We start from the raw sequence: 144,179 nt of genomic DNA on the forward strand, positions 1-144,179 counted from the left end.
GCTTGCCAGCAGCGTACTGGGCAACGCTGACTTAGAACAGTTTAGTAACACAGTCCAATTTCAGTAGTAATGGAGGAGGGTCGGATCTGAATTTCTGGAGGCCCTCTCTCAAGACACAACACCAAATCTTGGCTTTAGACAGGGATATTTGCCAGCAAATCCACACACAACTCTACCGCAAACACTACCTAAATAGCAATTTTGTGTCTCCTTTTAGAAAGGCAGTGGCCTAGATGGAGACATCCTGTGGACACATCTGACATTTTTGAGGCCTGCAGAGCCACACTCTAAGAGATGTCCACGCTGTTTCTCTGTGCCCTTCCAATATCCATTCAGGTATGGCATTTGATTCAGCTCCATGCAATAAGGGCTATCCTGTCAGAATTGTTTCTTTAGGAACCAGGCAACAATGATGTCTGCAGAAATGTTTCTCTAGGTGACAGACCATATTTCACCAGCCACTACAGTAAAGTTGTATGTTCCCAGATATCGGTCTATCCACCTCCCAGCTGTACACTGGGTAACTACTGCTAGGGCCCACCTCCACCTCCACCACTGGGACTTTTTTATAGTACCCCAAATGCTCCCTGTTGAAACCAGCTTCATGGTCATTATTGACCAAAAAATAAGTGAAAAAAATTACAATAAAACAGGAAAGAGTCATAAATGTAATTTAAAAAGCATGACAAACATCAGCGTATAAGATTTTGAATTCCTGTATGATTAGCTTATTTTTGCTTTATTTAACTATAAGGATAAAGAATGAATTACTAATATTCAGTAGTCATTAAAATAAGAGTTCTGCACTGTATACAATCCCCATCCATCAGTCAGCTGAGCTGGATGAAAGAAACTTTATTATTTTTTTTTTGTGAAATACAAAAAAGGTATTCATAAAAGTCATTGTGTTGACACTGGAATCACAAATGCACAGCCAAAGTCCTGATCCTCCCAACGGATTTGTACAGGTAGAACTTTGACTTCTCTTCTTTCCTATTAGCAAAAAGATCTTGCACAGTTATAGTTTAACTAAGTATTTGGAAAATAATGTAGGAAATACAGAGTTGTCCTCAAATCAGCAGCAAAATTCCCACCAGTATCCCTAAAGCCAGGCTTTAACCCAACATCTATAAGTATCTTTGAACACACTGAGGTAACGACTCCATAAATGTTGATTTGCTTATGAAGTGGTAAGAAAGAGTTTGAACTTTCTCCGCTAAGTTTGCCTGTGCACAGAGGTCTTTTATAATATAAATTTAAATACACAATCTGTTTTACAATGTTTTCCATCATCTCTTCTCTCCATATGTTCTCCCACTAGGAATCTAATGAGTTCTACATATGAGGGATGACAAGGGAATATGCCTGAGAAATAATTCCAGCAATTACGGCATATGGAGGCATTGTTTTTGAGTCGCTTTTGCCATGAACATTAGGCAGAGCATCTGGGACCAAATTCTGTCTACCTGCCCATGGACATTAGCAAAATCATCATCTTCCATTTGTAAATTCTGCTGAGGTAATCTGCCATACAGAGAGGACCATTTCATCAGCTTTATGATCAGAGAGCATATTGAAACACAGACCATTTATAGTCAGGAAAAAATGCCTCTATTCAGACAGAATAGTTTAAGCTGGAAACCATTTTAAGAGAAAATGATAGAGACACATCATCGCTTGCTTTCTCTTCTCTCCAAGAACTACAAAGAGCCTGTGTTCAGTTCCAGGCCGCTATTAAAAAACTTTTTTCATCACTACTGAAGTTTCGTAAGAACTGAGTAGATCCCAGGAAAAGAGAAAATAAAAAGAAAAAGAAAAGTAAAAAAAACAACAACAGCAGCAACAACAACTCTAAATCAGTAATAGGAGGGATTATATTCTCTACACCCAAATATTGGCAAGACATCCAGAATTAATCATAAAGACATAAACAGACTGAAAATCCTCCTTTATACAGAGACACAGTGACTAAAACAACTGGTGTACATTTTGTGAGTCCTGGATATCAGATCTAAATACTAAGACATAAGGCTGGAGAATTCAAGTTCTGTTTTTGTCATGTCTGTTATGACACTAAGGAGAAAAGACATCAAGAGATTCAACCAGTATGCTGATATGGGGTAAACTTGCAACTCCACCTGTTCACCATATTCAAGACAAATGTCTCAGCAGTGCGAGTAATATACGTATTTTTACATATTGTTTTCCCAGCTGTGCAGTTGAAGCAGTGAAAGCAAAGCCATAAATCCCAAACTGCAGGGTCTTTAGGTTACCTCACTGTTATAGGGAGAAAAAGAATGCCCTGCTGTTACAGAGGATCTAGCCAGAACCTTACAGTTATGAATAGAAACATATTTTAAAGAGCTAATATAGAGCTTTTACAGTTAGGGTTACATATGGGCAATAATATTTCTATTACACAAACTATTTCTTGAACTCAGTTAGGCAATAAACTGGTTTTCAGAACTGAAAACCATATATATTTCAAGTCTTTCAGTCATGGCTAATATTGATGTGATTAGTGATATTTAATCAAGAAAACCTATTATTAAGGAATAACTGCATTTCACTTCCCATTGCCACAGAATTACCTGTGTAGTAGCAAGGAGGGATTGAAAAATAGGAGGAAGGTTCCTTAACCATTAACCTGAATGGGGACAGGCATGTGAACTTCAATGACCTTGCTCATTCAGAATTTTCTGAGCAAAATGCTGGACAGTATCAACTGCAGCTGAAGGCCTTACCCAAGCCCCACTGAAATCGCTGAGGTACCTTGCCATTTCTGTGGTCTGGCTTTGGAGCAAATCCCAGAGACACATGAGACAGACCTTTCCACCACCCTAGAGAACAGGCCCGAGGACCTGCTGTCACCACCACAGCCCCAGCTTCGGGATGCTGACTGTGCCCCAGTGCTCCCAGGCAGGATCCACTTCCCCAGAACCTACACCTCTGCTGATGAAACCGTACTACAATGGTTTTGCCTGGTATCCCACTAACAGCAGTCTAAGAACCTTATTCATTCCTTTATACAATAGTTTCCAGCTGTCACCGCCAGTGGGCCTCCTGCCAGATGGTCTTAAATTAGTTTTGGATTAAGAGATGTTGGCAACACTTGTCATCACCTGTCAAAAGAAAGTTGTGGAAAATTCAGCCTTTTCATATACTACCTCTTATAATCACACAAGCAGTGCTGATGAATACAGTAGATGTAAAACAAGCAGCCATGGAAGACATTTTTGCTAAAATATTTGCAAGGACTGGCTGTAAAGTGGTACGAGAAAGGTACATAACCTCTTCCAGAAACAAGACCAAAGATGTAGTTTGGAAATGTTTTCTCATCCAGTAGAAGAATAAACAGAAAAGTTTCTCAGGATACAAACTGTATTATAAAGACTAATAAAGTGATTAGGTAATTCTCATTATTCAGTTTAATACCACTGAAACCATGAGAAATCATTTAATACCATCAGATTGTTCAGGTGCGGCATGTTTGATACAGAGCTATCTATCTAAGTGGCCAAAAAGAAACTAGAGATTAAGGCAACACTTCTATTACAAACCAAAACTGTGCTCTTTTTCCTTGCCAACATATTGGTTAACAACAAATGTGTAAAATTCAAGTCATGAAGGAGGAAGCAGTAAATCAACACAAAAGGATGCCAATCGCATCTTTTTTGTTCTTATAGACATCCATGCATTACCTGGAAACTATAAAAGCCAGCTGTACAATCATAATGAGCAAAAAAACCCAGCATATATTTTTATGAAAGCTAACGAAATAACATGCTTTATAGTAGACACTTAGTTTCAAAACAAATCTATCTATCTGATGCACTCTGCCTCCAGTTTTAAAACATATAGATTCTACACAAAGTAGACCTGCATTGGCTTGGTGAAATACTGAAACCCCACACCAGTAACGTTCTTGAGCAGAGCTGGAGGAGCCAAGATTTAAAAGATATGGGATAGGTTGAAAGACTTAAAGGATATAGGATAATAGGTGGATATAAAGGTAGTATCTGCAGCTGTGCTACTTCAAAGGTTAGCACTTACTTATGACCAATAAGCCAGACACGACTAAGATACGGTCTTGAATGCTTTTTTTAAGCTCTATTTTAGGTTTATTATATCTGATTTGGAATTCTTTTCCATTAAGACCAGAATTTCCTTTTTGCTTTGTTGAACTGATCCAGTGCATTTAATTTTGAAAGGTTTGAACAAAGCAGTGAATTTCCTTTCCCTGGCAATGCACTGCCACATGGAACTGCAGAATAGGAACCCATATCCTCCTGCAGTTCAGAGTTCTTGATGATTACTGAATTCAAAGGGTAACATGGAATTCCCTCTGACCATAATGCCTGATCATCTTTGTAATCAGATGAAGGTGGGTATATCAAATAATCTGGGAAGTAGTGTATAAGGAATAAAGGAGTAATTGAAGCAGGATTCATCTTCACATGCCTACAATGTGAAAGCCCATAGCTGATCTAGTCACCTGTACTCCATTTTCAAAGGCAGCACTAAAACAGGCACTACTGCTAACTGAACTATGGTTCCCAGCTTGCTTTGGCATGCACAAGCAGAGCCCACTGTTGAACTGGCTTTTTTGATTTTCTATTAAACAGCTCAACAAAATAACCTGAAACGTTACCTTTTCAGAAATGCCTACCATGTTCTGCTGCTACTGAAAAGGTCTAAATGAGAATTTTTCATGATTTCCATTTTGTGAAGAAAAAAAAAAATCATTCAGTCTGGCCTGAAAACAACAGTACGCTCACCAGAATTTCCCATAACAATGCTAGAACAGTTGTGCTGTTTCCTCTGGAAAAGGACCTTTCAAGTGGTAGGAGATATTCCCAGCACTACTGAAGAAATACAAAATTAATATAACCCTTGAGATTCTTATCCACTGAAAAAAAATTATTTTGTTCCATGGGTAAACAGAACAGATCTCCAAAGCGCACATCCATACAGGGAACTATATTTTATATTACAATTTTATTCACTTGTTATGAATATTCACAACATTAATCTACTGCAGATAATCTATTCAGTATATTTGAAAATCCATTTATTTTCACTTATTGATATGCATGTGTTACACTTGTATATAATACAGTATCTTTACTGTTGGTTTAAGAACAAAGAAACAAAGAAAAATATTGAGAAGCATGACGTAGATTTTTGACCAAAGACAGGCCAAATTCGGATTTTACAAAACAGCACATTCACACTTTGCACTGTCCCAGACATTCTCTTTAAGATGCTACCTTCTGTCCTGCACCGGTTAGTGCAATTCCATACAATATTAATCCATCCTAAAATACTGAGATACCTAGTGGCTGCTACAAACAGTTTATCCTAATTAAATTTTAATCAGAAAAGAATATCTTTCCCTGCCAACATTTTTTATTATTTCTCAGCAGAATGATAGAATATACTTCTCAATTTTATTCCCAACAGTCATTTATTTTATTTAAGCTCTCCTGTGCAATAATACAGCAGAGGTAATGAAATGGTTTTGGAACAGCAGGGGCTACGGTGACAGGCAGAGCACTCCAGGGTGTTCATCCATCATGGAATTTAATATATAACTACCTAGCCATGTCAATGGCTTGTAATGATAAAATCATTTCCCTCTTTTTCTGGGAGTCTGGTAACCACACAGGACTTGAGTTGAATAAGCTTGCCCCTATATATTTTTGACTACAATTAACTGTGCGTGGTCTTCATTTCAATGCACCAAAGCATACAGCCAGAACTCCCTCACCCTCTCCAGTCAGCACGCTTATGCAGTGTCACTAAAAGGAATTGCCAAATTTCTGTTGTATCAATATTACAGATGGTACAATATACATTAAATGGAGTATAAAATTATACATTCTGTAATAACTTAGAAAAAAGCTCAGAGATGCTTAAGGCCTTTAAATATTGAGGATTTTTTTTCATGTAACAGCACATCACAAAGTTCAAAAATTGCTACTGAAACAAAAAAAAAAGTATATGTGATTTTGGCGAGGATCAGATCTGAATTGGATGACTGTAAGCAAGCAAAATAGCCATGAACTGTGAATCTGGGCGGGCACTAGGACTTTTTTCTTTATAGTATACAGACTGGACAGACATCTACATAAGCATCCAACAGTACTTACGTCCAAGCAAGAAATTTTATTTTTTAATAAAAAGACAAAAATTCTGAATGATTACCATCCAATTTCATAATTGCAAAACTAATTTACATCCCTGCCTACCTTTATAAAAAGGGATGAAATACTGTCATTGACTGCTTACCGTGGATTTCAATCAATTAAAGGTTGGGAAACTAAAGTACATACCAGGAACACCCATCTCCTTCAAACTAAATGGAAATGTATATCTTAAAGGTATAAAATGCCTTTAATGGAAGTGGTAATTGAGTTTTGACCACTACTTTTTTAACTGCCAAAAAGCTGCAGTAGTTGGTTAGCCTTAGGGAAACATGTCAACCTGACTATACATTCTAATATGACTGATGTATTCAGATAACTATTACTTGTCAACAATAATTATTAACAATGGATATATATTTCCATTCCTATAACAAAAGCAACTTCAAGATGTTGAAATATGTACCTTTGAGAGCTCCAAGATTAGAATACAAATAAAAATGTCTAAAACCGCGCCATGCCAGAGGACAATTTCTGCAACAGAAATGTAATTAAAGCAGTGTGCAGTCCCACCAGCAATCTGAACAATGGACCAGGGATCATTTTAGAGAGAAGGAACAAATACATTTTGGAGGTTGACTTCATCAAGATGAAAAGCCATCAGTCTGGAATGGAGAATCCGAAAGATTGCTGCTTTTCTGCACCTTTTGAATATCAACTCTTGTGATTACAGCTGCAAATTCCTCAGCAAGTGCAATTTTACAAGTGTACACAGTTCAAACAGTTGAAATCTTTGTGACACAGAAGTTCAAAATAACTTTCCAGGAGTTTTGATATCAAGGCTGTTGCTGATTACAAGCCAGGTTCTCATTGAAACAATTGATTCTGAAGGATACACCCCAGCAGTATAAAATTTCACTTCAAGGATTGCCTGGAGGAATGAAATTCCTATGTGTTGTATTTAACGTTATCAGCCTTGAGACTGACTTGATTTGTCTTTAGCTATCGGGTTACCTGTAAAGAAAAAGAAAATCAGAAAATCAAAACTATACATAGAGAATCTACTTCTGAAGTACTGGAAACTGAGACTGAAATATAAGATCTCTGTCCAGCAAAGCTCTTTCAATTGTTTTTAAATAAGTGAATAATTCCCAATGGTATTGGATGGAATCGCTCCCCGACTTAAGTTGTGTGTTTAAGTGCTTTGTTGGAATTGGACCTGACAAGGAGAAATTGAAATGTGACCATGCTTAAAAACGTAATAAAAAAATGTGAAGGTCACAAATTACCAACCCACAAATGTCAAAAGCATTGGTTTCAAGGAAAATTTCTGTATTTTGTTGATGCCTTTCAATGTTAGAACTTCTGCATGGTAACAACTATGCTTTTAAAATGTTAACCATTGAGTATAACAGTGACTGATACTGGAGATTCTTCTGTTCTTTGCACGCTACTTTAAAATGCAATGTCCTGTTAAAGGCTAAATGCATTTTTGCAAGCAATAATCACTTCATGGAGAAACAGGACAAAAATCACGCATACGTAAACAAGAGATAGATATATCCTGTTATTCACAAGGTATAAAATAACTACCAAGGTGTTAACTTAGACTGGTTTCACCAAGCCTAACATGAAACAAGAGTGGAACAGAAGGACCACAGAGAAAAAGTGGGAGACAAAGCATTTCACAGCAATTGGACTTTTCCTGTGTCTGATTTGGATTTTAAACATTAAAAGAAAAAAATATCCGTCATATCAAAGAAACATAACTGAGGAATATTTCTGCTGTGTCAGTGGATACAATTAATGATCATGTAACATTTTAATATCAAATTGTGTCAGGGGACAACATCCCAACTCTTGAGGAACAACCCATTGGAAGGGACACAAAAACACTTTATGACATCAAGGGACATACGCTTTTCATTTTGATCACAGAGAGAAGGGTCATGCTCCTTAATGATGAAACATTCTTTTGCCCTCGGCAAAACTGTTTGCATACAGCTCTCGTCGGCTCTGCAGAGCACAAACATAGAGCAGAATATTAAAAGGACTGTTGAAGGACTTCATTACTTCAGTTTGCCTTCTTCACCAAGTTGTTTTTAGGAACTTCACTTAAGAAGGCAATAATAAAATTGTGCTTTGTGATTTTTATGACGCATGGGTTTATTTATTACACTGCTCTTGTTTTGTTTTGTTCTTGCTGTTGGAAACAGCCTCATGTGGCCCCTTCTATAGTGGAAGATTGCCTGAAAAAATAATGAAGAATTAATTTAAAAGTCAGGCAACATATTCCTATACTCTGCACCAAAGCTCAAAGGGCTGACACAGCATCTTATTGTTATTTATTTTTTGCTTTATTGCAACAAGCTGGAATTCTACTCATGGACCCAGGTGCCACTGAGCTACATAACGTAAAATACACATCTTCTGATCCTATCCACAGGTGGATTTCTATTAGCTTCACTTGATGTAGAGAGAGAGATATACACATACACAACTGAGGTAAATCAGCCGATGCAAGGCACACTGAAGACAGATCAAAGGATGTGAGACTCCCAAAGAGGCCATGTAGATGCAGGGTCAAACCTTCTTGCTTTTCCAAACAACAGAATAGACCAAAACCAAAGCAGAACCAGAGGACGGTTTCCTCAGGGGCACAACTGGACAGGCAGTCACTAGAACTCAGTTGAATTCTCTATTCTGCCTACATACCCACAGAGCAGACCTTTGCTATTACAAAGAGAGGGTACTAGCCGACTTTTGAGACACCAAGTTGACCACGACCTAGCAATGTGCCTTTGAAGCAAAGAAGGCTAATGGAATCCTGGGCTGCATTAGACAAAATATTGTAAGAAGGTCAAGGGAGGTGGTCCTTCACCTCTGCTCAGCACTGGTGAGGCCACACCTGCAGTAGCATGTCTAGTTTTGGGCTCCCCAGTACAAGACAGACATAGGGCTACTGGAGAAAGTCCAGCAAAGGGCCACTAAGCTGAATAAGGGACTGGAGCGTCTTCACATGAGGAAAGGCTGAGAGACCTGGAGCTGTTCAGCCTAGAGAAAAGACGGCTCAGGGAGGATCTCATCAATGTGTACAAATACCTGATGGGAGGGTGCAAAGAAGACGGGACCAGGCTCTTCTCAAGTGGTCCCCAGTGATAAGAGCTAATGGGCACAAACAGAAACACAGGAGGTTCCATCTCAGGAAACACTTTTTTACTGTGAGGGTGACCAAGCACTGGCATGGGTTGCCCAGGGAGGTTGTGGAGTCTCCATCCTTGAAGATATTCAACAGCAGTCTGGTCCTGGGCAGCCCCAGGGGTCCCTTCCAAAAACCTCTAGGGGTCCCTTCCAAACTCAACCATTCTTTGATTTATTATTTCTGTTATATCCAGCTCTGCCAATGCATGGGCTAAGGTAATAAACTGTAGCTAGCAAAATCGGTATTTTCACACATACATGACTACTCAGTTACATGGCTGCTTGCAAGTGCAAACATGTTTTCTTCAGTCACAAAGAAACTCAGTAAAATCATAATCTGCAGGCCTATCTGCTCCCCCCATCTAGCTCTACAATTGTGTGGTGGAAAAATCCCTATAAAAGCAACATGAGCAGCCCTGAGGAGAAGGACTTGAAGTGTTGGTAGATGAGAAGCTCAACATGACCCGGTAATGTGCGCTTACAACCCGGAAAGCCAACCACATCCTCCTGGTCTGCATCACAAGAAGCATGGCCAGCAGGTCAAGGGCGGTGATTCTACCCCTCTACTCCACTGTCATGAGACCCCACCTGGAGTATTGCGTCCAGCTCTGGGGTCCCCAACATGAGAAGGACATAGATCTGTTGGAGCATGTCCAGAGGAGGGCCACAAAGATGATCAGAGGGCTGGAACACCTCTGAGGATAGTCTGAGAGAGTTGGGGTTGTTCAGCCTGGAGAAGAGAAGGCTCCAGGGAGAACTTTAGCAGCCTTCCAGTACTGAAAGGGGGCCTCCAGGAAAGGTGGAGAGGGACTGTTTATCAGGCAGCGTAGGGGTAGGACGAGGGGTAACGGTTTAAAACTGAAAGAGGGTAGATTTAGATTAGCTATTAGGAAGAAATTCGTTACTCTGAAGGTGATGAGACACTGGAACAGGTTGCCCAGAGAAGTTGTGGAGGCCCCATGCCTGGAGGTGTTTAAAGCCACACTGGATGGGGCTTTGAGCAACCTGGTCTAGTGGAAGGTCTCCCTGCCCATGGCAGGGGGGTTGGAACTCGATGATCTTTAAGGACCCTTCCAACTCCAACCATTCTATGGTTCTATGAATCTATAATATATTGTTACATAGAATAAATAGGTGATATAAAGAAAAAAAGGTCAGGTAGCCATTCAAATCTCTGCTCTAAAACAGGTGTCTAATCATATACAAAGGTCATTTTGTTTATACAGCCTGCACAGGAAGTCAAGCTGCATATTCCTAGTTTTTACGATTACATGATTGGAGTTGTTAACTGCTTTCCCTTGCCAAAATTTTTATTATGCCACCTGCATTTTTTTTTTATTTTCTTTTCTTCTCTTAACTTCCAGGGCACACACTGCTAGTCTGAGTAGCACGCATAGTTGTCCACGTTTGTCTCTATGTAAGAAGGTAATACTTGTTATGTGCAAGCACACATCAGCCATTAACATTAATGGAAGTTACATATCCATACATATTAGGGAGAGAATAGACCTCTCAGATGCTAAAGGCAATTTCATAACGAAGCAGTGAAATTTTAGCTAATATCTGGTGATGGTATTTCCAGTAAAGCCTAATTTTGGATATAGTAAAAGCTATTTCATCTGAGTGGCTGGGAAACAAGGTATTACGCCAAAGGTCTTCATAGGAAAAGGGGGACTGATAGCACTATGTGTTAGATCTGTAAAATCCTAAGAGAACAGTAACAGACTGAATGGGTGCAAATCTAGGCTAATCAATTTTTCCGTTAATAATTAATATGTATGGAAAATTAACTTTGTGGCTGTTTAACAATACAAATTAAAAAAAAGGACATAAAACCTTTAGCATCCTAGGTGTTGATTTGAATTAATTTGTTCATTCTTGGAACATAATCACTCCCTTTATGCTAATATATTTTTTCACATGCTTGTTATATCATAAATACAATGCATTAGACTCTCTTCACTTTCTTGTATTAAATGTGCAATTAAAGTATAATTACTCTGCAGTTGCAGACTTTTTAATTTAAATCAGTGAGTGGCTGCTGTAAATTGGCTGTAATTGTACGAGAACTCGCTTTATTTTAAAACAACAATATATAATTAAATCCAACTGAAGTTTTCCACATTACTTCTGCTCACTAAATGTTCAAATCAGATTCAGTCTTTGGGTACAACATTTTTGACGGGGTAACCCAGAATGGACCAGAGATGAAAAGACCTCAAAGGCAGCGTATGAGAAAAGCTACCAGCTCAAGAGGTTTTCTGGACAGCCTCCATTCCAGTGCTGCTGACAATGGGTGAAAAATGTCCTCGCTTGCGAAATCCCCGCAGCTGATGAATATAGCAGATAATGCCCTCTGTTCCATAAGAATAGATTCCCAATAAAAACCCAGCCTGATAGTTTTACTCAAGACTTCCTTCTGCTTTAGAAGAGGAAGGGAGGAAAATCAAGACTATAGCATGTGAAGACTGGCTGAGTGAATATTCTCTGAACCGTAAAGCATTGTTCCTTACTTTCACTCACCTAAACATCAAAGTTACAGGATCACAATCAGGTATAGTACAAATCTTCTATTTCTTCAGTGAAACAAATGTATCACTAATTATTTGCTAACTACAAAATAGTTTATACATGCAAATTAGGCAAGTAATTAATTATTATTTAATAATGTTATAAGAAAATAGATAACAATATATCATATATTGAAATCAGTGTGTGCTGGAACATTTCATAACATAACTTTATACATTACTATTTTATTGACTGGCAACTTTTTCAATTTTTTTTCTATGTTTAACGCAAACCATACACAAAATCCGTATTAAAAACAGAGGTTGCAAAGTCAGCCACTTGAAAGTCAGCAACCTGCTTTTCTACAGGTGCCCTCACAACTCCAATTCTATCTCTTTTCCATCATGCACAGTAAACAACAGAGTTTAGTGGGGGAGGAGTGCCGGAGGGAAGCCTATTATAATGTCGTCAGGACTATGTATCAATGCAAATGCAGAAAGGGGCAAATTTTTAAGCCAGTTCTTCTTCCCTCCAACAGATAATTCAGCAGTATGATGGACCCTGTGTTCCAGGTTTTCACCAAAGAATATAAATAAAGATAAGAAACAGAAAGAACTTAGTACTGGGGTTCTTTTTAATTAGAACTGTTCCATCAACTGTACACGACTGTGTGTGTGGTCATAGCCTGAGTGTTGTCTGAGCATACTCAAGAATCACGAAGCCATCTTTTTTTTTTTTTTCTGAGATATGTAAGACAGAGAAAGGAATACTTTTTTTTTTAAGCACTTAATAGCTTACCCTGAGTTAAGTGGAATTTCATGAGACAAAGAAAAACCATCTTGGCGTCCCTAGTATTCTTCTGTAAAATATTAAAGGCCTTTGGGAAACAAAAATGGTGTGGGGATTTCTTTAAAAACTAAAAAGGGTCTCATAAATATATTTAATGAACAACATAAGATAAGCTAAATGCAGAGAATGCTAGAAGAATCCTTTAAATAAGTGCTTGAAGAAAGAGGCCTAAGAAATGGCTTTAAGAAATGTTTAGATATGGATTGTCCTCCAAGACATGGAGATAAAACAGTGATCTTGTACAAAGACAGCCCTTAATTGTATGCAGTACATTTCCATCCATTTTGTGTCTTTTTTTTAATACTCTTCTTATACTGTACATAAACAGGTCACAAAAAAAAATTAGTAAAACAGGGTCAACAAAGTGATTCTTTAGCAAACCATTCCTAATAAGGAATAGACTTGAAGAGGGCTATATCAGTCATATTTTTCCATGACCTCGATAACTTTGTTTTAGTAGTGAAAGCCTAATATGAATATTGCAGTGCAGAAACAGCAGGGCCCATACAACCAGAAACAAACATCTGCCAATGCAATTTTTCCACTTATGCCCTCTGCGAATGAGGTTGAGGTTGGAAATGAATCTTTTGAACAGATGGAAGCGCGCTATTTCCTGGAACTTCAAAATCCATAGAGTGTGTTTGCCATGCACTATCATTCGTACGTGGCTTATGAAAGCAAATGGCAGTTTGCATTGCCACCCGTGTGTGTTTATTCACTGAAACAGTTCAATTTGTAGGCTTGGAAGGTGCTTCTGATCTAATACTACTAACTTGTACCAGTGACACTCAAAAGTATGTTGCAAATGTTAACAAAGGACAGGCTCACAATTTCCTCACAGCTGGAGAATCCTGTAGTTTATTTTCTAAAGAAGTTGGGAAGCTGGACAAAAAGAGCTGTTAAAGACCTTTCTGCAAGGCACTAACAGTAGATAGGTGTGGATTTGGGTGTTTATGCTAGATAACTAAGTTTCTGTGGGCGCAAGAAGCATTTCAAAAGTCTGAGGAATGTCAAGGGATTCAACCGTATTTCAAGGGTATGCTTGATAAAGTAACTCCAGCAGAGAAGTGTGAGTTAGGAAACAGGCTCTTGTTTCAATATCACAGACCTCTATTTGATTTGGGCTAATGACAAATGGCAAAATTGGAGTGATTTGTGAGCAGCTTGGAAAGCAGATATCTAATGATAACTATATGGATTCATTTACCTTCAGATAAGGTGACATATTGATAGACATTTTCTCAAGTCTTCAAATGTTTCATTCCTGTTTATAAAACTTTGGCCCTACCTAACTTTTGATATCAAGATTCAAGAGCTTTAAATTTTTCCCTTAACTTTATTTTAGGCACTGCAGCATGAGAAGCATTAGTCTAAACATGTTCCTAAGCCTGTAATGGAGCAATCTAGAATTCTAGATCCTCAGGTCTGTTCTTCGGCAAACATCTCTAGCTCATTTTATTAATTACACAGAACATTTCCCAGTACACTTAAATGGCTCAGAAGTTTCCAATGTCTTTGATAACCACCAGACTCTAAAGCTTTTAATTCTTTCATACTTTTATCACACTGTGACTAATCAGAATTGCATTTGTGATAATTCTTGTGCTCAGGATCTTCCATTAGAAAGAAACAAACATGTTGAAAACTCATTTCACACAATGCCATTTGAAGTATAATTCTGTATTTCATGTTTTTCCACTGCTCTTAATGATTTCAGCAGGAGATTTTTGGTGTTGAAGTGAAGTCCTAGGAAACCAGGGTTAAAAATTGTAATTAAAACTAAAAGGTTTTGGAAACCTTTCACAAGTAAATTGAGCTGTCCACTTGCAGCAAATAATCTTAAAGTTATGACTAGAAAAATAGGTAAAGGAAAAATACTTTAGAGCATGGCATATGTTCCTGAAAATGACAGAGGAGTTCATCTTAAACATGGTTCTAAGGTTAAACAAACATCTAACATATTTTAGGAGTACAGGAAATTTTAGGAATTAGGAAATGACCAACATTTTCTAAATTTCACATAATCCAGTATGAGAGGTTGAGCTTTTGACTACAAAGCGACACGAAACTGAATGTACCAAGACATACTTCTTTTCTCAGTGCTGTTCTCTTCTCCAGAGCACCTGTTGCTTTCCCATGACAGTAACTTAAGTTCATCAACTGGGTCTACCTTTGAAAGGAAAGTGAGTGAAGAAAGACGTTTAAAGGCTCCCTGAAGCATCTGACTGACACACTGAGGCTGCTGAGGAGCGCAATGCTGAGTCTCTCCAACCACCCTCCTGAAGCTCTGCCCAAATAAGTCATGATTCCTGGGCATCTGCAGCAAACTAAGCAACTACAATGAGGAGTAAGGTACAACAATTCCTGTTAATACTGTGTAAACCTGTATTTGTACACACCTGCTGCTCTGTGAGTAATAAACCAGGTCTGGAACACATTTTCTGGAGTGGTTTGACTCTTTATTCCTCAACGAACGTTCTGGCCCTTCCTTAGAATCCGACCAAGACTAGGATTCATCACAACTAGTGCTCCAACGTGGAGCCAGAATATTTTGTGTGTGTGGAAAAATCAAAAATTGTCATCAGGCACAGCAGAAACCTCCTTTCTCTACTTCTCCATTCGGACTTGAGGAGTTTTACACGTTTGCCTAAGAAACAAACACATGTCAAGTACTACACTGTTATGGAATTAGTTACAGAAAACAAAACCGGGATAGATGGAATTGTCTTTAACTTACAAGGAAAAGTACAAAATGACAGGAAAAAACATATTTCAGAATCAAAGCAACTTCTCTTAGCAAAAGAGCATGGTGTCAAAACCACTCCCAAGATAAAACAGTAACCCCAAAGGAAAAGGTTTAAACATACTCAAATTCAAACTCATTGATTTGTCACCAAAAAGCAATAGAAATTGATAGATAACACTCATTTTTGCAATAATATCAGCAATCTTTAACTATGATAAAACAGTAATTGAAAAGTTATTTGAAAGTAAGTCCATGGATAGACCTGTGGTACAGAAAAGAACCATGAAGTCAGAATACGATTCCTTCCAGATGAAAGACTTGAGTGTTTTCTTCCCATATATTTTTAAAGTAAAAAAAAAAAAAAAGGAAAAACCAAAAAAAACAACAAAAAAGGCAAGTTTAAAGTTTGAAAAATGTGAGCATTCTGAGGAGAACTCCACTTACAGTCTTTTCTATGGTTAGCAGCTTACAAGAAACACGATAAAATAACAGATGACACATTTCAGACAACAATATTCATTTCAGACAGCTAGTTCCTTATCTAGATATTTGCGGTAGTTTTTGGACCTGCTGATAATGATTGCTTCCAAAAAGGGCTGCACAGCACCTCAAAAGATCACCTAAATTTCTTTAAATAATGCTTACAAAAATATTATTATTATTCTTTTTTTTTTCAAGCTTTTTAACTTAAATAGCATGCTGCAGATCATTAGAAACATACATTACAAGATTAAACTCATAACTTTGATAACTTGTTACTTTAATAAAATCTCTACACAGTTAAATACTATGAAACAAATTAATATGGCTCTGTATTCATATTTCCTTGAACTTGATAGTTTACAAAATAAACTTAATTGATACAACTCACTGGGATCTGATGAAGACATATGAGTTATGGCAAGGCTAAATCTAATTCACTAGTCTTTCAAATGTACTTCATTATTATTCTCTTCCAAAAGGTAATGCCACTGCAATGCACATACTTAAACTTTCTCTATGTTTCTGTAACTCAGCAGAGAAATTAAGTTTATCATAGAATTATTTTAAATTCACAAACTCTTTCAATTACAGACAACAGTTTTCTATTAAAAGAAGACTTAAACATAAACCTTATTTTACTTTCTGTAACAGATAATAACTGTAGCAATTCAGACAAGGATATATCCTCTTGTGGTTTTTGTGGTGATCACAACTCCATAGTGGGACTGCAGCATGGCGGCATGAAAGACTGCAAGACAATTAATTAAATAAATGTAATTTTCTTCTCTTTTACACCACTTATTCCATCTAATCATCTCAAGCGGGAGACAAAAACAACCTCCTTCCTTTTTACAGATGAGGAAACTGAAGCATAATGATGAATCATGCTACCCTTCCAACTGTGAGAACGTAAATGGAGAAGGACAGATGGGAACAGAGTCCTTCTGTCTTTGGCTTTATCTGACCTCACCTACCTAAAGAAAAGCCTACTGTTGTTCTTGACTGGAAAGGAAAACCTGTAACAAGCGGTTTCCTGTGTTTAATATTCTAAAAATGAAAAAACAAAACCAACAAAAAAACCAACCCAGCCTTGTTTTAAAACTAGGTTGAGCTTTTAAATTGCCTGATAGCTATCGTGGATTTTCATCTTTTAATATATTTTTCCAGAAATTGGGTAAGATTGAACTTCGAATTATCCCCACTGAAAAGTCAGGTAGTCTAAATTCATCGCATTTGATACCTTTTTCTTCTTCAGATGTTCAGGGTATGTTATTTTTTTCTGGGATTTTGAATGGAGAGTAACAAGCCATTTGGATGAGATCAAAATAGAAATGTAAATTATTGCCTTACCTGTAATTTTATCTTCTCTATGAGGGTACCTGCTGTTCTGTTAGTGCAGTACTGATGTGTTTTCTGCCTTTGTCCCATGCTTCAGAGATTCCTCTGGTGATTTTTCCCCACTTGCTTACCAGCTTCCACTGCTGGCATTTTGAGGTAGTGCACTCACATTTGGTTCCAGGAATACTGCCACAGCTGAGGGAATATAAGACAACTAAAAAACAAGTTAGAAAACAGCAGAGAAATATCCAGGCAGGAAAAAAAATGTTTAAAAGCAATGAATCAGTCATCAACTTGAAACCCTTCGATCATTTTCCTCTCTCTTTCCATCCATTTAGAATCTCCACATGAAGAAAAGACTTTCCCACGCTTGGATAAATTTTAGCCGAAGTAGTGGGTGCTGACAGAGTAGTGGGTACCCATTCAGAGAATCTAAAATTATTTCAGGGAATCTAATTTTAACTTTCTCCAGTATGAATACCCATCACACCATCACACTAATATGGATAAAAAAACAGAAGAAAGGTGGCTGATTTGGAGGGTTTCAGAAAAATCCTAATTGCGCTGTCTCGAGTTTTAATAGAACCAAGGAAAAGGAAGACTTAAGGTTTTTCACCAAAAAGCTGTCATAGATGAACAATTAGAAGGATTTCTCATTGCCCGGGGAAAAATACATAAAGTCTGGTTCACGAAGAAGTAGTCAAGATTACAGTTGCTGATTCCCAACTAATAGTTGTAGTCATCATGGTCATCAAAGAAGTGAAAAGAGCAACTAGTAGTGTGAGTTTAATAAGTAAATAAATTAAACACAAAACAGACAGCATATCCACTATCCATGCTTGAAGTTGCGTGAAGATGACAAAATTTCACTGTCATTCTCTTGTGCTTTTTACACGTAATTGGTCACAATTTCCTGTGGCATTCTTCAAAGAAGATAGCATAACACACTGGTATTAATTCCATAAAATGATGGCTTTGATGCCTTTTCTTGGCATTTGCCCTGAACTCATGATAAACTGATGCACGTTACTAGCATCATTCCCAAACTGATTAGAAATGTCTTCTAGCTTGAGCATTATGGAGCTTTCCAGGTGAAAGTCACAACTTCCTATAACTCCTCTGTACTGGGGATCATCTTGATACTGTTTGTGAACTTCACAGTACACAGAAAAGAGGTACCCTGAAGTAAAAAATGAATTCTAGAAATTTAGCTATGAACCTGCTTTGGTATTCAATTTAGCCTTTCTTAAAGAACATGGTCAGTCGTCTTCTATACCTGCATCTTCTCATTATCTTCTGACTAGTATGTGACCCAAGATAAGGTAAGTGATGAGTAGCTGATCACAGTTAGAGACTGGTATTCTAAAATCTCAAGTAACGAAGGAAAGATCAAAAGGCTCTGAAGAGGCTGCTGTCTTCAAATTTCAGCAATGTAAGTACCAATGATGTGCTTTAAGGTCATGAGAGAGAAAACGGACTCTGGTAATTTCTTGAATGACCCTCCAAAAAGAAATTGGTTTTGCAAGAAATCAGCTTCAAATTTGCCAAGTTGCACTCTACAAGGAAGTCTCCTGTTCCTTTTTTGTGCTTTGAAAATATTGAACAATAATTATTAATAGCTGGAATTAGAATGATGCCTTGAAGATGACAAATTTGCTCTGCTCTCATTTTCCAAGGTCACTCAGAAAAGATGACACGGAGGTAGGACAGAAGGATCACAGAATTCTAGAAGAACTACTCTGATTTTTCAGTCCATTTGTCTGAATTGGTAACAGCACAAGCAGAGGTAAAGTCCTTTGGTCTTCTTTTGGCAGGGACATGTTCCTGAGCCACAAAGCTTGAATTCAAGATGAAGGAACGAGCTGTCGTTCTTCTGGCTGGCATCAGTAAGATATCTTCTGGCATTCTTGAACCTGAAGAGGCAAAGCTGGTTTGGACCTCTTAAAATATGCTGCTCCATTAAAATTCTCAAATATTCTATAACTACTGAGTTTGTAGATACATGTTGGCTCGATGCAATCCATTGTTTCCTTGAAATCGTGTCCATTGTCATAAACTGGACACACTTGTGTTCACTTCTGGTTTTAGACATCTTGCCAATATAATTCTATGGGTTACATCATCCAAATAAGTCGCAGTGAACTGGATATTTTGTAGCTTCACCCAGTATCTCCAGTTCAGAGCTCTACGAAATTTCTCACTGCAGATGGGGAAGAGGAGGAATGTTAGCCACAACAGTAAGATCTGAGAAGGAATCATCTGTGTATGCTAATAATGCAGTAGAAGAAAGCTCAAAGTCCATTTTGTAGAACACATGAAATCCTTTGGAGTCTTTTCTCCACACGCAGCAGTAGTGTCTTTCCTAAGATGAACCTGGTGTTCACCAAGGTAGAAGGAGGAGTAAACTACAAGATATGAAAAAAATGAACAATTTTGAATTCTTCTGGAAATTCATCTTATGTTGGTCATCTTCTTTTTTTAATTTAGTCCTAGACATCAATCTTCTACTTATTCTTGCCTGAAATACATTTTTTCTTCCTTTTGAACAGTTCTTTGGCAGGACAGGACTCTCTTCATTATTCTCTCATGGAAATAAGTAAGATTTACAACCGTGTTCACTTTGGTCTGCAAGAGAATAATATCTGGATAATCTGATTTCAACTGGTTTGAGAGTTGTTCATTCCAACGGTGACTGTGCATAACATAACTCTCTGTACGACTGCCTTTCTCCACTTGATATTATTGTCCATTTCCTTGTCTATTAGAAGGCAGAAAAGCAGACCTGCAACAGGGCAGTACTTCTGGGGTTTTCTATAAACAGTCCAAATTAGTAAGGAAATACCTCAAGAAAACTATGGGATTTTGGAGAATTGAAAGTAATACCTTTTGGACAGTTGGGGGCCACTTTTCCCCTCTGTCATATCAGTTCTGCAACTAAGCAGTGCTGCACAATTTATGAAGCCTGTGCCAACTACCCACGGAAAGAGGCAAGATTTCTGCCTGCAGCTATTTCGGTAGTAGGTAATGTGAGGTTTCAGAACACTCCAGTCCCTCTGACCTGAAACGTATCATTTCTGACTTGCAGAAATGATCCAAAGAAGCCCTTACAGACTGCAAAGAAGAGTGAGACAAGGCAGAAGAACTGGTTTTAGAGCATGCCAGCACGACTCACACAATACTGGCATTTAAGTATCATCTTCCTATATGGTAACTTGTGAGGTGGTAGAAGCTGACAAGGATTTTGCAGGGACTCTAAAAAGGACTGCTAGATATTCAAAGAGCTCTTCTTGCACAGCTGTGAAAGGGCAAAGAGACTGGCAGAATGGAGCTGCAAATGAGAGTGGAAACATCTTTTATTTCAGTGTCAGGACTTTTCCACTTCATGGAGAAGAGGAGAAACCCAGTAATTTACATACAGCCATCAGAACTCATTCTTATTTTCCATCACAGAGGCAGAATATTATTCTTCAGACATGAGGTCAGTATCTCAAACATGCCAGCAAAGGACAAATTGGGGGAAAAAGGAAAAGAAAGAAAAATAAATCACAAGTTGAATCTTTTGGGACAAAGGCAGAAAACCTCTTGGCTGGACTGATGGAGTGGAGGATTCCCACGTGGAAGAAAGTAGTGCTTGCAAAAACCACTGATTAGTTAATTAATGACATACAATTGAAATCCATTTTTTTAAAAATTGCAGAAGTATTTTCCTTTGATTTCAGAGTAATTCTGCCGATTTTCAGGTTCTGCAGGAGTTAAAATGATGCTTTACAATGGATGCCAGCTGCAGTCTTACCTTAGGAAAAACTATTCCCTTATAAAAATGTATAAACCACAGCATATATTACTAACAATCTGCAAGTGTAATGAAGGGATTGCAAAAGATTTCATTTCTCATGATTTGTACTGTGTGTCTACTCACAAAAAAATTTGAGTAACCCTTCTGAATAGCTAGAGACAAGACTCAGTGTATTCACAAGGATATGTAGCAATGAATTGAAAAAAAATAAAGAAAAATTGCAATCCTTCTGTGCAAAAGCTGCTAATAAAAAATAAAAATATTATTCTGTTTTTAGAATTTTTTTTCTTTCAAATCATGCATTAACAGGCTCCCTCTTTCCAAAAGAGCCGTACCTATGAATATCGCCTTTCACCCATTCTCTCTTTCAATGTTCCTTTCAGTTCTTAATCCATAGGACTCAGAGTCAGAACAGAACTAAAGAAAATTTGAGACTGAAAATCTCTTGGGAGTTGAATGTTTGGATTATCTCCACTTGTCCAACAAGTTTTACTGACCTTTCAGTCCATGACTTTGCTTATAACATTTCACACCACAACACTTTTTCCTTTAATCCTTTTCACCATAACTTGTGTTTTATGGGTATTTTTAAGTACATTTGCCAGGAAAGGACTATGACTTGACTGGATTTCTGTGACCTACAAATGGAAATCATCATGCTGTAGGCCTCAACTCATGTCAAATGTAGACTTGCAACAGGAATCTTTTCATAGAGTAGAACTAGGGATGCCAACTTCACGTTAAAGAAGTAAATTTGGTATACAGAAGCTATTTTTAAGAAAATTAGTGAATTGCATAGCCCTGAATACTGATGATTCCTTGTAACGTGTTGGCTGGAACGTTAACTATTTTCATCAAAATGTCCAAGTGTCCCAAAAGATTAGTGTTTAGGTGTCCTACAAAAAATACAGAGCTTCAGTATAAAAGAACTGTGATACTAGATCAAAACAGTAATTACTGACTAATACAAAAAGCTAGCTTGACCCCAGAAAATATCACCCTATTTCCATTACCAGCTCATTTGCCCCCTGAAACTTGTATTTATTTTTAGGAAAATGTGTGCATACCGCTTATTGCTATTTTAATGACAGATTAGATACAGTGGGTCTCTGCGTTAGCAATGAGAAACATGCTGAGACAGCTGCAAATTCCTCCTAGTGACAGATTAGCCAAAGGCATGGAAAGAGATACCATAGCAACAAAGAGGCTGTCACAAGTGCAATCACTCTTTTCCATGGGTAATATTTTGCTACAGTCTGTGCACTTACTTATATTGTAATCGCAACCTTTTTATGAACCACAAGGTATTGCTAGTCAATGTATACATGTGTATTATTCCTGTAAATCATCATCTGAAATTAAGGTATAAGGTGAGGAGTCTATAGACAGAGGCTCTGAAGTAAGGCAGGGGGATAGAGCAGTCTTACATTGAGGTTTTTTCTTAATTTATTCATACAGCCCCTTAAATAAGACTACGAAGAGCACTTCCTGTCGTTATTTACTACTGAGATATGGCTGACCATTGATTTATCCCATAAGTATTTCTCATTTCACAGTGGTCAAAGCAAAAGGCAAATGGTACCAAGTGATGGAAGTCAGTAGCAGTTTTACACTAAAAAAAGGTCATGTGAGAAATACATTGCCTTATTAGCACTGACTAAGTACCCTATGTCTCGCCTATTGGAAACATCCCAGAATAACCTATACGCGATGTTTATATGGTGAATTTCTGCTTTTTCTAATTACATGTCATTACTACAGCTGTTTTTGAAAAGCCTGGAGGAGGAAGAGGAATAAAGGTGTAAGGGAAGAGGCTACCACAATGGCAATATTTCTTTTCAACATTGGCAGAAAAACCAGTAATACTTGTTCCATTTTTTTCCCCTCCGCTGCTGCTTAAACAGCCTATGCATCTGTTGCTCATGCGGAGAAGCACAGATCAACTACTAACATAGCTGCATTGCTAACGCTGATGTCAGGCTCAGTTACCAGAAAAATGCCATTTTCTTCTCATATTGAGGGACACGTTTTAGGTCTTTTGTATTACGTTGTCTTACTCGAGCAGTGGTTATGACAGCACTGGTAGTAGTTGAGTCGCCACTACTGCTGCCTCCCGATACTGGGAATCTCAGTAGCCCACTGCAAAGCATTACTATGTAAACATGCCTGACTGAGGTCCATTCCTTGTGCCGAAAGGGTTATGAACAGCAGATTTTATAAATTGAAACATAAATAAAATTACTGCCTCTGCTTTCAGTAGCTGTAATTAATTTAGAAACAATCCAGCATCTGCACGTGAGAAAGAGGTGATAGGGTAAAAATGTAAGCAGTATTTACAGATAACAACAGAACTACATTGATTCAGAGTATTGGAATGCACATATTGAACACCATTTGGCTTCATGTGCAGCCAGTTGGTGTGTTTGGATGGAACGCCGCCTCCTCTTCCAAGAATGTTATTCAGTTTTTAGTTTCTTTTAAACTCTGGATGCCATAATGTAAAATTAGATTAAATGGAATATTACAAATATCTGACTTCAGGCTCTCTCCAATATTGTTTTGGAATGTAGATAAACACTCTCGGTATGGATTTCTCTCCATGCTGGCAATATTTCTGTTCTTTTCACACTAGTCGTCTATCTCTGTTATTGATTTGGAAAGCAGACTTGGATTTGGAATGTAGATAAATATACTCAATATGGATTTATTTTTGGCCCTGTAATATTTCTCTTTTATTTCTCTCTGTCCTTGTAATTTTTATATTATTTTTTTACCGTACTCTATTTCTAATATTGGTTTGGCATATAGTTACATAGTAATATATTAGATATTGATTTCTTTCCATTCTGCAGTGTGCTTTTCCCCACATATTAAAAACAATAGCCAGTTTTCAGAATGACAATTGCAGTTCCTTCTGCTACTCATAAAAGCATGGGTGCTCAGCTACTCCAGAAGTTGGATGCTCGTTTCCAAAAGATGGCCCTTTATGACCTGTCTGAAAATACTACCTTCACTTGTTTATAGGAAAACATTGTTCACTTTCACCTTCTAGAGATTTTCAGAGGTTAATAATCAGTGCCTGCTATGCATTACATCTGATCTTTTTGGTTAATTTCTATTAGTAGTATTAGTATTATTAGTGGTATTACACCAACAAGTCAATTCTAGAAGCGCATGCACTGGTTGCCAACTTTTGCTGAGTAATAGGTACTGGACATGTTGCTCATCATCGTATGATTCACCGATTTAGTTCATAGCTGAGTATCTTCAGAACATAAACATCTTTGAAACTTCTTTTATATTATATTGTATTTGATAGTGGTCAAAGTCTAAAGCTTCCCAAACTGACAAAGAATGAAGGGGCTTTTTTTATCATCTTCCTACTGAAGACCACATCAAAGCGAGTAAAGTCTCAGCGCCGGCATCTTCCTATTCAACATTAAGTATCTAAATTTTAGACGCTAAGCTGGTCATCATAGCTTTACTTTACAGTTATTAGGGACACATAAGCACCTCCAGAAGATAATTCATCTGACCTATCTTTAGATAGAATGAATTGTCCTCTGGAATTGAACAATTGTCTCCAATACTAAAAAGACAGGCTAGAGCTTGGGCTAGTCATCTCACTCGAGACAGTCCCAACCAAGAAAAGTCCAGTAAATTCCACTCCACATATTTTAACCAGAACTCAGTGTTAAACTGTGCCTCATTCCACAAGCAGTTCTACCAAATCAAACTAAAAGCTTTAGGACAAGGTACTATTTCGTTAGTGCACAATGGTTCAAAGTTGTGGGAGGGGAGTTTTGACTGGACATTAGGAAGCATTTCTTTACTGAGAAGTTGGTCAAACACTGCAACAGGCTTCCTAGAGAGGTGGTCGATGCCCCAAGCCTATCAGTGTTTAAGAGGCATTTGGGCAATGCCCTCATTAAAATGCTTTAACTTGGTCAGCCCTGAATTGGTCAGGCAGTTGGACTAGACAATCATTGTAGGTCCCTTCCAACTGAAATAGTCTAGTTCTATTCTATTCTATTCTATTCTATTCTATTCTATTCTATTCTATTCTACTCTATGCTATGCTATGCTATGCTATGCCATGCTATGCCATGCTATGCTATGCTATTTCACATCAAAAATATCAATGCTTATTTCTCTATGTCTTCATGAAACACCAGCCAGGGGCATTTCCCCACTCCTGAGCGCAAGTGCACAGTTCTTCACTCATGTCGTAGCTCCAGGATCTCAAGATGGGACCCAGGATGCACCACTTTACCTGTGTTCCTGTGGTCTTGTTTCTGCAGGAGGGACATACATGGGTTTAAGAGCTGCCCAGGAGCCATGACATACTCCAAGCTAGTCCCAGGGTAGATGCCTGGGGAACCAGGATGCCAGTTTGCATTGCAGTATACACTTTCATACAGGTTACATGCAGCTTCCAGTGCTCTTACTTAAAGTCAGCCTCCGTTATAAAAATAATGGGCAATGTACTGTTCTTAAAGATAGAAATAAAGCCTGGCATCTGGATCTACCCTTGGAAAACCCCCATCCAGAGACCTCTGCTGTGGAATACACCCCATAACTGAGAGAAATGTGAAATTGTTTCTCCTCAGCTCTTGTTGTTTTCCAGTCTTTGTAAAGGGCGTCTTTGTTTAATACAAACTCATAGCATTTTTTTAATGTCATTGTCAATTTTGTACATAATACTGCTAAATTTTATAGTTTTCAACTGATGGGAAAATTCCTCTGTTTTAAAAAGACATTTTCCTCATTTTGCAAAGGAAAGGAAACAGAACCAAGAGAGCTTTTGAATGAAAAAAATTATTTTAGAAAAAGTCTGTAAGAAGAAAAAATATTTCAAAGGGTTGTGGGTTTTTTTCCTTTTTTAAATACTTTTGTCATCATCTGAGGAGGGCAACGTGACAAAATTTTTGTGTATATTTATCAAAACATTGAGGCTAGCCATATAGCAAAAAATTCAATTGCTTCCTCTCACAACAGTTTCTCGGTGTGGAGGGGAATGCCGCAATGTGCCTGGTAAATCTGTGCACATAAACATTTCATAATTCTCCTAATGTGTTCCTGAACATCCTCTTTTGTTGTGGTATAAAGCTTAGGAACACAAACATGCATTTCTTTATCTGAAGTAAAAAAAAATTGTTGGTTTAGCTAAAGCGTCATTGTTTTTCCTCCCCTTCCCCTCCTGCAGGCTATATAGACCCAAACTAGTCAATTCTAAACCAGCACAAATTAACTTATTATTCAGTCCTTTCATACACACTCCCCCACCCCGTATTCATTCCTTTTCCACAGTTAACTCCTAATGTCAGTCCTCTCCCACTAATATACAGACAAACTCAGAAAAAGTTTAAACTTTCCACAATACCTGTTTTTACATTCTGAAGATAAACAATTTCCACCTGACTTTTCTTAACATTTGAATTCTGAGTACCATCACATTCATGCAATTTCTAATTCATTATTCGTGTATTACCTTATTAGATCTCCATATCTGAACAAAATGCAAAATGTCAAGTAACCACATTTTTAAAAATCAGTTCGTTCTCTCCCACTGTTTACTTGGCCTTTTTGCTTAGTGACTGATACTATAAGTATTAAGAAGTTGGTATCATCATTTTTTACAACAGTGTGATTAAATATTCTAACAGTGGTGCACAAGCAAAGTACCTCCTTCCTCCACTGGTTTCATCACTAACATAGTGCTTAACTATTAACAGCTCGAGATGTGGAAAGGTAGGTGCTGCTTTTGAACTTGGTATCCCGTAGAAGCGAAGATAGTCCTGCACTGGTTAACTGGGTTACCTTCTCTGCGCATGAAGGAGGCAAACTAACAGAAAATGTTTGGAAGTGAATACAGACTTTCTTAGGCCTTTCGGGAAAGCCTTCACTAGGCTTTTCTGCAATACTCTTAAATCACCCAAGCTGTTCAGTTAGGGTTTGTTTCTTTATGCTTTTGCATTATACATGATAATCACATATGGGTTATTTCATTTGACAATCAGAAATTTATTATTCATGACTTAATACTGGCTCTGTGCAGTTCTTTTCATTTTTCTCAAAAAAGGGGGTTTTGAAACTACAGAGTACTTTAGAATTTTTCCTTTTTTTATATAGACTTTGAGGAGCAGAATGAGGAGCTACAAAAATATTGTAGTCACTACATATTAGGGAAAAATACTTGCTTTTTGATAATAAGCTACTCTCTTAACACAATGAATCACTCACATTTCCAATAGCAATGTATATTTTTCTGGGCATCAGAATGACGTCTGTTAAAATCTCAGCCTCCTGCATCTGGAAAGAGAGAGACCTTCATTCACCTGCCACCTGGTTTTACTAACTGAGACTGACTCTCTGTCAGAAATTCGAATTCAAGTTTGCTGTTATCTCAAAACAGTTTTGCAGCAGTGTGGGAAGTGAAGGAAGAAGGTGGCAAACATACAGTATCTGGACAAACTGGAAGGTAGAACAAAAAGTGGAGGATTTAAAGGGATTCATATTTTCCTTTTAGTGGTGGTAGGTCTGCAAGCGGGTTATGGCAGCCATCGTACTGAATCAGTGTGTATGATGGCAAATAGAGAACTGGACTGGCTTTTTCATAGCTTCCCTTCTGAAGAGATATAAAATGAGTCCTGATGATTGCCTCCACCCATGGGGGGCACAAAAAATCCAACTCCTGCAAAAAGCCAGACCCATGAGTCTGCAACAGAGTCATAAGCCCTTGAGGACAAGAGCCTTCAGCTTCTGTAGGCTCCTAACAGTGGACAGAACTTCATAACCTCGACCAATGTAGAAAAACCTATCTTCTGACAAAATGTTAAGCAATTCTAATTGGTATCTCCCTCTTTTGTGACCTCTTTTTTCCTATAGAAACGTAATCCTGAGCCACATTTTTACTTACTGTTTGTTAAACGCTCACATGAAATATAAAATGATGTGTTCTTTAACACTAATAGTGCCATGTAGTAGTAGCGAGAACAAATTTCAAAACACACACACAGTTTTTCTATTTCTGTTACTGTTATTAAATTCTATCCAGTTCCTTTTGGAACCAGGTACATGCAAACACATTTTACATGTGTATTAGCATGTACAAAGTTAAGTGTGGGCAGCATTCAAGCACGGTTAGCTTTAGAAGAAACAGGTTTGAAAGAGGACTCAGGAGTGGAATTGTATATGAAACATTTAGGAAGTAGCCTTCCTTCAAAAAATGTCCAAATGTTTTAAAGACTTATACATACAGAAACTGAGACATGCAGAGCTCTCTGTGGAACAGAAGGAATATGATGCACTTGATGCATAGTACCTTTCACTACCGCCAAGTTGTACCAGAAATTTAGTGCCTACGCAAGGAAGATTTCAATCAAATGACACAGACACTCAAACACCTGCATAGAGTAAACAGCACACTCCCAAATTATGGCCTGACATTGCAAACAATTACTAAATACCTACAAGCAAAACCAGTCATCACTATGTGTGGTGGGGCGTAGGGGTGAAGGCGTTTATGCTTACACACGTGCATGTGTGTCTTCAGAATGCATTTTGATCTGGTTTATGTTGATGAAGAACTGTGTTGACCTTATAGAGATACAACACTGTAGTTTTAGGAAGTTTGAGCGCTTAATGCTTATCTGAAGAATGTGTTAGTCTTCTGTTTCTGTTAGCCACTAAAAAGCTGAGATGACAGCAGATTTACTTTGTTTTCAGGCATTATATATGATGAATGTTAGATATATTTCTGTTAATATAATTTTGAACCAATAATATAAAACGTGTCAAATGGAGAAAAGGAAACTCACTGAAACTCTGTCAAAATTTTTTAGCAAATACCAGTCATACAAGACAGAAAGAACCAGAAGATCATATTGTCACGACACATCAAATGCTTACCATACTCAGCAGTTTCTATGTAGAAACATGGCAATTCCATGTTACTGATAAAAATGCACTTGTTTGCTATCCGGTGAATGAAGAGCTTAGCAGGGTGTATAGACTTTGTGCAACTGATTTCAAACAGAAATACAAATCAGATTATCGTACTTTGATCATTAATGGTAGCTGAAAAAGGGGTCAACTCTACTCTCTCCACTGCTTACCTGAGAAGATCTGCCACACTGCTTACCATGTTCAAGCAATTGTAAAATGTGCTGAAAAAAAGTGTGTGGGACCAGGAAGTCCAATTGCAGTATGACTCTCTTCCCACACTTCTGTAATCTTCTCAGCTGATGTCTTCTATGTGCACCCAATTTCCTGCGCACTTTTTTTTTTTACCTGTTGGTAACATGTAAGGTTGGTACTATACCTACCCTAGTTGTTTTTACTTTATTCCCAGAGGAACAGCTCCATCCCTTACGATCTGGAAGAACTTTACATTCCTCCCCTTCAAGACATGGATGCATGTGGCACCACCATTTCTGCTCCACTATTGAAGCTACAAGAGAGGAAGACAAACACATTGCATGTTGTTGAAATGGACACTTTAATGTCATTAAGTTGCAACATTTATTTTCTAGGAAAATCTTAGAAATCTATTGACAGACAGCTAGTCTGTGGTTTTCAGCCAGCTCAAAATCTTCACAAGAAATTAGAATCATAGAATCTTAGAACTGTTTAGGTTGGAAAAAACCTTTAAGATCATCAAGTCCAACGATTAACCTAACACTGCCAAGCCAAGTCCACCACTAAACCATGTCCCTAAGCACCACATCTACATGTCTTTTAAACACCTACAGGGATAGTGACTCAACCACTTCCCTGGGAAACCTGTTCCAATGCTTTTCAACCCTTTTGGCGACAAAATTTTTCCTAATATCCATCCTAAACCTCCCCTGGCGCAACCTGAGGCCATTTTCTCTCATCCTATCGCTTGTTACTTGGGAAAAGAGACTGACACCCACCTCACTACAACCTCCTTTCAGGTAGTTGTAAAGAGTGATTAGGTCTCCCCTCAGCCTCCCAGGTCCCTCAGCTGCTCCTCATAAGACTTGTGTTCTGGACACCTCACAAGCTTCATTGATCTTCTCTGGATGTGCTCCAGCACCTCAATGTCTTTCTCGTAGTGAGGAGCCCAAAACTGAACACAGTACCAAAGGTAGCCCCTTACCAGTGTCAAGTAGAGAGGGACAACCACTTTCCTAGTCCTGCTGGCCACGCTATTTGATACAAGCCAAGATGCTATTGGACTTGTTGGCCACCTGGGCACACTGATGGCTCATGTTCAGCCAGCTGTCAACCAACACCCCCAGGTCATTCTGCACCAGGCAGCTTTCCAGCTGTTCTTCCCCAAGCCTATAACATTACATGGGGTTGTTGTGACCCAAGTGCAGGACCTGGCCCTTGGCCTTGTTGAACCTCATGCCATTGGCCTCAGCCCATCGATCCAGCCTGTCCAGATCCCTCTGTAGAGCCTTCCTACCCTCAAGCAGGTCGACACTCCCACCCAACTTGGTGTCGTCTGCAAACTTACTGAGGGTGCTCTTGATCTCCTCGTCCAGACCACTGATAAAGATATTAAACAGAACTGGTCCCAATTCTGAGCCCTGGGGAATACCACATGTGACTGACCATCAACTGGATTTAACCCCATTCACCACAACTCTTTGGGCCTGGCCATCCAGCCAGTTTTTTACCCAGTGAAGAGTATGCCAGTCCAAGCCATGAGCAGACAGTTTCTCCAGGAGAATGCTGTGGGAAACAGTGTCAAAGGCTTTACTAAAGTCTAGGTAGACAACATCCACAGCGTTTCCCTCATGCACTAAGCAGGTCACCTCGTCATAAGAGGAGATCAGGTTAGTCAAGCAGGACCTGCCTTTCATAAACCCATGCTGACTGGGCCTGATCACCTGGTTGTCCTGTACGTGCTGCATAATGGCACTCAAGATGACCTGCTCTGTAACCTTCCCAGGCACCGAGGTTAGACTGACAGGCCTGTAGTTCCCCACGTTCTCTTTCCAGCCCTTCTTGTGGATGGGCACCATATGTGCTAACTTCCAGTCAACTGGTACCTCCCAGGTTAGCCAGTACTGTTGATAAATGATTGAAAGTGGCTTGTTGAGCACTTCCATCAGCTCCCTCAGTACCCTTGAGTAGATCCCATCTGGGCCCATAGACTTGTGTATGTCTAAGTGGTGTAGCAGGTGGCTAACCATTTCCCATTGGATTATGGGGGCTTCATTCCACTCCCCATTCCTGTCTTCCAGCTCAGGGGGGTAGGTACCTGGAGAACAACTGGTCTTATTATTAAAGACTGAGGCAAAGAAGGCATTAAGTACCTCAGCCTTTTCCTTATCCTTTGTAACTATGTTTCCCCCCCACATCCAATAAAGGATGGAGATTCTCCTTAGACCTCCCTTTGTTGTTAATGCATTTATAGAAATATTTTTTATTGTCTTTTACTTTTAATTTCTAGTTGGGCTTTGGCTCTTCTAATTTTCTCCCTCCCTAACCTCACAACCTCCTTGTAGTCCTGCTGAGCTGCCTGCCCCTTCTTTTACAGATCATAAACTTTCCTCTTTTTCCAGAGTTCCAGCCAAAGCTCTCTGTTCAGCCAGACTGGTCTTCTTCCCCATCTGCTTGTCCTTCGGCACATGGGGATGGCCTGCTCCTGTGCCTTCATGATTTCCTTCTTGAAGAATATCCAGCCTTCCTAGACTCCTTTGCCCTTCAGGACTGCCTCCCAAGAAACTCTGTCAGCCAGTCTCCTAAACAGGCCAAAGTCTGCCCTTCAGAACCCAAAGTAGCAGTTCTGCTGACCCCACTCCTTAATTCTCCAAGAATCGAAAAGTCTATTATTTCGTGATCGCTATGCCCAAGACAGCCTCCAACCATCACATCATCCACAAGTCTTTCTCTGCTCATGAACAACAGGCCTAGCAGGGCGCCTTCCCTAGCTGACTCACTCACCAGCTGTGTCAGGATGTTATCTTCTACACACTCCAGGAACCCCCTATACTGTTTCCTCTCTGCTGTATTGTATTAGGTCTCAATTTGCACAAGATGCTATGTGCTTCAAAGTCAATCTCTTTACTATGTTGTTTTGGGTTTTTTTATAGTTTACTGCAGTTCAGGAACTGATTTCACAGCATCTCTTTCCAACCTTTATTTTTTCTTGCTCAGCCAGATTTCAAAGTTTTAAGTAGAATATCTTCTTTTGAGATGATAGTGTATTTTGCCTGATCAACTATATAGTCTAGCATAGCCTGATTATATTTATTCCCCAATGATGACATATTTACAGCTTCTCTGACAGCCACCAACATATCAACAGTAAAGAGATCGTGTAATGGGTGAATCCATCCGCTCCTCTTCCAGAGAAAGAGATGTGAAAAATCAGCTAGCATTTTCCCAAATAAAACATATGAGCCTATGTCAGATTTGTTAAGTAAAACATTAATATTGCACTAGGAATAGGAAAAATAGTGTTGGTATAAAAAGACTAAAAACCGGCCAGAATTGCATTCTGTTCGTTTGTTTGTTCCTGTACAATAAAAATAAATATATAAACAAAATGTAAGACTGCAGCACATGAAAATGATATGCTCATGTAGATTTTGCATAATCACTTTTAATTAAGTGAATTTCATACAACTCTGAGGGCACTCTTTTAGTTAGATCAAATTAAGCTTCTCAAGAGGTCTCTTTCACTGGCATCCAATAATTTTGCTTAGCATTTCCACAGAGTAATAGCAAATAATTCATTTTTCCCATCTTCCTCCCCTTCACCTTGGGCATGCCATTCAAAGTGCAGAATCCTTCCCACTCTTATTTTAAATAGTTAACTGTAATGGAGTGGTTCTCACTGATGACATTAAGTCAGCAAAACCCCCCAGGAACACGCAACAAAAGGAAACAATAGAGTAGTCGCACCATCAACACAAGAAGGAGCTGCCCGGGTGGTACCTGCTACCTGCCCAGGGAAGCAGGAGCACTTCACCGTCTGTGATCTTTCTTCTATCTTGTTCTTATTGCAACATCTGTGGAGTGCCACCACTTCACAGGTCCCAGTTTTAACATGGTGAGCTGTGAAAATAAGAAGATGAGCAATTTGATAACACTGCGAGATAACATCATACTGTTTGGGGTTGTTTCTTTTAATTAGAAATACATAAAACCTGGCTCTGTAAGGCAATCCGTCATGCCTGAAACTAGAATTACAATGGTACTAACACTAGAATGTAAAGTTGAGTTCTTTCCCAAATGTAGTGTAACTATCTCAGGCAGAAAACACTGGCTGAAGAAGAACAATTGGAGAAGACTGCATATGGGAATGTTCCAGTGAAGTGAGACGCAAAAACATTATAAAACTAACCTAGAAACTATCTTAATTTCTGGGCTCCCATAAACAGCTGTGTATCTCTACTAAGATTTTATTTTTTTTTCCCTAAGGGAGAAACTTTGAAATGGAAGTTTATCAATATTAAAATGCATATGTTTTCAGAATCTATGTCTCCAGACTTTATGTCCAGGGCAGATGCAGTTTTTGATATGATATTCCAACACGTTCCTACAGATGGACAAAACCCAGAAATAACATCTATAAGGAATCACATTTTAAATCGTTCTGCTTGGCACTGCAAAGTAAGTCTAGGAACATGGGCAACCAAATTTTTCAAACACGGGAAGCAACAGGACAATCTTCATTATCCAGTACCCATCACCCACACCCATGCAGCTCTAACTGATCACCAGAATCATGCTACTGGAGTCCTATGAGAGGACCAGTTTGGTAAGAGGGGAGCTACCAAGCTAACCTTTCCGGTTCAGCAGCCAGTTACCAAAGAATCTGGCATTCAGAAAATGTCATTTTAACTGAAGTCATAAAAAGTCATTTTAGTGGTTACTAATCCAAGACCAGTTATTTCTGTGGGATAGTTCAACAGAAAGGAAGACAGAAAGAAATCTGAACTTTTAGCTGGTATGGACCTATAACCTTGTACAGGGAGGAATACTCATTATGCAAAGCAGTATGTGTTATAACAGTACCCCTAAGTCCTCTATTTTTGCTGCTGTTTAACTTTCTGTATGCTTTATGCAAAGCTTAGGCACCGAATGCTTCAGCTACTTTTTATATCCCTAATGGCAAACTATAAACGAGAGGTTCCACAAGGAGAAGGCCCTACTAAGAGGCTTTCAGGAGCCCAGCATTGATCTCTGGATTCACTCAGATGTTATTGCACAGTGTCAGCTCCCAAAAGGCCGGAGGAAGGAAAACAAGCTTGATGTGGGCTATGGACCCCAAGAATGTGCCTAGAGGCAAAAGCCACAGGCAGCAATTAGACTCTGGGTCTTCATCAACAAAACATAAAGTACTAAACATTTCATGCAGGCAATTATGCTTTTTTCAGCAGAACACAGTCCACTGAACAGTCTGTGATCTTTGTTGTCACTCACTGCATCGTACTATGTCAGGTTAGATTATACTCTATCACATCATGCTGTACTGCAGCTGAAATGATATAACACAATGTGAACAATTAACCCATGATCCATCATATTGTGATACAATAAAATGTCACATATAAATCAGAAAATTAAGAGAAAAAATCTTTTCTACATAAAAATTCTTTTTCTTTTAATATTTATGACTTTTAATTAAATAGAGGACTAGGAAAGCAATTTATGCTATCTGTGTGAACTTTGCAATCTCCAATATTGTGATACCTTTGATGATAAGCAAATATTTTTACAGCTACCAGCACACTCTGCCATAAAAATTACTTCTAATTATTTTCTAAACAAGTTCACTGGTATATATTTTATTTAAATAAATACATTCATTTTTCTCAATAAAATGGTTATAAGTATTTTTATTTGTGAATATGGTAAAAATAATTTCTAGGATATATTTTGAATGTATAACATATAGTAGAACAAACACATGCTGCTTTTGTTAAGTTCACATTAATTTTTGATAGGCAATTACACATCTTATACCCACACATGATAACACAAATTCACTTATTTGTATTTCATGAAAGGTACATAAAAAATCACTGAATCTACAAAAGAAAGTAAATTTAGTAAGATGTGAACTTCATCCCACTTAATAAAAGATGTGAACTTCATCCCACTTAATTTTTCACTATATTAGTTTTCAGTCCTTATTTGTATTCTGATGTGTATCACTGATCCTGAAATTTTGTTTTCTTGTTCTCTTACTAAATAACTTTACACAGCTCTACCAAGTTTACAGAAATGCCACAATATGCCTAAGAGATATAAAGTACAATGTGCACCAATAGCCATCTGAAATGGAAGCCAGTCAAAAGAGCTGTTGTAAAATTCTGTGAGGGAAATGTTCATACTGAAGCAAAACTTTTGAAAGACATGTTTTGCAGTAATTAGGGAGAGGAAATCAAGCCTATTAAGACTTTTATGGAAAAAGAGTGTAATTAAATGAAACGGTCACTTACATTCGTGTACAATACAGAACAGCATTTCAAATGGTGAAAATACATGTGAAAAATGGAAGAGAACAAAAAATAATCACATACTATTGTGAGTATTTGGGGAATCTTTAATAAAGCTGCCCTGAAATTTTCCAGGTATGAAACCAAAACAACCTAGAAAAGTATACAAAGATATTCAAACATTGAAAATCTAGGCCAACCGTCCTCTAGTTTCTATTTACCATCTGGAGTATGCAATGAATATTCCTTGAGAGGAAATGTAGGGATTTCAGCTCCTTATGCTATCAAATAATTAAGTTCCAGTGCAGTAAGTACAGTATCTGTCACATTCATGTGAAATGAAAGCCTCTATACAGTAGATAAAGGATTTTCCACAACCTAATACAAATTAACCTCATTAAGCCACTGAACCATTCCACGAAAGGAGGATAGTACTTTAGGAGATTCACATTTTGGTTTTGTTTCTTTTTCTCCTAGCGCAGACTTCAAAGTACGCTGCTTGCTTTGCAGAAAATGTTTGAGGAACTGAATGTCATTTCTGGAATCCTACAGAAATTCATTATTCAAAACCACTGCAAACACTCAGTCCTGCATCCTCTGCTAATGCAAGTAATCCTTCCTGAAATCAATGGGAAGAATGACTGAAGAAAGAGACTCGGAGATATCTATGTATACAGACTGTGAAGTTTTCCTGATGATTATGCATAACATAATATAAGTATATATTATGTTCCAGGAGGTGTAACACTGAGAGCATAACTTGGAAAGCAGACATAACCATATCTCACCCATTAACGGTATATCCTGTAACTAACCTGTCACTTTTACAGCATTTTTCATGTACGGAAATCATCAATAGCTATCTCATAAATCAGTATGATAATGGTACACCAAAAACTTAAGTGTTCATTTTCCTGGGGAAAAAGTAAAGCTAAGTAATTATTATTCCTCATTTTACGTAAAACTGAATGCACTTAAAGAGTATGTTCAAACATACACAGCAAAGACCTTTAAATATATATAAATTCTACTTTTTCTTGTTCCTTCGTGGCAACTTTAAATTTCTTTCCTTCAGGTGAATGAAATTTCAGTCATATTTGCAAAGTGCATCTGGTACTAAGCCATGGCCCTTACTCCCTACTTCTGTGGGAAGTTTGTTCCAGGCGAGAAGGCAAGTTACTGTTCAAGATTATTATTTTGCAACTCACAAATATGAATATATGATATTTAGCACAGACGCAGTGTTATACACAAACCCAGCGTTAAATCATGGAAAGTCTTCTGAATTCCATTGTTGGTTACGATCACCATTTCCTAGCCTCACCACTTAAACATTCATTTTCAAACCTGACACCTATCTGCTCGACCATTTGAACCTTTTCTTTCCTGAAAGTTGCACATTAAGACATAGACTGGCCATTAACAAAGAGGAAGAAATCATGTCACCATAGAGGAAATAGAGTCCCCAGCTGTTTCTATCCTCAGGTTCCCCATCATTGCAGTAGTCACATACAAAAAGTGGAAAAAAAAAAAAAAAAACATCAAAAAGACTCTGCTATATGTTCTCTGCAAAGATACTGGCACAACTGGGTGACACAGCTAAACCCATCTAATGACTCACGGCTACTGGAAGAAGAAGAAGATCCCTTGTCCCTTTTTTCGCACTCCTTCATCCCTCGCTTGCATGAACACTGTCATTTGATGGGGACAATCATAAGCCAGGGATTTAGACCGGCAGAAAAATTTCCCCTTTTTTTTGGTCAAGTTCTCTACCATTTTAGCTCCTACAACTGGGCGCAGAGACTAGTGAAAAGCAGTTTCAGCAGTAGAGAAGCAGCAGGAGCAGGCAGCCACGGATACGGGATCACCTCCTTCTATAGAAACCAGCTCCTATATTGGCTTACAAGCACTGCAGCTCTGCACTCTTATATGGAATAATGTATCTTATTTTATTCCATTCCAGGTAATTCCTCTGAGGTCGGAGAGACGACGCAAAGTGTGCAAAGCTTTGTTTGCCTGCGTCTGTGTGGTTTTTAAAGCTCTTCACACAAACAAAGCTTTAGTTGAAACAAGGAACAACAGATCAGCCATAAGCAGAGGAATGGAAATTGCTCTTAGCCATGAGTTTCAAGCCAAATCACATTGAATATTATACAAAATTTGGCCTTTTTGTCATCTTGGGTATAATCAGGAAGATGTCCTATATGAAATACTATGGTGACCTAGTCTTTCAAAGTAGGCACATAAGTAGTCTTTATTCATGTAAACAATATCCACATGAGTAATCGCATTAAGGACTATAATGGAACTACTTTTTTTAATAGCCATCTGTAAGGGAAAACAAACAATATTTCGGCAGATTATCAACTTGCTTCATCCATCTCCCTGAACCATCAGTCACTGTTCTACACCCCAATATATGGGGGTGGTGGGGTGGGATGGGTGTATTGATACCAGGAAAATAAATAAAATTGGTGGTTATACTGTACCATTTCCAGATTAGGCTCTAACTCACTGTCCCGCTCTTAAGTGACCAGGAAAAAAAGTGGGTTTTCTTGTTCATATAGTCTATTTGCTTTGTTCATACTGATTGACATGGAAAACAAATGTAGGTTATCTTTCTGCTACACTTCAGGAATTTCAATATGTCATATCAGTCTCAGTGTGTCACTGTAGGTAGGAAGGATACAAATAAACTTGCAAAATCTCTCACACACAAAACCCCATACTCACACACAATATTGCTGCATTTTTTCAATAGTTTAATAAGTGTTAGTAGCTACCACATCTAAGCAATCAAAACCTTATGCAATCACAGCTAAGCCAGGATTTCCAACTAAGCTTTCTCTGTTTAAACATCAGACTTATGAAAAGAAACACACTGTCCAGTTCCTTCATTCAATTAATTTCAATATTTTTCAATATTTTCTGTTATGTCCACCTAACATCTGATAAGGAAAAACCTGAATTTGGTTTATTCATACTCTGCCAACATTGGTGGTGATATCGCTGCAGTTCTGTGATTTAAAAACATGAGCAATGTGAAGCTTTTTGTTAGAGGTGAAATCTTTGATTTGACCAGTCATTAGCACAATGGGGGAAAAAAAGCAGACAAACTTTTGGGAACACAAGCTTCAGTTTCCTTGTGTGAACACAAGACACAGCACACCTTCCTTTCACCTCCATGGGTCAGGGAGACAATTGGCAGCACAGAAATCAAGCTAAGCAGAGGTGTTTCCCATACCAGTCTTAATTTTGTTACCTCCGGCATGCAGCAAACCACTGACTCCCAAAGAAGCACCGGTAGATACACGTTGACAGGAACCTTTACTGAATACAACCTTTAAAGATCAGATTAGAAACCTTTTGAAATCAGTGGGTTTGGTTTGATCAGTTGTTTTGGATCAGAATTTCAATCATAGAGTTAAAATGTTGTGTCGTCAATAAAAGTGACAGCTGGATTTGCAACTGAGATATTTATTCTGGGGGTTGCATATGTGGCACCTATTATAGTGATTTTGATGACAAGTAGTCTAGAAATGATGACATGTAGTCTAGATATGTGACTGAAAAGTATGATAAGTTAAGATTTTTAAATCATGTTTTAAACCGTCATTAGATTTGTCACGTGTTTTTTCATTGAACAGTTCTTTTACTGAAAGTACAGTATCCAAGCAGTTGTGACTATTTTTGAAATCTAGTCAAATTTGGTTACACATTGAACCTAAATGTAGGCATCCTTAGAGCAGGGAGAAAAAAAACTGTTTCCACACGTATTCCTAACTTCATTTTTTAACAATATTATTAATTGCTATGACAAAGTATTTTTAAAATTGTAAAAATTCTGAAAACAAAGCAAAATATTTTATTTTATTTGGAAAAAAACCCTATTTGACGTTTTTCTTTCCTTTGTTTTTTCTGTTTGGCCAGTGAACTGAAAAATCAATTACAGACACAGCAGTAATTCCTGTGTCCTCAGTGGTGACAATGAGGCGTGCCACAGTTGTGGTGCATCTCAGGAAAGGCACTCGTGCTGCTTTATTTCCAGATGACACATGGGGTTGTGCGATAGAATCAGCAGGAAAAAATGATAATTTTGTGCTGTCTTATTCTACACTATCATTACTTTTCACATGGCTACTTAAAAACTTATTTAGCTATCTATTCCACTGATGCCACGCGCATTTAAAATATTCACGTAGTTCAAAAGTAGTGTACTAGTGATAAAATATACCAAATTTTACTTTTAAAGTGAGAATTTTCTGTAGGGAGAAGCTGCTCTCTAAGTCTTAGATGATCCCTTTTCCAAACACCTAGAACTGAGGATATGTCAGATAACCCTCACCTTAGTGTGGCTAAACGTGAAGACCCTGGGGTCCAGAGGAGTCCCAGGGTGCTATGAGCACCAAGGGAGCACCAAGGGAGCATTTTGACCTGATGCTCCCAGTGCCATCCAAGGGGCACCATCAGCCCCTGGGCCTTGTAGGAAACCCACTGAGATAAGTCAATACAAGAAACTGCCTCCCCAGAAAGCCTTGCAGACTAAAGGGAGTTATTGCATGCAAAGGTCTAGGACCTGTTATCAGATGAACAGAATTTGTGTAAAATTTGCCATCAGACATTGTGTGGAAACGTGTATGACTTATCATGGGATGCTTAGTGGAAGGACCAGGGGCAGAAAATGGGAGGGGATCAGGGTGGACTGGGGAGGAACAAGCATGAGTCAATAAAGGGGACAGAATAAGAGGGACCAGTGAAGTATAAAGCGCAACAGATCAGTACACTTGCCTGGCTGAGCCTTGGGCTCAAACACTGCAAGCTACCTACATGCTCATTAAATCCTCTTTCTATCTTTCTTTGCGGGTGAACTCTCTTCTCTGAGTGGGTATGTGTGAATGCTAGGGAAATTTAGGATGGACTGTTTGGTGACAGATTAAGAGATCTGACTGCCTGCAGCTGGCATAGGACCACAAACCTCATGGGCTCATGAATCCAAGTGAAAGCAACTGGCCATATGGAGGCACCTCGGCCCAACGACCAGTCAGGCTGAATGTCTAAGACCAGCTACCGGAGTGACCTATTTTGTGTGTTTTTATATATATGTAACACCCTCCACTAGCAGACTTCAGCCCTGACCAGCCAGGGAACAGGAAGAAGATGGGGCCGTCCACTGTGTGATTGCCGTATGCATTAATTTGGGTACCAGGAGAAGCATTTTGTTCTGTCAGCATTGATCTGTATGGCTGGCTCTATGTGTACTGTGCACGTGTGAGTCTGTGTGTCTGTGTGTTCGTCTATATGTGCCTATAGAGCATCCACGCTCAGCCTTGCCATTGGCAGAACCTGTGGATAAGGAGCTGCAGCAGCCTCACATCTACTCAGCTACTGTATTCACCAGCCTCTAACAGATGCGAGTATTAGAAACCTTTTTGGAAAGAAAAAATAAGCAAGGAAGACAGAGGCAGCATTTGGCAAAATCACATTCAACCCTCAGCCTTTGCTCTAAGAAACGTACACAAACTGTCGAGATAATTCTCTCATATTAGGCTGGTTACCCGCAAGTTCAGCAGATCAATAGCTGTCGAGGGGCACATGCCAAAACACTGCAGGGAGTCAAGCAGACAAGTTGCCCTGTTCGATGAGAGCAGTCCATCCCACGCCAGAGGACATGCAGACTTCTTTGTTTGCTTAATTCGGGTAATGCTATGATGCGGACAACTGCTTCCCATGCAAAAATTTCCTAAATCCCTACAAACACACCTTATTGACAGGACTTTGAGGTCTTATTTACTGCATTCACATTTCCATGCCTGGCACCTCAGCTATAGCCATTAAAAGCCTCTTGGTCACCTTGGGCACCGAAAAAGTCCAGACAGACGGAGCACACGCTATGCTCTACTTACACCAGTGGAGAATCAGTTTAACTTAAAAGTACACTGTTGCTTTTCGTTTCTCTTTTACTCTGATGTCTCTTGCGTCCTGGGACACGTTCTCAGGTGAATCGTTAAAACCAGAGCTGGTTGCTTGGACAGATTATTTTTGCAGTGCCACCTGTAGGCAAAACGTCCACAAAAGATCCTGCTAACTGCAGCCCCTCCCAGGCTTCTTGGATTCAATGTTGTGTTTTCTCTCCTGAGAGGAGCATTTTAAAATAACAAGAGCAATTCTTGATAAGTGTTTATTCTGCCCAGCTCCTCTCATCAGGCTGCTTCTACCATGCAATTAACCCGGTTAGTCCACTTGGGTGAAGGATGGTAAGCAGAGTTCATACGACAACACTATGCAGACAGCATCTCTGGTAGCCTTTAAAAACCGAGCTACTGAATGGTTTGCCACAGTCACATTGCCAAGCATACTTTTCTGCACAGTGCCAAGGAAAAATCTCATCCATCAGCTTGTCTGCCAGCCACCAGTTATAGCCATCTGCGTGGGAAGACTTTTTCCCTTTTGGAAAAAAATCAAGGAAAACTACAATGTAAGCGTTCCCCCGAGAAGAGCTCACTAATGGCCCAGTGAGATCAACCCTCAGACATGTCCATGGCACTACCTATGCACTGAAATGGAATGCAGGATTGAGTTATCTCCACTAAGAGAGAAAAAGACTTACTGGAATAAGACAGCAAGCTGGCACAGTCCCAGCTGGTCACATAACCTTTACAAACATAAAACCGCAGATGGAGCACTTCATGTAGGATCTCTTGGACCTGGAGAGCTCGCAGCCATCTGACTTTATCCTCCTGGCCTTACTGAAGCTAATTTTATTCAATCAGTCCTTTGGCAGGATTGAGCCAGACTTACACAAATAAGCTTATCTCCCTCACAAAACACAGAGCCTTTATACGCCGATGGCTACAAATGATGCCTTCATGCCAAACTTTTAGCCAAAGACACAGGAACTCAAAACACAACTAATTTTCAGGTAGCCTGACTGATAATTTCCTCTTCTTCATGTAACCCCCTCTCAGCCTAGAGTGTTGCCCTCCCTTGGTCCCGCTTTCAATTTTGAAATCAGATGATTGCTAGGCTCAGGAAGCCACAGATGGTTCAGAAACAAGATCACAAGCAGTGATCATTCGGGACCTCGCAGCTCTTTAGATGTTCACCCGCTGGAAGAGGAGGAGAAGAGGAGGTTTCTGCACATTTGCCCAGTCCTCACGACAAGCTTGGCTCCCCAGCTGCAGCCAGCCCACCAGGTCTCCCACTGCCTACCACCGCAGGTGCCCAGGGTGGACCTGCTCCACGGTAGCCACCCCACTTGGTGAGTAGTGGAGCAGACAGGGGAGGAGGCTGATGGCAGCAAAGGCTGCGTGTTTCCCTGTGGGCCAGAAATGGAGCTGCTTTACTTTTTGCAGGCAAGATGCTTCCAGCGTTTCTTCTCTAGCATCCGCGGGCTGACGCCATCCACGAGACAAGCCTGTGTAGAGCTGGTAGAGAAACACCCAGGGCGAGACGCAGTTTGTAAATACTACAAGAAGTCAAAAGCCCCAGTATCTCTGAGGTTGTTATCAAACATGTTAAGCAAACGACATATTAAAGTGTGCAGACATTTTGTAAATTAACAGGCTGAGGTTTGAGATTACTAATTATATGATTTCACAGAGAAAAAAAGACCAATCCAGCTCTCAGGCACTCAAAAGAACATTTGGCACAAAGACTTTTTATTCTCTCCTACTCTCTCTGTGGGCCTTCTGCCAAATATCTCGACTCAGCAAGAAGCAGTAGCACATGTCTCAGAGCAGCCTTCAGCATCTGACAGAATACAAAAAAACCCACATTTTTTGCTCAGTCTCAGGGCTTCAGAAGCCTGTAGTTTACACAGTTTATGGGGAATACGTTTCCCAAGTTTCCTTAGATGACTCTCATTATTAATTTTCTTTTCTTTCCAGCCGACCCAAATGGTCTCAGGGCACATTGTACTAGGTGACAAATTAACATGTTCTCAGGGACACATCAGAAAAAAAGAAAAGATTATTTTTTTTTCTACCCCCACGTATTTGAATGACCCTCTGGCACACAACCCTCACCTGAAATAACATCTTAAGAGAAGTGCTGTGTATGGGAGTCTCTATGAAATAGGATTACTGTAACAAGGTGGAGAGGTAAATTCAATAGTCCTTTTGAACAGCTTGCTTTCAGGCTTCTCATGCTTATTAGAAAACAGCTCAAGCAACCGCAGCAGACTTTAGGTGCCTCTGTGGAGACAGCAGCTGAAGCCTAGGGAAGGACAACCATGGTTTCCCCAAAGAAGGATGCAGCTGGGTCCCTGCGCTCTATTTCCATCTCAACACATATCTAGCTTCTTATATGGGATCTTGCTTCCGCAATTAAGGTATTCATTTATTTATTAAGGAGCAGAAACTTATTTAGGTAATAGACCTCAGTAATAAGAAGGTCGATTCATATTTAAGCACCTGAATGTCACCATGAATTCCATAATCAAGGTATGTACGCTTTATTCATCTTTTCTTTTTGAAAAATTATGCTTAGCACCCCTTATTCATCCCATGCTAAGATTCTTCAAGGTTAGAAAAGCAACAGTCTCCCGTATTTATTTGGAAAGTCTTTGATAAATGCCATCAAAAAAAGAAGAGTAAACAGAAAGCAATGACTTTCAAGGTAAGCAGCACAAAGATTGCTTTCTAAGGATGAATATGAGCATTGCTTGTTTAATATCTGTACTGAAGACATATTTAGCTGATGAAATGTAGAATTCATGCTATAACAGAAGCACTCTGTGACTTTAGTAATGGCCTGATACAAACCACTCAGAGGTCAAGATAGACTTCTGAAAACTCTGCCAACTTCAAGAGTCCCATTGTGCAGAGTTTTTCCAAACATAATATTCAGAATACTGAGTCATTCTGTATCCCTCTCCTATACAGAAAGGCAGTTATGAAAACCTGTGCACCCGTTCACCTAGAAAGGATATTTAAATAAAAATATACCATAAGATTCTGAAAATACTTTTTCACATTCATATGTGTGTGTACTGTCATCACATATATACGTGATGAAATTTAACTTATCTATAAAAAGCATTTAAGTTTTTAAATTCCACATTTTAAAACTTCTCCAAGATATCTGCTTGCTTGCTTGCTTGGCTAGTTGTTTTTTACAGAGTTTTAGTTGGCGTGTTGATTTTTTTCTTTTGGGGATCGTTTTGGCTTTGTTTTGCTTTGCTTTATCTATTTTTGTGACTGGATAGAATGGTATCTCTGTGCTAATTTACAGTATCTTTGTGTAACATATTTTTACAATACATCACATTCCATTTTGCAGCTCTGTGATGCATTTTTATTTAATCTGTCAATTAAACCAAATCATCAAATATACATTGAAATATTCCTCCCACAAACTGCAGGCATATATATGCGCACTCGTCTTTCTGAAAACTACGCAACTGTTTTTTTCTTTTTCCTTTTCCACCCCTGCCTTCTAGGACTTCCCCACAGTGCTTCAGACTCCCCCACATGTGTTAAGAGAAACTCCGTAGGATGTCCCAGCACACAGTTCACCATCTGAAAGAAAGATCTTAATTTTAAGTTTCAGCTTGCTTCTGTAGAGCCCCAGGCAAGCTCTTTGAAGTGCAGAGTCAGGGGAGGAACGTAACTCAGGCCTTTAGAAAAAAAACTGCTAACAAGGCACATGTCTAGTCCTGTGAAATCCCCTCTTTTAGAGTGATCTCCCCTGCTACAACCTTCCCTCTACATTATTGATTCCATATAAATAGCAAGTCTCTAAGCCATGGGCATGATGAATCAATAAGTATCTAGACAGAGTCTATGAATTGAAACGGGATGGCCTGGGAAGAGGCTGGCTACTCTTCAAGAGAGAGGAAAAGAAAGCACATTTCAACAAGCAAAGTAAAAGAGGAGAAACTGCCAGGAGAGCCATTCAGAGCTGTGCAATCAAGAATATTTTTGCTCAAGGATTCCCAGTAGATAATACTTTCAGATATCTCTTCTTGCTGAAAAGGTATCTTTTAAGATGCTCCAAGCAGACTCCCTGGTACTTGTTTCTGAAGAAACTCTGGTTAATAGAAGCTGTTGATAGGAAACATACATATCACTCTCATTGCTATCCAAAGTCAGAAGCTGCAAAAATATCACAGTGTCCCAGAACCCCAGAAGCGTGCTTTGTAAAAACTGTCAGGTAATGAAAGCATCCGAAGTAATTCGCACCTTCAAGAGAAACCTATTAAAAACTAAGATATGGGGGGAAAAAAAACCATAATTATTCAGGGACTTTTTCAGAGAATGAGGACCTGGCTTCACGCTTGGCATTTTACCCTGTATCTCTACAGAAGCTCATACATTGCACCCAGGGGTGCAACAGGCCATGTCAGGCCAGCTCAGGATCCCTTTTCGTTACTGCCTATCCATGAAATAAGCCAGGCACCTTCTGCATTTAGACCACCGCTGAGACCCAAGTGCAGAGCGCAGCAGAGCTTGCTGGGCAGTGCTTGGGCATGAGCTTTCTGGGACCGTAAAAAGCACACCTGGGGCAGAATGCAAGTAAACTATTATCATAGAATCATAGATCATAGAATGGTTTAGGTTGGAAGGCACCATAAAGATCATCGAGTTCCAACCACTCTGCCATGGGTAGGGACACCTCCCACTAGACCTGGTTGCTCAGAGCCCCATGCAGCCTGGCCTTGAACACCTCCAGGGATGGGGCCTCCACAGCTTCTCTGGGCAACCTGTTCCAGTGTCTCACCACCCCAAGTGAAGAATTTCTTCCTAATATCCAATCTAAATCTCCCCTCTTCCAGCCTGAAGCCATTCCCCCTCGTCCTATTGCTACATGCCCTTGTAAAAAGTCTCTCTCCAGCTTTCTTGTAGGCCCCCTTCAGATACTGGAAGGCTGCTCTAAGGTCTCCCTGGAACCTTCTCTTCTCCAGGCTGAGGAGATTTTACATTACCCCAGAGAGGTCAAGCCTCCTGCATTGAACACAAGATTCACAGACCAGCCAAGAACCACGCCTCCTACCATGGAGCAAGAGGCTACAGTGCTGTGTTGCTGCTGCTGAAAGGGGTGGTGAAGGGGCTTGAACAAGACAAGCTTCCCACCCCTCACCAGGTTCAGCTCCCTCAGGTCCTCCTCTGCCATGTTACCCAACATCCAGTTCCATCCCTCCTCCACAAGAGCCAGAACAATGCTCCCTCAGCTGGTGGGAATGAGGCACCCTCCAATTGTCGTGTCAGTGCCAGAGACTGCTTGTGCCAAAGGGAGACTCTGAAGAGGTGTCCACAGTTCTCACATCTTTCTTACCACTGTGAAAGGGTGAGAGGGGAAAAGAAGAGGGGTAGGCCCTCAGGGAGCAATGAAAATTAAAACAAAAAAAAAAAAAAAAGGTCAAACTTTAATTCAAATGTTGTTAATAGGAACTTGTAAGAAAGGACTTACTTACTATATAGGCAAATGACCACCTGCACATGAAATTATAGCATCCATATACTGGCTGTATACATTTTTATGGTTGCGTATTCTTTGATCTTGCGGGATTCTCCTCACAGAGGTGAACATTAGAACCTCCAAACTTCAACCCTCAGATCACTCGTAAGAGTGCATCCTAGTTAAACAACTGAAAGATGAGTAGACTGAGAAGCAGTTGTTATCTGTGGGCTGGTTTGCATTTCTAAGTCCCAAGTGCGAAGCTGAATGTCATGTACAATACATAGCAGTGAGGTGTATTTGTCTTCCAGTGCCTAACAATGTGTCAAAAATGACAACAGATGAGTGGCCATTTATAAATATCCGTAGGGCTGTGCCTCGTTTCAAGGTTAGATGAAATTGTTATGGAGAAATAACCAACTACCCACAGTTCCTTAGGAGTATCTGCACTGACTCACAAGTATTTTTACTGGTTTGGTTCTCAAATGCACACCAGAAGAAATATATGAGCATTAAATAACTGCCCAGGTCCACGGCACTGATATTTTGTGAAGGGAGCCAAGCATAATCTTCTTTAGCGTGTGGAAGACTCTCACAGAACAAGAATTGCCTTCCCCTTCACTTCACCACCTTAAAAGCTGAACAGCAAGGGGATACACTGTAGGATTTGACAAAACGCCATTCATGAGATACCTTGTCTGATCGCATACACAAATCTAGGGGGAGTTTTACCGTCACAGGGCTCACAAGTCAGGGAAATCTTGAGACTAATCCTAGTGCGTATTCTCCAGGTGCAGCTGTAGTTAGCAGAGCATTGTAAAACAAACTAAAAAGATGGGGAAGTCAGAAACTGAAGATGCAGCAGAGCGAGCCAGCCGTTCCTGACTTCAGTGGTGCAGCCTTGCTTTAACACCTAATTCTTTACATGACAGCGCTGCATTGCCTAGCAGTTATATTATGACTGGGCACCTATAATTTCTAAGGACCGAGACACACAATAAAAAAGTCAACAAGGACACTGTGAATTTCCTTTTATTTCACACACAACTACTCTGGTATCTGTGGTTTGTGACTGCTCTTCGCCTGGATTTTTACTTTAGCGAATACGCTGCATAATGGGGATGCTATTTGGTTATTTCTGATTCTCTGTCTCACCTCTTCAAGGGAGTGGCATGTTCATCCACATTTCCTTTCCTGTACAGTCATTTCTAGAGTCTAGCAACACATGTATTGCATGAACACGCCATCAGCTGAATGAACAGAAACCAAATTTCAGCGGTGCATGCATGGTTCAGAGACCCAAAAGCAATAATCTACCACAATGTCTGAACCTGCAAACTGGACAGGCTTGCTGGATTTTTGTCTCTACGTATTTTTTTCAAGTATTATACCTGTGCATACGTACATACATATACAGCCAAGGACATATAAGAAAATGTCTCTAAGTAGAAGGCTCCAAAACTTTAACATAGCGATACATCTTGACATTTTTATTCACTTTCTGAATCTTTACACCATCATTTATTCTATTATTGTAACAATAAAGAAAGTGGGGTTTCCACTGTTCTCTACAAAAGCAAAGCCACATGTCACCACACATTGGATGTCTACAGCTTTGGCATCTAATCTAAGCTGGACATCCCTCTATAATCACTGCAGAACTAGTGAAAGAAACACTCCCAGGAGGTAACACCTCAATTTTAAGGGTGCAAGATTAGATCCCTCCCTAAGAGAAAGGGCTACATCAGCAGAGACATGACTTGGTCCCTGGTTAGTCATTTCTTTAGGGAGATTGCTCTCATGAGAATCTGACATTACCACAATACTGAAATATGCCTAAGAGAAGGGCAGTGCTCTACAACCATGTCTGCTCTGGGACTGATAATACATGTCTATAACTAAACCAAGCAAAAATATATCCACTGATTTATCCTCCACTGTGAAGTTGACTGCTAAGATCTCAGACTTTTGCCAGGACTCAGCAGAGGAGTGACTTTCAGGTCCAAATATAACACTAAAGTCAGAGGAAGAAGCAAAAGGACATTTGAGGAATATACTCCCCTAGCTATTTTTTCAGGAGCTTTTAAAACGTTACTAGTTTTGGTAGCAGCATATCTAGACCGATTTTCAAAGTTCTCTTTAAACAGTGAACTTTCTCCTTCAAACAAAAAACTTGAAACTTAGAGGACTCGGGCAGACCCCCCCGGATTTAAAATACATCACTGATTTATCTCCTTGTTGTAGACAATGCACTTTAATAAAGGGACACAGAAATCATCTGAAGCTTATAAATCCCACTCTATATCTGTAAAATAACATTTCCACATTTTTCTGCAGGTTGACTGTAAGAAAGAAATCTCATATGTCCCATCTATCTCCTCCTTAATTATTTATTTGCTACGCAGGAGATTTTTCCATAAAATAAGTAAGGTACAAAATAAATGCCAAACATAAAAACTTCACTAAAAACTATTGAAATTGTTATCCCCCAAGTCGTCACTGTTATGAAAAATTGAGTGATGTTTTATAGTTTAACACTCCTCTCCTACAATGACTCTATTAGGATAAGCCATAATCTGGCATTTTCTCATATTTTGTGTGTGGGTCATAATGTTGCTTAGGCGCAGACTGTTGTACTCCTAGCACCCAGCAGAAGAGCAAATTAGTATATAATCACTCCCACAGATCTCTTCGGACAATAGAACAGATTTTTAGGAGAGCTTTTCTGGCAGTCAAGATCAGTTTCGTAAGTTGGCTTTTTACATTATTTTTCTTACACCACTATTTGGTGTGATAGTTTTCAATGTGAGTTCTTCACAGGGTTTGTTGTATATACAGGTTTAAAAATGCTCATTAAACTAATTTATATTTGAAAATAGAAGCAAGAACGAGACTTGAGAAAGGTATTTGCTTCAACAAATTCATTATTTTTAGAAGTATTTTCAGTACTTACCGTCAATAGTACCCAACAGACTAGCAATGTTTATTTCAAAACAATGAAAAAAGAATGAGGGTAACATATCGCCCGTGATGAAATAAACTACCTGAACTGCAAAAAAAAAATATATTTCCAAAAATAGCTGATTGATTCTGAACATTTTTGGGATACTTCTATAATTAAAGAACAGCTGTTCTAGAATATGGCATTTTTACAGGCAATAATATGCAGTGGCCCTTCTGGTTTTGTTTTTTGTTTTTTTTTAAGAAAATTTAAAATGGCACCAGTTTAAAAATTGTTTCCTCTTCTCTAGCATTTAGGTTTTACTTCAGATCTGTGAAGTACAATTTACCTATCCCCTCTCTGGTAGGTAAGTTCTTTTCTTCTGTCATTTTCCTCTACATGAACTGTTTTTCAGAATAAACCCAGGAAAATGTAATGACTGTAATGGTGTGACAGAGGGAGGGTGGGAAATATGTACCGTCCTTAAATCGCTTAGCAGAAAGCACATCTAATGATGCAGGACAAAAACTGAAAAGTCAAGAAAGGCATGAGATAAGACTGGTGAGCACTGGTCCTTGCACTGGCGTAATGGGGATCCTCCTAATTCCCCGCTTTTTAGCTGTTTACATCCCATTGCATCTTTTTCTCTAACGTCAGGCAGGGGGCCTGACTCCGCTTCGTTCCTGCAGTCCCCAAAGAGCAGTTTCCAGAGCTGCTGTGACAGCAAAAAGTAAAGAGCCTTTGTGCTCATCTAAACTGTATTATGAACCGGAGTGGTGTAAGTAAGATGAAAGGTGAATTCTTTTCTCAGGCGTTTCCAGGACATAACCTCTGCAGGATGCCCTTTGTCTTCTGCAACCCAGCTTTCTAGTATACTATGTATTGTTACGATGAGGGACAAAATATGCAAAATATGGATTATTTACTTGTCATAAATGAGATTTTCTGTGTTTTCCCGTGTTCTGAAAAAGTAAACATAGGCATGGAAACGGTATTTTTATTTTGCTAAGGTGCTCTTGAACCAAAACAAGGAGAAGAGAGATTTACACAGCCTTCCCATGCACAGCATGCAGCAGTGTAACAAGATGGCACAATATTACTCTTGCTCCTTCCTTATTTAAACTTATAACTTCTCTCAGACACAGTTATATTTGCTCTTAATATCTCTGGCAGATGTTCTGGGGTGAATGATGCAATTAAGAATCCAAAATTCCCATTTCTTCCAGATGCTTATTTTCTCAATATTCACTCACTGGAAATATATTTACTTTCCACTCTGCGGTGTCTAGCAGTTAGCACACCTTCTGGGTTCCATTTCACAAAATTTCCACAGTTAATCTGACACATGCCAATGCATCTTAGATGAAAGTTTAGCCCCGGTAATCTTTTTTTTTTTCTATCGGTAGTAAATTTGCATAACATAACAAAACTGAGCAAAGTTTTAAGTAAGAATTTTAATTAAAAAAACTTTTCATTGTGGTTCATAGGTACAATAATTTCTGCTATCTGTCATCTTTTTAAAACTTATCTTTGGTTTTCCCTAGTCTTCCAGCTGACTGAAGGAATTAATGATGATTTCAGTCTTTTCTATGATTCATTCTTTCTACTGAGACTGAATTACAAGCGTAACTGCTTCATCCTTGCTCCCTTCTCATCAAGCACATACATAGTCTTGAGTTCAGCTTGTGGATCCAGAACAATTCTGACCTTCCCAGCATCTCAGCCAGTCTCCTACAAGCCCTAGCTCTCCTCTCACACACGGTCCTGGAGCACAGACTCAGCTGAAGCAATTCTAATAACTTGCACCTAAAAATATAATGGCACAATGCACCCAAGATTTGTGTTGGTCTTAACAGAACACTTTTCTCAGGCATATCCTTTCCGCAGCTCTGCATTCACCCAGAATAACCCACACATTCAGCTTCATACTTCAGTCTTTCAAGGACGCTTGATATTGAAGCCAGAAGTATTTTGCAAAAAGAATTCAAAGTCTACTGCATTTACTTGAGAACAATTTCCCTACAAGAGTTATACAAATCTATGGGGAAAAAAAGAACAAGACAGACTTGGCAGCTCCTGCCTCAGCCTCCTCATCACTACAGACAGAATTCTTGCTCTGCCTGGTGAAAGAGAGCTGCACAAAGCAGACTGCTCTTTTATGATTTTCCTGCTTTCTGTCATCTAAACCCCCAAGCCAGCCTCCATTCTCCGGTAAGTATGCCATGGCTTTGCTCCCGTCTATGTGGAGAATTGGGTTTTTCTTGGTCACAGTTAAATGGTACTTTTACACTTTAATGGGAAGGTCAAAATTTCAGTACTATCCCTCTGCAAATTTCAAGAATTCTTCCTGACTTTCTGTGTGTTCTAGCTCAACGAGGAGAAACGGAGCAAATGCCAAATCTAGGTTTTACAACCAAACCTTTTTTAACACGAGAGAGTGACATTTGCGGAATGATATGCAGATACAAATGAATCTGTCACAGACCAAATTTCACTGGCTTCTGAACTGCAACATGAGACTCCATTTGAACAGTAGAAATAAAATAAGACCTTTACAACTTTATTCGGACATTATGACCCTGATATGGGAGAAGAATTATTAGGCAGATAAAAGACAAACTAAGTCCTCCTGCTAAGACACTTTCCAAAAGTTCCAGAGAGTCTCCCATAGGTTGCAAAGTCTTTGGGGTATGAATTCAGGGAAGTATTCACACCTACACTGAAAGCTTGAGTTCCCACTTTGTGAAAGGAATGAGCTCTGAAGGGTGTTTCAGAGCACCAAAGAGAGACGCCTAAAACTGGATATGGTGGAAAATTCCCCGAGTTTTCAGTGAGGTTTGAAAAGCACCTAGTATTTTGTGAAGCTCCCATAAATAAATGATAATCATTTTAAAAACACTGAAATGGTCCATGTAAGCGATGTCATCAGTGATGACCTTGCGTTTTTCTCTTTCATCCAAGTCTCCCATATGTCTGGGTGCATATGCATACACATATACATGCATACAGCCACAGGCTTTGCTGCTTTGCAGCTGTTGGTTTGTGCAGCTTGGGCTCAGATCGATTCCCGTATCTTCTGAAAAGCTGAGGCCCTTCCACAAATTTACATCAAGTCCTTTACAGTTGGACTCGATGATCTTAAAGGTCTTTTCCAACCTAAATGATTCTATGATTCCATAATTCTAAAGCTGTACTACAGTGCAAGACTGTCCCAGTGAGCTTTAAAATGGTAAATCCCCTTCAGCCCCCGCAGAACAGAATTAAAATTTTTTGTTCAGAAAGGAACTTTATAAATTGCAACCCAAAACACATAAAGGATTTCTCTCCTGCTGTTCCTCAGAATAGCTGACTGTTTCTGAACGTTTCCTTGGCACTTGTATGACTAGAGAACAGCTGTTCTAAAATATGACATTGTACAAGCGATCACTTAACACTGCTATAGAGTAAATTCAGTGAAGAGTGTCAAGACAGAAGGGCATAGTCTTTAGATATCATCAGCAGAAAATTAATGCAGATGAAAGTTAGATTAACATATCCCCTGAATCGTATAGAAATAATCTCCGCATGGGATGGGATTTTCCAGGCACAAACCTCCCAACCTGAATATGTGAAACCCCCTGAGTCGGGTAACAGGGGTGTGCAGTAGATACCGGGATACATATAAGGCAGTCATCACTGCATGTATGCAATGTGCACTGGATGTATGGAATGTGTATTAGAAAGCCTAAGGGGCAGTGCAGAAAACCCTAAGACCAGCACTGGGATATGTTACCTCCATACCTGAACCCAGATCTAGACTTTGAAGATAGAATTGCCCTAATCCTGCCATTGCGGTAATTTTACATATCTGGATACTGTTAAAGATCAGACTCTAATTATAATGCGGTATTGACCCACTATATTTGACCTATAAAAATGACACTATCTTAACATGTTGAATTTGGAGAAACCATGACGTAAGGGAAACTGTAAACTAGTCAGATTTTCTTTTCAGTTATAATATTGTTTGATAGTCCCAGACATAAATAAAATTTTATGAGTGTTTCTCTGAGGAAAGAGACAGAAAAAAACAAAGTTGTCATACCGGTGAAGAAAAATCCGCTTGGTTTCTCAGCCAAAGAAAGATTTTCAGAGTCTTGGATGTAAACTTTGTACTAGTCACGACCTTCCAATATACCTCAAGATACCATCAAGGCTCCAAAGCTGTCAGAAGACCTGGACACAGCTCTTCTACAATGCATGGCAAATTCCAAGGCTGGAAACTTCAACCAGAAGGTACGTTCAGAGCCTTCCTGCACATAAGGATTCACACTTTCGGAGTAACTCAGTAGACTCTTGTTATCAGCATTAAGTATTTATATAAATAGACAGAGAATGGCATTTCCTCAAAAGGTTTTATTTGTGTAAACTCACTTTGACATTTACCATTAAAATTTTTTAATCGTTTTCCCATTTACGACTCCTATACTACCTGTCTGTACTGGAAGAAATCTCTTTAAAGACAGTGTAGCCCATATAGTCAATAAGTAAAAATATTTCCAGAAAGGGAGAGGGTCTGGGGAGTGGGCAGAGGCAGCCGCAGCAACCCCATCGGCTCACTGCGGCATAGCATCCTGCTTCATGGTGTATGATAGGAGTCTCCAGGTCACTAAACAGTCCTCTTCCTCCCTGATCACGGCTGCATCTGACATCCATTGCTTTCCTTTCCTGCTCTAAGGAAAAGTTTATTTAAGGCATTATCTATGCCATGATATACATTTAGGCAAATGAAAAACTCAGAATGTAACTGTAAGCCCAGAAAATAATATTTTGAATCTGGAAATTCTCACAAAACTATAGTACTATATGCTACATTAACTGAGTGCTTAAGTTAATGAAACAACAAGGAAAATTCTGATCAACAGATCCAAGAAAGGGGTACTATTAAACCAAAACTAATTGAATGAAGACGACTATCTAGGAGGGCTAACAATTTCTTTCATACTATTTTTATGGGTTTAATCAAAACTGTGGCATACAAATGTAAGCACTCTGTTTTCCTAGGCGTAAGGATAAAGGAATCTAGCAGAATGCATTACTTAGTATGCACAACAAATCAACAGGACTAGTTTGAAACCAAGAATACAAAACTGGAAAAGTAGATCTGATTCCAGTATTAGGGAAATGTCAACATTTACTTATGATAGGAAAAAGTAACACCAGGGTAAGCATACTATCAGTGTTTTTTCAGTCCTAACATCTTACGATATTTTTCTAACAAAAAAGCAAGGGAAAGCTTAATCTTCCAAAACAGAAATTAGCTAAAAAAAGAACAGATTGGTGGGCCAGCAACCCAAGGGAAGATAACATTACTAATAAATGAAAGGGCTGAAAATGTTAAAAAGTTTGGTATTTCTAACTGTAAAATCAACTACGAAACTTTTACACGAATATAATATTTTGTGCCATCACCTCCTTTCCACTACAACACAAAACCTGAACGTATTTAAGGAAAAGATCCTGGGTATTCACTTATGGAAAGTTAATAAAAATTTGCAATCGGGATTACAAGATCAGGCCCGAACTAAAGAACTGCTATGCACCTCCCTGTTACTTGTCGTAGAAAAACATCCAGAAACCGGAATCCCTGCCAAATACAAACAGAAATATTTTTAACTGATCAGTTTAACGGAAAATGCATGATATCTCTCTGCGAATCTCCAACATCTCTCCCCGCAGCTGCCTCAAGGACACCTGAGTTTCATCACCCGGGTGGTGGTGGGAGTGGGGGGGGGGATGAAGGCAGCCATTTGCTGCGATGGAGGCGGCAGCACAGAGAAGAAATAGGCGTAACTCTGCTATCGCCATGATTTCTGCACGCGTGTTCCAGTGAACCATCAGAACTATTGGCATCTTGGCAATCGGAGAAAATGATTTTCCTTTATAGCCTGGCAGAAGGCCAAGGAATGTTATCTACTCAATTCCAACAGATACTGTATTAACATTTTAGATTGCAGTGAGAGATACTGATATGAAAGTGTTTGACTGACTGTTCTATTTTATCTTCAAGGAAATGGCAATTTTGGGATCAGGTTCTGATCCTGATATAACTGAAACTTTCAATTATTGCCCAAGCTAGATAAGAACATCTAATATCTTTCTTCCCCATGTCTGCCGAAATAACTATCATCTTCCTTTGTTTCTATATTTAAACATTAATTACAGTCAGAATTAAGTTAGTGAAAGCTGCACACAAAGCATTCTCATTTAAGAGAATCTATCTCTGGGACAAACTTCCACAAGAGATAAGATTATCCATGTATGAGATATTTAGCAAATATGACAAAAGAGTTTGATGAAGCAGGACTGACAGACCGACAATAGATGAGCGGATGCCTCCATCTAATATTTTGACAGACCCCACTGACATCTTCCAGCCTCACCTGCTAGCACCTAAGGCGGCCACACACACGTGTCTGCGTGCTTGCAACTTCCCTCATCTAAGTATTAGGCAGTTTTCTCCTACCTAATTCAAGCAAAGAACCTGGGAGAATATGCAGCACAACTCTCATATCCCGTGACAGGCCCACACAACCAGAAGGTGAATGGTGAACACGTGCAATTTACCCACAGGGTCAGATGCCTCACCAAGTGTTACGGTACAAGCACTTCAAAAAAGTGCAAACGGAGGGAAAAACGGTACTGTTGCTGCTTACCCTTTATAGGTGAGCCCGTATCATGGAACTGGGAGATCTGCGCTCGGTGCCCTCTTCAGCTCAAAGCAGTTCAAACCACATATGTCCCCAGAGAATGCCATTACCTCCAACAGGACTCCTTCAGGAAGGAAGGAGAACAAGAGGCAGCACGGGGCTATCCAGCCGTTACTTAGCTGGAAGGAGGGTTGTCTTTTATCTGGTTTCTGTCCTCTGCACTAAGGGTACTTATTGCTTTTAAAATTGAATACGAACACCCTGCATTACGAACGCTGCCTTCTACACAATGTAAAATCCTCAACAGAAAAGACAAAGGTGCATTCATACTAAAACACTATAACTTCATGATGAAGGCACTTCTACAGAAAGACAAAGGTCTGAAATACTTCAGAGGTCTCACATGTACCAATTAAGGCTATTCTCATCTAGACACTGAGACTCTTAAAACACTAGGAATGTAATTCTCAAACACCAAAATGATAGGCAACCCCTAATTTCCCAAAATACAGTAAACTAGACAGCATTATTTAGCTGCAATGCGTTGTAGGTATTTACCCAAGCTTCTGGACATTGTTGTTAGTAACCTGCACAGTCTTAATGCACTACAAGGCACCAGAGTAAAGGACTGATACAGTCTTTCACCAGCCCTTCTGAACGATTGTAACCTCCAGTGTGATTCCCAGCAGTAGAACCGCTTATACATATTCTGCAATGTTCCAGCTGATATAACATACAAGAACTTTTTATATGATTTTTCATACAAAATGCAATGAGACCAAAGGCAGTCAGAGATCTGTGGTGGACCTTTTCTTACAGAGTACCCTAAAACTTCAGTGGGACTAATAATTCAAAGTCATTATTATAAACTAGACACAATCATGTTTTAACACAGAGAAAACTCAGTAGTGTTGAGTAAAGCTGAACAGAAATAAAAGAGCTTATAAACAAATGTACCCTTGGTGGGATGGATTCCTCTTTCCAAGTCTGTCCTCAGAGCAGAACGCCTCAACGCAGTCACATCTCGCTCCTTAAGTCCCTTTCTTCCCATCACCTCAAAAGACTAGCTGTTTGGCTCTTCATCCGCCTCCTCAGCTGTCCCCCAGCCTTTGCTCCTGCTGTAGGCTTCCTGCAAGCTAGCCTGTCTCCTTCTCTACCTGACCACCCACGTGCTCTAGAGGCTTTCTCCCACCCCACTCAAGATGGTTTCATTTGTTCTATATCAAGCAGTCAGCGCAAGAAAAACAATGTCTTCTGCTCCGCTGCTTCAGATTTAAACATACAGCAAAACAGCCAATCAGGAAGACGAATAAGCAGAACTAATCATCAGTGCTCAGAAGCATCTCCACGTAGGCGTTGTCTTCAGTAAACTTCAAGGTACATTTACTTATGTCTGTAATACACAGTACTTCTGATAATCAAGGTTTGTCCTGGGAGTCCAGGGAGTGAAAGCCAGTACCGCACTTCATATGCTGTTATCTGAACATGGAGTCACCTGTATAGCAATAGAGCTACGCACAGGCAATAAGATGAATATCAGTCAGTGGATAACTGAAAGGAGGCAGTTCGGCTAGGAGAAAATCTATGTCAAGGATCAGAGGATCAACGGTATATTTAAGGCACAATTCACAACACTGAGAGTTTGGAAAGCATTGCACAAGATTCAGCAGCATGCGAGTCCCTCACACTGCCCTAGTGATACACAAGAACCACAAATACAACATAAATCACCTATTAAGTCATCTTAACAGCCGTCCCAAGTCACCAGTGAATTTCACCCCTTGTGCATGGACCAGCCATGAGGGCACTGAGGCAATGCACACAGGCCATTACCATAGCTTTTAACAAAGTGCTGTATTATCTCTCCTCAGAACAAATCAATTCCGCAGCCCAGGGGTCAGGCAGAGCCAGGAGCCTGTCACATGCTGATTCAGTGCAGCGTTAGCGTTACTGCCCTTGCTACGGGAGCCGCGCTGAACGCCAGAAGCCAAAAGAATGAACTTGCACCGCCCCGTCTGTCTGCAAGAGCTACGAGTCCTTCCACTCGCTCTCCAGACCCAAGCGTACTACTGCCCGTACTGCCTTATGCCATCACATTTGATTGTATTTGATCATTACGATGAGATTTCTTCCCCTAAAAAGTGTTTACATTCTCAAAGATACACACGTGTGGAACTTGCCTTAGACTATATGGAGCCCTGTCCAGGGCTTGCCACCTTGTGGTTCATTTTCCTGAGAGAAAACATGACAAATCTAGACTCAAGATTTAAAAGCTCTTCCAGAGCAAACAGAAATGATGAGTTACCCAAAGAAAATAAGATACCCGGGGACAATGATTGCAATTAAGCTGCATTTCTAACCCAGTTCCACAAAAAATCTCCAGTCAGTTGCTTAGGCCTCCCAGGGCTGTCCTGCACATTTTATTTCTACTCTTTTCACAAAACAAAAGAGACCTGGTGAACAGGGAAGAGGATGACTGCTAATGAAAGTCCAGCCACGGAACATAAACACATCAGTACCACCTGAAAGCATACCGCTGCTACCATTGGGTTTCTCACTTCTCATAGCCATACCCATTCCCAAACTCCAGGCCCATGTGTGGCACAGGCTATCGTCCTACACCGCAACGCTGGTACCAGCAGAGCTTCTGCCCCAGCAAGGCAGCTGCGAAAAGCAGACTCATCCAGGACGGGTGATCTAACGAGAGATCTAACGAGGCTCAGTGGCTCCTTCATTCAGCTGGGCTTCAGAACAGCTGCTCCTCTGCAAGGAGACACCGAGATCCATTTTCTCCTTGTGAACAGAGAGACGTTCCCTCAGACTTCTAATTTAGCGCAAATTCACAGACAAGCAGGAGCAACAATTCTGCAGCACAAACCAGCAAGAGTTTAGTTTAACTCTATGATAGGCTTCAGATGAATAAGTTCAGCTTCTGAGTGAAATTTTTTAAATGAAAATAAATTATCACGCCTTTTCATCTAGTAAGTCCAAAAATACTCAATTACTTTATTTATCTACCTGGAGTGTTTTCTGGTTCCATAACAAATTCCTTTTGGCAAGCAAGGATTCGTGATTACCCATATTTTTAAGCAGCTTTTTATTTTATACAGGGATTTAAAATTTATTATAAAGTTTATTATTTTGTATCTTGAGGAATATCAAACTATGCTTAGATTCAACAGCACCTTTAATTTATTTAGATTACTTTATTGCATAATCAATGTAAAAAACCTTAGTAATCACAAAAACCTCAAAGAAATCTGAATTTTGAAAGAGTTTTTAGTTTTAGGGTAGAAACTGTGTCTCGCAATGGCCTCTCGTCAACAAGGGAGTGCTTGTAAGGGGCTATCAGTATATTTCTTTCTCAAAAGGACCAGTCCAACACTTCAGACCTTAAACACGGACTGTGATACAATGGTCGCCAAATCAATTTGTGTTCCCTCTGACAGCAATAGCAAACAGGCAGTGATGCTGAACTGATGCCTGCCTGCCATATCTGTCAGCGAGCACTATATGTTTGCACAGGTTTATTTGTTTTCCAAGGGCTAGCAATGAGTAGGAGGATCGGGATCAGTCTTATAATAAAATACCCTTATGGATTTCTTTCAGCCACCCTCAAGGTATATCAGTTTTTAGACTCATAACCTTGACAACATCCTTTTGGAGACTGATATGCCACTCTTGTCTCTTCATACGTAGCTACTGCAGCACAAATGGATCTGGTGCCGCAGGCGATTCCCAGGTGCACGTGCTCACCACAGTATCAGGGTCCCCGGCAAAATGAAAAAGAAAAAGCAGAGTTCCCATTTCTTTTCAGAAGACAGGATAAATGGAATATAAGTATGTGCACACCCAGGAACTACGCAGGAGAACTCATAATCCCGTGTGTGGCCAAAAAGTGAGCTTTGTGTTTTGTTTTAAACACTGTGAGTACTTACCTATTTTATCTCTCGGACTTTCCGTCCAGACTGGTGAAACTTTAACAATCAGTCACGATAAAGGGGACAGACGTGTCTTCAAGCCAGTCTTCTCAAGAGCAAGGATGGACTTGGCACCCATGCACCTGACACTGAAAAACTGTAATCTGAAATCCCAGTTTGTAATCCTGGTGGTTTCTCAACTAGACCTCAGAGCCTGGTTCCCCATGCCCTGCCTCAGCCTCTGTTTTTCTTGCTGCTGAGTTGGTATTTCTCATTCGTGCTGTATCCTTGAAATAAGCGCAACAAGCCTAGAGACAGCCTGTCAGCGTCAGCTGTTTACATCCCTGCTGAAGTCTGTCTGGAGAGCAGAATGCTCATTAAACAATTTTTCACACATTGATGATCTTTCCTTCTTGTTCTTTTTCTTTTCTTTCACAATAGCCTTCAGAAAAAGAGATGGGTTTAAGAATTGGTGCAACTGATACATAATATGACTAAGTCAATAGGATAGTAACGATTTTTTAAAATGTAGATTATGGATCTTTGAAATTGTAAGGGCTCCTTCAAAGTCATTAGGGTTTGTCACGTCGATATGTTAGTAAGGACTTCTATAAATTAAGATTAATGAAGCTAGGGATAATTATCACTGAAGAAATTTGCATATTTCTCAGCATTTGGAAACTCCATGCAAAGGTGAACAGTGTCAAGTTCTCCTTAAATGTACCTCAGCTCCATTTCTGCTATTAGACTAGAAGGAAGATTTTCTTTGATGCAATGGGAAGTTAAACTCCCAGTTTCTTTGGAAATCAATGGTAGTTGATTCCCCATATACAGTGAGTGCAGCTGATCTGCAGATCAAGACACAAAGCCAAAATCCTTCTGAATATATTTTCTTTCCAAAAGAATCTAAACATGTGAAATAGCTGCTTTTCCAAATTAAACACTCTTCTTCTTATTGTTCCCTGCAAGATTTCTTCATATATTTTGCTAGAGGCGTGAAAAGTTAAAACTTTAAAAAAAAAAAAAAAAAAAAAGCTTTTTTGTTAACTTGCAGGAATGTAAAGAAGTCCCTAAAGCTAATAACCTGATTTTGCACGGGGGGGCTCATATGCATATTTTTTTAGTCTAAAAACATCAAATTCAATACTTCTCAAGTTATTTCTGCTCTAAGGCTGGGGCTCAAACGCCAAGTACTGTGCAGATAATTAATGGAATAGCTCTGCTGGGGTTTCCCTTGCGTGAACATATCAGAAAAGATAAAATTGGTGGGGGGATCATTTGATTCTCCATTATGAAGCACTAGTTCCCCAAATAGTCCTTAGGATTCTAATTTGTTTCCATTAAAATCTTGGTGACAGGTTTTACTCATCAGTTTTTCGAAAAAAAAAGCATACTTTGGCAAAATTAGGATTGGATTGAGGCAAACACAGCCTGACCACCCTTTGTGGATGGAACCAACATGATCTGGAGATGAGATTTTTGATTTTTAAAGAAAGATAATCAGAGACAAAAGAAATCTGAATCCAGGCTAGGATATCTCGGCTCTTTTTCAACAGGCGACTGAAATGGCAAGCAAATCCATATTCTGTTTCAGAGGGGAAACATAGGCTGAGCAAAGGGTGTCAGCACAGTTCCTGTCTGGCATGATGCCCATCTTTGGTGGCCTGCAGGACCACATCAGGATCTGTTTTGTCTGCAGCCAAATTGCAACTCGAAAAAGACTTTGCAGAAAGTGCCTCTGCATCCCAAAGTGAGGAATTTTGAAGAAAGATATCTTCACACAGCAGAAAAATAACTAGCAGCTGGATATATAAAATACCTGATCATAAAATCCTGTCATCAGAAGGAACATTATAAAATGTACATGAACATAGAGAGATGAACTGGCTGGTGTTACCGGAATCCTATTTAACTCCTTAACTCTCACTACTTTTCACGTCCCACCTTTACTGAAGTTGTTTATTCTGATCTTGAATAAGTGGATAAACAGCCAACAGACACTATATGAAGATGAGAAGTGGACTTCAAAATCATATTACACTGCAGATCCCATTTCAAGTTATATTACCTTATAAAAAGACATTAGTATGTGAATCCAGGTTTTTCCTTGCGTTAGAGGTTTACAGAAACAAACAAACAAAAAAAAAGGGGGGGGGGGGCAGGGAAGAGCTTTTTACAAGCTTAAATAAACCATCACACCTTCTGCTTGTATGTATAGATCTTAAAGGGCTGGAATGACCAAGAAGAAACAAATCTCACATTGTCACAAGTTACTAAAGTTCCTGGTCCAGTATTAGGAATGAAGCATAGAAAACAGACAACACTGCAAAGCAACAGTCTTCCTGTGGTGATGAAACAATCACATTCAGCACACATTACCTGTGAAGTTAATTTTGACAGATAACTGCACACAGTAGCAGCATTCATGTTATTAAAAATCATTTCTTTCTAAGGTTATTTCCAGAACTTCATTTGTGGCACACATATTTGCTATCTGATATACCTATTTTTATGAGACAAGCAGATTTTATTATTTGATTTTTTACTTTACCGTCTTTTACCACGTTTTCAACTGTACCATCATTACAAAATGATCAACAAGATACTAAAATTAAAGAATGCTGAAAATGGGACTGAAATACTTAAATTCTCAAGAAATGAATAAAAGTCTACACATTGGAAATTCTCCTCCTTTGGTACTGATTAGTGGACCAATTACAGGAGACGCAAAGACGCTTAAGGAAAAAAGGTCGCATAGACTGGACACTTCTGAATTTGTTGACAGAAGCCACAGACACCACAGTATAATAGAACAGAACGGTATTTCTTACCTTTATGATGATTTGCCCCAGACGCTAATTTCCCCCACAGCGTTACAACAAATATTATTATTAGAAGTTTTCCTTTTGTTGCTTTCTGTAAGTATCTCTTATTCATCCTGAAAACAAAAACACACGAAAATAAGTATTTATCTTAAGATGTCTTTAAAAAACATTTTTTGTCTTAATTTAAGGAGAATTCAGGAAGTTTTTGTAAGTGTCTGGCTGTCAAGCCTTGAGTCTTAAACTCTGCTTAGCTCTAAATGAGATACATCATACAGAGCATTAGCATATCCTCCCTCCCTGGTCCTCCAGCATTCCTCTGCCCTGGTCAGTACCAGGAGAATTCAACACCTCCACTCATCACGTTTCTCTCAAGGCATAAGCAGTGTTCATAACCACAGCAGACTCCTAAGCTGGCAAGAAGGATGAATCCACGCAGCTATGCTGCAGGTTTTGATAAATACAGCAGTTCCACTAGTGTGTCTGGGGACAGTCATGGTCAATAGGGTCCTCTCTGACCAGCGGAGCAGCGGAGGTTTTAGCTTTTGGGATCGCAACTCTTTTTGGATTCTGCCCACAAGTCACAAGGAGATAACAGATTTTAATAGACTGCCAGCACACATAACCATTCCACAGAGAAATCCTGTTAGGAAGACATGAGTGGTTTGGAAACATGGACTCGAGTAGGGCAGATTCACTAGTCTCTCTCCTGTCTATCTTTGGGTAATGAAAAGATTTGATTTACTACACCAAGGGAAATTGCACACAGCTACCCTCATCTTGCTCGGTGATGTTTTCACTGTGACAGCAAACCACCGTGGTGGCTTAAGCACAAGGTAACGCATGACTTATTTCTCGGTAACCTCCTCCAAAGACAAAATACCCCTCCACCTGCCAAAAAGACAGGTTCAGGAACGTAGACTCTAGTGCTTAAGGATTATAGTTGTGCAGAGAGTGGCAAGAGGTATAATAATGAAACCTTCTCTCACTTTTCATTCTCTATAGAAGAGCCCTAGGGAGTTGGCTAAGAAACAGCTCTGCACGATGGTCATGTTTCTGCTGATAGGACAATAGGACAATAATGCCTAGTCCGAATCACTTACACTAGTAAAGCTGCAAATTTGATCACTTGAACAAAATTATTGCTCTTTTGTAATGCCTGGAACTAGGGTGCCTTTCTGAGCAGAAAAAAACTGCATTGCTTCAGTATGGATGCACATTTGTCTCCTGTTCTGTTCATAAGAAGCCCAAAGGAATTTAAGAGCATCTTTTTTGCTCTGCTTGTGTACAACACTATCTTAGGCAACCACAACCCTGTGAAAAGCAGACTGCTCTAATACAGAATTAACAGGTAGCCTGTTCAAAGTCCCAAATCTCTTTCAATTCCTTCAAAGCAAATCCTTTCCTCTGAGCAAATTGCTTTCTAATAGAACACCACACACTGATAAGGCAACCCCACACACACCCCACAACTCCACTCGTGATTTCCAGACTTATAACCAGACCACATCCCGCAAAACTGCCCATCTTGCTCTCCAGGAGATTGATGTGATCTTGTTAAGCACCGGTAAGTTTCCACAGCAGGCTGTGTGTAACAAAACATGACGACTCAAATTAAGAATCCACTGAGGAGAGTACCAAACCCTTTTAAACCTGAATTCACAGCAAACTGAACTCAGCATCCTCTGACAGAAATCACACATCTACAGTGTGTTTCCCAGAGGTTCAGATATCGCATTTATCAGGGAAAAAGAGAGAAGAGTAAGCAACTACTATATCTAGGATGGTGGATGTGCCCCTGAAAGCCTGACTGATTAATAATCACAGTGGAGGTCGCGGCGTGCTGTGAACCACACCAAGCTCTGCCTTCTTGCACTGATTCCAGTGCCTTTGGAGTGTAAACTGCATATTCATCATCAGCTCCAGGTTTATGAAGCACTCGAAGCTAAAGGGAAATATATTATTTGTCACTGTAAATAAGAACAAAAAAATGAAACCGGAATGCACATTCAGCATATGCTCTTTCACAGCCATCCCTGTGAGCAGAATATGAATTAACTCTTTCACTCCTGGATTCTCTTACTGCACCTGTTATGATGTTGGCGCCAAGTCTTCTCTCATTAAAATCAAATCTTTCTTCCTCACCTACTCAGCCTCGGTGCTCAAAACCCAGTGGGACTTGCACCATTAAGCAAAGCTGAATCGAATACAGTTGCCTCCTGTCCTCTGCTGATGCCAGATCCACTCGCTGTGCTGCAAGGCTGGCAGCAAATGCACAGCAGAAAATGCAAATACATAAGGAAAAACAGTAGCAGCAGGGGGAAAGAGAGAAAACCAACCTATCTGCCTGTGAACAGCAGCCCCTCAGGGTAAGTGGCAGAGTGAAGACACAAACCTCTGCCCACAGCCCAGCACACCAAAGAGGCATAAGCCAGAACTGTATATAGAAGAGATTGTTCTGCAAAGTAAAGGAAGGGTTTCGGCTTGGACACAGAAAATCTGGGATCATTGCCAGTGCCAGATTTTCCAATCATGAGAAAAACAATACACCTTTTCTGTACCACAAGCCTGTTACACTATTGTACATTACTTATTTATGGTATTCACCTTTAGAAGGACAAAAATCATAACTTTGCCTTTTAGCTGTCCCATAGTAGGCACAACTAACAGAAAAGTCAGTGTAAGTAGCAGTTCTAGCTCAGGACTAATAGTTCAGGGGCCATCAGCAGAAGTATAGAAAAAAAATCTCAGCAGTTAAAGTATTCATAACATACAGCAGCTCAAGTTGGAAGATGATGCTAAGTTTCAAAGTAATTACGCAGTATAACACTAGACTTGCAGTTGTGTGCTTTGGCCACTAACAGCGGTCAGTCCAAGGACAGAAGAGTGGCTGCATAAGCACAAACAAGGTACGAAGCACTCTGCTCCCAGCAGTGCTGGTACACACACAGAAGCCGCACTGTAGCAACAGAGCCCTGGAAATAAAAAAAAAGGAAGGTTTTGTTGCTCAAGAAACTCAGGGGGTTGAGATGGATGCACCTGATCAGCAAAGCAGGCAAACAGCTAGAAACAAGGAAAGACCATGAGATATGCTCGGTATCTGAGTGCATGCGTTATCACCTGGGCTCAGAAACTGTGATGCTGGATATTTTTTGTGGATTTGCAAAGCAGCCCATGATATAGCACTGAGAAGACACTGGAACTAGATAGGATTTGACCTCAGCTCTGAAACGTAACTATTAGCCTCTTGCAACCCCAATCCATGTCAAGTAAGTGCATCCAGAAAATAAAATTCAGTCCATTATTGTACTGTTATTACACTAACATAACAGGCTGTGTTAAATAGAACAAATGAGCTTTGAAATGAGGTCTACTTTTCCTAAAGGTGATGCAGAGCTCCACAGACAAACTATAGCTATTAACCTGGTTTTCTCTGCAAGACATCTTCCTCTTCTATTTACCTTTCTTTCTGCCGAGTCTCTCCCTTGCAGTGATCCTTACAGCCTTCAATAATGCCACATAAGCCAAAGGTGATCAAAACTGAGAATAGCCATGCTATAGGAGACGTCTCCATTTGAAAATCAATTTTACACAAAAATACAAACTTTATGTGTAACAAGAATTTCCTGCGGTTTCTAACCCCAACATGTTGGAAAAAAACCCAAGGAATTCTCAGCACTTTCACACAAAAGAGGAAAGGAAAGGCTGCCATGTTCCAGTTCATTTTTCAATGTGCTCAGAGGCAAGGAAAAAGAAAGATAGCTCCTTTTGTGCTTCCAGGGACACGTTCAAAATAAAACAAAAAGACGTCACCCACATAATTCAAGCAGGCAGTGGCTGAGTGTGAGATGACTCTGCAGTGACCAGCTCTTCACGAACACCATAACACAATGAATAAATTCATAGGATTTGTTACTTTTGCTCCATAAGATTCCTTTCCCTTGAAGCACTCTCCATGAAACCATCACTGGGTCTGGTATCATGGACTCTGGCATTCATAGCCTTTTATGAGGAAATAACAAGGTGGATGGATGATGGCAGAGCGGTAGATGTGGTCTACCTTGACTTCAGTAAAGCATTTGACACGGTCTCCCACAGCATCCTCATGGCTAAACTGAGGAAGTGTGGACTGGATGACCGGATAATTAGGTGGACTGCGAACTGGCTGAAGGAGAGAAGCCAGAGAGTCGTAGTCAATGGGGCAGAGTCCAGTTGGAGGCCGGTAACCAGTGGAGTGCCTCAGGGGTCGGTACTGGGGCCCATATTATTCAACATATTCATCAATGATTTAGATGAGGGAATTGAGTGTACTATCAGCAAGTTTGCTGATGACACTAAGCTAGGAGGAGTGGCTGACACGCCAGACGGCTGTGCTGCCATCCAGAGAGACTTGGACAGGCTGGAGATTTGGGCAGGGAATAACTTAATGAAATACAACAAGGGAAAGTGTAGGGTCCTACATCTGGGCAGAAACAACCCCAGGTTCCAGTATAGGATGGGGAGCTACCTGTTAGAGAGCAGTGTAGAGGAAAGGGACCTGGGGGTCCTGGTGGACAGCAGGATGACCATGAGCCAGCACTGTGCCCTTGTGGCCAAGAAGGCCAATGGCATCCTGGGCTGTATTAGAAGGGGGGTGGTTAGCAGATCGAGAGAGGTCCTCCTTCCCCTCTACTCTGCCCTGGTGAGACCGCATCTGGAATATTGTGTCCAGTTCTGGGCCCCTCAGTTCAAGAAGGACAGAGAGCTGCTGGAGAGAGTCCAGCGTAGGGCGACTAAGATGATTAAGGGAGTGGAGCATCTCCCTTATGAGGAAAGACTGAGGGAGCTGGGTCTCTTTAGTTTGGAGAAGAGGAGACTGAGGGGTGATCTTATTAGCGTTTATAAATATATAAAGGGGGAATGTCATGAGGATGGAGCCAGGTTCTTCTCAGCAGCGACCAATGATAGGACAAGGGGTAATGGATTCAAGCTGGAACACAAGAGGTTCCACTTAAATTTGAGAAGAAACTTCTTCTCAGTGAGGGTGACAGAGCACTGGAACAGGCTGCCCAGGGAGGTTGTGGAGTCTCCTTCTCTGGAGACATTCAAAACTCGCCTGGACGCCTTCCTGTGCAACCTCATCTAGGTGTTCCTGCTCCGACAGGGGGATTGGACTAGATGATCTTTTGAGGTCCCTTCCAATCCCTAGCATACTGTGATACTGTGATACTGTGACTCACGGATAGACTGTTTTGGTGATTAGTGACAAAAATAGGTTAAAAATTGCAGGATGTTTTCTCAGGGTTAAACCACACCTGATGCTGCAGAGAAGCTTCGCAGGCTGCTGTGCCAGCAGAAATCCTTCTCCCTTGGCTTACCAGAAGCAAACTGTGAATACACTAATAGGCTGCACAGGCTCTCCTCATCGCTGCTCCATCTCACTCTCAGCCCCCTCCCAACAGCAGATGTGGTCAAACTGTTCAGCTGCACTGAAACTGCCATGTGCAGATGTGTATTTTCAATTTCACTGCAGCAATGTAGCATCCATAAGGTTTTGGGTTTCTACTTTCTTCCTTTTTGCTTCTGGGCTTGAGATCAGCACCTTTCCAACAGTTCAGAAATAGAGAAGAATCACATGGGAATTGCCTTACATTGTATGGCCAGTGCTAAATAGCCTTGCTCTCCTATTTTAAGAGAAGTGTAACCTCATGTAATCTTTATTATTGAGGAGAAAAAAACATAAGGAAATAATAGCTTTCATTCTTCATCAAAGAGCTCATACACAAATAAAATTCCCATCTGTTTCCTAGGAGTAACAGAATTTCTCTTTGTTGCTCCTTTTCTTTCTTTTCTCTACAAACATCAGCTTCTGTGAAGCTGTTCAAAATTCATTCATTCCTGCTTTACATATGTAGAAGCTTTCAGTGTCAGTAAGATCCATTTGTCTTTTGCAAACACACCCACCCTGTGAATGCAAGTGTTCCTAGAGAAGAGCAAGCCCATTTCTCTACTCAGTCCTGATGAAAAGTTTGAGACAAAAACCTGATAGAAAATTAGTCCCACGTTCTCTTACTTTTGGTTTTTAGGACAAATATTTTATTTGCTACTTCAGAGAAACCCTAAATGAGTAGTAGAAATCACTTCTGACCCCAAGTCTCTTGTACAGAAATAATGCAGCCATTTAAATTGTGTTCTGCACCATGTGGAATCTTACATTATTTATTAGTTGTGTTAGTTTCTACATCCCACGCCATGCAGGTATTTGCAGTTTTATTTAGCCTTTCCTGTGTAAGCTAATGCAGATTTAAAAATGCCCCTCTGGTGGATAAGGTCACTTTGTGAAAGTAACACCGATGTGACCCCTGTGTGTTTGCATATATATAAATTCCCTCTATGACATTCCTGTCATGTTTGCTCAGTGAACAAGTAATTTGCCACTCTCATTACTTCAGGTACAAGGTAGCTTGTGAAAATCAATCTTCTTTCTGCTTCATACATCACAGCCCGTAACAGACCCAAAGTGCATTCTGATTCTGAAACGCAGCTGGGGGAAAAACACAGACCTGTTCCCATAAGCTACTTTCTTTCTCTGATCGAGGTGGGCAAGGAAAGAAAGAGCCGGCATTTAGCCTAGCAAAGCACGCAGGTCTTACGTAGGGGAGTCACACGGGAAATCTCTGTATGCAAAGCAAAAGGGGTGGGGTTTGTTGGGTTTGGTTTGGTTTGGTTGTTTTGTGGTTTTGTTTTTTGTTTTTTTTTGTTTTTTTTTTTTTCAAAAAGTTGCCCATTTCCGGTATGGATCTTTTAATAGCAGAATACGTAGCCCCACAGAGCTTAGCCCCCCTATTGAGAAATATTCGGAAATAGTTAAAGCATTGCTGGCAGATCAATACAGCAAGGTTGTCACCCTGACTTTCAGCTGAAGTGTACTGGTGGAAGCAGATTGAAGAATTTTAGGCTTAATGCAATAAGGAGGGTTTTTGAAAGGCTGCTGTGCAAAGACTTAAGTCACTGAGGCAAATGAATTCTTCTTCCCCAAAGTACTTATGCATATGATTGACTTGCATGCCCATACTTGTCTTTTATTTAAACCAGTGTGACTTAAGCACATACTTACATTTAAGCACATACTTTCCCAAACAGAAATGTATGTACACAACGTGAGTTCTTGAGAAATTATTAGCAAGTAAGCTTTTATAAGAAGAGACAGTTTCAAGAAAAGGAAATATCTCAAATATCTGCAAATATGCAAGAAACCAAAAAACATTTTTCTTTACATACTGCAATTAGTTTCCCAGGAGCAGGAACCTGAAGACAGAGGCACATACAGGTAATTACATTTGCCTGCAGTATCTTATAGCACTTGGACGTGAAATTTACATATATATTATTGTTTCCAAAATCTGATGAGCATGGATGCTTAAATTGCCAGAGGTATAAAATGCTTTCGCCACCGAGCTGCGTGCCACCTCACAGCTAAAGACTCTGAGAGAGTATGGGGAAACCTGTTTTTCTTCCAAAAGGGTATGTATGGTTGTGATGATACCGCCTTGAAAGCTCAGATGATACTGATGAACGGCCTTGCCTCTAAACTGCTATCAATGTTAATCTCCCCTGCTTCCAGATTAGCACCAGCTCTTTGTAGACACAATTGATTGTAATTTTCACCTTCATTAATTTTCAGATGCAACACCTAACTGAAAGCAATAAAGAAAGCAAAGAGTAAACAAGAAATGCACTGTCCTTCTAGCCAGCTTCAACTCAAACAATACAACTGTATTTAACTGTGTATATATTAAATTTCTTTCTGGGTCATTTCATCAGGACCAGCAAAAGAGTGTTCACCTGATGAACATTGATGCTGAGACATTACTAAGTACACAGAAAGAAAATGTCATGAATTTTGGTGGGGTTAAGTTCTGTACTTCTATGTATTTATGAAAATATAAACCCAATAGTAATAATCTAGCATTAGACCTGCACATCCCATTCACTGTATTTTTAAGTGCTAACATAAAACAGTATAGAATATTTAAACATCCAAGATATTCTAATATCTTTAATCTGCCCAATGATGTCCTACACCTTTGTGAAATAAGCTCTCACAGTTAAGTGTTCAGTATTAGAAGGTACTTAGGCTCCAATTCACATCATTTTCTCTAATAATATTATGCCACTTTAAACTCTTTCTCTCCCAGTTTCAGTGCTTAAGGGAGCTTTACGTCGTAGGGGGGGGCTCTCTATTCACTTAATCATCACGGCAGTAGTATTTGCTTACATCTTACATGGGATCCTCTTGCAGATGGTTATTTAAATTTTCTTTATTCACATCTCACTAACCAATCAAAAGTTTAACTGGAAAAAAAGGATAATGGTTCAACGGGCTTTGAACAAAAAGTCTCACTGAGACCGGAATCACTAGGTATACTGTGATTTCATAAAGGCCATTGCAGTGGCAGAGATAAGCCTCCAAATCTATCGAGGCACAGAAAGCATCAAATATTAGCGGAGAATGGCAACTGAAGTGCTCATATTTAAAAGCAAGGACGAAAATGATCTGGGCAAGCGTAAGCCTTTTAGTCTGACCTCTTCAGTTTGCAAGAGCTTAGAACAGGCTTTGAGGAAAAAGATAAATTAAAGACAGAGAAGTAAATAGAACATAGGATAAAATGTAGCAGTGTTACTAAGGGTAGATTGTGCCAGACTAACTTGACAGCTTTTTTGATAAGATAACTGATTTTCCAGACAAAGAAATGAAGTAGATATAATTTGTCTGGATTTAGATAAAGCATTTACTACGGTGTCACTCTGGAACTTACACATTAAGCCAGAGACTCTGTGGATTACCACAAGAATTGAAAGGTGGATCCAGGTGTGATAACAGCAAGTAGTAGTGAAAGGAAGTATCGGGGATTAATAGCATTTCTGCTACAAGTTGGGAATCCGTCATTCGAAACATGAGGTGTAAAAAACAGCTACTTTATTTCAGCTGATCACTCAGAGTACATCAGCATCAATGTGACATGAGGTGGCTGTGAAAAAGGCAAATCCTATAAATTACTAAATTAGATATTTCTAATAAAGACACAGAAGGATGAGTATGCATTTTCTTAAAGTATCACCCAGAATAGTCTATACAATTCTGACCAAACATCTTCACGAAAAAAAACTGAACCCACACAACATATGGGAACAGTCTTCTATGATGGTTGCAGGAATGAAGACCCTACCACAGCAGGAGTTTGAAAGAGCTTGGTTTGTGGAGCAAAGCAAAGGAGCAAAGCAAAGGCTGACGGCAAACAGAGATCGAGGAAAGGAAATAAAGACAGTGAGGGCAAGACACATATCCATAAGAAATGGATTAGATGATATCTTGCCAGCAGACAGGATCAAGATGCTCAGCTTTGTGATTCAGGAAGTCTCTTCCAGTCTTGTCGCTACATCAATATCATGATCCCTTTTTGTACATTAGTGCAGGAAGTCAAGGGCTATTTTTTTTCATGATGAAAACTGTAAGCAGGTTCTTTCCAAATGCATTAGTGTAGTGGCTTTTTTTCCGGAGTCATTTAATTATCCTCAAAAAAACAAAAGTCACAACATCTCTCTCTGTGATATCCTATGTGAAAAAAAACATGACAGTCCTCACTAATGACCTGAATCCACGTTGGATTCCAGATAAAATTAACCATGCTGTTGAACATCTGATTAATATTCCTCCATATTTTCCAACATCTTCAAGGCATAATTGCCATCTCTGTGTCACAGATTCTATGATTCTATAATATTTAACACAAACAGTCACAGTACTGTATTGGTGGACGATTCAGTACTAAAATTGTTTTTTCAGTAACTTCAGTGAATCAAAGTCATACTGTTGAACATGCGTGACCATTCTATGATTCACACTGCCTCACTTTCTTTAGAACTCACTCTCTTTTCTATCACTCTTTCTTAAAATTGAAAATCTTCCTGTTGCCATCATGTTTTTAACATTGCCATCACGGAAACATAAAACTGGCAAGCATCACAATTGTCAAGATATGAAGGAGTTTTGTTTTCCTCAAGAGTCCAAATGTAGAAAACAAAAACTATGTACTTTCAAAAATTAATTAAGCATTTTAAGATAAAAACAGAAGAAACAATATAATTGGAAGTATTTTAAGAGTGTGAATACACGAATTTAAAAATTTCTGTTATTATTAAATTCTTTTAAAGCAACTACCATCTTAAACATAATGTCTTTCAAGCAATACTGGAGGACTAATTCTGGGATTCTTACATGGATTTAAGAATATGGTTGTATTACACGACCCTGCCAGACCTGGAATTTAGTATGTTCACAGGAACCATTCAGATTCTACTGCATGACTTCCCTACTGAATGTTAAATTTTGTTTTTCCAAAGAATTCTTCTGGAAAATAACACTGCAGATGAACGGGGAAGCAGGACTCAGACTAAGTTCCCTCCTGCTATTTTCATGACAATTACATCTGTCAATAGGCAAAGTAGCACTTTTGACAAATAATAGGTAGGTCTGAGCCCAGTGTGTGTTTTATACCTGACTCCTACACATTTTGGGCCACACCTGAAAACAAGGGTTCAAGTGTAAATAAAAAAATGACAGGTTGCTCAAATCACAGAAAAATATGAAGCTTACTCGTGCAATGACCAAAATAGCTCTACGAGCTGACATAACACGCTAGGATGATAGGAGAGTTGTCGACTGGGAGTAAACTAGTTGAAACACAATTGGAACACATTCCTCCACTCTTTTAGTGTCAAGTCCTAACACATGCTCATTCATCATAGCCATCATAGGCACCACTTCCAGGGGAAAAAAGACTGAGACCAATATTAGACCAGGGCTCTTCCAAAATGTGGATCTGGTACATATAATCCAAATCTCTATTCCTGAGCTAACGCATAGGAAAAGACTTCTTTCACTCTGAGAGGTGCTAAAGAAAGGAAGCCAGGCTGCACAACCAACCTTCAGCTAACCCGTTGGGAAGTAGAACACAAAGTTCAGCAGCACAAAGTTCAGGAAAATCCGAATTTTTAACTCATTCCTAGAAAAGTACAACGTCTTTTCTGCCTACGCACAGGATTTTATCAAATATTGTTTTTTTGGCCCTGGCATGCTACGTAATCTGACACATATACTATAATAAATAATGCTGTCTTAAGAATCATGCTATATGCCACACAATTTTGAAGTCTCCTCTCAGACTCTATTTCCTCATCGGTGTTCTGAAACAGTAAGAAATTATTAATAACCAGCTCACACTGAGAAAAAAAAAATCGGGGTATTCCTGTGATGGCTTGCTAGGAATGGACTCAAGTCAGGTCACGATTTGCTTGACGATGGCTGAAGTATCTCAATGGCACCCAGACTTCCTTGAAAAATCAAATCAATTTCCCAGCCCCTTTTCAAACACCCTCTTTCAAAGGGTAACAGCAGCTCTATAAGAGCCGTATTGACCATACAATTCTGAGTTTCATCCAAGTGAATGTACCTCCAGAAACAATGCACTCACTTTGGCACGTACTATGCCAGGCCTTGCAGTGGCATTCTAAGATGGCCGGGACCTCATTAAATAGCCAGGCATAACCCGCACTTCCCGCAAATTTATACCCACCTTCCTGCTGCATGATATGGAGTATTGGGTTTGCAGGTAGAGCACAACAGGGGGATGAATGACAAAACAAATGAATAGCGGTCACTTCCTCTAGTGCCCTGGATCAGAGATCTTTAGGAGGTGCAAATATGTTAGCATTTAAGTTTGGAGCTTGACTTCACTTTTCAAACAAATTTTTGAGCTGTCTCCATTTACTATGATCTGGATCACATTATGGAATGATTCCGGAGGATATGAAGTTAACCCCTTTTATGCGAAAATAAAGCAGAAGATGAGCCTGAGAGTGCACCTAATGCACTCCAACAGTTTAGGGGGGTTCAGTTCAGGGGACGAGAGCTAGTCGAAACACTAAATGAATATAATGTGGACATCGTGCCCTCAGCAATGACAGTTCGGGTCTACAAAATCACTTCTGGAGGGATAAACTATTTGCTAATATAGACGCAGCCCTATAATCTCATGAGGAAGGTGATAATTATCATCATTATTTTATACTTGGATAAAATGCCCTCTTGGTTGTGATTAATCTGAAAAGCATTTCCAGATCCTCAGCAAACCTCAACAGCATGTTGAAAGGGACCTGTCACTCAAGAGGCCCTCAAACAAGTTCTGATCTGCATTTTAGGGTCATTATTCCTACCGCGACACCACAGCAAAGGGAACGACAGCCTGTGTGCCAAAATCAGGCAACAGCTACCTGCAGTACACCCCCCTAATTTAGAGCATAGAGTACAGAATAAATTACCTCAAATTACTCAGTGAATTGTTCCTTTTTTGTGAAACAGCAAATCCCTTGTCTTTCAATGCAGAAAATTAAAGACAAGAGCTTTGCTGTCTTTTTGCACACTGAGTACCACCTAATTTACAAGCAACTCTACTGTCAAAGGAAAGTACAACTCATTGTAAAACTGTCAAACTGGATGCTTTACTGGCTCCATACCTGCCGTTCTCAGGCATTGGATTATTGACAGTTTTTCCCTGAGTGTGGTAGCGAAGCTACCAATAACCGCACTTTTAAGGTGCGTAGGTTGACCCTTCTAGCTGAACAGCAGAAAACGACAGGCCAAAAGGGAAAGCCTACAAAATTACTGACTGGAGGTGGGACAGGCCCTGGCTAGGAAGGACCTGCCCTGCCCACCCCATGAGGACCCACTACATCCCTTGGCCCAGAGGGAAGGCATTGGCTTCTTGTTGCCCTGGCAGACAGGACTTGAGTTAAGACTGAGCCTAAGTACATTTTGGTGGATTTTATCTAAAAAAAATAAAGGTCATGTTCATAATTAGATTTTTTTTTTTAGTTTATTACAGTTTATGAGAAGTTTGTTAGAGTAAATTAAATCTGACTCAAGATGTTTTCTGTTCCCTAATACAGATTTGGCTGAGAAAATCCTCAGATGTTACCATATTTACAACAGGATTAACTGTTTCTAACAAACTCTTCATTTACATTCTTATGCATGCTCAGTCGAACAAAAAAATTATTTACTTTTATTTGTATTTCATGATTAAAGAGGGTTATGTCATTATATTTCCATAACAATTGCATTAACAGCATCAGTATTAGACACAAGGATGTTGAGCATTCCATGCATTTTGTTTCAAAAGAAGGGGTTACACCCAGTGTTTGTAGTGCTTATATGACAGAGAGCTTTTTTTCATTCTTCATTTTATAATAATTAATTGGAACTGTCTAGGAAGTAAGCCAAATAATGCCTATTCTGCTGTCAGGAACATACAAGAGCCCTACAGTCCACTACAATTCTTTTACTCCTGTCTTACAAAGGCTTTCCATGCATCTTCTATACTAAGACAGCATTATTCTCTAAATGTGCAAGACTTGAAAAGAGTCTTTAGATAAGAATGAGAATTAGCTAGCACAGCATAGGAGCAGCCATAAATGAAAGCCATCAGAAAATTACCCAAACTTCTAAAGATAAAGGATGACATAGAAAGGTTTGGAATGTCATTTCCGTGAAATCATGATTTAATTTTACTAAGGGAGCATTATAATTTACTAGAGCACAGGTATAATACTGTACTTATGTTACTTACTAAGAAAAAACTGATATAATAATATTTCCATATCATTTCAGTCGTAATTATAGATACTAAACTGCCATCACCACCAAAGGAAATAATTATGTGTTTGCCAGAATTGTGGGAAACTATATGTATGATACTGAGATCAGCAGTTCATTATATGTTGTTATAATTTTGGAAAATCGCTGCAGCTTTCATAACTTGAAGAGAAACAAAGCACAGTCTAAGGAAACGTGTATTTCCTTCTGCAGCAATTGATTCTGTTTTATTTTAACAGCTATCTGCCTTGCATTTTCCAAAATCCTTACCAGTAAAAGGTGAAAACTGTTCTTATGATGCTGATCCAGTAAAGGATGTTTGCTCTTTTTATATTCCTCCCCCCATAACTTGCAGTTGTGATTGCTAACAACGGGCCTCCATTTCAGTACCCTATTGCACAGTGAAGCAAGAAGAGCTCCCCCAGTGTTTTCTTGATATTTGGTGTTTCTCTGAAAGCTTCCAGAGTCAAATAATTAGATAAGAACTGCAATTTTAATTATCCTTTGTAGTTGCAGAGAAAATGTGGTTTCTACAGGCTGTAAAACAAAAAGAAATATTTTCATGTATTAAAGCCTTGAGAACTTAAGAAAGATGAACCCACATTTTGGGACAATCAGATTTGGCAAGTATTGCCAAATTTTTGGTTTGGAAATATCCAGTGGAGGTTATGTGTTTATTTTATGCTTCTTTTTTCAAATTATCTACAGACGCTGTATGGAAATTTATTCTGAATAGCTACATTAACTTTGATAAATTCACTTACATCATTGTTGTTCATGTCTAATTAATATAAATGCCCATCTAGGAATATAAAAAATTTGCATGAAACAAGTCACAAATTCTGGGAAGGGGAATTTTCTCCTCATTTCCCTATGTACGTTTTGAAATTTCACAGAGTAAAATGAAATTGAGATTTCAAGTTCAAGATGGGTTAGCCCACAAGTGAATTAAAAAATGCTGCCTAATTAAATTACTTACCGCAGAAATACACATCTTTAACAAAAACCTATTATGATAAATGGAATAACCAAAATAAAAGAAAAAAATATTAAATAAGACTGCTTCTTTCATTTTCTTCTGCTTTTTAATAGATGACAATAGGTGCCCCTTCCTTTTTTTGCTGGTATCACAGCAATGCATCTTTTGTTTTCACTGTCAAACCCAAATGCTGCTAAGACTCTGTCTCCTGTAAGTGGTAGGAATGAGGATGAATTCTCATAACCGCATTTCTGGGAAAAAAAAAAAAAAGAAGTCATGAATTTGCAGAGTTACTGTCTTTAGGTATTTTTAGTGATAGCTGGGTTGCTCTTCCATATCCGCTCTAATACCTTGTATTTTATATTAGCAATTCAAGCTTTTTCAGTAGAGCAAGGAGGACCAAAATCTCTTTGAAAGAAAATAGATGTCTAAAGGACACTTCTTTGCACACAAAATGAGACCCGTGCCATTTTCCAATCCTATGTTTTCATTGTACTTCGCCTCAGATAAAATAGAGCTGATGAACCTAAGTTGTATGCCATGACCCGAAAGTTTACCAGTCACCTCAAACTATTCATCATCTCATTAACTGCAAGATGTGCAAAGCATATACATGAACAAACAATGAAATGTAGTGGGAAAGAAACTCACCCAAAATGTATTGCTGCAATAAATATAAACCGCTGTATATTTGCAGTGTACTGTCAGCAAGATTAAGCTCATCAAATATCAATTCTTTATTCAGCTACAATGAAAACCTTTTACGTAAGGCAAAAGATAAACGGGACATTTCTCATGACTGCTCTAATTCAGGAATACTTATCTGCAGGCAGTATGGGAAGGCGCCTCCTCACCAAAAAAAGTTCTTCTCTGAGTCTCAGTAGATTTTTCTATTTTGACCCATTCCTCTAAACACGATTGCTGTCAAATACTGTTAAAAAATGAAAATGCTATGTAAATCCTATGTTTTATTATTGTTGTCTTCTTGCTTGTGTCATGCTAGTGGGCAGATATGCATTAATGATTTGAAAAGTAGGGGATCAAAATAAAGATGGGCCCACATTGAGACTTGAGATCTGAGAACAACAGTGCTTTCGCAAAGTTCAAATCCAGAGGAGAATTTTAGTCCAAATTAACTTAAAAAACATCCTAATTCTTATTTTCAGATTGTGAAATGCATTAAAAAAGGGATGGAATTTATTTCTTTATAGCAGAAGGAAAGTTTTATATCTTACTTGCTGAAAAAATACGGTTTCATTGATTAAAAATTATGTAGAAATTTGCACTGAGCTCACCTAGACAGCTGTGAGGACGAAAAAAATAAATTAAACTAAGTACACAAAATTAAGGATAGAGCAACAGAATTTTTAATTTAATAATACTGCATAAGTCATTCATCCAGAATATGGAAAAATCCACGTTCAGGTCCTTGAAGGCAGCTGAAGGAATATGAACCTTCATCTTCCAGAAAAATATCCTGATGAGTATGCAGCAGTGTATGGTACTCTCCGGTTCTTTAGCTAATGCTGCCCCTGGAAACCTTTATTATTCATTGCCATATCAAAAATATATATTTCACCTCCTAGGTGAATGTCCCACCCACCAGACTGCACTCACTCTTTCTCTGAATAATTATGTTTGATACAAAACAGAAAAAGCATCAAGGGATAATCTTTGGGGCGAGCCATTCACACCTTAACTGCATGATCAAATTTCTCCAGGTAAAAAGAGAGCTCTAAACACAGGTGACCTATGTCTTCAAGGAATTTTGTACAGTAGTAGCTGTTTCTTCTCATTTTTGAGGACTAAGGCTATTGCTTTGTTATTTGCTATTTTATACTGTCTGTAAAAGAAATAAGATGTTTTCTTTTGGTCAAATATTTTGTTCAATGAAAACACAAAATGCACCAAAACCCAAAAAAGTATTTCAGCAACAGCAAAACAGAAAAACACTTTCATTTAGGTTTTATCAAATGAAAATTTGATGTAAATCAAATGATATCTTGAGATCTTGAACTTCCACAGAACATCACCTTTTCTGCACTTTCTGCTGTATATATCTACATCTCCATCGCCCTGGATGTGTAGTGGTCACTGCCTCCACCAGCACATTTTCCTTTAGACTCTTGGCAATCGGAGATAGAATATTCCCACAAGACATAATGATTGTTCAGTCCCGTGGAAATAGTGTAATGCAGATAGGGAGAAAAAGTGCAAATCAGAGGGTAGAATGGAATGACAGGGAAAAGTCTCAATGGGGCAACACAGCTGGTGAGGCAAGGAGATAGACTGCCAACAACCTGAAACTGTTTTGGAATTTCCACACCTTCTTTTAATGCTTTGCATCTAAATTCTTGATTTTGAAAATTATCTAAATACAAAACATTAAGCTCTTATAACTCCAAAAGTAGTATTTTTCAATGCAGGTGAAATTCAACTTTAAGGCTATTCACGAAGACCACATTATTCGAAATCTACACAGAAAAAGTGATTATAAAATATTGTCATCGAAGCTGTGCCTTAGTTTCAGTTATCTTGGAGTCATATGTGAACATCCTCATATACTGCAGAATATGGTTTCTACATATTGGAAGAAGTGAATTTTAGAAATAAAACATGGGTTTGCTTCATGTTCAGCTTTTGGTTCTAATCTGTTCTTGAATTATAGCAGTTTTGTAAGTTCTCTGGTTGAAGGTGTTCCAATTTGAGGAGATGATTAAATATTCATCAGAACAGACAGAAAAGACCTGTATTCCACTGAAAGCTGAATGAATTGAGTGAGGCAGCCATCGCACTAAAGAGCCATTCCTATTCCTTGATTCAAAGTCTATTTAATATATATGTAGTGTACTAACTCCATGAGGACATACTGCAGGAGATTTATCTGAGAAGACCCTCTGCTCCAGTGGTTATGACACTGACCTCAGGTAAAAGACTTGGCTCAAATCTGCCTCATGCAAGATAGAAGTGAAAACTATGTGCTGCAGTCATTAGGATAATGACACAATCATGCAAAAGTGAACTCAAATCCCTTTAGGTAGAAGAGGAAAATCGTCCTGCATAACTGGAGAAAAGCCCTAATCCACATGGTCCAACCAGGGACCTTTATGATGAACGTCTTGCAGGATTCTTTATCTGTCCTACTTTCATCCGTCCTACTTCCTTTGCTCAGCACTTCTGGTGAGCAATCTACTGTCTACAGATAACCTTAGCTATGGCCACTGTATCCGAGCACATGCGAGGAAGAAGGTGGGACATACCCATGTTGTGCAAGCAGTAGATTGTGCTGAAAGAAGCCACTGCATGAATGCAATGTCTTGGAAGGAGACCCAAAGAGTAGGATCTAGCTGCTAATTTTTGACCATTCTGCTCAGTGGACAATACCCTATACATATGAATCTAGTTCCTGTAATATCCCATAGGCAGTTTCCCCTATTTTTGCAGAATTCAAGAGTACCTGTAGAATTATGAATTAGTTGGCTACAGCTAATGCAAATTTTAGAGATAGATACAATTTAAAAGTCAGTGCACAGCACACTTCAAGTACTAAGAAAAGTTGTTTCAGCTACACAGTAAAAAAAAAAGGTGTGAAAAATGTCCCTTAACTACATGTTCAATAATGCATGCCCAAAAATCAAAGTATCAGAAAGATCAGAAATTATTCAAATTGACATTGCCAAAAGTACTATTTTTCTATCAATAGAAGAATCAGTAGAAAGCAACTGCCTACCTCACAGTTCATCAGAAAAAGAATCACCTAGCTGTATTTCATCAAAGAAGACACCACACCAAAATGCCATTATAATCCAAGAATCAAGGAGATAATTCATCTCTCTATTTATGAGCCTATGATACAGCTGGTATGCTGTGCAATGCTGATTTAAAATCTACTCAATGTCTCTTCAAACTCTGATTCTTGAAAAATATTCAGTGTGATTACAAAAAGTATTTAAGCTTATAATGGCCATTATATTAAAAAAGTGAGAGAAACAACTTTAAAACTCATCAGATTTCTTATCCCTTTAGCAATTTTTTTTCAGTAGTATGAGAGGAAAGATCTGTGCCTATTTTTTTTTAAATAAAGGCTTTCCAGAAGCAACCAAAAGTGAGCCAAGTGTTTAGACTTAGTAAAAAGAAGTCTGAGTCATGCATATCTACCTGCCCTCTTAAATGTACCCACTCCTTCAGTACAATGCAGAATGGCTCAGAATTTATGAACATCATAACCAGGAAAGAGTAGAACGTTGATCCTGCTTCCACCATAATAACTACCAGGGTGTATAGGGCACGGAGCAAATGAGACTTTTCTTCATGGACTTAAAGAGTCCTCATTAACCAGATATTCTGTTCATACCAGTTGGCATCTTGTAATGTAAACCTCTGATGACCATGCTGTGCAGAATTGTGGTATCCCTCATGTTAAATTTTAACTGCATACATAGCCTTCCTCTGGCAGGCAAAATTTATTTTTCATACAAAATACTGGATTTTCACAATTTGCAGAAAAGAACATTCAGACCTATGGTCCCTTATTTCTCCAGGATAATACATAAGTGCTGTCAATATGCTTTAAATAAATCTGAACTTTTCAACTTTTCTGCAAATACCTCGACCTGATTTTACTTTTAAATTTTACTCTGTAGATCCATTGAGCAAGGAGAGGATATTTACGACAAATCTTTGAATGTGCCATAATGGTTGATGTATATGTTTATCATTTCGCAGAAAGTCCATCTAGATATTTTGTAGATAGTGGTTTGACTTTGGGAAACTGAATCACTGCTTTTGATTGTGCCGTTGAGTGTCGGAGTAGTATTAACACAAACTGAAAACATACCCAGTGGCTACGAGCCTGTCACCTTTTTATGAAAATCGCAGAAATTTTCAACACCTCATGAGATGAGAGAAAAATTACTGTCCAGAAGGCTGCAGAGAATCTACATGGCAGACACACACTGAAGGTTCGAAATAAGTACCCAGACATTATTTGCAAGTTTATTCTACTGGAAGCAGCTCTTCTATCAAAGATCATTAAAGATCTAGTTGAGGTTTACAGCTGTGACCTCCTTTGCATGGTATATCAAGCAACATGGAAACGGTAACTTTTAAAATATCAAAATTTCCAGTGTGCCTTCACTAAAGTAGACTGATGCCGTGCTTGTAAATACGCAGTTAGATGTATATATAAGACATTTGGCTCAGCTAAACTGAAAAGCAAACCAGAGAACAATATCAAAACCACTGAAGAAATCTCTAAGTAAAGAAATGAGATCTGTTGCTGATTGTGGGCAACAAAACCATTTCTGAATCCGATGAGAAAATGCAAATAAACTCTAAAACCCAAGAGAAATTATCAGGGACTCATCACGGTCAAGTGTGTCAGCTACTGAGCTTCAGTTCAGTAGCTGACACACTTGACCGTGATGAGTAACATTTTGACTGCAAAGATTGCCACTTTCTCCCAGCAAAGTCAAGCTCAGGGATTTGATCAGTGTCACATCAGAATCTGTTAAGTCAGAGCAAAGGCAGTACTGTAACTGCAGACCCATCCAGCACTCCAGAGACTGTAGAAGTATATTTAAAGGGCTGAACATCCAGAAGAAAATCTGAGTTTAACAACAGATTCCTCCACCTTCTTCCCTGAGGGACTAAGACTATGAGGGTCACACCACCAAAAAGGATCAGCAGCTTAGAATTGGCAAACTGGTTCAGGACACTTAAGGACATCACCAAGTTGAGGTATGTACAAGTAACCTTTGCCCTATTAATCACAGCAATTAAACATCATTCAGGAAAGAAAATTTTGGAAGGGGCATTTGGAAACAGTGCTGGAAAGGTAGCTGCAGCCTCAGCCACTCCACGCCCCAGTCTGCTCTTAGCACAGAGCCAACATAGTTTTAGCCACATGAGCTGGGATTCACCTGTTCTAGCTAAAGCATTTTAAAGATACGGGACCTAAATGTCTACATTTCTCTTATAGTTGGTGGAGGGGGAAAGACAGATACAGGTATCTAAGGGCTGCTGAATCATCCCTGCAATTGCAAGTTTCTCTCCGCTCATTATAAAGGGAGTTAGAGAAACTAGTGTAGACAGACACATCTGCCTTGTAGAAGTCTAAGGCTAGATGAAATGAAGCCCGCTCACGGAGTCCGTTACTTACCCAGCAAGAGTATATTAAACAGCTGCGATCTCCTCCTTTGGCACAATTACAACAACTACCTCCTCCTGGTAAGAGCAGCAGCAATGAACTGCAAACCTACGCCAACTACTGAGAGGTACTTGTTGGAGAGCATTATATTCACCGTATTCTTCCTCTGCCATACACAGAGTTCTCCACTGAAATTATTCTTGATGGAATACTCCAAGGCACTGACTCTGGAAATTGAACAACCCACTGAGATTTAGAGGTGAGTCTATTCCCCAACACCATTTTCCAGAATATCTGAAGTCCTGACATATCCTTAAAAGGTATTCTATGTTTGCTGGCTTTCCTTTATTACTGTAAGGAGCAGAAATGACATTTCACTCAGTGAAAGCTGTGATTTCATTATCCCAAGAGCTGGAGCACTAAGGCTACTGTGTCTCTGTGTAGATCTCAATCTGTGTAAGATCAGAGAGCTGCTGAAATTTCTGCAGTTTTTGCTGTTCTCTCCTTAGAGCCAGAAAAATGCAGTCTAAGTAAAAGAGCACATAATATATAGTCGTACATATTTTACAGCCTTTTAAAGACTTCAAATAAGAAATTTGCTTTTCTAATCAGAACTTAACTCCTGTTGCTTTAAAGTTCCTCACTAAAAATCTATTTGAATTAGGGTGTTTTACGAGTATCAAGAGTTTTGTTTTTACCTGGTAACCAGATGGCAGCTCTTTCTCTGAGGTTTTGGTGTTATTTAGCTGGGTTTTAGTTTTTGTTCTTAATAGGTATGGCAAACATTTTATTCTGCTACTACTATATTTTAGCATATTTAATTGCCAAGTTCACAAGAAACCGACCCACTGCTTTTCCCAAGCAGATGGTGGAAGTTGTTTTTAAAACTGTAGTGAGACTTCTTTTCCAAAATGCTTGCATAGCTTTATGAAGTCTAATTGCTGTTCAGTACACACATAGAAGATCAGCTTATAAGCATGCATGCAGTTAAGGGCCAAATATGCAAAGTGGTGAGCACTCTATCCTAGAACTGCACTGCGACAACTTTTAGTATCTAAAACTCAGCACATGGTCCAGTATCTGTGGAAATGGGACTATAGCTTCAGTCCCTGGGAGACATGAGGTCTCAGTAAACAGTGGTGTCTACTTTGGACTTTATTATTTTCCTTTTCATTATACATATCTTCTCTTATTAGTTATAAATATGGGTAATTTACAGCAATACAGGTTGAAAAGGTATACAATAAAAACTCACTTTTAAATGAATTCTGCTTTACCTGCCAAGCTAGATCTTTGGGTGCTGCAAAATGAAGAGTGACTGGAAAAAAAAAAGTATAAAAATAAAGGATTTACATAAACTTATTTTTTGTAGTTTGGCAAATGAGAAATATGAAAAAGCACAGTAGGTGACATAAATCAGAAAAGTAGGTCGAAATGTCTCCCGGCTTTCTCTGCAGTTCAAATCTGGATCGGAACCCAAAGACTGTGCCTTAACAATCATTAATAACTGTAATCATAGAATCATAGAATCATAGAATGGGTTGGGTTGGGAGGGACCTTGAAGATCATCGAGTTCCAACCCCCCTGCCATAGGCAGGGACACCGCCCACTAGACCAGGTTGCTCATAGCCCCATCCAGCCTGGCCTTGAACACCTCCAGGGATGGGGCCTCTACAACTTCTCTGGGCAACCTGTTCCATTGCCTCACAATCCTCAGAGTGAAAAATTTCTTCCAGCTAGGGATGTGAGTTGGAGCCGCCTGTCTGCCCTGACCTGATCTCAGGGCTGTTTTCCCCAACAGAGTGAGCTCCTGCCACCCCACCCAGGCACGGCAGCCCTCAGCCGAGCCTTCATCAGCAGCTATGGCCCACGAGGTGTGTCCTGCTGGAAAAGGATTGCGAGAAGCAAAGTGCCCTGGCAGCAGCCTCCTAAACCTCCCCTTACCTCGCAGGACCTGGCCCATATATTTTGTAAGGGAAGTATTAAATACAATTGTTTCACATAAATATAACACTATTCACACAGAAGTCTTACATAAATGTCCACTGGTAGTTAACAAATCACTCTTATTTTCAGTGAGTTTGTGACATTTTTGAGACTGTCGACCCACAGCTTCTGCACTGGGCTGTACTAACACAGTACTCTTAACAGCTGGTGCCCAGAGAAACCAGAGCTGTAACAAATAGTGTCCAAGTAACACGAAATCCTACCAACAACTGAAGCATCAAATTAACAGGTCACTGATATTAATTGGGGTCTTTGAATACTGCAAAATGTTATTCATTTGTACAGTGAAAGTCTGATTCCTTACATAGTTACACAAAGGCTAGGAGAGAATAAATATAATGGATTAATGAATAATATGAGAGAATGAATAGTATGCATTATGTTATGGGAAGGTAATTATGTGCCATTAAATAGATTGGCTATTATGCTTTCTAAATTTCAATAATGTAGTTGAAAAAGCGCAAAAAGGAGGAGTAAAAGAAAAGTAATGTTGTTATTTAAAAAGCGTGCCTAAGGACCTTGTATGTATACTCCTTCACAATTTAATCTGATTAACAGAAAGTAATAATTTTCTGCTCATTGCTACTTGGGAAAAAAAAAAACAAAACAAAACAAAAAAAAACAGGTTTTCATCTTATATAAGATTTTGTATAAAATGCTTTTCAGCCTCAAGATATCTAACAAGTTAGTTATTAGAGAGTCTGCATAATTTTATGACACAAAGTAGGGCTTATCACACATTTCACATCTAGACTGTATTGTAAAAAAATTGTATCCAGTCATTGCTGGTTTTGACTGATTGGAACTAAACATGGTGAGAATAAAATGTACATTCTTTTCCAAATGCAAGAAGAAAGGAAATCCTCATTAAAATGATTTGCTGATATGACTTAAAACAATTTATTTAATCTTCACCTTTTTTATGTAAATATTCTTCAACTGAGAATTTTAAAAGTATAATTTAAAATAGATTTTGTAAAGTATAATGAGATGCTCTGTCAGATGGGAAGACAAATTAAAAGTGCAATTCACACTGTTATAGCAGCATTGCCACCACGGAGCTACTAATCTTTTGCACAATGCTCACAGTAGAATGTACTCCAGTCTCTGTAGGGCACGTGATTATAGACTTGCAGGGAGACTGGGATTTAAATTATTCATCAATGCGGATTTCCTTTTGCAGAAAAATTAGTGTGCCACATAAATAGCAAAACTCTTAATTCTTGGCCTTTTGCAGATTAACTGCCTGGTAATAGCATCAGTTATTACCGGTTAATTTCCCTAGCAGTTACAATAGCAATATTCTGTCAAACAGAAAGCTGCATATGAAAATAATGCTAAAGACAGAACATCCCCACAGCCAATTAAATGTTCAGGACGCATTAGGTCCTGTAAAGGTAAACAGCCGTGCATAAGCCTGTCAGGAGATCTGATGAATGCCAGATTGCGGCCAATGCCTATATGTCCAGAGCACAATGCTGCCTCAGCTACGGCGCGTCTTTACATACGAACATCCAGAGGGAACAGGATATCAAAATAATTTGCCTGAAAAAGACTTGCAGTCTTCAAAACTGTCAGGTATGGATTTCAAGTGAAATGATACCTGCTTTCATCTGCCTGTTAACCACAGAACACTACAAACCTGTTATTTACAAAGTCAAGCTCCATTGTCATCTAAACAGTACGATTAAACTGTCGCAGAAGTGGTACCTGCCCCGCTTGGGCAGCAGAGGATGGCAGCGTTTGGGACACGCAGGCTCTGTCAGCCTTTCAGCGCAGCAATACCAGAGGTTGCTTTCTTCTACATTTGGGGGAACTGCCACAGAATTTCCAACCTGTGGGATGGATTTTAATAACCAGTCCCTAGCAGTTTCACTGAAGGTATTCATTGGGCAGGAAGTTAAGCAGATGCCTAAAATTTGGCCTTTACTACAAAAACAGGCAGAGCAAATCAGTGAAAGGGCTGTACTGGTTCCTTCCTAAGTGCTCAGAACAGTTCTTCGGGCTTGTGGCTGGCTCAAAAGATTGTAACCTACAAAAAATATATATATATAAAAAACGAAAGGCTTAATAAAAAAATAATTTTGACAGTTAAATGAAAAAAATCCTTGATTTTAATATATAATTGAACTTCTACTTCTGCTTTAGGAATTAAACACTGTAAAGTAAGAACTGGTATCGAAGAGAAAAATATCAGCATCAGTGATATCTAGGTGAAATCCCAACATTAAAATTAGAGGGAAAAAGAATCAAAGACACTGCCTAAATAATTAAGTGCAAAGAAATTCATGCAGGTTTACACTGGGCGAAAATACACCATCTCCAGTTCAAACTGTGAAATCTTTACTTCTGCAGCCTGAACGGGAAACAAAAACATATCTTCTGCCTAGACTCAGGTCTCCTCCAGTTACACAGAAATTAAAGCTGTCCATGGTGTGACACAACATGGAAATTAGTCTGTTATGTCAGATTTCAGTTCAATCCTCAGTTCACAGTTTTGAGAATTCATATGACAATACTTCAGTCTCACAGGGAAAACTGCATTCTCATTCTCAGTATTGTTCTTTCAGTACCATCATAACACTGCGCTGGAGCTATAATGGGTATGGACCAGTCCTATGTCTGACCAATAAATCTGAACATTTCAGTTAGTCTTGATTATTCCAGGGGAGGTTTAGGATGGATATTAGCAAAAATTTCTTCACAGGAAGGTTTGTCGAGCGTTGGAACAGGCTGCCCAGGGAAGTGGTTGAATCACCATCCCTGGAGGTATCATTTAAAAGACAGGTAGATGTGGTGCTTAGGGGCTTCGTTTATTGGTGTTTTTGGCAATGTGAGGTTGGACTCGATAATCTTAAAGGTCCCTTCCAACCTAGAAGATTCTGTGATGCTGTGATCCTATGATTCTATGATGCTATGATTCTCTACTGGAAGGTCAAAAACACGACATCCAAAATGTTGAGGGAACTCAATCGGTTCTCTCCAGAAACACGGTTAGATCTAGCCATCCTCCTCTCCTGCCCTCAGGACACACAGAGAATACGCAGACGAGCCAGGACTCCTCCAGTTCTCATGGCTATCAATGGAAACAGTCTGGCAGGTAACGCTTTCTTTTTATTTCCCACAATAATGATCACGATAAAAATGCACACAGCTGAAGGAAATCTGTCTACAGGAGCTGAACATATCATTTGGGAGACAAATCAGACACTTCTAGAGAGAGGACTCGGTCAGTTATATATTGCTTTTCTTAAATGTTGACTTCCATTTTGCAGATATTCAGCATATTAAAGAAAGATGCATTTTACTCTGTAAGAATAAGGTTGATCTTATTCACTAAACTAGTAAACATCACTGATTCTACTTTGACAAAATCCAGGAGGAGTGAGTTGCCAGCGCCAGCAAGTTCTACAGACCGAGACACTACTTCCAGGAATACAGACCTGAACCTAATCAAAGAAGAAAAATGCACTGCAATATTCTTTCTGGTTTTTAGGCTAGATAACATTATGATTTAAAAACACAGCGGGTTTCATTATCTAGAAGAGCTTCATTTGCTACTATAAACAACTTTGTTTTTTTCAAGAGCAGTATTCAATTAATTCACCTTCCCTCTTACTCAGAGACAGAAGCAATGCAAAATAGCACCCACATGGAAATCAGTCCTGGTTCCTAGATATTTTATGACAATTTGTAACACTGACAGATGCATATGCGGTTTTTATTTCACTTGGGCTTCAGGTGTGAAATTAAGCATCTTCTTTCCCCAGTGTGTATGAATTGGAAATCTTGATTCTGAAATTATTATTAGGAAAAACCTCTCTTTCACATAATCTACTTTATAAAACTTCTACTGAAATTAATCTAACTGCCCGCACATGGATACAGCAGGCATAATTGACTTCTAATGGACAAAACCCCACATAGTGGTGGTGATGTGAAGCATTCCACCTGCATGTTCCCCTCCTCCCAGCCTCATCCCTTCCTTGCTTGGAATGTGTAATTTAGATATCCTTCCAGAAGAGCTCCAGAATGCCAAAGCTTTGGATACACGTAAGGATAAAAGAATGAAATACTTTTCTTTAAACGCAGTTGGTTCTAAACGTAGTATTTTCCTTTTAAATGTCATGTATTTCCAAATATGTATCCCGGTGATGATTCCTATAATTTATAAACAACATATAGTGAAAACTTTGCTCTGCTGAAGCAGCACTCAAAAAAAAAAAAAAATAAAAAAAAATTGCCTTGCCTATAGTCTCACTTGTCTCTCTGGAACTAGCAATGCTGGTGCTCGGGACAGACCTGTGCTTGGTATGTAATGGAGCAGCCAGCCTAAATATAGCTCCGTGCCCCTGCAGCTGCACTGCTTCTGTTATTCCAGTTAGTTCATTTAGCAGGAGATTAAGTATCTCTACATTGCACAAAGGAGACCGAAGGCCAAGTCCCCTGGTTACTTTAAAGAGAGTCCAAGCACAGAGGAAATTCCTTGCAGATAAAATACAGCTGTCAGACCACAAACTTTCCAGTTTTTCTATTCCCTTCCTTTCCTCAAAGGGAGGAGAGGGCCGAGCCTGGATAATTACATTGTCCTTTCAGCATAATTACCCAGCTTTGTCACTGCTTCACACATAATTAAGTATTAATATTACCCTATAAGTAAACAATACGTACGTGATATCTCCGCAACGCGCGAGAAAGCATTCCCTTCTATACATTCTGTTAGCTGGAGTAAAATTGCAAAATGCACACCGAATCTGAAGCTATACTATGCCATCAGACATTTTTGGTTAAAACACATTTGTTTACTCTTCAGCACAATGAGCCATCAAAAAAAAAAATTTGCACAATGCTCAAAGGATTCATGAGTGAAGGGATTCCTATGCAATGAACATATTAAATACCTGGATCATCACAGAAAACAAGATACTGGACTCAAGGCTGCTGTTTGGAAACATCATGACATGTGTGTCAGTACTGTAAAACCGCCTGTGGTGGCTTAACCCCAGCCAGCAGCTCAGCCCCACGCAGCCACTCACTCGCTCCCCCGCAGTGGGATGGCAAAGAGAATCAGAAGGCTAAAAGGAGAAAGCTCATGGGTTCTTCAGCTAAGAAGCGAAGTTACTGAACAAAATTGGTTCTGTTTTACCTCAAACCAGGACAGAGATAAAGACGGTTTCACAGGTAAAGCAAGAGCTGATTGCACAAGCAAAGCAAAGCAAGGAATTCTTACGCTGCTTCCCATCTCCAGGAAAGCAGGGCTCCACCACGCATAGCGGTTACTTGGGAAGGCAAATTCCATAACTCCGAACACCCCCCCTTGCTCCTTCTTTCGCCCAGGTTTTACTGCTGAGCACATCACATGGTATCCCTTTGGTCAGCTGGGGCCAGCTGTTCCAGCTGTGCCCCCTCCCAACTTCTTGTGCCCCCCAGCCTCCTCGCTGGCAGGGCAGCAGGAGAAGCCCAAAAGCTTCTGAACACTGTGTAAGCACTGTTCAGTAATAACGAAAACATCCCTGTGTTGTCAACACGGTTTTCATCAAAAATCCAAAACACAACTTACAAGCTACTGTGAACAAAATTAACACTATTCCAGCCAAAAAAAAAAAAAAAAAAGGTACATTTCCAAAGAAGAGTGGCACTACATTAGATGTTCTTTGCATAAGTGCTGACAACCGCATGGGAAAGTCTGCACAAAGCTGTTGAGAATGAGGTCCTCCATGTTCATTCGTGAACTTTGAGACGTCAGCTTTCAAACTTCTCGGTCTGGCCACTGTCCTGTATTGAAAAATCACCAACAGAGGACAGAGATCACACCAAATCTTTCCCTCATATGACAGCCAGCAGTGTAGGGATTCACTGGGTCTGATATCATACCGAGACCAAGAAAAATAATAACTAAAAATGGCCTATTTTCCATAATTTACTTTCATCGCTTTCAGAAATCATCTCTGTGTTTGCCTTTCAAAATATCCTGTAGTGGTGAGTGTTAGAATTTACTTATCATTTGTATGAAAAAGCACTTCCATTTCTTTGTCTTAAACTGCTACGTTAAGTTGGTGTTCCTTAGTTGTAGCATAACAAAAATAGTGACTATTTATGATTTTGTGCATGTTTTCACATTTCTTCACAGCTGTTTTCCAAAGGGAAGAGTCCTAATTTACATTGCCTTTTCTAGTAGCATAGCTGCTCCACCCCTCTGGTCCATATTTGGCTAAATTCCCTGTACCCTTTCTAGTTCAGCTACACCTTTCTGTGATGGAATGAATGAATCATGTGTGTAGTATTCAAACAAGCCTGTGCAACATGTAATTGCAGTAGATTAATGAAGTTCCAGTGTTTGTTCTCAAAACTTTATCTCTAAATTTTCAATATCTACTTCTCTTTTTCAGTGTTCAGCATGGAGGTGACATTCTGTATGAGATATCTGCTGTGATTCTAATATTGCTAAATGATAATAGAAATGGTAATTTTGAGGTCATTATTCTGTATGTGTAGTTAAGACCATTTCCTCTGCATGCATCACTTGGTATTTATTGACACTGAATTTCATTTGCCATCTTATCACCCAGTAACTCAGTATTGTACCATCAAAATCTCATCACAGACTGTTTTAAATACTAGGCATTATTTTATTTTGTCTGCAAACTTTGTTGCTACAATACTCATATCATTTTCTGAATAATTTATGAGTTTGTGAAATTCAAATTTATGAATATGCTCAACAGCAGAGGCTCAGACTTCTGCAGGACTTTATTTGTAACTACTGAAAAAAACACTGATTTCTAACTAGCAGTCTTTTACTAAGGTGGCAATGTGGGTCTTTGTTGAAGGAATTTGTCATAAACTCACAGTTCTAACTGCATTGTATCATCTGGATCATCTTTATCCTATGTTTACTGACACATTGAAAGAACTCTAGATTTTTTATTCATTACATCCTTCTAGTTTCCAAGCCATTTTGGTGCTTTTTGCATATATTTATATATTTATCTATGTGCCCACTAATTCTACTCTTTATAACGTCTATCAAATTGCTAATGGCAAATGTCAGATTTCTTGGTGTGTAATTCACAGGATCATCCTGAGACCCCATTTTAAACACTGGAATCCCATTTTTTATCTTCTACTCATTCAAAATTGTAGGTTGCATATTACTATTAGTAGCTCAGCAACTTCCTTCAAGTTCCTTCAAACATTTGGATGAAAGCCATTAGATCATGGTGATTTGATATTATTCATTTTATTGACTTGCTCCAAAACATCTTTTATTGACATTTTAATTTGAGATAGTTCCTCAGATTTATCATCCATAAACAATTACTCTGGAGTAGGTGTTTTCCTGACCCTCTCTGCAGTGAACACAAATGCGTACAATTAATTCAGATTTTCTGCACAACGGCCTTATTACACCCAATGACTTTCATTACCTACCTAGCTATCTCCAAGATTCTCTGGCAGTCTTCCCAATTCCGATGGGGGTGGGGGGCAGGGGTTATTTGTAGGTTTCCATTAGCAAGTTGTCCCTCAGAATGTGTTTTGGCTTGTTTCATTCCAATTTTACATTTAAACTGCCAAGTTTACATTTATTTCCGCCTTCCTCATTTGGACATGACATGCATGTCTATGAGTTCTAACACTTTCTGGTTGCAGTTTAACATGTTTTCAGTATTTTGAAAGTATTCTCCTTCTAATACTTAATTTTATAGTTTATTTAAATGTATCAAGGGTACCTGCAAGCCATTTTGTCCGTACTGCTGCTCCCTTCAATTAGCTTCTTTACACTTCATCTTTCTCACAATCCATCTTTTCAATGTTAAAAGGTACAGTGGAAATTTTAGGTGGTTTTGGACAACATATTTGGAGTCAACTGTGATCTCTAAACATTATTGTGGTTTCTGCTTTCACAAATTCTCCGGTCCCTGATTATTCTTCTAGGGAATACCCATTTACTGTCTCTTTCAGTACAAGACCTACAGACATCCGTGTGAAACTGCCGAGCAGAAACTTGACAACAGGCAATGGGGAGGACCCTCTTCATCCAGTATTTCTTCAGGCTATGGAATTCACCATCAGCATTTAGGCTAGGTGTTCAGTAACGCAGTATAACAAACCTTTCCATATTTAGGCATGCCACGTCAGCCTCCCGCAAATCTGTGATTTACTGTAACAAAGATACCTTACAAGACTTAATGTTCCCACCCATCCACATCATGACTTAGTGTGTCGTTTCTATTTACTTCCTACCCCAGCAATACGTGTCTCTCTAATTATCTTCTCTCCATTTTTCTTCAGAGATGCCTTTTATAGCAATATGCTCATTTAAAAATAGCCATTTTAATTTCTCCATTTGGGGTTCAGACTTGAAATGTAGAGGTGGAATTGAACCTGGAAAACATACACAGGGAGGTGTACGGAATATCACTGTATTTCTGATTACTCAAAGTAAGTACAAAATTATGAAATAGTTATTCCAAAAGCCAGGGACAAACGTTAACTGGGAAAAGGTGTTTATTTAAAAGATATTAACTATATCAGATTAATTCCGTGTGTGTATCTTCTTATTCTAAAACAAGAAGAACTTTTTACAAAATGGTTTCTTTCCAAAAGAGTGTGTATATATATATATATATGGCGTTAATCAGAAAGACTGGACTTTTCAGAAATACCTCTCATCAGCCAAATTCTTAATTTCCTTAGCTCATAAATATTCAATGACAGCTGGTTTTACTTTTCTCTGAGAATTTACACAAATTAAACACAGCGTTACTCATTTCATGTAATTAAACACTCTACTGACACTAAAATAGGCTTCATATAGACTGCTGTCTGCTTGCAAAAAATTAAGGCTGTGTGAGTATATCTCCTTTGTCCTCATCCTAATTCAAGTTGTGCAATAGTTATTTACGCTGCATCTCCTAATTGAATGGAAATCTCAAATGCAAATCTCAATTACAACAGTGAACTGGTCAAACTGCAACTAATCATATAAAATAGTGAAGCGGTAGGCAAATAAAATGGAGGTGTACGTTTATACTATGAACACCACATTTCAAACTATCTTCCAGATGTTGAGTAAAATATAAAATTATACATGGACTTCATTGGCTTTCCGTCCCTAGTATGTGCTATTATCAGGTCATACTTGGAGGAGAAAAGTCTCCCTTTCAAGAATACAATAGACGATACTGATTATACAGATTACACAGGCAAGGTCAAGATAACTATTGTGCAGGTATATAGACAGATAGACAGACAGAAAGACATATCATTCTTTTTTCAGTCCAAAATACTGGTCCACTCTTAGTTGAGAAGTGAACGCGGAATCACAAGAAAATGTTTCATTTTGTTTCTCTTCATAGTAACAAGACATAACAAAAGGAGAAGAGGCATATATGCCAGATCAAATGTTCATATAACTCAATATACTCTCTCTGGCAATGGTGAATAATGATACCTAAGGAACAGTATAAAATAAAGCACGTAATGGTAATTCCGTTACGAACTCTCCCTACCTATAGAAATCTTCAGTGCTGGGCTAGTCAAACCTCTCTTTTTCAGGCTGAAGTACACTGGCATAGAGAGTCACGCTCCGTGTATTTAAAAACGTCATTACACACCTTTTATGAATCACATCTTCTTTCTCTTTATCTTTTCTAATTCTTCTGTATGGTTTTCAGGCCTAGAACCCTAGAAGTGTACAAATCATTAAGGGTGAAGACAGACCAGAGATTTGTACAATGCCGTAATGATGTTGCCTGCTTTGTTCTCTATTCCTTTCCTAGCAATTCTTTTCATTTAAGTGCCGCCTTTGTGCACTGTTGAATCCATGGCTATTTCTAAGCACTGAGATGACTTTTTCATAGAACGATCTATTATAATTCCAAGATTTCTTCCTTGAGTGGAAATATCTCATTTGGACCCCATCATTATGTATGTAAAGTTAGCTTTTTCTCCCAATGTGCATCACTATACATCTATCAACACCGAATTTCATCTGGCACCTTATCACACAGTCCCTCTGTATTGTGAAATCTTTTGTAACTCCCCTCAGTTAATTTCCATTTTCACTTCACTGAATAGATTAGTATCAGCACACTTTGTCACCTCACTATTCACCTCTTTTTCCAGATCATTTATGAGCATCTTGAACAGACAGGCTTAGCACAGATTCTTCTGAACTCCACCAATGATCTTTCCCTACCGAAAAAGAATATAATTTCTTTTTTTTTTCCTACCATTTATTAGTCTAAGAGAAGATCTGCGCCCTTATTTCATTGCAGCTTAATTTTTCACTGGCTTTGATTAACAATCTTCCCAGAAACCTCTTCAGAATGCAAATGAGAAATAATTTGCAAATATTTTCTGTGATGTTGGTGAAAGTAAATTTATTTGTGAATTTGAATTTCATTTTCTGATTTTTTGGCCAAATGAAATTTTCCATAAAATTACATAAGTTGATTAAATATTTTTATGATAATTTTCATTTTTGTTTTCTTCTTGCTTACTTTACTGCCTCAGAATGATCTTCCGGTATAGTTTTGTGCATTGTGGCAATTAGGGCATTTAAACAATTCAAAATACAGGATCAAATAATCCCTCCTGGTTTCATTGTGTGTTAATAAGAATAATAATTTTCAATTATTTTTTTCCTGTTCCTAGATAGAAATCATATGTCAGTTAGTTAGACATTTTCTGTTTCTTTCTTATGATGGCCAAATAATGCAGCTAGTTGGAAGTAAATGGCTGAATCACACTGGCCAATAGCTGCGCTGGCTGAATAGGATAAAAATTACTTGTGGTTCTTTTTGTATCCTAGCAATTAATTTCAATAGTATTGCACCGCTTTCTTTTTATTTTACTTATTTTAATATTTTAATTCAGTACAATTCAAACATTTATAAGACTATGCTGGCACATTATGAACACGAACCCCACAACACTAAAGGATTTCTCTCAAGAGATTTAGCTGAACTTCCTATGACCGTTATTCTTCCCGATTTTTTAAAAATGTTTAGTTTTTCCATTGGGTACTAGCCAGAGGATTTGTACACGTTGTGCTTTCATATTTACCCTTTCAAGATTGCCAAAGAGATAACAAACATGGGTGATCTGTGAATGTAATACTTTGTGCTTTTGCTTTTCAGATAAGCAGCCGAAGAAGGCTGGAAACTGTAGTGGTACGTTTTACAGACAAGATATAAATATGATTTGTAAAACTGGATGCAGAGGTTTCTCTATTTCAGTCACTGACCCATCACAAAGGAAAGATGAATTGGTAACACACCTTTATGTCCCGGCTTGGTCACAGACTTTATAGTCCCAATCAATAAACAAATTGAGCTCAGTCAGCTTGCTCTCTTGCACTCTTCGTAACGAGGCAAATATCTAACTTCAGCAGTTGCTGCAAGACAGTCCCTTCACAGTAAATTCAGGACTTTTAGCGACAGAAATTATTCTGTAGTGTTCGAATCACTACAGGGCAAACTAACCTTGTCACTCAGTCCAGAACAGATAGTCTTTCCAACTACAAAGAGAAGATGGAAAAACTGTTCCAGTTAATGGTATCAGTGCCTGAGCTTCCCTTTGCTTTCAGACCACAGGGATTAGCTACACATTGTCCAAAATATCAAATACTGGAACGTTCAAGTGCAATTATTCACCTGTTCCCCTCAAACCACCAGTGACCTTAACTGCTCAGTTTTCTCAATATAAAAATGAACCATGCCCCTCAGGGTAGAATCGTAGAATCATAGAATGGTTTGGGTTGGAAGGGACCTTGAAGATCATCTAGTTCCAACCCCCCTACCATGGGCAGGACACCCTTTCACTAAACTTCAGTTCAGAAAAAAACCCACCAGTAACTCACCTGAACAACATTCAAAAGGGTGTAGACAGTGGAAACTGAAAGTGTACACTAAAAAAATAGCAAAAAAGGAGGAGGGAGGGATATTTTTAGTCAGATGGAACAGGACAGATAGCAAACTTGCTTCATTTCTGTTTCTCGTGCTTTCCAGAGGAACTGCAGCAAAGTAAGCCAGAACTCCAAAGACATGGCGCCTAAACTCCCAGTATCTGGCCAGTTTTAGAAGAAGAAAGAGAAAAACAGAAAAGGCATGAAAAGGGGTGAACTCCTCAAATTCTTAAAGAAACAAGGCTAGACCACGCTGAAGCATGGAGAGGTGAGGATGGGGGGACAGGGTCTCAGGGTTGAGGAAGTAAAAGGAGGTAATGCAACGATGAAACTTTGAAAAGTGTCATGAACTGAAGGAAACGATCATTAAAGTTCACTCTTCTGCTTTGTGCCAGCACTGCTTTCAGGTCCTGTACTGCTGAATGCAGGCAAATTTCCAAAATATAATCAGTAACCTGGGCAGACTCTTCCAAGCAACTCTCCTCAGCATCAGCAGCCATCCCACCTAAACGCGGTTTGGACCTTCAGTTTCTCCAGAGGCAGTCAAGCGCAGAGCGTGTGGGAACTCCTTGCTGTGAACTGAAAGTCTTCAGACCTGCAAGTCCGATTCTGTCTCTGAGTGTCCGACTGCTAGTTTCAAACCTTTTTAGTAGACATTTGTTGTTTAACTTGTATCCCTGATGTCACAGTTTTTTCTTCCGATTCTAATTCAGTACATTTGCATAGATTCCTAAGACAGTATTTTCATTTTTACTTTTGGCTTCAAGTTTACTTTGAAGAAGAATAATCTAATAAAACTTCCATACAATCTGTAAAAAGTGCCATTAAAAATCCCCAAGAAGGGAAATACAATCCCATATTAAAGAATTTTCATTTTAAAATCATTTAAAGGTATATGAAATGTCCCTTGATTTTTTTTTTTCACTAAATATTCATGAGTAAAGCAGGAAAAATTATACAAAACATTCTAAAAATAAACAAAGTTTTAAGTGGGAAGATGAGCTCCTATCCCAAACTGTGCAACATCTCATGATCATCTTTGGTTCTCTTTCATGTCCTGTAAAGGGTAAAGATGACAGTATGAATACAGCCGTTAAGTGTGACCTATGCTAATTCCCATTCTGTCATTGTGCTCTTATTTAAATATTTCAGTGACAAGTGAACAATTTATGATATAGTCCATGAAGCACTCATGAACTGATCCCTGAAACTTTCAATAATCTGAACTATAAAAAAAAGACATTTTACTTAATTTTTTTAAATCATCTTATTTTCTCAAAATAGGAATACAAAATATCTCTGATGAGATATCCCTAGAGATTGTAATTTTGCATCAATATCTTACTGACCACTTGTAAATCTTGGAAAGTCTCCAAATATTATTTCGTAAATTGCAGTAAGGCTTTCTCTGCACTGCCAGATAGTTTGCAGCACACATCAGACAGCCCTAATTCCAGGAATTATTGTTCAGCCAACCCTATCTTTGTCAGGAGATAGCACCATTTCCCTTACAGTCTCCCAAACGCACAGGGTGCAGTAACAGTTAAATAACCCTTTTCCTCAATCCAATTGTGTAACCAGAGAGTGTCTCAATTAGGATAGTGAAAGGTGAACTGAGTCTCCCAAGACAGCAGCAATAATCGCACCGCTTTAATGTCCACCAAGCAGAGAATTGAGTTCCTTCCAAACAAAAAAACACAAACCGACAAACAAAACCAACAACCACCAGGCAACAATCACAGTCTTCTACTGTGATCAGCTGGATGTTGCAGCTCAATGGAAAATTACTTCTTTCTGTTCAAAAACTCAGGTGTCTGGTGCAGAAGCAAAGACAAATATGGATTTTATCAGCAGCTACTGTAATTTTGAAATCCCGCGTTCTCAAATCTTCAAATGCCTGAGCTAGTGCCTGAGACCTGGGTTCTCTATCAGTGTACGTATATCCTTCCCAGGAGCTTAAAAAGTCTATCTACCCATACTTTAACTGCTACCTAGAGACTCATACGAATGGTAGCAATTCTGGGCAGCGTTACCACATACTACTAAATAGTTTAAGAGCGCTCATAGTGGTATATGGCTGCCATAAATACCAAAGAAGTAGTCTTTGTTACTCTTAAGTTTCTATCAAGCCACTCATAATCATCCCAGATCTGCACCATTCTATCAAGCCACTGATGCTCATTCCAGATCTTCACCATTATTGACACCCACCAGTCCATGCTTGCCTCCAGGCCTGTATTTTGCCTTGAATAAAACTGATTTAAGACACAATCTTTCAGATACAGTTGTTATGTGTGCTCCTCTTCCAGATGCTGTCCTTTCTCTCTGTCACTCTACTGCTACTTCAGCCACTACAAGCAGCTGCCAAAACTACTGGAAAAGCTGTTCGATACCGGTAGTAAACATTGCGCTTAAGCCCTCTGCAGATAAACAACAAATATATCACCCAGACAGCTCCATAGTTGCAATAAACATTTGTCCATGCTGACCAGATACAAGTTGAAAGTAATGTTTGCTAGCAAAAATACATACTTGGAATAGCAAGAAGTCAATGAAAATTGTGTAATTTGGCCCCAAATTGCAGAATTCCTATTGATTGTTGCAGATTTCCAGTTTTGCTTAACCTCTGCCATAGGAGGGCATCCAGTAACAGGGTAAAGTGACTGAGAGAACTTGGTCTGCTATCTTGTTTCCTGTATATAAATGTATGTAATTATGGAAATTGTATCACGAATTATGAATAATCTATAGAATGAAAATCGTTCACCTAAAAGCCCTGTACAACATACAATGAATTCATTTAGGGAAATAAATTATTCTAAGTCATAAATTATTTGCCAAATAAGCTATTCACTGTGAATTGTTCCCCCCCTAGTAATCAAGGGCTAATCTGCTGTTCCTCCAAAGACCAAGTCAGTGGAAGAATGCAAATTAATCTGGAAATTGTAATAACCATTGATTCATCTCTCTGGAGTATATAACAATGCAACTTGATAATGTTTCCTGTTTCTTTATAAAGACCATATTAATTCATTTGATGAAGATCAAATCTGAAAAGCGGAAATACTCAAAACAAAATAAAAAGCAGAAAGAAGGAAAAGTTCTTTTCCAACAAACAGTAATATTCTGCCGGAGCAAATTCATTCTAAACAGTATATGCATTTATACTTCTGTTGTTGTATAATCCTCTTTGCTCTCTCAGTTATTCACTTAGATCACTTACACAGCTTAAATTCTCTAGATATTATATCGAACAAGTATTCTTTCTCAGGATTTTACTGAAGGAATTTGATATTTGTTTGTTTTAATTTCACTTTCACTTGGAGAGATAATTTTGGAGGCTGCTGCAAGACAAGCCAAAACCAATGTCTGAAGGTAGTTATTCTGTGCCTCTTCAAGGAGAAAGGCCCCTGAGGCAATACAGTACTTGTTAAAATGACGCTGAATGCTTCTCATGAAATCATACCAGAAATACGGTAGCATAAGTGAGTTAAGGATGCATGGTTAGATAGCAACCTTGCACTGAAGCCAAGGTTTTGATTAGTAGACTTCTTTTGGTTCTTATTTTCTATTATTCTGTACTTTACCAAGTAGGTCTAGAGGGTTCTGCCCTAGCTTTAATATCTCTGTTGCTCATTTCTCATCTCTCTTCCCTGCTACAGTGTCCTCACCTTCCTCACTTTTTTCTATATTGCAATATGTTTCTCTCCTGGCATATCCTCTAGCTTCTCCCACTGTGAGAGTTCTAACTTTCTACATTTCTGTTTTCCAAACTATACTGATTTATCATAACTTCCCCTCTACTGTAATTCCCTGGGAGGGCCAGCCTCTGCTCAGACCTCCTCCCATGGCATGTCAGAACAACATCTGGCAAATCCTCCGAAGGCAGCAGGCACAGACTTGCTGTTTGTGGCATGGTTCATAGATTCCTGATTCACGTGCCTTCACTGGTGAAATGAAGACCCAGGCACACGTGTACTGCAAGAGCTCCAGGTCAGTGTCCCTTTCCAGCTCCTCCAGATCTTCTTGCTGGTACTCTGGATGCACAGGTCTCCTTACCTCTTCCTCTTATGTTCTCTCTTAGCCCCCCCCGCCCCCAACTGATCACACCCCCTTGTCCACTTTCTTCTGGCTCTGGCATGCTGGTCATTAACTACACCGGGACGAAGGAAATAATGGCAAGGATCCTTCATTGGCTCATCTCTCTGAGCAAATCACCACCAAATGTCTTCTGGAAGCAATAGGCTCTCTCAGGCATGTTCTATTCCATGCCTTCTTACTGAGCCCACTCAATCTATTTTAGACCCCTTGATCCTCAAACCCTGGGGGGGGAGAGGGGGTGTGTGTGGTGTGTGTGTGTTCCACTGGTTGTTTCCCATCATCAGTTGCCTATTCTCCTTACATTTGCTCAAGGGATAATCTAGGCACATTAAAATGGGAAGCATCAAGGAGTTTGGGAAGGCCATTTCCTCTCTTGACCACATATGCCTCATGCTCCACTCATATTTATGCACCCAGTGGATTCCTTAGGGCAGCTGCATACTGTCTCTTTTCATGTACTGCAACAGATCTTAGTGGGAAACTAATTTCCTACCACACAAAAATGTTCATGATTTCAACAGCTTTCTTTTACCATACACAGGCAAATAAAGGCCAACATTTCAAGCCTTTTGCAACTTAAAAAAGCCAACAGAAGACATACTTTGGCAAGTCAAAATATTTTAAAGTCTCGTGCCATTGCTGATATTACTATGTAACAAATGAACATTTCAAAACAATTGCTTCTCTTAAGAAAGACTAAAGTCTTCGTTTGGAAAAAGGCAAAATGGGATGTTTCCACAATTTTGAAACCTCTTCAAAACAATTTTAAACTAGGAAACTAATCAAAAAAGTTATTTTCCACAAGCAAAGTTCAGTCCCATCAATGTTTTCCAACTAAAAACTGTTTCATCAAAAATTACTCTGATCTACTCCATCTTATACATTATTGATGATGTTTTGATATATGTCTTCTTATGTGATTTTTTCCAGTTTGTTTGTTCTAAAAATTTTATATTAATTCAAGTACTTACTTTACTGATTAAAATGCAAATACTTTCTTTTCATCACATGCACAATCCATGGGCCAGGGTACAGTCATAACTGAGTTTCATACGCAATATCATTGTCTTTCAGATAACTAATTCTTATTTTGATGTGTATAACACTTAGCAAATGATGGTATTTTTTTGCTATGTACTAGAACACAATGTGAATCTTATATTAGGCTTCTAATTGCATTATTTCTCCAAGAGAAGGTGATACTCAGAGTTCAACGTTTTCAAACCTTACTTCTAAAACCAAAGGCAGTGAGCTTTACACTTAAAATACTGAGAAACGGTAGAAGATTCATTCTTTATTACACTTCATATCCCATGTTTGGCGAAAGCTCAGCAGGTAACACTAGTGCTTTGGAGAACTGAGCCAAAGCTTAGAACTGTAACAAATGTTCTACTGAAAATCAGATCCTACAAAAGGATCAACTCCAAATCCAGACAAATCGGGAAGTTAGCACCATCCAATATCAGGTCTTTAGCCTGTAAACTCTTGCTAATGGAGTCTGGACAGAATATATGAAGTGTGTGTGTGGGTAGGTGTGTGAACACATGTCTACAGAAACACAGTAAGTAACAGCAGAAAATCTTTCGGACTAAGCAGGTGGCAATTCCAACTAACCTTTTCATTGCTGAAATTTAATTTTGATAAAAACAGAATTTTTGTTGAGATAAGGGTATTTCATTTCTGTTTTATATAAGCAAAATTAATTTAAATTAAAGAAAAAATGTTGTGTACAGTGCCACTTGCATTTAACTTGATGTGTATTGACAAAACCTTTTCCAAATGAAATTGTTTTAAAAAACAGTATGAAAGCAATCTGAAGGAAACACTACTACAGTTCATAAGTAGATATTGCTGGTTGTCTATGAGTTAATCTGGTCAACTGATCACCAAAAAATTGCATCGGTTTCTACGCTAGGTTCAATGAACACTGAGATGCAAACTCACGATTGTAAATTATTTTTTTTTATTCCTCTGCTCTGTATGTAGATTGTCAAAGTTAGAGAACGTTATTTACAAGCTAGACATTTGGAACATGAGCAAATAAACTCCGTATCCTCTAGTGCAAATCCATGTGATGGCATAACCTGTTTCCTAGGATTGTTGAAAACGTTACTAGATTAAAGGCCCACAAAATAAATCTAACCTATTACTTTATTTTCTGAATTTCAGGACAGCACTCTACAAGTGATGAGCTCTTCTTTTATCAAAGCCAAAAGGCTCCTGGGCAGAGAGATTTCATGTAATAAAAAATAAAGCCACCTCCTTCCCTGGCCTCTTGGGTTTTTTCATCCTGGCCTTTAGCGAAAGCAGCTGAGGTTTCACAAGGATACAGGCACCCAAGCCTTGTCCTCACATTTCCCTGCAAAAAGAGCTGCAATTCTTCACATAGTCCGCAACACCTGTGACACAGCTGCAAGGCTCTCTCCAAGCGCCTTGCTGATTTCTTTGAGCAGCAAAAACCAGTGCCCACCACGCTGTATTGTTTTGCTTCTTTTATGACAGTGATAAGTGAGGCCTTGCAGCAGGGGGACCATTCATTCTGCACTATTAGCGACAGCCCTTATTTGGTGCCTAATGTTCCATGACCCATAAGCATTAAAGGAACTGCTAAGAAGTATTTGATCGAGTAAAAGGTATATTTTTGAGCCACAGGCTTGCAAAAGAACATATTGGAGAACAAAAATGTTTCACATAATGAATAGAATACAGCACAGGCAGGTAATAAAACAACAGAACAAAAGCATAGTCTGACTTGGAGGCAAATTCTTGCATGGAAAAAACACCACCCTCTTTGCGGCAAAGCCACAGAGACGGCGGGTCCCCGGCATGACAAGAGCCAGCCTCTCCTGCAAATGCTGCTTGACCTGAAGGTCGCAACACTAATGCAGGATACAAGTAAAAAACGCGTGTCATGTTTTATATTAGTCCATTAGTGCCTGGTTTCCTCTGGATTGTCAATAATCCTCCGAGAAATAGAGTTTCACAGAACCCGTCGCAGGGTTAATCCCTTGTGAATGCATCGGTCTAGCAGACGAGCAGAATAGTACAAGCCACAGGCAATGGCAATACCATGTCAAAGCCGTATCTGGTGGCCTAGGCAAAAAAATGGAATATACAAGCACAGTTTCTCTCTTCATCTTCCTTCGTCCACTTCTTTTCCCACCAGAGAAGGAAACATTATTTTAGTCAGGCAAGGCTGACTAAATCTGACAGGGGGAGGCAGGAGGTCTCTTGTGCAGCTCCCTGCTCAAAGCAGGGTCACTTCTGAGCTCAGACCAGGTTCCTCACGTCTTGATCCAGTTGGGTCTTGAAAACGCCCAAGGACAGAGGGCACAACCACCCTGTGAAGCCTTGTGGTAAAAAAAAAAGGTTTGCTTATATCCAGTCTGTAAATCTCCTCTTTCAGCTTATGCACATTAGTCCCCCAAAGACCCTGGCTCCATCTTCTCATTAACGCCCACGTAGGTACCAGTAAACCGTTGTTAGGTCCCCCCAGTGCCACCTTTCCACCAGGCAGTGAACAAGCCCTGGTGCCTTCGTCTCTCCTTGCAAGGCAAATGGTCAAGGCTTGACCATTATGGGGACCCTCTGCTGAAGATGCTGCAGTTTATGTCTTTCTTAGGGGGGCCCAAAACTGGACACAGTGAGACAAGGTCTAATGAGGGCTGAATAAGGGAGGATGATCCCTTCCCTCAACCTACTGCTTGTGACCCTGTCTGTGCAGCCCAGGAGGCTGCTGGCCATCCTTGCTGCCGGGGCACAGGGCTGCCCCATGCTCAGTAGCCCACCAGGGCCCCCAGGAGCTGCTCCCCAGCCTGTCCCCCCCAACCTGGGCTGCTGCAGGGGTGCTTCCTTCCCAGGGGCAGCGCTGGGCACTTCTCCTCATTAAATTAATATGGATATAGACACCTTGCTAAAACTGATGACTGCGACCACCACCAGGAGGAGGAACTGAACCTCTTGCAATAGCTGTCTGCCCAACAAAATACCTTATTTATGGCAGGGTTGGAGCAGCCGCTGTGCCTGTCGAACTGCCACTTGCCCTGCTGCGGCCACAACAGCAGCACCCACAGAACCAGCTCCAGCCCCTGCCCTCGCGCCTGCTGGCCCAGGCAATCCAAAGATGGGTGCGAACGGCAGCTCAAAGACTTGCTTAAGGCTATCAAATGAAGTGGCAATGGCAGTCTCAATAAGCACAGTCCAATGAGTAGCTCAGGGAGAAAGCAATCATCTTGTTAGCCCTTAATCTGACAGGAGCGGCACAGAGCCCATCCTGAGAGCTGAACATGATTAACAGTTATTCTAAGGTACCTCTGTGTAATCAGGAAACGCTCTGACAACAACTCTGGGAGGAGATTAAGGTCTTTTCTCTGCCTGCAAAATAGGTAAGCCCTCCTTCAGTAAGCTCAGTAAGGGAAACACCTATTTTGCCAGCAGGCAAGGGCTGGCCATGCTCATGCTCTATGCAGGCTCTCCAGCCAGACGCTGTGGACAGTTTTCCTACTGACAAATCTTCTTAACCAGCCCTATGGAGAAATGGGACGCGTTGGTTCAGTCCTAGTGTTACACCCTTCACATGCACACACAGAGCAGCTTGTGCCTGCTCAGCAAGCAGCAGGCAGGCAGTGGATCCCTCCTGCTTTAATCGAGCCAAAGGACCACAGCTCTGCCCCTTCTCTTACTCCACTGCTCCCTCCCAGCACATCCCAGGGCAGCCCAGACCACGGGTGGCGGTGTCAGCCTGGACATGGCCCCATAAGGTGGCACCTGCAGGAGCTGCCCCTCACCTGTGCAAACCAGTGCCCTGGGGGACTCGCCCAGCCCAGCTGCCTCTGAAATACAACTTAGAGGAGCCCCAGCTGCCTGGCCAAGTCTATTTTGTTGCTGCAGCAACCATTTTCTCTATCCCCACTCGGCCCCGCCACCTCCTGCATTGCCTCTAAAAAGAGGTTTCTCAGTCGGGGGGGTGGGAGGGGGAAAGCTCCTACGGAAGAAGAAATCTGCGGGGGAAAATCCATTTAGATCTATACAAAACGCAGAGCTAAAAAGATCCTCGAGGCATTTTTAAATAAACAACCACTTGAGCATTCAACACTGAACCTGGAAGAAACCAGAAAGGAAAAAAGAACCAAGGGCAACACAAGCCACGGTGTATTTCCCTTTGAGCATTGTTTTTTGCAAAAGACAATGCCGCGTACTTTATCACTGCACTACTCCAAGAGAATTACTTTTTTTTTCTAGTATACTGCTTTGCCAGCTGATGAAGCTAGTAACAGATTTCAGTAGCAAAATTTTGCAAATGTAGTAAGTTTTAGTCACTAAAGGTTGAAATTACACTGTATAGCTCCCTACAACTGCAGTAATCATTTAACGTCTTTTATTTAATGATACCAACAAACCAGCCTATGTTAAAATCTGGCTTTCGTGAAAATGAGGCAATTTGTTGACTTGGCAAATAAGAAAGATGAAGAAAAAATACCCAAATGGGGTAATAAACAATTAATTTCAAAGAACCTATCGTCAGTTTAGTAGCTTACATAATAAAAAGAGATGGTGATGTAAATATAGTGTAGCTGCATCTACAAGATGTGATTTAATTGGTAAAATGAATCAACTAGAGAAAAGACTGTAAAAAATCCAGCATTTTTCAAGTTTAGGGAGAAGGTCTCCTTTCTGGTTTGTAACGTGAAACATTATTGCTATTCTGTTCCCATTCTACTGGAAGAACGTCACTGATGTCCACTGGAAGTCTGTCAAATCCCAAATATCCCAATCCCAATATGTAACCAATTCACCTTGCAGAGCACTAATGAGTGTTTTGCCCCAGACCTGTACTCAGTAAATGCTCACTATTCTTGTTCACAGTGTAAAAATCTCTTTCTAAGTATCACAGGCACATACAAAATTTAAAGCTAGACCTCTCAGAAGTTTGTGTTTCCCTATTGTTTCCCCTATTTTGCCTTCTTGCCCAACAAAATTGATGTGTCCTGAACGGCATTATTATATTGAATGCAAATGTTCAGTGGATTACAAATATACGTGAGAAAGCACTAAAGGAAACAGCAGAATAGGGTTAAAAGAAGAATGGCCTGTGCTGACGACCAAGGACACAGACAACAGCAATGAAACACTCAGGGATGTGATGTTTCCATGAAGACTGGGGTCTGTGCTCTGTTAAGATCACAGGACAGATGACCCAAAGAGTGGAAGACCCTAGACTTTGATGAAAGCAGGAGGACAGCAAGGTTACAGCACATCAGATTAGATGTTCCTCTTCTTGCAAGCCCAACAGGAGGACAAGTGACAACTCTGAGATACCTGAAATCAGGAAACATAAACAATGTCCAGTAACCTTGCCTAAAATTTACAACAGCTAAAGCAAGCAAAATTCTGAGGCAAAAAAAATCATGCCATAGTAACAGCTGAATCCTGAAGGATATAAAAGCCCTGCTCAAAACCCCGTTTGCCCTCACGAGTCAAGAAAACCCAAGTGCTGTGATGAGGATTCAGCAGCCAGCATCCCATGTCCTTTGTGTCACACCGAGTCATCTTGGCCAAACCCCTTCAAGAGACCTGTCTCAGTGCTCTTGGGTACATGGGGCTGAGAGTAGGAACGAGTGAAATCTGTGACAGAATGAATGACTTAAAACAGCGTTGTTTAAAATAAACCCACCTTCCTCTTTCACAAGATCTCACACTGAATCTTATGAATTTCCTACAAACAGTGAAGGGGACTGTGCAGCTACATGGCCACAAGTACGTAGGTTGGCATGTACTTTATCAGCAAGGATTAGGGAGGGCATGGAGCTGCTATGATCTTAAAGATAAATGGATGAGCTTTTAATTATCTAGAGTCTTCTGGATTTGTCAGATGATGCCTTAGAAACCCAAAGTCAAGGATTCTCCTCTCTTACTTGATGTATTTCAGAGAATCTTCCTGATTCATGCTTGTCCCTGGAAGCCACTTTTGTCATTCGTGAGTTCTCATATACAAGATCTGACCTATGTAGCTCCCATGGAGACATAGCCCATTCCCTTTCAGATTTCCTCAAACTGCACATCCTGAGGGTCTGGGTGCTTTCTAGTCTTGCAGCAGCTGGGCTTTAGGGATTGCTATCTTTTGGTTTGGGAACATCCTGACATTTGAAGCCACCCATTGCTTAGGTATCTGTTGCACTGTTAGACCGTCCTTCTGGGAGAAAAAAAAAAAATTCTTCCTATCTAAGCTCTATTTCCCATGTTGTAAGCCGCATCCATTGCCTCTCATCCTGCCACTGTGCATCTCCAGGAGGAGTTTCTGTCTTTTCTATCTTTTCTATCGCTATACAGTAATTACCCTTTCTCACAGAGTGCTCCAGTCAGATTCAATTTCACTCTCCCCAAGCTGATTCATCTTTAGCCAATCTGGAACAACGTTTTAATATTCCTCCAGGTAAGTAATGAACTAGCTGGGACAAGATGCAAAGCCTTCTTCAGTGGGCCAGGTACTATTCTTGTGTTTATTATTCTGCTTGGCCAGTTGGGTGTAGAACTTTCCCCATATTTCAGCATGAATTGCTTCTATCCAATGAACCTTCTATTTTCTGCCAGTCTGTAGTGCGGCAGATACCAAAACATAAATGTTACGCATACGTGCAACTTTTTATTGTTTCCTCACTGAAATCAGACACACGATAATCAATGCATTGAGGTGACTGTGAGTTTGAGATCGCTGGCTCCCCAAGACTTTGAGGAGTAACAGTTTTCTATACAGTAGACATTCTCAGACTGAACCTTTTCTATGGCTTTTTTAAGTTAGTGTTTTGGTTGCTCAAGTCTTGAAGGTTTTTTTCATTACTGATTAAACAGGTATTTGGCCTGGTGACAGCAGCATCTGACTGTCAGGGATATCCTGACAAAGCGCCTTAACAAAGATCGCTCACCAGGGATATGAGGGATGTTTTAATGTCTTCTTAATCCTTGTCTCTTTATTGGAACTTGAAAGACCATAATTAGTGCAAAACAAGATGGTATTTTTGTGATTTGGACACCTTTCCACTACAAATTTAAGACTTTCATTTCACATAGGCCAAACAAAAGCTCTCAGGTGATAACTCCATTCAGACAGTGCCAACCCAGCCTGGGACGTAAATCAATGCCCTAGAGGTGAAAGTCTTCAAATCCTGTTACTATTTCACTAAACAATCCATTCTTCCATCCTAAGGATCCTTGGGAGTTGTAAATACAGAGACAATAACGCAACCTAGATTGAAGAACCCATTTTCACAAATCCTTTAGCATCCTGTACTGGTCAGCTTATTAAGATTGTCTGCACGTATCAATACAGAAAGAAATATTTGGCCATCCAACAACAAAAAGAGTTCACAAAAATTAATGGCAGCTATAAAAATCTCATCACTTTATTTAGACTGAGTCAATTCTTACCATGAGCTTTGGAACGTGACAGCTATATGTGCTGTACACAGGATGAAAAATGCACTGTAGCATAACTACAGCTCCATGAAATGAAACTTTCCAGGAAAACTTTTTTTTTTTTTTTTTTTTGCAGAGCATTCCCTAAGCAGAAAACCAACCAATTCGTGAATTCACATTGAATCAATCAAAATGTTTTAAACAAACGTTAGCTTCAATTTGTATTATTTTAAAGACTATTTCACTTCAAAATGCATTTACAGAAATATCCTTTTTTTTAAGTTTAAAAACATCCAAAAATCAAAGTATTTCCTTTTGATTCCAAACACCATAGCTTTTAATTTTTACTTCAAACCCACAATATTTTGGTTTGTGATTCTTCCAACACATTTTATATTTTCAGTAGCCCTAGTCAACCAAGACCACACCTCTTGCCAAGCATTCCTTGTTCCTCTGCATAGTCCAAATTATCCACCACCCCATTTCTTCTTCGTTAAGGACTTGCTGCTTTGATAAGCTCAAAGAACAACAGTCAACCAATCAAATAAAATAAAGGTAAGGAAGATCCACTAATTTGTGTGCCTTGTAAAAACACGATAAGGCGACTGTTTATATTATTTGTATAACATTTTAAAATATTATTACTAGTTAATAAAAAAAAAAAAGAAAGGAAATTTGAAATATTGCAAAATAATTCCAGAACTAGAATGTCAAATCAAATTGACCATGCGACAGAAAGTAGCATTATTCTAGTATACGGCAAGGCATTTTTATCAATATAATCAGTGACTACCGTTTGCGTTTAAAAGAATTTGCATTTCCAGACCTCCGCTGTAGCAACAGTCACTTGTGTGCTGCTGGCAGGGGTGGGCATGTAAGAGCTCAGAATCAGCTAACAGCCTTTCCACCTTCCACCTTGTTCCTCTCTGGTTCTTTAGTTCATGCCAAGAGCAAAAGGCTCCGCAGGATCCTGGAGAGAGCAGCCAGGACCCCTCGCACAGTGCCTGGCAGCAGGGCAGCTTTTCTCCCTCTCACACCAGGACCCCCCAGCAACCACAGCTCTTTTGCACATGCGATGGTGCAACTGTGCACGCAGAAGCTGCACGTTTCAATTTTGGTTTTAATACTTGCTTGGAGACACATCAGCATTCCCAAGCCGGTTAATCAAAATTTTTATATAAATAATTGCCTTTTATATATAAACAACTGCCTCGAATATTTAGGAGGTATCTATTAGGATAATGTCCTAGAAGACATTAAGATCAATAGGACAGGATAAGTATTAGGATAAATTACTAAAAGGGTAATACTTTTTGAAAGGAAGGGAGGATCCAGAAGCCCTAGAGAAAATAAGAGGATTTCAGCTGTATCAATGTGCGCTACTGAATGCGAGACTACTATTACCACATTACCTATAAGCCATGAATATAGAAATACGTTTTTAACAGCCATTGGCATTTCCTTGATTGAATTCAAAAGTGCTATAAACATTCTTAAAGACAGAGTGTAGGAACAACAAAAGAGAAGAAGAAAACTGCCCAAGTTTTCAGATATGAAACTCCGATCTCTGATTTTCATCTGTTCTTCTGAAAATCTCTTACTTCACTTAGAATTTTATCACAAACCAGGCAATTTCCACACTTTTTTTTTTTTTCACTTTAATACCACCCAAATGTTTTCAAACTGCACAAAAAAATTTGGAGTATCTTGGATTTTTTTTCAAAATGTTTCATTTTTACAGACGTGGATTTGGGAAAATGTATAGGAAAAGAGTACGATTAGGTAACTATGCTTCTGAAATAATCCCATCGCTGATATTATCTTTTCTATATCTCATGCACAACAATTTTATTAACTGTTTCTAGCATAATGCTATGTCAAACAATTTAACTATCTTATGCAAATTCTAATAATGACATTTGTCAGAATCCTGATCATTTGTTACTATGGCTTGGTATATTGCTGTCAGTTGACTTGTCCCAGCTGGGCAGCTGACTTTGAACTTGACTCACCGTTTGAGTCAAACAAAAATATTCAAGGACTGAAAGAACGGGAGACTTTTGGAAGATACCTTTTAAATTACTTCTTTGCACTAAGTTCCTCTTCATCAGGGCATTTGCATGTTCCATTAGCGTGAATCATAACACACGCAGATGGATCAAGCAGCAATCACCACTCTATCACATTCTTATGCACGGCATGATGAAGCTGACTAATACAAGTTGCCTTTTATTTGCTAAATGTGGAAATGCTCAGTCAGCATTAACATTTCTTCTTTTGCACGGAGGAAAAGAGACGAAGCAGCAAAAGGGCAACTAAACTGAGCCCTCATTATTTTGGGATCACATTTTGGGGCCAATCTCCTCTGGCACTGAGTAGCTGAACTCTGCTGAATGAATGAATTTAAAAGTACTCTTTGTTAGATGCGTATGAAAAACTTTTAGGCCACAGCAAAATATCTTCATAGAAAAAGGCATGGTTTATATGCCTAAACATTAGGAACTGAGATGCTAACATTACTCCACATTCACAAATTCTCAAACATAATCTTCAAAAACGAGACTGTATCTGGACTAAAGATTTATATATATATATATATGAGCCTCTATACGTATGTATGTATGTATTCTCTCTATTTGATGCATACAGACACTTGAAAATCATTTAAAATTAGGTCAGTTCACATGTTGTTTCCAGCTTACAGATATGGAAAAAAAAATAAATGTGAAGGAATTTCCTTTAATTTATACTGTACCCTTTAAACTGCATTCTTGTCTAGATTCATCTGGATGCCTCTCAGACCAACGACTACAGCTTTCACTATACCAAAACCAATGACAGCCTCACCTGTATTTTTCTTTTCCAAAACTACTGAAATAATCTTATCTAAATACTGAAAGAGTCAAACCTCAAATCATTACAAAGACAAATCTTGACCCAGATCTGACTGGGAAATGTTCCATTTTTCACAGAAGAGACAAGACTAAAAAGTCACTGGGTGTTCTCTCTGCCCAAAGAGGGAACCAGCTGTATTTATGTCATTCTTCAGTGGCTCTGTATGAGTCCCCTCTTCTTCAGCTTCCCTTAGATAAAGTGCTTTACTGAAGACTATGAGAGGTTCCCCAACTATTGAAAAATAAACAAAGACCCTGAGTTCTGTTTTAGAAAGGTATTTTTAAAATTCCTCTTCATCACATCTGTGAGAGTCTGAAAAAAAAATCCTTCCAATCTGTGCTCTGAAGAGAGGGTTGTACCTTCACTGCAGAACAGATTTGCAAGTATACTGCTGCAGACAGACACTGCAGTAAAATTTTCCCAGTTAACAAAAGAACTGCATACCCTTGACACACACACTGCTTTTTTATTACAATGTTGAAAATTAATTCTCTGCCCAGGAGGCTTTCGTGGCCCCACCGTTAAAGTTATGCATGTTCTGAAAGGAAATGTTTAGATTATCTAAAGATGCTGTCAAGCAAATTAAGCCTATTGTTGAATGTTTGCATTTCACTGTCAGACACCTACCGGCTTCACTGGGACTATCTGCTACAAACAGCAATGAAAACACAGGACAATAAATTAACCAAGATTACAATTTATAAGAAAACTCTGAATTAATTCAAACTTTCGAAATCTTGAGGAAGATACATTGATTTCTGAATGCACTAAGGAAATCGAGATTCGTACTCCCACGTATCATTTATTATATCCTCACAGTTCAATTTAATAGTGAAAAAAGAATTTTTCATGGTAAAACATTTCTTAAGATAGAAATTAGTTCAATAATTGTAAAGAATACCCAAAAAAAGAGGTGTTTCCACTGTTAAAAACATACCACTCCACTCTAATGTACATGAATAGTAAAGTTAATGGAAAAAACTCAGGTTTCTTAATTTCCCAGGCAAGGAACTACAGTTAGACATTTATTTGACAGAGGTCTCATCCCGAGAAGATCACACAGTCTGTTACACCTCACAATTTTAAACGAAGTTATAAGCTCCAGTTTTATCTCAGCCCTCATAAGACCATCTCCTTTCACACCATCAATTTTTAAATAGAACAGTGCAAAGAAATCAATGGGGAACTCTACTTAATAATTAATATGGCCAACCAAAATTCAAGCACTACACATTGTACAGCTGTCCTAAGATGTGCCATAAATGGCTGCTATTATCAATCACAGTAATTAGACTCCCACAGTATATCCGTATATTGAGTTGTGTGAAAGACTAATTTGGTGTATTTATTGTTATTTGGTTTAGATCATTTTCACGATGTATCCATTCCAAGCACACAAGGAGACATAGCTTCTGCTATTTTTTTTTCATCAGTACTACAATATAAGATGTGATTTATTTCATTCCTTAGTGCAAAATAACTGCATGCGTTATTAAAAGTATAAAGATGATAGATATTTGATATTTCTTGGGTAGCTAAAAGCTGAGAACTCTGCTAGTTCAACATGGAATAGATTTTGAAGAATGAAATTGAGACTTATTCATATGTTCATTACAGAAAAGTTGTTCATGATAAGATAGGTGACGCAGAGGGTTAAGTGCAAAAGTTCTTTGGTACTGAGCTTAAGTCAGGACTGAAAATGAGCTTTACTGTTCTCATGCAGCTAATCCAAAGCAAGTCTGTGAACTTCAGAAGAAAACATCGATTTGTCACAACTGATAGACTGCTCTGTAGATACATCTCACTGAAACAAAAGGTTATTCCAGGGAAAAACTGTCAGTTACGTGGGAAACTCCTACAGAAAAGAAACACCTCACAATTGTCAATAAGCTCTGTCTAATGACTTACAAAAGGAAGCAAAAAATGTTCACGGAATCATAGAATGGTTTAGGTTGGAAGGGACCCTAAAGATCATCTCGTTCCAACCCCCCTGCCGTGGGGCACCTTGTAAGTCATCTAAGACCAAGTGAACAGGTCTAACACTTTTTACACAATATTTGTTTGAATTTGACAAATATTAAAATGTTTCTTCTGCTTTTATATTTAGATTCTGTCTTTATAAAAAAGTCAAGCTTATTAACATGGATATTGAAAATTTTGAATTCAAGGCATAAGTCAATTATACTACAAAAGCAAATTATTTTATAAGGAAGAGCAAGAATTTTAAAATGCATTTTTTTACATTTGACTACATTTTGAAATCAGCACAACTGATTCCTAATCCAATCAAAAGAATAACATGATCAAGCAGTAGAAAAAATGTAGTTTAACATTGAGAATACATACTGTAGGGAGAGAGGGGGTAGCACGTACATTTGTCTGCAACTTATTATCATACCATGGAACTGTGATAGTTAAACACAAAACCATTACAAAGCTTTGAACATTTTGAACAATTATTGAAGCTAGTTTTCCTCCAGGTATGTATTCGGGCCTTTTGAAATCTGCCATCAGCTTCACCAGGCGGAACACAATGCTCATTCTCTGCCAGTGCCAACACAGGACATTACCCACAAACCTGAGGATCACTATCCATTTCTTCCTCTTCTAAAACCGTTCTTGAGATCTCATTTTGCAATTTTTTTGGCTCATTTACATTTCATTTTGTAAGCTAGAACACAGAGTTTAATATTTTACAGACAACTAAGGACTGATTTGCTGCACAAGTGTCTTCTCAATAACTGCGTTGAGCTGGACGACGTTTTACACATACCCGCGTGCATCAACATAAACATCAGGCTGAAATAAAATCCCAAGACAGTAAACATTTATCAAAGCTATAAGAAACTGAAAATGGGGTCCTATGACAGGACTTATTAGGGAATCTGACAATAGGCAGGGCTAGCAATCCCATTAATAATATACACACATACGCAGTGTATGACACGTCCATTGTTTATGATGACTAAAAGTAGTTCATGGCAGCAGAGAATCGAGCTTTGTAACTTTAAAAGTCCTTTTCTGTATTCTTGCCTTAGCCTCCATAGAAACATTTAACTCTGCATGAGACACGACATGTGAAATTTCACAGGGAATGGCTTGTTTCGGGGACAAGTGGTTGATGGGAGTTGTAGATCAGGCTTGTAATGGAAGCTAGCTTCAACCCTAACTGTGCAGTAGCTATAACTGTTTCATAATAATAAAAAGAGATTAAGTCTTGGTATATTGTTTTGTCACACTGGCACCCTGGAGTCAGCAAGAACCATTTGCACAATCCAGTCAGGATAAGGCATGCTAAGAAAATTGAATGAATATAGGTTTCTAACCTTTCTAGGGCAAGGATTTGTCAGACGTTTCTTTCTTCTAGTTTTATTTTGGGAAAGGTATTTTAAACAATCAGGGTACAAAAGCAATATACAGTGCTGCAAAGGTGGCTTGTACAAGGCAAATCTCCATAGACACAGGAGAGCCATTTACGGGTTTACACAGAGGTCACAGTGCAGAGTTAAATAGAAGAAATACCAAAAACTGAATTGCACTGCATATTCAGCAAACGGAGTATGAGCTATTTGTCTCTTAGTTGTACCTGAGCAATGATTAGAGACTATTTTGTTAGATGTTTGACATTTTGAAAACACCAATGGCAGAATTCTGACCTAAGTTTGCTTCTGTGTAAATGAAAATAAAAAGTCAACAGAAATAAACAACTCAAGAAAGATGAGAGACATGCACATTACTCTGCATAATTGTGGCTTCTGAGCAACTACTTTACAGCAGACCAAAACATTAATTCCACTCTACTACCAAGCAGATTTTTTAAAAGTTTGCCTTAGTAGGATGACAAGATACTGAGCTGCCAACCATCGCTACCCCACCTCCAAGAGAATGAGAGAAACAGAGGCTCTGAGAACTGCTCTCAAACAGGTAGAAAGGCATTATTAACATGCAAGAATTACCACCTTACTGATAAAAAACTATTATTACTAACGGTCTCTTAAGTATCTTGGTCATACAAATTTTACATCTGCACAGCACAAGTTATCGTGCTTTCGACCTCCTCCTGTTAAGTCATACCTGATATCCTGTCCAAAGCAACTTCAAGATGGTCGAGCAAGTGGTGTCTTACAACAACAGTAAAAATATTTTTAGGAATAGGTTCTTCCATGATTATTTTTAGGTGACATGGAATGAACAAATAAATCAGAAATGTGAGAGACTATTTATATTTATTAGTAAAAACTAAGCTGCTATCAGTTCAGAGAGTTTATGAAACATTTGGATTTTGTACATTTCTCAAAACTACATTTGAGAAATGTGGCAATTTTCTTTTGGTTGCAGAGAGAAATGTGCATACAAGTTATTGGCTTTCTCATGTCTCCAACTGGCAAATTACACTTTTTTTTTTCTAAGTAGTTTTCTTGTGCCATAAGATTAAGACGCGAGATAGTTTATTATCTCCTATAACATATTTTACGAGTCAAAAACACACTTAAAAACTGCAGTAAGAAGTAAAGCTGCTCTTTGATTAGGAAAACTGTTTCTGATTATAAATAAATTAGTCTACATAAAAGCTATGATTTTCTTCATTCTTTTAAAATAATAAAGTTCACAGAAATTGTTTCAAAACTTTTTTCCTAGGGGTTGCAATTCAAAAAATGAATCTTATTTACAGTAGTTCATAAAGAATCATGCCAAAAAAGTTCATGAGGATCTTATTTGTGTAAGTAAAATTGAGTCAATCAAATGAATAATCTAAAGATGGACTAGCAGAATTAGGTTGAGCATGAAGATAAATACATTTTGCTTTACTGTCAGCAGTTACTATACTGAACTCAACACATATACAGGTGTCCTGAAATGCAGACTGGATGATCTTGAGACGTCATTTCTGGACACACAACCCTTTTTTTGTCAGAGCGATTCAATGATTAGAGGGTGGAGTTATAACTTTTATCGCATTAGCCAGAAGGTATTTGCAGGAAACTAGGAATTTGTAGCTAAATTTTTTTACAGAAAGTGTCTTTCAAATATATATCCACAAGTTGAACAGAAAAAGGTGTGTCATTTACTATTTTCCTTGCAAGATTTGAAATAGGCATATAAGGTTTTAAGAAGATTAATTACCTAAAAACACAGACAGCCTGCAGGGAAATGCCTACTTGAGTCTTCCAAAGGGCTGGTGACTATGTCAACAATTGGACTTAGACACTGTTTAATCAACTTAGTCAAAATGGGCCACCTACAAAATTCCTGCATCTAAATTCCTGCCATCCCATTGTGAGTCTCAGCTTTCAATGTGTATTACTCAGGAATAGTTTCATGTGTAAACTTTACAAGAAGCAGGAACTGAATCCTAGAGTACCTCCCCTCTACACAAATGGCCTTCATTGCTGGGCTACTGACTTGGTCTCGGTCCCGTGATACTTACATCCCTTTCCACAGAGTAGCACAGATTCACTGTAGGAGTAGATTTAGAACATGTGAAATACTCAAAAGGCTGGCGAAAGAAAGGGGTCAGTAATGGACATCAGATGTAATCAAGATAGAACCAGCAAAACCCACCAGTGGAGAAAAATAGCCAGACCAGGGGGAAATATAATTTCAAATTAGGCCAGGTGAGCCATTCTCTGGAACTGCCTGTTTTTCACCATCAACTAAAGGTATGCAGGGATTACTAGCTTAGACCACTCCAAAACCACAAGCTGGACTCTCCCAAGCCCAGGTCTGCAGAGCAGCAGGATCCTGACTGCTCAGTAAGGCAGCAGCCACCCCCACTGCGGAGGAAGATGGGGCAGAATTACTGCATATTCCTTGGCAGAGGATTCACTTTATCTTTTGGAGCATTCTAAGACAGTACGATTTCATGTTTCCTTTTTCTCTCTAGCCAATAAAATATTGGTTGTGTAAGCCTGAGTGATTTGGGAAAGCATGTCTCACCAAACCCTTGCGTAGTGTTGCTCGGTTTCCCAGGTGTCAGCATTGCATGGTTTTGTAGAGCACAAGTGTTTCAACAATCCCTTGAATCTGGTCTTTGCTATGGTAAATCAGTACCTGGCAGAAGAGTCATATAAATAATTGTAATAATGGTGTTAATTTTGTTAATTATGTTGTAATTTTCATTTTGTAAACTTTCTTGTAACTTCTGGGATTACCACAGAACAGCAAATGGTGGCATAAATTGGTCAAACGCTATTTGGCCCATATTTTTTTTAGTAGTGTTGGACAGTGCAATACTTCCAGCTATGACGTGCCTACCACATCAGTGGTGAGATTTGTTACAAAGGGACAAAAATTTTCTGCCATAAACAGTGAAAAGCTGAGCTCTCTCACACGAAACTCCCAGTAATCTCTAATACTACAGAAAGTTGGGATTTATGAAGGATTTGCCATTAATGAAAACTACTGCTTAATCAAACTCCTCACAGACAAGGGAGCTTAAATGATAAATATCAATAAGCACTATAATGATTTGAAGTTTCAGAAACATCATAAAGATCAAGAAAAAAACAAACAATGTTTTAAAACTTTTATAGGTTTGGTGGCAAAAACATTTACATGGTAAAATTTTTTAAAAGCAGGAAAGCAGATTGCACTAGAGCCATCTATCCATTGCTCCTTCCCAAAACCAGGCAGAAATGAAACCATTTTGTAAAAGTTCTTTATGTAATCATCAGTTGAACAGAATATGATAAAAACTCAAGTATTTCAGTGACAAGACAGCAGAAGCTTAAGAACGCTGTAAATACAGGCAGATAAATGAATTTCCATTGCAAAGGTAAGCGTTGATTTGAGTTTAGTCTTAAAAGAACAAGTTGCCAGCTTTTTAACACATTTTATTTTATTTTACATATATTTACCTATGGATTGCTGATCTTATTAAAATACTTAATTCTCTGCTATGATTTTCACATTTCATCATTTTATCGCCAATATATTTTTTAAAATCTTATTTTCAGGGACATTGAGCGTATGAAGTTATCCTTGTATAACCCCTTTCAGTTGCATCATCTGCTGTTTGCACTCTACTAGAACTATCTTCGGTAAAATCCCTAATGACCTCCTCAAAGCTTATATTTAAAACCCTCATCCTCCTTGATTTATCAAATTACTTCAAATAATATATACCCTTTTCTTCTTCTTAAAACACTCAATTACAAAACCTTTACTGATGAGAAGGTTGGCGTTTCTATCAGAGAAGATGAGGACTGAAAGTTTGCTCTTTTGGTTTTAATCTTTTTCTCCGTGCCTTGGCAGAAGCTTGACACCACATAGCACAAGTTTTGAGTTACTCAGACTAAATAATAAAATAGATTTGACAGAAGATGCATAGTGTTTCCCTCACACCCCTTTGAAAAACACAGGAGGAAAGGACAAAAATCTACAGGCCCACAGAGAAGTCCCCTCTCAAAGGACTTGGTACTCAAGGGGGACATTAGCAAAGACAAGACCATTGAAGTGGCAGCATTTTGACACTGCTTGGGAAGGCTCTCAAAAATGGGAGCCCTGCCTTGTCCTCCATTGGAGGCCTCTCCACAGCCCTTAAGTCTGAACTGAATGTGACAGAAACTGCTCGTTTGGTTGAAAGGACAAGGAAAAGCCAACCTCCAGGCTTTTCACATGCCCTGTTAACTGTTAATTTACACAGTTTGGGGAGCCAAGGCCATTTCTTCCTACTCTTAAAGAAAACTAGTAAGAATTATGACTTTTAAATTGCACTGCTCTGCACTAGTAGGCCTTAAGGGCAGATCAAATCTGTGCTGAAAGCACAAACTTTTATTTTCTGTTTGTGGATTGAGAGAGCAAGGAGAAAACAGGACTTCAGAAATTAAACTAGGAGATACTGTACCATCGAGGGGAAAAGGTCAAAAAATGTACCTTTATATTTCATGCATAACCATTTTTCTTTTGTCAGTCTTCCACTATTGGAAAAGACTGTGAAAAAAAGAAGAGGATATTTAAAATCTGAAGTGAAAAGCCAGAAAAAGAAGAGAAACTGCTCATGATATTCTCTTCTTCATAAAAAAAAAGAAATAAAATTCATAAACAATCCCAGAAGTCAGGAAGGCTGTGTGGTTTACAGAAAGAGCCACTGATCATCATTGGTGGCCAATATACCTGCAAAGCAAAGGAGCTGCGGTCACAAGTGCTGTGTTTGTAGCAGGCAAGACAGAAACAACTCTGTTCATCCATGCTGTCGAATATTGGGCTCCTGAAAAGAGCTGCATGACCAAAAGAGAAGGTTGGTGCTTTGCAGTCCCTGGCACCAAGGGTGGAAGCCCCATGGCTAACCAGCATCAGCGCTTTCTCCTCTCCTCATGAGCTCCTTAACTCTTCCCACCAGCTATACAGGGAACCTGATGTGCTAAAAGCCCAGCAACATAAACTCATTGCCAGAGGTTTTAACCTCATTCAATTAAATCCCCTTCTTACAGTTGGCTACATTGTCCTGGTTTCAGCTGGGACAGAGTTAATTTTCTTTCTAGTAGCTGCTGTGGTTTGGATTTAGTATGAGAATAATGCTGATAACACACATTGGTTTAGTTGTTGCTAAGTAATGTTTGTATTAGTCAAGGACTTTTTCGGCTTCCCACGTAAGCTGAGAAGGAACATAGACAAGACAAGCTGGCCAAAGGAATATTCCATAGCACAGATGACATGCTCAGTATATAAATGGGGGTTGGCCAGGGGGCAGGAAACTGCAATCACTGCTCAGGACGGGCTGGGTAACCAATCACCAGGTAGCGAGAGCAACTTGTGTTGTAGCCCTTTATTTTGTGTATTCTTTTACCATCATTATTATTTTTTTTTTTATTATTGTCATTGTCGTTGTTGCTGTTATTACTACTACTACTATTAGTATTATTATTTTCCTCTTCTGTTACAGATCTATTAAACTGTCTTTATCTCAACCCAAGAGGTTTATTTCTTTTTTTTTTTCTCCCTCTTCCCCCCACCCTACAGGGGGACAGGAGGAAGGGGGAGTGAGCGTCTACATGGTCCTACTTGCTGGCCAGGGTTAAACCATGACATACATATAGCAGAGGTCTGTGGAAACCACTTTCTCTATTTATAAAGCTGGTGCTTCAGGCGCTATCAAAGTGGGAAGTCACTTTCAGTCACCTTCTCATAGGTAGAAATTTCTTGGTATTTCCTTATGAGCGGATGACTGGAATTGATCAACGATGGTGCTACCTAACAATACTAACATGTCAGTCACCTTCTGCTAAAGAATGTTATTTGCAAGTGTCTGCGCTCTAACCATCAGGCTGATGTAGATTCCCACTGTGGGTCCTTCATACATTACTCTGCAAGGTACAATAATCTTCAAGATAAAACCACTTCTGTCTTGAGTTATCAGAACCACCACCCAGTGTCAGGTCTTCTTTCAAAGTGCAACCAAAACCACTGAAAGCCCAGTGAGTCCATCTTGGACCAGTACAGAAAGTAACACTTAGAGGGAGTAGGAGACAGCGGGGTCTAATGCTGTCCATGTTTAGCTCCAGAGAGTTCTAGTGTCTCTAAGTATCCAAGGAAGCTGTCTTCACTAACCAAAGGTATGTCTGCACAGCTCTGAGCAGTCCCACACAGAGGGGCTCAGGTTAGCGTGGACAAACCTAGCCTAGATACTAGCAGGCACATAACTCCCTCAGCGCGGCACTCCATGAGTTATTATACCCAATTTCTCAGTACAGCTGACTAGCTGGGCAGTGAAACACACTTACTGTATGGCTACTGGCACCTTTTGGGCACATCTGCATGGCAATTTACTGCTTTATATAAATGTCTTTACAAGGCATGACTTGCTAACCTTGGAGAATGAGTATTCTTTCCTTGAATGGTGCTAGCACTTCTTTTTCATTTTCAGAGTCCTGCTAGAGGCTCAGAGGACTCTTCATATGTGAGGGCTGAAAACACCACTATTATCTTATGTCCAGAAAACGAATCAACAGATCTTTGATATAAATGCTTGGATCTTCCCCTATTAAATCCTTTCAGACGACCTTGCAAGGTCCTCTCCAGTTGTTTTCAATCATAAACTCTTAGCTGGAAGGTACAATCACATGCTGCGATTCCTTCAAAAAGCAGCTCTTCACTGATCCTGTTAGCATCAAGATTTCCTTCAAAAAGAAGACAAACATCCTTCACTTTCTTTACTGTCTGCTAGGAAGTATAAACTCCATGAAAAAAAAACATCCTCAACAGACTGGAAAAAGAAAGAAAGGGTCCTTTCTAAATGTGTTAAAAAATGATATTTAAAAATACTTCTTTTTTTTCCATCAGAGATCAATTAGGGCACTGATGCTACCAATAGACCAAACCCACAAAAATAGTATTACTTCAAAAACTGAAAAAAACAACCAACACTGTTGATAAAATTAAAGAACCAAAAGAATTATAAGAAAGCACAGTAAATATCAATGTGCTTCTGGAAGAAATAGCCCAGCTCGTGGAAAGAGAGAAACCAGAAATGTTTTTACTTCCTGAGTATTGGATCCAATAAACACACACAAAAATCAATAACAACTTACTACTTATTTCCTTTTATTTATGAAGAAATACTCCCAACTCCTACAGCAAGGCTCCACAGATACATTGTCATGAAGAAGGAGGTTTATTTTAAATTGCCAAACTATGATGCAGAATTATTTCTTTGGAGCTTTTACAATTATTATATATCTTTGTTATGAAAATTGCATAGAAAATTAGTTATACTCAGCAAATAGCCTTGAAAGCTCTGAGTTATTTTATGGTTTTTTAATAGACTAGAATTTAAATATATAGAAACATACAACTTTGAAGAAAAAGACATTCAGACTTTAAAAAATTTGAATTTAAATGCTCAAGCATAGTGGCTTCACTTATGAGACAATATCCAGCAGCAGGAGATAAATCATAGCACAGCAATAAATTATAGTCTTAATTCATCTGATTATATAATTTTAGTCTTCTCTTTTTCTCTCTCTTTAAAACACCGCTTGAAGGAATGAATTTATTGCTGAGACTTCTCTTCCTGTTCTGAATGATGGATCTCACATTCTTCTTGGAATTTCATATATATGGAATTTAGTACTTTGAAAATAATTTTCTTTGGTTTATAACTTAGCTAAAAACATCTTCTGCATACTTATTCCTGAAATATTAGAAAGTCAGTGAATGGAAAGAATAATATAAAATATGTAAATGTTCTACAAAAACATGTTTTCATCAAATTTTTACTTTTTTTGCTTATCAGATCTTATTTATTGTATGAAACCTTTTTAGAAAAGCTGTGATGTGAAAATCAGAAAGTAAAGAGTGGCTCAGTTACTTGATTATGATGAAAGACTGTACCGGTCCTCTAAGATTGGAAGGTTTTGAGTAAACAGATCCCCAGTTAACAAAATGAGTCAAGAGCTAAAGTCTGTAATGCACTGGCATGAGATTAAATCGCTGCAGACGCAACTTACTTTGGCATTAGTGGGAAGTAGGCAAATGCAAAAGGATTGACAAGTGGACACAACTCAGGGAAAGAAGCAGGTGGCTGAAACCTAGCTGGGAGTATTCTTCCTTTTACTCTTTTTGGGAAAGAGGAGGAAGACTTTTTTCTGTGCCCTGCCTTTCCCAGGAGGATGCACAAGGAAAATGCTGTTGAAGGACTCGGACAGAAACAAGTCTTGCCAAGAGGCAGGCACTCAACGCATGCAGAACCTGCAGACTGGTGAATTTTGGCAAGTTGCCATTCCCACTGGACCTTCTCTTCTCACCAGGCTGTCTTTTTAATCCTTCTCTTGGGAATAAAAAAATCTTAGAATCATAGAATCATAGAATGGTTTAGGTTGAAAAGGACCCTGAAGATCATCGAGTTCCAACCCCCCTGCCGTAGGCAGGGACATCTCTCACTAGACCAGGTTGCCCAAGGCCACGTCCAGCCTGGCCTTGAACACCTCCAGGCATGGGGCCTCAACAACCTCTCTGGGCAACCTGTTCCAGTGCCTTACCACCCTCAAAGTGAAAAATTTCTTCCTAATGTTTAATCTGAACCTGCCCTCTTCCAGTTTAAAGCCATTCCCCCTCGTCCTATCGCTACATGCCCTCGTAAAAAGTCCTTCCCCAGCTCTCCTGTAGGCCCCCTTTAGGTACTGGAAGGCCGCAATAAGATCTCCCCGGAGCCTTCTCTTCTCCAGGCTGAACAGCCCCAACTCTTTCAGCCTCTCCTCATAGGAGAGATGCTCCAGCCCTTGGATCATCCTCGTGGCCCTCCTCTGGACACGCTCCAGCAGGTCCATGTCCTTCTTATGTTGGGGACTCCAGAGCTGGCTGCAGTACTCCAGGTGGGGTCTCAAGAGAGTGGAGGGGTTAAAATCTCCAGCCACTTGATTTTGCTCTACTCATGTCCTTTAGCTCTGCCTTGCTTTTTAGATAGATCCTTGTCTCTCTCTTCCACTGACTCCCTATAAAACATCACTGAATCAAAAAAAAATATTGCATTTTAATTAGGTTTAACAGGCACTTCTTGTGTAAGAGAATAGTGAGGAAGCAGCCAGCTCCTGAAAAACATTTGCCGTTTGTCCTCACAGTTTATATGCTAGGAGAAGCTGAAATAATTTGTGTAATAACCAGCTGGATCTCAATATTTTTCTCTCAAGCTGTTGGTTCGTTCCGTTTTCTCCCTCTCTTCAATACAGTAGTTCTCCCACTGAACTTGCTGTTCCTTAAATTCCATCTGCGCTTTCAAGCTATTACCCATCTGTGCGGCATGAACTTCAAATAAACCTTCGACCAAGTGCTGAGCCAGTGTACTCTGGTTTTGTTATACCCTGTAGCCTCTTTCATGAGCTGGTGAATAATCATTAAACAAGACTGACATTAGTTGAAATCATGCAACATGACTCTATTTATTCATAAGAAAAAAGGAAACTAAATCATTTTCCCTAGTCTTCCAGTGTTTATTAACACTGGTAATTGTTAATGTTAAAATCAGATTTCTTCCTAAATACAGTAAAGCATTTAAACTGGTAATTGTGTCTTCTGTGTTCCTAGGCTGTCATTTTCAGAAGTAGATAGCTATCACCTTTCACTGCACCATATCGGTGCCCAGGAGTGCCAGCGAAGGGAGGGACTCGCTGGGCCCGCTTCGCTTGGCACTGAGCACGGGGGTCAGCTCTGCCTGCCCACCCGAGCGCTCTGCGGTACCACTGCCCCCACTGATCCAGCACAGTTGCACATCATGAAGCCACAGTGAACGTTTGCCCACCCTATGCATGACCTCGGTGTGTCACAACCTCCAACTTCTCACTACCGTGCAAAATCAACATCTGCATTTCTCAGCAATGCAGTGCAAGGCGTTTTAAGAAAGCTTTGAAGCAGTGAGCAATGCAGTGACCTCTCCATTCTACAGGCATTTTCTTTCTGGTAACACACAGTTTTCCTTTTCTAGTAGAAATGAAAAAACAGCGGAGATTATATATTTGGCCTACACGTAGCAAGAACTTTTGCATTTAATACGTTCTAGCTAAAGTCACAATGAATGACAGCACCACCTTTAAAGACACAGTCTAGTAGTCAGGTCGTATGTCAGACCAGGTTTCACAGAGCGATAGACAAGAAAACTACAACAAAAAACATTCACTTGGATCACAGGACATGACAAACATGTTTTGCAAGATCATACGGGCTTTCTTTTCTATTGGTTCCTTAACAGGCCTGTTCTTGAAGAGCTGCAACAATGATTCCTCAGCAAAATGAGATACGATACTTGCAAATGCAAAGCTATTAACAAAGCAAATGGCTTATTATACTAATTAAGAAACCACTAAGCAACCATGCATGACCTATTCCTGATTTGTGCCATGAGACTCTGCACACTGAAAGCAAACAAGAAAATTCAGCAAAGAGGATGACCATGCTGAGTTAAATGAATCCGTCATTCTTTATTAAATTATCATTTATATTCTAAAGTGTTGTTAATAACATTTGGTTCAGTTAATACTGCATCTGAATTAAAGCTAATTATTTCAGCAAAGTAGAGCTCTGCAAATCCATAGTGTGAATTCTGTGAAATTCTACATTTTTAAAATGCAATTTTATATTACTTTAATCTCTACTATTACGGTATTCAGAACTGAATTAAAAAGCTACTTATCATTGTTTGAATGCAAAATCAGATTTTTTTATTTAATACTAAAAAATACCTATTTTACTATACTCTGAATGTACAAGTTTCATATCCACTGTGTGCATCAGATCTTGAAATAACAGTTCGGGTTCTGAAGTTAAACTGACTGTTGTCGCACCTATTTTCTTCATTGCTACTCTTTAGATGTACCCCAAAAAACAGGTTTAATCTCACTTTCCCTGCCAAAATTGTAGGCATATAAAGAAAACACTGCCCGATACACTGGTGTATGGCTTTTTCCTTCTTTTTCCTTTTTAGTGTGATTGCTGAAAGTCCGATTGGAAATACAAATTCATAGAATCATAGAATCATAGGATCATAGAATTAGTGAGGTTGGAAGGGACCTTTAAGATCATCAAGTCCAACCATTAACCTACCCTGATAAAAACACCACCACTTCTAAACCATGTCCCTAAGCACCTCATCTACCCTTTTCTTAAACACCTCCAGGGATGGTGAATCCACCACCTCTCTGGGCAGCCTATTCCAATGTTTAATAACCCTTTCAGTGAAAAAATGCTTCCTAATATCCAATCTAAACCTGCCCTCACATAACTTGAACCCGTTTCCTCTTGTCCTATCACTTGTCACCGGGGAGAAGAGGTCAGCTCCCATCTCTAAAACCTCCTTTCAGGTAGTTGTAGAGGGTGATAAGGTCTCCCCTCAGCCTCCTCTTCTCCAGGCTAAACAACCCCAGATCCCTCAGTCGTTCCTCATAAGGTTTGTCCTCCAGACCCTTCACCAGTTTGTAGCCCTTCTCTGGACACATTCAGCTCAGTACCATCAATATAGCACGATAGCCTAGTCCTGGGCAGCAAGAGGGCCGACCTGTGAAACATAACATATCCTCCTTTCACTACCACTATATTATGAGCCTCCTTGATTTAAAGCAAAACATGATGCGTATCCAGTTTGTGTTGTACCTAGGCGTATGACATACTACTTGATTTAGGTTAGAAAGTGAATTATTTCATAACGTCTGCCTGCTTGGCATAGTTGTATAAAAATAGTGAAACTAAGATAACAGCACCCGATCTACAACTACTTGAAGGTATCAGATAACCTGCAGAAGTCTGCAAACTTGCATACCCATCTGAAAAGACCAGGACAGACAAGTGCTGGGGGCTAACACCTGCCTGGACAAGCTGGGTCAGATTCATTCCCACATGGAGAAAGATGAGGTAATCCTTTGGACCAGACTTGTCCTGATCCATGAAAAATGTTTATTCAGATGCCAGTGATGCAAGTGGAGCTTGGGGGGAAAAAAAGACACACATTTCAGCTCCAGTTTCTCTCACTGAAGAACTCTTGAGTCAGGACATCTTGACCTCAGACACCTGAGGACCACCAAATGCTTCAGCCATCAAGGCCAAACCAACGTTAGACTTGCAATATCGTGTACCAAAGGGTTGGCTGATTTGTTTGACTAATATTTCATTTCTAGTTTTTGAACATAAGTAAAGGTTTGTTTGAAGTTTTGAGATTTGCACGGTGCCTCAGTCTGTCAGCGTACTCCCATCACAGCAGCCCCCAGTTCCTTAACAGAAACAACTGCAAAACCTGGAAACAGAAGTTGGTATCTGGAAGGGCCATACAGTGTATTTGGTGAGGAATATTTTTCATTCACCCCTTAGGCATATATCAGAAAATTGTAGCGTCCAGTATACTTCCTTTAAAAACTTTTAAAGAGATGAAATATATTTGCTTTGAACTAGTTTTCATACATGGGGTATATGCATATGGGGAAGTATATTAAAAAGTTTCCAAGATACGTTTTCCATTAAAAATGCAGAATTTTAGAATTAAGACTGAAATTCGGTCTTTAATTTCTATGACTTACATATATTAGTCCCTAATTATACTAAAGCTTCTGAGATGAACCTCCATTCAAAGAACAGGTAGTTTTATACAGATATGTATCATAACTTCATTGGTGACTTACAACCTAGATTAAACCCATCTAAGAAATATTTTACCATCCAATATTCTTGCAAATTATGTTTAGCCAGTGGCTATTTGAATTCATATAATTCATGCATAGTCCATATATTTCAGTTCATACATATACATTGGGATTAGATCTACTTGTTTTCCCCCCAGAATTTTTCTTATGTCAATAATAGTTACAGAAAGTGTGAAATCAACAGGTGAGAGGTTGGTGAGCTCCCAATTAACTGAGAGCAGTTAAGAATAAGGACAGCAGAAGTACGCATATGGCCTACTAAAAGTGCCTTCATTACAGGGCACCAAAACCAGCTGGATGCACTGTAAATGTCTCTTTATCAACTACTGCAACACAAGTTTTACATAACAAATCTCTTTCAAGAAGTCAAAGTAGTGTGCAGAGACATTACTTGAGAAGAGGTCTTTTGGGTTATGTGAAAAATTATTTCTTTAAACAAAGATGAAAAATTTGGTTAAAAAAGTAAAAGTTGGAGAAATAATGGTACATCCTCCATTGAAAGCAAAAAGGTTCTTTGGGAACCCTCATGATGTCAAAGCCTGGCTCTGAGGAAGACTTATTAACAACAAAACAGCTTCGGTGTCACTGGAACTCTAGGAGACGGCTCTACTGAGAATTATAATAGCTCTTTTGGAATCTATAAATAAATAGAGAAAAAAAAAAAGTCTACTGACATTATAACAACACTTAGATTAACTTAAACCCTGCCATGTCAATGCAAATGTATGTAACCTTTCACCTAAAAAGAAACAAATACTTCACAGGCGATATCTTCAGCACATACGTTCTTTGAACTTGGTGCACTGACCTGGCACAACCTATGAGTGAATGAAACGCAAACTTGCTGTACATTATACTCTTTTCAAGTTAGGAAGAAGGGCGCACTGACAGCAATAATTTTCCCTCATAGTGAAGGTGAAGGAAATTTGTGGCCGTTCTGGATTTGTATGCAGTACCTACCCACAATATATCTCTAAAAAGTCTAGATGCATGGGGTCAAAGCAAAGTACGACACGCAGAGCTTTCACTCTATCACCACTCAACTCAGTGTAAAAGCCGTTCTTGGGTTGATGTTTCAAGATCAAACTTCTAGGGATATGGTGACATTTTCCATTATATTTACGTTTGAACCCATTCGCAAGAACAGCCACTCCTACTGTCAAGCAAAAAAAAAAAACCCAAGAGAGAGGAAGAGAATGAACTTAAACAGAGCTCGAACAGGTTCTGTTTCTTATTTATGAGGTCTGGGCAGATGAGGCAGGGTCATGTCCAAGTGCACTAAGGATCAGCCCATGAGCAGCAGGCCCAGGCTCAAAGCTCAGGGTCAGTGTTCAGAGACCTGCAGTGTGCCCACAACTCGGAAGCCAGAGAAGGTTAAAAACTCTCAAGTGCAGTCTTTGTTTCTGAGCATAGATCTATCCCAAGAGGTTACTTCACAGAAAGCCAAAACTAAATAATAAAAATGAACTTCAAGAATAATCAGCTTGTGGTTGAATAGTGCGCTGGAACTGCAACAGAGCTGTCTGGGAAATACATACAGCCAACAAGTTTTCTTCCTGGCCAGAAATAACCCACTTTATTTGACAACTTCTATGGCTGTCTTTTGGCTCTGGTCTGAGTCCTACCCACTTTGAACCACTGTAGATGCACGCTGAACACACTTTTTAACCTGGAAACCTTCCCTGCTAGCTGTGCCAGCTATCAATCAAGTCAGAAGCTTTCATAACATTATTTAATAGATCTGTATTGCAATATTTTTCAAATACTTTCAACTATTGATATCAAATAAATAGCGCATATGTCTAGTTTGGGGTTTTCAACTATTGCATTTAAAGTCTCTGTTGTCAATGCTAAATACGCTAAATAGTCATAGTCAAAGTACACAGCTTTGATCACAAAGTAAACCTCTCATGATAGGTTTAAATAAAGTAGAATAACTAAGGATGAGAGACTAACAGGGAACTGTTAGTTAGTATTGACATGGTCCATATGGGATTTGCTACTAATTCTGATTAAAATAATATTAAAATTCTAAAAAAAAAAAAGATAAATTATTTTGGAAAATAGTAGAAAAAAGAGAAGCTTAGAAGGCGATCCCTTTCTCTGGAGTAATGCTACTACAATCATTTTGTTAATCTGCCGTTCTAGCAGTACAAAATCTAGTGAGTAATATGTGACTGATATGCAAAGTATTATGCAAATGATATGCAAATCACAATGATTGATAGCAGGTCAAAGCAGAGTGTCATTAATATTCTACTAGTGGTACTAGAATTACTGTAAAGTACTGTCTGCACACCACCAAGACAATTAATGACATTCTCCACACATACACTAACCCACATTACATTTTTTCTTAATCTTCTTTATTTCACACACAGTGAAAAGAAACCTAGTCACTACTTCAGCATTTTAGCTTTCATCAGGATATAAAAAACATTTCCAGCTGATAAGCGCTAACCCTTCTAGCATACAAGAGTTTCCAAATGCCACCCTCACACATTACCCAGGGGATGTACATTTTAATCTCATTCTTAACACATCCGTGTCCCAGTGAGCCAGAATTTTGCAGCAGGCTGATTAAGCAGAAGTATAACTTTTTGTTTCCTTTTCCCTTTCAAAACACACCACCTGTACTAAAATTAAGATACTATTACACATAGCAATGCGCAGTCAGCTGTGAAGAATAATATAAGAGCCAGTTTTGAATGGAAGGCTTATCTTAAGCCAGCAAATTAGCATCACACGAGAAAAGCAGCACCAGGAAAAATAAAAATGATAGCTAATAATAGAAGGCTACAAATAAGTTTGGGAGAACCTCAGGTATTTTCCATAGATTACACAAAGTGACTGTGGACTGACACCGAGGCGGCACTGCTGTTCACTGAGCAGAGATCTCCAGGTCCCAATGCTATAAACCAGAGCGCTTTCAACAAGCCACTATTTCCTTCTTATCCCATTCCAGTTCTCGTAAGGAGCATCCGTTTTCGCCCCTCAGGTAGGAGGGTAGAAGGAGAAATTATCCCTTGCTTCTTTCAGTCGTAACCTAGGTCATCATATGAATCAGCAGGCACAATCCCTTCCTTCAGATGATTCCCTTTCATGAAGAACTCAACAGTTATTTTTAATAGTCTGAGAAGGTTAAATATCATAGCACTTGGTGTCAGATTCATCTGTCTTGAATGGATCCTATTTTGGGAGGATTTAACATTCTGGGAAATATTCAAGGGTTCACCTTTTCTGAGAAGAAAATTCTTGGTACCGAACAAAAGCCATCTTTGAAATTCCAATATATGGTGGCACAGACAACTCTACTCAATGACTACTTTTTTGTTTAAGAGAAATCCATGTTCTAGTTAAAAGTTCTATGTCTTGTTTCTTGGTATGCAATAATCCAGGAAAACTATTATTTTTCCTTGGGTTTAATTTAATTTATTTTTTTTTTTTAGTCTAGGGGGTTACTATTACAAGTTAGCTCCTCAAGCTTACACCAACTGATGTGATACCAGTTGCCACTCAGAGATCACACACTGGCTATAAACAAGCTTATCAATTCCCTGAGTGTGGATTATCTCTTCTCTACCACAACTCCAGTAGTGTTGTAACCTGATCCACAACATAACAAAGTTGTGTAGCTGCTGCTGGGTCTTCGGCACATACACGCACTAAACATTATACTTTGTGGTCATTGTCTAACATCAATATTGTCTTCATGAAGCCAGTAAGATTGAGCAGAAGGATGAGTTAATATGTGCTAAGTGTTGTTACTCACATGTGATTTCTCCAGCTGAACTGAAGCAGCCAGGCAGCAGAACATGCTGGTCTGTCGGCAAAAGGAGCTGCCTGTTGCTACGTCCTCACTGCTTCTGTCTGTCTGTCCAGATGTGCATACTAAATCTACCTTAGTTTTGGTTTCTGATTGAAGTTTCATAAAGAATGAAGATGAAAATGACCGCGTATGTACACTGTGAGAGCAGTGGATGTCATTTACCTCAACTTTAGGAAGGCTTTCAACACTGTGTCCTGCCTTATTTCTTTATAAAAGTTAGAACGCTACAGTGTGAAGGGGTGGAAAACCAAATGGGTAAAAAACTGCTGAGATGATAGGGCTCCGAGAGCACTGGTCACTGGGTCATACCCTGCCTGGCGGCCAGTAGGAAGTGGAATTGCAGGGGTCTATCCTTGCACCTGTCCTGCTTAACAGCAGCGACTTGGAGAAGGCAATGGAGTGCGCTCTCTTCAAGTTTGCAGATGACACCAAGCGGCAGGGGCCAGCCAGCTGGTATGCTGGAGGCTAGGCCTGCCATGCAGAGAAACCCAGGCGGGCTGGAGAAATGGGCTGACGGGCGTTTCAAGGACCTTCATGAAATTCAAGAAGGAGAAATGCAAAGCACTGCCCCTGGGAAGGAAGAACCCTCGCAGCAGCCCAGGCTGTGGAGGGACTGGCTGACCTTCTACGGTCCCTTCCAACCTGAACTATCTGTGACCCTGTGCTCCTAAGAGCCATAAGCTTCCTTTAAATAGGCATTATATAATACAGTCATATCTGAAAGTGAAATAATAATGGAACAGCTGCAACGTTTTAATTAAGTTTACTGCTGCACCTAACAATCTGTCTCTCTCTCTGTCACACGTACTTGCACACACGCTTTCCCCAGCCTCTCCATCTTTGCAGTGAGAGTATCATACGAAGGACACCACCCCTTTATAATGTCTAATTTTGACAGAAATCCAGATCTTTCAAAGAATTCCCATTTCCTCCCCCTGAAGATTGCTCAGTACCTCTTCAGCAAGAGGTTTTGCCAGCTCCGGCCACTTGGATTCTTTCTCACCTTGTGAAATGTCCTTTTCCTTCAGATAATGAAGTGTTCACTGGTCAGGTATTTTCAGAGGCACTGGATGCCTGGTGTCTGTTTGCATTCTTGAAAGGAAACAGTTCTCACTAGTCTCTTATCACAAGCCAGAATATTTTCATCCTTGTGAACAAGAGATGATACAGAAATAATTTCAGTCACATGTTACAAATCCTTCCCTGTAAATTAATTTCAGTACAGCACAGTGGTCTGTAACAGCTCTGTCATTTCAATGCCCTTTGTCTTGAGCAACAAAAATTTCAGAAAAGAATATGTAGTGGTTAGGCCAACAGCTGCAAATTTAGACAAACCTGCCTCGGTTCTCTAAACTACTACAGGACCTTATGGAACCCAGTCAGTGTTCTCACAAGCATCCATAAAACTGGAAGGTATAGTAAGATAAATAATCATGTTACAGTATAAAGTAAAATTATGAAACACTCAGATACCATGTTAACAAAGGCAGATCATATAAATACCATTAATATATAACCTTCCAATTAAGATACGAATGTGATGCATTGTGAAGTAGACCTGTAAATACTGAGAAATCAGAAAAAGAAAATCAAACTCATTTCTGGTGGCAAACTGAGGTTGCTGCAAAGCAAATCTCCAAGAGGTACAAATGTTTTATGTGCTTGTTTTTAACATTAGAAATATCAGGAGCTGAGTTCCTTGTAGTATTTGTGTTTGTTCTGAGATGTTTGCTGAAGGGCTGGCATTGTTTAAAGAACTCGTGTGGACAAGGACATCATATTGAGTAATATACCTGGTTTAGAGCTTGTCTGTGCATTACACTATAGAAAAATTTCTCATCATTTTCGTCAGCCAGATCCTACAAATAATGAGCAATATTTAGGGGTGGAAAAACAGGCAGGTGCTAACAAAATAATGAATATGTAATGGAAATGGCATCTCCATGCATCTAATTCTGGAGACTAGCAGTGAATTTTGCAGGACCACGTGCTGCTACTACTTTAAAGATACTATCATTCAAATATCACACTTATGCCTGCAGTACCATTCCTGCACACTCCTGACTGGTGCCTACTTGTAAGCACAACAAAACCAGTGCTATTCCTCCCAGAGCACTGTCTTGACATTCATGATTATTTCCAGGGCATTTATTTCCAATTTGGAGTCGTAGGTGCTGGGGGGTGATTGTGTTGGCTCCTACACTGTGAGGTCTTGCACGTGACTGTATTTCAAAGAGGCTTCTCACAAATTCCATACAGAATATCAGATTCTCTAAGGAGATCAGTCCGTCCTTTATTTTTCCAGAGGTGTTCCCAGAAGATTAGAAAGTCATTCAGCTTAGTTCTCCATCTAGGGAACTCAGCCATAAATATAAGCTCAAGTCAAAGACTGCAACCAACTCCCAGTTATTTTAATAACAAGTATTTGTTTTTCATAAAAGCACTTTCAAGTATCTGGCCTATTTATTTTAGTAAAGAAGAGCTCATTATTTGAGCACTTCACTCTGTCTACGAAAGGAACACAAATATTAGGAAAAATTTCTTCACAGAAAGGGTTGCCAAGCATTGGAACAGGCTGCCCAGGGAAGTGGTTGAATCACAATCCCTGCGGGTATTTAAAAGACACGGAGAAGTGGTGCTTAGGGACATGGTTTAGTGGTGGTTTTGGCAGTGTTCGGTTGATGGTTGGACTTGATGATTTATAGGTCCCTTCCAACCTAGACAATTCTATGATTCTGTCCATCAGCTGTTAAGTGCCAGAAGCAATCTGATTGGGATGGTGCATCCATCTTTACCATGACTCCCAGCCAGGTGATGGGAGGACCATTGAGAAAACTGTTACGCACTATGATAAAACACATTGTTGCTGACTTTCTGAGTAGCTGAGAAGGCGGGAAGCAACATAACTGTCCCTCCAAAGCCTACTAGCAAGTTTTCTCACAGGCCATGGTCTCTGCAATGCTAGAAGACCTCATCCAGGGCCTCAGCGAGCGGCAGACAGATTTCAGTGCCTCTGTTCCTCTCTCAACAATTGCAGAACACTTGGCCTCAACTTTTCCAAGACAGAGTGCTTTCTCGTGTTCCTACAGCACACAGTACAACACAACCTGTGCAGAACTGTGTCTACAAGACTGAACTGTTTCATTTCTTATTTGTGCCTCAGGTGTGCATAATATATAAGATTTTCATGATATATAAGATGTCCATTGTTTCCACGGAGGCTCTCACTCTACAGATAACAATTCATTCTTCAGTGGGACACAGAAAAAGTCTGTTATACTGTATTCTTCTTGTTATAGTCTATTCTTCTGTGACAAATATTACACAACCATGTAAAAAAAGTATCGACTTTGTCAGTCTGTTTCCTGAATTCCATTCCTTTCTTCTAAAAATCCCCCCTTCTGTTTTATTTTAATTTTGTACAAAGAGTGAATAAAGAACCTGAAAAAAAAACAGAACAGATTACCAACATCAAGATAGCCTCTGTTATGGTCCTTCACACTACAAGATGTTTATCGTAAATCATCCATCACTCTTTCACCTGGTGAGAAATGCTAAAACCAAAGGGATGATTTTTTTCTCCTGAGGGCTTACAACTGGAGGTTTTAACAGTCACCTTTGCACCCCTGAAAAATCATTTTATTTTATAAAGCAAGCCACATCAGAAATTTCATGCATTGTCAACACATTATCATCACTGTTTGCCCACACTCTTTGAACTGTCTCCTTTCAGCTACTGAAATATTAAAACTGCATTTTCCTCTGTTGTGTCAAGAAGCTATGCAGCTTAACAGGACAGTCTTTATAGTTCCTGAATGCTCCATTCCCTCCAGTGAAACTGAAAGTGGGAATTAAATGCATGATTTTACGGAAAATAGCAGTTAAAATATAACAATGATGGGCTTGCAGCAGCATGGAGAAGTGAACAGGGAATTATCATCAGTTGTTTTTTCATAATAAATAATAATTACTAAATGCTAATTAAGAAGTATCAGATGAAATAAGACAAAGTTAAAAATAAATAAAAATAGCAACATTTGGACAGAGCCTACTGTTACGGAAATCACTGTCACAGGATATGTATATATCTAAGGCTCATATGGGTTCAGTTAGATGAACCCACGGAAGAAAACTATCATAGTCTATTAAACACAAAGATGCAACCTCTGTTTTAGAAAATCCCTAAATGCAGACTGCTGCAAGGGCATAACCAGCCGGCAGGACCTCGGAAAGCCTGTCGTGTTTTCTGGTCTTCCGCAGGTCTCCATCCCCCGAGGAAGCTCAGGCTGGATTGACCCAGTACAGCTGTTCTCATACTGCCAATACCCAGCAAGACTCGGGAATGAATTTAAAATTACCATCCAAACCCAGTAGTTCAGTAAAAGGCAAACAATGCAGAACTCTGACAGTCAGACACGACATTTTATGTGTCTGAATTGTTTGAACTTAGCTTTTATTAACAGGTCTTACTAATTTGTTTATTGGTCTGACTTTCATTATTCTTCTGTTGAGCATAATGCAGTAATTAATAAAGGTGTCCTCCCACATCCCTTCCTCTTATAAGGAAGGAAAATGTTAATCTTATTTTACAACTGAGGAGTCAAAGAACAGGGAAATTAGGCATTCTCCTTGCAATGAATCAACTTACAGGAAGGACGCTGTACTGGGGAGCTTGCCCGATGATCCCCTTGCCCCCCTCATGTCCTGCTTTCCTCCATTAAGAACTGTACAATAAAATTGTTGATGTGGGGGATTTGGGCTTGATTCCTGAGTCGCAGTCAAGTGCTTTAGCCAAAGAATATCTTATGCTCTCAACTCCAGAGGAGACTACTTCATCACAATAATCAACTTACTGTCATTTTATTCAGCATTTCTTCCCCTCATCCTTATGACACCCTGCAGTTACCTCATGGTATAATTTTAGCTGATTTTGCCAAAGCAAGGACCTTGTTGTATAAAATGTCTACCTCACACTTTTGACTGCTGTGAAGTAAATAACAATGACTTAAAAATCATAACAAGAACTTACTGCAATCTCTTGAACATTCACTGAGATTTGGGGGGGATCTTATCAATGCTTATAAATACTTAAAGGGAGGGTGCCAGGGGGATGGGAACAGTCTTTTTTCAGTGGTGCCCAGTGATAGGACAAGAGGTAACGGGCACAAACTTGAATATAGGAAGTTCCATCTTAACATGAGGAGGAACTTCTTCACTTTGAGGGTGGCAGAGCAGTGGAACAGGCTGCCCAGAGAGGTTGTGGAGTCTCCCACGCTGGAGACATTCAAAACCAGCCTGGATGCCGTCCTGGGCAACCTGCTGTAGGTGACCCTGCCCTGGCAGAGGGGTTGGACTAGATGATCTCCAGAGGTCCCTTCCAACCCTGACCATTCTGTGATTCTGTGAACTGCAAATTACTAAAGATCAGTCAGAACTGTATTTGGAACATGATTATTATTCTACACTTGGAAGCTAAGTATAAGCTGACTACTGGGCATGAGAAATTGCACTTTTAAAGAAATGTAACTATTCTTATGTCCCCTGCTCAGATGTCAACTCTACTAACAAGTCAGAGGTTCCTCCACGTGAGCCCCACACTCAGACAGGGAGAGGATGCAAATGAAGGATTTCAAAGAATACAAGTAAAGTTTAACTCCAGCCATAAAGTTCAGATTTGCAAATGAGAGGTACATGAGTTCCTTATAAAATATAGTCAGAAATAAAAAAGCAATCTTGACAATTTCTCATACTATGTGTGTTCCTTTTTTGTTTATATTTTCATCATATGCTTTGAAATCATATCCTTTGGATTAGAGTTATTTTCTTCACAAAGTCAAACTGTAGCAAGCATTTAGAAGATAACCATTTTAATGGACTCCTCCCACTAAATATTTTGAACAGCTTTTATTTTTGATAGCAGTGCTTTTCTAATCATTAGATTTTTAGACTTTCACAAGGCAGCAGATATTTACTGATGTAAGAATTATACACCAGTTTTATTTGTGATCCCCAAAATTTAAAAAAAAAAAAAAAAGTCTATGGATGCTGCTGATCCCAGGGAAAAGCTTGAGAGTGATTTCTACAGGAACAACCTCAGACCACCCAATGGGTTTGATCCAAAGTCATATGAAGTTAGTGGCAAGAATTGTCTATCATGTTCTTTGTCTGGGATCTGTTCTCCATTCAAAGAGCAGTATGTTACATTCATCTTTTTAAAACCTGTTGTGATTGCCTTCATTCATTTTAAGGGATTTATAGAAACATCATCATAAATTACTGTACACTCGCTAATAACGGGCCGACTAACTCAGAAGCTGGATGCCTCTTTGACCTCCCAATCTTTTCCATGTCACAGGTTTGATAGCTGTTTTATGACTAATCAGTGGATTGCTGAACAGTCAGAAGTCTTGATATACAAGTCACTCTTTTTTAGTATTTATTTTACAAAAGGGAGTGTTAGTGAATCCAAGATAATCGATAAAAGAATTAACCCTCATGTCTTCCTGAACTGCTTTATTCAAGACAAACTGACACACAAATATTCGAGAAGGGGTTAGGCATCCTCTAAATGTCTTTTCAAGAAAGAAAAGTGAACAGGATTTTCTGAAGCTTTGTCTGTTGTACACCCCAAAATGTTAGCTTCTTTTTTCTCCAAGAACGCTCCCAGGGATACCCACTCCTGCAACTTCTGAAATAAACTTTAAAAATGGATAAATAAAGACAGGTCAGACAGTACCAGGATCATCTTAGAAAAGGAATGTGAGAAATTTCTGAAGAGCTGGTCCTAAGAAAGAACCATGTTACTCAGGGCCTACCCTGTAGCACTGGGACTTTAACAGTAGGAACATTTTATATTCATTTTCTTTTAATAGGTAATAATCACAACCTCGCTCATATACTTCACTGCTTTTTTTTATTATTATTAAAAACAAAAGTAAAACTCCATTAAAAATTCCAAGCTTCATAACCCCATTGCCTCATATATAGGTCCCAATGACATTCACAGCCCTCAGGCGGCCATGATTCAACTCTAGATGCTGGTGTATAACAAATGGCAAAAGTGATGGATGTAAAAAAGCATTCCTTCAAGGACATTGAAATCTAAGTGATTGTTTAGCATATTAGAAAATACTACGGAGTTTTTAAACTCTTTGGTGGCTTTTATTTCATACTTCAATAGCAATTAAGTGACAATTTTGCTATGTGTACGTAACTTTGGAGATATTTCAAAGCTGTATTTACTTGATATAGGAATATTTGGAGAGCATTAGAGAAACATGGTAACTATAGCTATATTTAATGTCAAATAAGTTGCCGTTAGATCAACTAAAATATAGTATTGTAAAAAACAGAATAGTACAAGAATAACCCTGTTAGCCTCAATCCAAGAGTAAATAAATCATAAAACCATCTATCCACAGGAACAGGGATGGCTCCTGTCCTGTTGTACACTTAATACACCTGCACAAGCAGCTAGCCTACCCTGCATACCCTGAAATTCAACAGCTTCAAGTGAACCGGGAAACCTGAGATCTTGTTGCTGAAGAATGCCATTCCAACTCCACTGCACTGGAACAAGGAGGGATCCCGTTTGTCTGCTTTTGCCAGTCCCTAACGCGACTTACTTTTGCACAAGGATTGAAAAGTATGATTTTAGAATAAAATGTGGTCTCACTTCTTAGAACTAATAGCTGAATATTGTCAAACAGTCTCATACAATGTATGCTGAATCAGATGCTGTTTAAGAAGCCCACTGCTGCACACTATACCTTTCTAAATTTCTGAACATATTGTAAATTAATCTCAACATTGAGTGAAACACAACAGACTCCTATCAGATCTACAAAGGCACCAATGACTACACAAAAATTATTCTACATTCAGAGGATGGAAGAACAACCTCCAAGTTAAACAGCGAACTCTGGAAAAGTAAAATTCGGGCCACACTTGCTGCCTCAGCTTAGGTAGTCAGCCCACCCAAACTGGGATCCCCCAAAAAAGGGGCAGCTGCACACTATCTACTACAGTAACCCTTTTCCCCAGGGGAAAACTTCATCTTTATCAGTACAAAACTGATTTCTCAGCACCACCGATGCTGCGTAAGCTGAAGAGGAATTTTATTTCAGTTATGCAGCTGCAAGCATACCTCTTCCGTCATTATAGTTCCCTTCCTATTTTTTCCAATATTCAGAATGGTGAGATTCAGCATATCGGAGCAAGGTCCTATCTCCTTAATTCAGTGCTACAAACTGCAATGTAGAAAAAGTTCTACCAAGACTAAACAGTAGAAGTTGGACACACTAAAGAAAAGTTAATGGCCACAATCCTCTGCTCTTGCTTCAGCTGCCTCATTCACCTAGCTAAGGAGCGACAACGGCACATACCGACACACCGCTACCGTCAGCCGGAGTCAACCCTACGGCTTTCGTCACTGGAAACACACATTGCTGTCTAATGAACAGAAGCAGAGATTAAGAAGCTTAGCAAGTCAGCCAGTAGCGAGGAATATGATCTCAAAGAAGAGTTTATTTTAACAGACCTACAAATTGCCTGTATAAAGAGACAAGTTTCAACTAGTTCTACAATGATTATCCTGTAAAATTTCCATTCCAAGCCAAAGAAATGACAAATAATGCCAATACAATCAAATTTTTTCACCTGCTATTCTATAAAGTATAAAAGCAACTTAAACCACTGTATCAGGACATGACCTGACTGCTGAAAGACAGTTTGGTATGTATCATCTACAGATCAATTTATTATAATTTTGAATGGATCATACTTTTTTAGTATCTAAACTTTTCATGGGAGGGGAAAAAAGCTTTCTCACATACTGCAGTATTTGAGCTCAAAAGTTACTTTTTCTTAGATTACATTTATAGAATACAGGAAGAACACTAAGAAATATTTTGTAATAAATAGAGCAATGCCAGATATTTTGTACAAGATAAACTTTTTCCAGAATTTTGATAGAACATTAACAGATTTCAGCGACCTAAATGTTTTGAATTATAATAGGTTTACTGAGGACTTGAGGATGTTGCTTTCCAAATTTATAATGTAAAACAAAATAACTTTATAATGCAGAAAATCTTTCAAATTTTAATCCTGCCTTTTTAAACAGTTGTTAAGATGAAAAAAAAGAGAGTTTTTTCAAGAGGTTGGGACATGGAAACTTCTTTATTTCCACTCTGATGGTTTCAGAAACACTATTAAATTAGAAAACAATAAAACAGACACATTAAAAGGTACCTTTTAAAGGGACATTAAAAGTCCCCTTCTCTGGAGATTTTCAAGACCCGCCTGGATGCAGTCCTGAGTAATGTGCTCTGGGCAATCCTGCTTTAGCAGGGGAGTTGGACTAGATGATCTCTAGAGGTCCCTTCCAACTCTGAAAATTCTGTGATTCTGTGATACTAACTTCTCCAAATAGATAATGACCAAAGTGGATCTAAGATCAATAATTCATATTATAAATCTGTGACAATAAAACTTTGCATTCACCAAAATATGATGTCCTCACCTTAAATCCCACAGCTCTGACACAGGCCAAGCTCCACATTAACTTGGCTGAAAAACAGGAGGTTTCTCTAGTGAAGAGATGACTTCTTGCAAATATCATAATTAAACTCCAGAAAAAGCACAGAGCACTCAACTAAATGTAAATCAATACTTCTGCCCTAAAGAATTTAAAGCCCAAAAATATAAACACAGACAAGCACCGAAGCAGCGACCACCTAGTCAAAGGGTCCCCCAGGGAGCCCTTCTACTTTCTGCGCTAAGTTTTAAATAAGTCTGGTAGAAGAAAATCCTTCTATTGTGTTCCGAGGATTATCTGGTTCGAAATAAGTTATTTTGTCTTCCTCACGGCGGTGGTTCAGGGTTCGTCTGGCCGCTGCCAGCCTCTCGCAGAACGAGCAGCAGCAGGGGCTGCTTCTGCCCCGCAGCCGGGCTCAGCTACCCCAGCCCCACACACCTGCTCAGCAAGGGGACACATCCAGGCTCCGACCTCCCTGCGGCTCACAACGTCCTTAGATACATCCACGCAGACGAAAACGCCTATATAGTCTGCTTTACTTATATTAGTTTCCCCTGGAGAGAGAATATGTCCCATCTATCAGCCTAACTGAGGCTCTTACAGCGCTTTACAAAATAGAACGTGTTTATTTTAACAAGGCTTTTCGATCTCATAATTGCAAGGCTGGAAGCCGGGTTACAAAAGAGAAAGATCTAGAGCCCTTCTTGGCTATTTTAGCATGGCACGTGGAAAATCCTTTAACTTGTCCCAGAGACTAAAGTTGAAGGAGAAATCTGTACAGCAACACCTCTTCTGAGCGTGGCTCTGAGCCTGTGCTCTTTCTCCTTCTCCAAGACATACCCAGATCTTAAACTTCACTTCCTTCTCCATTTCAGTGCAGATAACGTATTTCTCTTCAACAGGCAAGATACTTGATAAACATCCACCATTTTCTGTTGGTTCCTCACCTCACACTATCTGAGGCAGTCAAAAAAGCGGCTAGGTAAAAGTTATTCAGCATAAACCAGGTCTCACCTAGCAAGTTTTGGAGCCTGCCTGCCTGTATATTCTGCTTGTTCAAGAAGATGACATAATACATTTCAGACAGCAAGAGAACACATTGGAAGATGCTTTCTTCAGGCACGTAGATCGAAGTGAAATGCTATACATCCCAGGCTAAAATCTAAATTGTCAGAATTATCTTTGATCCAGTGGATCCACTGGAGTGGATTTTTTGAACTTTTCCAAAGTCTGAGTGTTGCTGTAGACCTTTATTTTTTTAAGGTGACCAAAAACTAGGT

The 144,179-nt window shown here is 39.2% G+C and overlaps 1 protein-coding gene across 1 annotated transcript; it reads right to left on the minus strand.

Annotated features, from left to right (window-relative positions):
• Positions 1–15,314: 15,314 nt before the first annotated feature.
• Positions 15,315–95,671, minus strand: TAFA2 (TAFA chemokine like family member 2; the record flags this gene model as incomplete). Its single annotated transcript, XM_082498632.1, has 7 exons — positions 95,608–95,671; positions 63,278–63,384; positions 32,957–33,109; positions 29,394–29,522; positions 18,305–18,454; positions 17,406–17,469; positions 15,315–15,354 (listed from the first exon to the last, which is right to left on the minus strand). The coding sequence occupies exons 2-7, from the start codon at positions 63,381–63,383 to the stop codon at positions 15,315–15,317; spliced, it is 642 nt and encodes a 213-aa protein (XP_082354758.1). The 5' UTR covers position 63,384; positions 95,608–95,671.
• Between the last annotated feature and the right edge of the window lie 48,508 nt (positions 95,672–144,179).

The sequence above is a fragment of the Vanellus vanellus genome, assembly GCF_965231255.1.
Source record: "Vanellus vanellus genome assembly, chromosome: 1".
NCBI classification, from domain to species: domain Eukaryota; kingdom Metazoa; phylum Chordata; class Aves; order Charadriiformes; family Charadriidae; genus Vanellus; species Vanellus vanellus.